This window comes from Amborella trichopoda, chromosome 9, assembly GCF_054954075.1.
Source record: "Amborella trichopoda isolate Santa Cruz 75 chromosome 9, AtrichopodaSantaCruz75HAP2 v2.0, whole genome shotgun sequence".
Taxonomy (NCBI): domain Eukaryota; kingdom Viridiplantae; phylum Streptophyta; class Magnoliopsida; order Amborellales; family Amborellaceae; genus Amborella; species Amborella trichopoda.
Window position 1 is genome coordinate 13,055,108 of NC_142344.1, and position 110,316 is coordinate 13,165,423.

The 110,316-nt window shown below is 38.0% G+C and overlaps 4 protein-coding genes, 1 non-coding gene and 1 pseudogene across 8 annotated transcripts; 4 read left to right on the forward strand and 2 right to left on the reverse strand.

The window, feature by feature from the left end:
* The first annotated feature begins 7,652 nt into the window (after nt 1–7,652).
* LOC105421836 (pentatricopeptide repeat-containing protein At1g11290, chloroplastic) lies at nt 7,653–12,260 on the forward strand. Its single transcript, XM_020661472.2, has 2 exons — nt 7,653–8,445; nt 8,559–12,260. Exons 1-2 carry the CDS (start codon nt 8,443–8,445, stop codon nt 10,422–10,424), a joined length of 1,869 nt encoding a protein of 622 aa, XP_020517131.1. The 5' UTR covers nt 7,653–8,442; the 3' UTR covers nt 10,425–12,260.
* Nucleotides 12,261–12,634: 374 nt separating this feature from the next.
* QC (glutaminyl cyclase) lies at nt 12,635–37,186 on the reverse strand. Of its 4 annotated transcripts, none has more exons than XR_016040104.1 (11): nt 36,742–37,186; nt 36,184–36,240; nt 34,457–34,492; nt 34,250–34,314; nt 28,666–28,729; nt 26,730–26,847; nt 26,266–26,358; nt 18,411–18,481; nt 18,280–18,307; nt 13,565–13,619; nt 12,635–13,134 (listed from the first exon to the last, which is right to left on the reverse strand). XR_016040104.1 is itself a non-coding variant. In XM_011630682.3 (11 exons), exons 1-11 carry the CDS (start codon nt 37,039–37,041, stop codon nt 13,040–13,042), a joined length of 987 nt encoding a protein of 328 aa, XP_011628984.1. In that variant the 5' UTR covers nt 37,042–37,186; the 3' UTR covers nt 12,635–13,039. The 4 variants fall into 4 exon arrangements, 2 of the variants coding, with proteins under 2 accessions (XP_011628984.1, XP_088702041.1); XM_011630682.3 differs by having other exon boundaries at nt 26,266–26,363; XM_088845915.1 differs by having other exon boundaries at nt 26,266–26,363; nt 34,457–34,965.
* A 2,198-nt stretch (nt 37,187–39,384) lies between these two features.
* Nucleotides 39,385–42,783, forward strand: LOC18424372 (pentatricopeptide repeat-containing protein At3g57430, chloroplastic). The gene has a single exon (XM_006828960.4). The coding sequence runs from the start codon at nt 39,775–39,777 to the stop codon at nt 42,088–42,090; it is 2,316 nt and encodes a 771-aa protein (XP_006829023.3). The 5' UTR covers nt 39,385–39,774; the 3' UTR covers nt 42,091–42,783.
* Nucleotides 39,389–39,470, forward strand: TRNAS-GCU (transfer RNA serine (anticodon GCU)). Its single transcript has one exon. It is a non-coding gene; the product is annotated as a tRNA-Ser (tRNA).
* A 3,589-nt stretch (nt 42,784–46,372) lies between the features above and the next one.
* On the reverse strand, nt 46,373–63,042 carry LOC18424373 (RNA binding Plectin/S10 domain-containing protein). Its single transcript, XM_006828961.4, has 5 exons — nt 62,934–63,042; nt 62,797–62,845; nt 62,389–62,665; nt 62,076–62,208; nt 46,373–46,679 (listed from the first exon to the last, which is right to left on the reverse strand). The coding sequence occupies exons 1-5, from the start codon at nt 62,934–62,936 to the stop codon at nt 46,602–46,604; spliced, it is 540 nt and encodes a 179-aa protein (XP_006829024.1). The 5' UTR covers nt 62,937–63,042; the 3' UTR covers nt 46,373–46,601.
* Nucleotides 63,043–73,875: 10,833 nt separating this feature from the next.
* On the forward strand, nt 73,876–76,487 carry LOC105421837 (cell division cycle 20.2, cofactor of APC complex-like; annotated as a pseudogene).
* Nucleotides 76,488–110,316: the final 33,829 nt, after the last annotated feature.

The window sequence follows — 110,316 nt, forward strand, 5'->3', positions numbered from 1 at the left end:
TGAAAGCAAGACCAAATCTACAACGTCTCACTATTCGAGTGTTGAATCTCACATGTAGCTCATCTGGTTGTGAGCGCAATTGGAGTGCATTTGAGCATGTAAGTCCTTTACTCCTTATTCCTTAATCCTTATTTTTTGAATTTCAATTTTCTAATCTAAAATCTAATTTATTTGATTTCAAATTTCTACCATAGCTCCATACAAAAAAAAGAAATAGGTTGGAGCAGAAAAAGTAGAATGATTTGGTTTATGTGCGGTATAACGAGCGGCTTAAGGAGAGGTATGAAAATTGTACGAAGCTCAACCTATTCAATTATATGAAGCTGATGGTGATTCCATAAGTGAGTGGACTATGGATCCAAGACAAATGGGTGTGTTTGAGGGTGAGGATCTTACATGGCTTCATGTCGAGCTAGCAACAGAGGCTAATGAAGAAAATTGACCTAACAGTAGAGCACAAAGGAGTAGAGGAGTTGCTGGGTCTAGTCGCACTCGCACATTAGCTTCAGAGGTCGAGAAGGAAGCTGACTCAGAGGAGACCGATGAAGAAGAATACCTGGAGGCCGACGAGGATGATATTGATGATGCGCATGACGACTCTCAAGATGACTTGTCTGATTGAGATTTGAAAAAATGAAGTTCAAATTTCAAAATTGACTCTCAAAATTGATGATCGCATTAAGTTATTATTTATTAACTATTAACTCTTCTTGAGCTTGACTTTTGATTTGTATTTTGTAATATCATTATTTTGTGCTTATGGTTGTACTTATGGTTGTTAATGGTTGTGCTTAATTATAGTTGTGTTTATGGTACAGATTTATGCTGATGGTTGTTGATTGTTAAATGCTTTATGAAGCTGGTTTCAAGTTTCTAGTTTCTATCAAAAGATAGTGGATAATTGGATGCAGAATCTCCGACAACTAATAGTTTTGAAGTTAATCATTAACTAAAATACCTACTATCACCTTCATATTTTTCTCTATACATTAACTTATTTTTTTAGAATTTTTTTACATTTATTGACCGCATCATCGCGATGCACCCGCATCCGTGCCACATCGAGCCGCATCGGCCCCCGCCGCATCAGGGCCGCATCCCGCATTTTAAAACACTGACGGGTATAGTAAAAAATAATCAAATTGTCCTCGTTCAAAATTGGGAATGAACAATTGAGCAGACACAGATTTAGGTTTTATAAATCCTAGATGTAGATTACAACTCTCCAAAGGGTCCCAAAGAAGTGTCTCGAGTAAGAGATATTCTAAAACATTTAGGTGATCTTCATGTTTTTTTGGCACATCAATGTGCTCTATATATGTGAGCCTTCTCTTCCCTTATCTCATAGGGTATGTTCATATTTAAACATGTTTTCTCTTCTCCATTCTTCAAGATTAAAAACCTACTTGTCTCTCTATATTAATACAAGTTACACTTTTTAAAATGGATAAAAATAACACCCAGTACGGAATGAAAGCTTTCCAAATTGTGTTCCAAATGGTGCACAACCACCGGTAGTTTAGATCAGAAAAAAAATATTAGATGGACATGGTTGCAAGTCGTATCGTAAATATTATTTTTTTGTACATTTTGGATTGTCATGATTTTTTTAAAATGTGTGCATTACTCTAGGCGCAGCTAAAAATATTAAGAAGTATTTTAATAAATAAATTTAGATATCCCTGAATATTTCATGCAGCGTTTTAAAAAACGCCGAGTCGAACCGGACTCGCCCGGTTCGACTCGGAAATCGCGAAAAGGGACCGGATCGGTTAAAAAATCGGAAATCGTCCGGTTCTAGAGAGAACCGGACGATTCCGCACAGTGACTTGCTGATTCACTGTGCGGAATTGGCGAGTCCGTGAAGAACACGGGTTGCACAGTGTTCTTCACGGGATTCTTTGAAATTTATCATTTTTTTATCATTTTTCTTGTTTTTTTTGGCATGTGATCTGATTTGCAGGCTGTAAACAGCTTTATTCAGCTTTTTCAAGGATTAAATGGTGGAAAAATTTGTTGTTTTTGGATCACGAAAAATTTGGTGTTTAGGGTTTCCGCCTTTTCTGAAAGTTTCATGCCAAATAGGGCATGAATCTTTCAAAATTTGTAGGCATTTTGATCTTAAAGCTGTGAATCAAAACCTTTTGTTACTAATTTGTGATAATCGTTGAGAAAAACAGAGTTTTTTGGAGATTGAAGGCTTCGGTTCACAAAATCAGGTAAGAAGTTTGGGTTTTTTTTTTTTCCGCCATTTGATTTATTTCACGGCATATTTTGAACATAATGAGTTCAATAATTAGGGTTTTTAATCTTTATTGTGTCTAGCATGATTTAAAATTTTTGATTTTACATAATCTGGTCAGTTACAGCAAGAAATTTGAGATGAACACTGAGATGTCTGCGGAACCAAAATTCCGCTGTTTTTTTTTTTTTTTTTTCCGCCTTTTGATTTTGTTTTCATGATATATTAGAAATAATGTGTTAAAAATTTAGGGTTTTGATTCCTTATATTGTTGTTTATCAGAAAATATACTCAATTGGATGTAATTTATTCACTTAGAGGTGAATTTTTTAGTTAAAATCGCTTATGTAAAACGACTCTGTGAAGAACAGAATTTTTTTTTTTTTTTTTTTTTTTTTTTCGTAACCCATGATAGAATTTTTTGTAATCCATGATCGAATTTTTTGTAATCCATGATCGAAATGTTTTTTTTTTTTTCTTGTAATCCATGATCGAATTTTATTTTTTATTTTTTATTTTTTATTTTTGTAACCCATGATAGAATTTTTTGTAATCCATGATCGAATGTTTTGTAATCCAAGATCGAAATGTTTGTTTTTTTTTGTAATCCATGATCGAATTTTTTGTTTTTTGTTTTTTATGTAACCCATGATAGAGTTTCTTGTAATCCATGATTGAATTTTTTGTTATCCATGATGTAATTGTTTTTTTCTTTTTTTGTAATCCACGATCGAATTTTTTGTTTTGTTTTGTTTTTTTTTTTTGTAATCCATGATCGAATTTTATGTAATCCATGATCAAATTTTTTGTAATCCATGATAGAATTTTCTGTAATCCATGATCGAATTTTTTGTTTTTTTTTTTGTAACCCATGATTGAATTTTTTGTAATCCATGATCGAATTGTTTTTTTCTGTTCTTGTAATCCATGATCGAATTTTATGTTTTTTTTTTTTTTGTAATCCATGATCGAATTTTATGTAATCCATGATCGAATTTTTTGTAATCCATGATCGAATTTTTTGTAATCCATGATCGAATTTTTTGTAATCCATGATCGAATTTTTTGTAATCCATGATCGAATTTTTTGTAATCCATGATCGAATTTTTTGTAATCCATGATTGAATTTTTGAAAATTTGTGATTTTTTTTTTTAATCCATGATCGAATTTTTTTTTGTAATCCATGATCGAATTTTTAGAAAATTTGTGATTTTTTTTTTTTAATCCATGATCGAACTTTTTGAAAATTTGTTAATTTTTTTTTTTAATCCATGATCGAATTTTTTGAAAATTTGCTGTACTTTTTTTTTTTATTTCTTTTTATCCATGATCGAATTTTTTGAAAAATGATGATTTTCCGAAAAGATGTGAAAATCGTGATAAAGTTTTGATTATCATGATGTATTAAACCCAATTTTTAATTTTTATTGTTTGAGTTTGCTGTAACTTTTTTTTTTTTTTCCATGATCAAATTTTTGGAAAAATGATGATTTTCCGAAAAGATGTGAAAATCGTGACAAGGTTTTAATTATCATGAGGTATTAAACCATATTTTAAATTTTTATTGTTAAAGTTTTTGTTGAAAAAATTGTATGTTGATGGATTATTTATGCAAAAAAAATGCATGTTATTATATTTTTAATACAAAACTGTATTTTTTTTATCTGTTGTTCATGGATTTTTTAGTTGGAATGACTGATGTTAGCCGGCTCTTTGAAGAATTGTTTTTATTATTAATTTTTTAATGCAAAAAGTGTATGTTCTTGATAATTGAGTTGTAGCCATGTTTAGAGCTTGCATTTTGTATTATTCTAAATGTTTGTAATTGATATGTACGAAAATATTATTGTCAAAAAAGGTATTTTGCAATAACAAATAACAACGAATATGACTACATGAACTACCGCAACATATTATCACTACACATGGTGATTATTTTTCTTTTTGAACTGTCAGGTTAATTTAAACTTTTTACATCTTAAAACAGTTGAATCATGTCAAGATCTACAGAAGACCCTGCATGGCAACATGGGGTCAGACTTGATCCCAACAAGAAAGACAAAATTATTTGTAATTACTGTCAAAGAGTGATAAGTAGTGGGGTACATAGGTTCAAGCAACACTTGGCAGGGGTTAAGGGAGAAGTTTCTGCATGCACTAGTGTCCCTAGTAATGTAAAAAAACAGATAGTGGCAATTCTTAATGCTAGCAAAGGTAAAAAAATTGCCAAACATAAGATGAATGAGGAGATAGCTAGTTTATATACACCATCAAACAGAAATGATACAGAAAAGCAATATAATTATGACCTAGAAGAGTAATATAATAATGAGCTGGACATGGCCACAAGATTGAGTTTATATGAACAATATCAGAGGGAAAGTGGGTTTAGAATGCCCAGTGGGTCTAGCTCAGACATGCATGGTGGGCCTAGCTCCGATATGCATGGTGGGCCTAGTTCAGATATGCATGGCGGGCCCAGCTCGAGCATGTATGGCGGCCCCAGCTCAAATATGTATGGAGGGGTTGGTGGCAATATGTATCAAAGAGAATCAGTTGTTGAAGAAATTGTTTCTAAGTTACCTAGGAGTGCCAGTATTGCAGGTCATGGTCGTAAAGACCCATTTCTCTCAAAGCCTAAGTCACAACAGATGACCCTAAAAGGCATGGTTAAAGGTACAAGAAACATGTTAGGGAGATATGTTGGTAAATGGTTCTACGATAAAGGGATTCCCTTTGATGCAGCCAATAGCCCATATTTTCCACTTATGATGAGTGCAATCCAGAGAGTCGGGCCCGGGGTAAAACCCCCGACGGCATATGAGCTCAGTGGGCCAATATTAGATGAAGAGGTAGAGGAAGTTAAAAAGTGGATTGAAGAATATAAACACAGTTGGCCAAGGACAGGAATTACTCTCATGAGTGATGGTTGGTTAAATAAAGTTAGCAAAAATGAGTTTTTAAACTTCTTGGCCTATTCCCCAAAAGGTACAGCTTTTTTGTCTAGCAAAGACGTATCAGGGACGAAGAAGGATGCAAACTTCTACGTACGACTATATGATCAGATAGTTGAGGAAGTGGGAGATAAGCATGTAGTCCAGTTTATTACGGACAATGTGCGTGCATGTGTTTCTGCGGGCAGCAAGTTGATGGATAAGAGGAAGCATCTAGTATGGACCTCGTGTGCTGCACACAGCATCGATCTTATGTTAGAGGAAATCGGTGAGATCAAAATTGTGAAGGAGACTCTAGATGAAGCAAGGTTGGTGTCGAGATTTATATACAACCACTCTAAAATATTATTTCTATTTAGAGAACACTCTAAGAAAAAAGAGATAATCAGGCCTGCCATAACCCGCTTTGCGACCGATTACTTAGCTGTGGACTCCATTCGACAATCTGAAGGTGCATTAAAGAGATTGTTTACTTGTGAAGAGTGGTTAAATGACCGCCTCTCGAAGTCCAGTACCGGTATAAAAGTGGGCAACATAATCTCAAATAGGCTGTTCTGGTCTCGATGTTCCAATGTTGTAGAGGCCACTGCCCCTTTGGTCACGATGTTAAGAATGGTGGATGCTGACAAGAAAGCTACCATGGGTATCCTTTATGAAGGTATTGAGAGGGCGAAATCAGCTATTGGGGAGAAGTGTAATTTTGCTAGCAAAGTGATCGAGATTATAGAAAAGAGGTAGAACACCAAATTTGAACGTCCAATTCATTATGCTGGTAAATATATATTTATATCATTACAATGTTTCAGTTTAAATCATTTTTTTATGAAATTGTAAATGACATTTTTCTACCTATATATTTTTTAGGTTGCTACTTCAACCCAAAATTTTTCTATTTGACACCTGAACAACCCCACAAGATTATGGAAGGGGTCAGATACATTATTGCAAGGTTGGAGAGAAGCCATCGAAACCAAGTAGCAGCAATACAAGAGGTATTATTTAATGTTTGGGTAAGAACTTCATTGAGTTGTTATATTTGTGAGGAATAATGCACTAAAACGTAATATATTTGTTTTAGCTTGCTATGTATAGGGATGCTATAGGATCCTTTGGAACTAGACTTGCCAGAAATTCTCGAACTATGATGGATCCAGGTTATCCCCTCGCTAATATTTTGTTTATTCATATATTTAATCTTATGAATTGTTCTTGCCCTTACAATGCTTTTTACATTTTAATCCAGCTGAATGGTGGGAGATATATGGTACTGATGCACCTCACCTAAAGAGGATAGCAATCAAGGTGCTCTCCTAGACATGTTTTGCTACTGGCTGTGAGCACAACTGGAGTACGTTCCAATGGTTGCACACTACTAGGAGGAATCAACTCGCTTCTGAGAAGCTTCATAAACTAGTCTACGTGCATTATAATTTAAACCTCAGAGAGCGACAAATAAGAAGGAAGCTTGAAGACTATGGGCCGATTGACTTATACACAATATTTGTCACAGACACAGTAGACCAATGGGTAGTAGAAGAGGAGGAGCCAGTGTTGCACAAGAGAGCGTTCCTTGAGGCTATCGGTGATGAAGATATTGAAGAAAGTGATGAGCAGCATGAAAGAGAAAGCAGCCAGCCAATGTATCCACAATATGTCGGTGATATTGCACCTAATGAGGGAGAGTGGGAACGGGGTCTAAGAGAAAATGAGAAAGATGATGATTCTGAGGCCACCCTATCCCAGCCATATTATTCACATATCGAGTCCTAACAGCAACAGTGTAGGGATGAGCACGACAGTGCAGGTGAGCATGAAGGATGGACAAGCTTCGGGGATTTTGGATTGGGAACACAACAAAACACTAACACTCAGGGATTTGGGAATAGTCAGACATCCGCTAATATCGATGATTCGTTTTTAGATCAAATCAATGAATTGTCAAACGAATTCAATCAATAGCACCAGTGTGACCAAGAAGAACAACAACGTCGTCTATCATTTTATTTTTAGATCGTATGTTACTAATTTTATGCTTTATTGTAGTCCATGATGTAAATTAAATGCTGAATGGCGGTTCATGCAGGGAAAGAACATATCAATATTCGCATATTCATTCAAAAACATGAAAATTCTTAATGGAATACCCTCATTTCTTATTGAATTCCTAAAAAACAATATTTATAATGAATTTTAATAAAATTTTCGGATTTTTTTGAAGCTTTATTCTGACCGATTCACCCGATTCCCGATCCGGATCGCCGATTCGCCGATCCGGATCTGTTTTTTAGGAGCCCGATCTGGGTCACCGATCCGTTTTTTAAACCATTGATTTCATGTGTATTTTGGTTACTGTATATTTTGAAACTAGTTTTTTTTCCATTTTCTTAGATATGCAAGCGTGGACTCTCAAAATTTTTAATTTGATATATGTAAATTTTAAAATTAAAACAACGCATAGTTTTGTTCATTTATTTTTTTCCTTATAATTTGAAGGGTGAGGTTTGTATAATGCACCAAACGTAAATAATCACAAGGTGCACCTCCAAATTGTCTCAAAAAATGTAGTTTCAGTATCGAAATTTTTTTATCATGGCTTAACAATCCACTTTTCCCCTTGATCATGAAATTTAAAAGCTCCAAAATTTCCTATTTCAAGAGCTTTGGAGCTAAGAGAAATGCCAATATATGGGAAATGATAATAGGCCAGCTATAAACCATGACACATGATGTGATTTTCATTCGAAAACCATTCGCATAAATTACTATCCGTTCTTCAACAAAAACCAGACATCGTTCATGCCATCCCTCATCGACCGCCCCCTCTTTCTCTCTCTAAAAATACCACCACCACCACCACCCTTCACACCATCATCACACATTTTCCACTTCATCCCATCCATTACATGGTCCATCTTTCTCTCTCTAAAACCAGTGCAACCATTCCTCACTTCCAAGTCAAAACTTGGGCCCCCTTCTCTCATAAGCTTTCTCTCCCTGAAAACTGCAAACCCACTCTTCACACTGAAATCAATTCTTGGGTCCCGAATTCTCACAAGCTTTCTCTCTGTAAAACCAGCACAACCAAGACTCACACAAAAATCAAATGTTGGGTGTCGAAACCTCAGAGGCTTCAGCAGCCTAAGCACTGCAACTCTTCCATTTGCGGCTCCTAGTGACTCAGAATCCTTCAATTTCATGGCCGTGAAGCTCCTCAAAGAGTGCTCGGCAACTCGAGCCGTGGACCATGGTAAGAAGATCCACGCATGCTCTATCATCAATGGCTTGATTTCAAATGTTTTTATAGGAACCTCTCTCATATCGCTTTATGTGAAATGCAATGACATGCCTGCCGCTGTCCAGGTGTTCGATCGAATGCCTCACAAAAATGTGGTTACATGGACAACCATGATTTGTGGTTCTGTGCAAAATCAGGAGTATCGAAAAGCGTGGGATTTTTTTAATTCCATGGTAGACTCGGGTGTGCAAGGCAATGATTTTACTTTTGCAGGGCTCTTGAGCTCCATTTGTGGCTTCTCTCATGGTCGCCTAAAAGGGGGGATGATGCTCCATGCTGTTATTACAGGGCTCGGTTTGGGATGCTTTGTTGTGGTGGGAAATGCGCTTTTAACAATGTATAGCAAATGTGGGGCTCTGGAAGATTCTTGTAGAGTGTTTGAAGAGATGACTGAGAGAGATGTGGTGTCTTGGAGTGCCATGGTCGCAGCTTATGGGCAGCACGGCATTGGAGAAAAGACCATTGAATTGCTCATGGAAATGCAGCATGATGGGGTTAGGCCTAACATGCATACATTGGCCAGTATTCTTGGGTCCTTAGGAGAGTTGGGTAGCTCTAAAGTGGCATTACAACTTCATTCTCTTTGTCATAAGAGTGGGTTGGCTTCTCACTCTACAGTGAGCAATGCACTCTTTACTGCATACTCGAAATGTGGAGATTTAGACCTTGCTAGAGATGTTTTCAATGGCATGGATGAAAGAGATGTTATATCATGGACTGCAATTATTGCTGCATATGGGCAGTTTGGGGATGGCCATGAGGCCATGGGACTGTATAAAGCCATGCGCAATGCATGCGTGCATCCAAATGATCACACTTTCATAAGCGTGCTCGATGCGTGCACCACTATGAATGATCTCTCCATGGGCAAACAGCTCCATGGAAATCTTACAAAACATGGCTTGGACATGAATGTATCAGTCTCCAACACCATGATCACCTTGTATGCAAAATGTGGATGCATAGAAGATGCACGTCAGGTTTTCAAATGCATGGTTGAGCGAAACATATCATCATGGAATGCCATCATAGTTGGGCTTGCACAGCATGGGCAAGGAAGGGAAGGGCTGAGGCTTTTCGATGCCTTGTTGCATAACGGGTACACTCCTGATGATATAACCTTTATCGGGGTCCTCTCATCATGCACCCATTTAGGTATGGTACAAGAGGGGCTAAGCCATTTCAACTCCATGACTCGAGATTACTCCATAACTCCAAGGATGGATCACTGTGGATGTATTGTGGACCTTCTGGGTCGAGCAGGCCTCCTCAATGAAGCAAAGGAATTCATCGATAATATGCCTCTAGAGCCTGATCCAGTTATTTGGGCCACTTTACTTGGTGCTTGCAAGACCCATAAAAACATCAAATTAGGCAAGATAGTGGCCAATAAGCTTCTCAAATTAGAACCCGACAGTGCACCCACCCACGTCATGATGTCAAATATGTATGCATCTGCAAATATGTGGGAAGATGTGGCTCAAGTTAGGAAGATGATGAAAGATAAAGGTTTGAAGAAAGTGTTGGGGTGTAGTTGGGTGACTGTAAATAATGCTTCCTATTTATTTACAGTGGGTGAACTTAACAACCCACAAACAAGTGAGATTTTTGCAATGTGGGACAGGTTAGTGGTGGAGTTAAAAAAAGCAGGCTACGTACCTGACATAGAATCAGAGCTTCATGATGTCCAAGTGCAAGAGAAGGCAAACATGCTTGGGCATCATAGCGAGAAATTGGCCATCACATTTGGGCTTCTCAACACACCTCCAGGGGCCTGCATCAGAGTCACGAAAAACCTTCGAGTTTGTGGTGATTGTCACACTGCTACTAGGTACATTTCAAAGGTGACTGGTCGTGAGATCATAATGAGGGATGCTACGAGATTCCATCACTTTAAGGATGGAACCTGTTCTTGTCAGGACTACTGGTAATTAAAAACTGATTGATGCAGTTGAATTAAAACTGATCAATCCATGGCCTCTTCTTCAAATAATGGATTCTTGAGCTATATTGATACTGACTTCTCGGAGGTCTTGAAATATGTCATGATTGCTTGAGCTTGAGCTATATTGATACTGACTTCTCGAAGGCCTTGAAATATGTCATGATTGCTTCAGAATGGCTCTATTGTTGGGCCTTGCAGGTGATTGCCATACGCTGTTACCTTTGCTGCTGCTTAAGCATGGATCCATTGCTTATTCATCCTTGATGCATCAGTAAGGCTCGGTTACAGACGGCATGGCTTGAGGTGGCACTATTCCATTACCATGCGTAGTATTCCAGCCACACCTGCTTTAAGTTTTTGGAGCCATGGAAAAAGAAAAAAGGCATTGGTGGGTTTTCAGTGGTTACTGTTAAATGGTGAAAGCACTGGTTTCGGGTCCATGGAAGATAAGCCACCAATGGTGAAAGCACTGGTGTGGGTTGCATAGAAGATAAAACATGTCATCATGTGCTTCCTGTCACCCTTGACTGCAGCTTAATATATACTTTTAACCTTGTTATCTTTGGCTACAGCATGGCGCTATGCAAATAAAGATGTTCGCTGGTGGATGATGGCATGGAAGCAATCTATAGTCCCTGAATTTTTGGTTTTCAGTTGGTCCTGAATACTGATACCACAAAGGCAGAAGGGAGTTTCATAATTCCATGGAGGCCATTATGATTTCATGAGGAAGATTACACAGTGATAAGACCTAGAAGAGATCCATGGATGGCAATTTCATGGAGGTCACCATAATTCCATATCGAGCAAGGGACCATTTGACCTCGAAACTTTCATGGTTGGCTCTATTTGAAGCAGAATTCTTTAGGCCGAGTCTCTTCGCTGTAACTTCAGTCCTTGGTAGAGGGGAGCAACTTACTGAATATTATCAGCTCAGTGAAATAAGACATAGTGATGCCATGTAGATTCTGAGGCATTACTAGAGGAAATTCTTGAGATATGCAACTCATTGGTCAACATTCTCAGAAAGGTTAGGGTTTCAAGCCCCCTGACTGAGTAAACAAAACCTAAAACAACCCTGCCCTAGGAACTCCATATTTCGCAGCCGACACCACTCTTTGACTCAAGGGGATTTAATATAGGAAAAAGTTTATATAAGGATAAGGCCATAAACAATCAAATTAAGACACCTCAAAAATTCACTACAAGAGGTTTTGTTCTGATGACCAAAAATCCTCAAGTCAATCATCTTGACCTCAAGATGTATGAATGTGAGAAAAACTTGAAATGAAATGTTCCATCTGAGGCCATCCAGAATCACAAGGCCATCTCTGTGGAGGCCGCCTGAGTTAGGGCATTCCAAATTGAATCTTAACGGCAGTTCTCTCAGCAATCCAGGCCCTGCAGTCATAGGAGGACTTCTCACGGACTCGTTAGACGAAACTCTTTTCTCCTATTCGTCCCCAATCAGCATCGCTGACTCCACCACAGCTGAATCACGTGCTTTTCCCGAGGGCCGCAAGCCGAACTTTGATTGGGGGCCAAATTTGGTTATCGAAGGTGACTCAAGGAATGTTATCTCATTGGCGACAAAACTCTTCAACATGACCATGGAGGCTTCTCCTTATAAATCTGAATGTTTCTTGGAAACACACGTGGCGCGAAGCTAACTCCGAAGCTGACCTAGCAAGAACAAGAGCATCTCTAAAGTTATGAATGATCTCCCCAGCCAGGCGCTTCTCCTTTTCTGCAGTATTTTGGATGCAGTCCAACCTTTGTAATTGTTTTGTGTATACGAATGGCCTTCATTGTCACCAACCCATATTTTTGCTTGGTGGGCTACCCTGAATTGATGTGTAGTGCACCCCTTTTGGGGTGACTTTTTTGTACCCCTTTAAACTCAATACTAATCACTTTTTAAAAAAATGTGAGAAAAAATAGATTTCAAGTCTAGCAAATAGTGTATCTTGTAATGCATTTTTCGGACCATCAATTTTCAAGATTATTAAGTGTTCATAGATCTGTTCAATTTACATCATTTTTTTAAACTTTAAATTTTATAATTAAAGACGAAAACAAATTTTCAAGACATCACAAATGTTTTCAATAATGAAATGACATCTTTCAATACTATTTCAAAGCGCACTTTACTTTGATTGTCAAGGGCTTCAACCTTATGCAAACCACACCTTTTAATTTATCGATTGAATCACTTTCATTTGGCTCAATGCGCTATAAGTGTCCATAGAAGCTATTTGTCAACTACAGAGATTCTGGAAAACTTCCATCGGAATAGAGGATTGATGTTCTCTTTAATTATTCTCATAACCAACTTGGATATACAAGTGAAGTGACCTTTGCATATCACTTATCAGGCTAGGATGTTGGATCCCCCACCGTCATGTAACATAACGAAATCAGAATGAGAAAATAAGTTACAAATAAATGAGTGATATTTGTCCTTCGACATGTATGCTAGCTAGCAGCCATCTTTGCTTTCATCATCATCCCAGCCATTGAAATTGGTTTCACCAGTCACTCGCATCTACCTTCATGAAGATGTAGTTTGGCAAAAGAAGGGTATAAATGGGAGCTTCCGTGCTACCTTAGCTGGCAAATTTCCATAATGTCTTTCTTCATTGGACCTGATGGATGCAGCTTGATTTCATAAAGCTTCGGCCACCACTTCCCAGTAACTGCAGAATGCCATTCAACATGCATGATTTTCAAGGGCGACTTAGAAATCAAAGCTTGATAAACTTAAGCATTAATAGAAGAGTTTCGAGCTTGTGTGCAGTCTAGCCAGAGAGAGAGAGAGGGAGAGAGAGCATGTGTGAGGTCTAGCCAGAACAAGCTTGTAAACCCATTCATGGATTACATGTTCAAGCAGTCATAGGACTGTCTTTGGCCAGTAAGGAGATGTCATCATCTAAGTTTCATGGGAATTGCTCGATATTGATGTGTAATCAAATTGGTGTATTTCTATGAATACAGCCAAGCCACACCATTTTCAGCTTGGTAAGTTTTCGACAAAAATATCAAAAAGGATTCTCTCCAAACTCTATTTTCTCCAAGTGTCAGCTTCTAAGCTGAGTTAATGTATAAAACCAGTGTGTGAAACATTACCATAATGGCGGTTCTTTTCTTCATCCCAAGCAATGCCATTGAGAACATCAATACCCTGTAATATTAACAATCTTAGAAAAAATAAAATTGGAAATATTACCTCTCTCAAACTGGACTTCATTCTAAACAGAGCACATCTATAACAAGAACCTAGATTATGCGAATCATGAGGAATGTGAGGCATATCTGTGAATATCATGTTCAAGAAACTATCATTTCAAATAAGTATAAAAGATTATGCGAATCATGAGGAATTTGAGGCATATCTGTGAATGTCATGGTCAAGAAACTATCATTTCAAATAATTATAGAAGGAAAAAATAAAGAAGAAAACCCTTCAGAAGCTGCTGCTACATGCAGGATATATTTGGAAACTGGAAAATCATGACACAGAACAATCCCTTAAAGGGAAATCACGAACAATCAAAACTAAAGGTACTATGTGCTACAATCAATGCCGTAATACAAAAAATAAATGATAACTTGTAAAGGATTCATGAGAAATCAAAATTAAAAACACTATGTGCTGGAATACAATGCCGCTATACAAATAACGCACGTTCAGTACAATAAATGCTATCAATACCAAAACTTGGAATGCTACAACATATGATGGAATAACAGATCTCATTCCGAATAAATTTTAAGTAACAAATGATGGAGTCATAAAAGAACGATGTTGAGCTATAGAAATCACCCTCTTGTTGTTGACATAACAAGGATAGAGTAGAAGAATCGTTTAGTCAACCCCACAAGGCTATTATAAATAGGGGATGTGTAAACAATGTTTATGTTCAAAATCCCCATATTAACATGAGAACATTCACAAGTTTGCCATTAGAACAAACAACAAACTATGCAAAGTTACATTCTAAATACAGTATAACAAAATTGTTCCTTATGCAAGGCACTTGTGAACTTACCTACCACAATACCAGCTTGTTTTTATTTTTCTCTTTGGCAATTCATCAGCTGGTCCTTATGTCTCAATATTGGCTCAACTTTCCATTCAACAGGTTCACAATCAAAATCTATATCCTTAAAATCCTGTAAATTACCAGAAATGCCAATAAGCTTTGGAAGTAGGAGCGGGACCGTACTGCCACTTATGAATGTTCGACCTCCAAATTTCATATGATGACTAGAGTTTTTTATTCAGTGCTCCAAAACTTTAGGTTCCTTGTTGATAAGGGTTAAGCAAAAGATTGAAAGACCGAACCATTAACACTTGGGCACTTTTTCCTTTATTCTGAATTCTGATAGACAATACAAAGGGGCACCAAACGCTACTTTCATTCATGCGCATAACCAAACTTTGATTCGGAAATCTCATCAGTAATTATCTATTTTGGTCTAGCTGTTAGGATGGCAGAAAGGAACACAGCCCATGGGTCAATTGACTCAATCCTAACTCTTGTGGCCATTCGGACAGAAGACTTGCAGTAAATCCATCAAATGAAGGAGACATAACTTCTATCCACAACATGATATTCACAAAAATCAAATTAAAATTCAATAGTTGTACACCTTGCAGTACATTTTGGAGTTATGGCCTCTCAGGGCCTTAAAACCAAGATTCTCTCAATCAGTAGGAATGAGTAAAAGAAGATGATTCTAGGTGCTTGGTGCACTGGGGCCCTGAATCATATACCCAGAGTAAATAAGGCAATGAGATCATATTTTAGAGGTGTGAAGGTCAACTCTAGTCAGGGATATACTTAGACAGCATACCTCGGGTTAATGTGTTCGCTAGGGCTAAGAGAACAAAAAAGATATCAAAACCCGAGTACCTTAAGTGTAATGACCCTATATAGGATGGTCATGACTCAAGGGACATGAGTCGGTACCCTAATAATTGACCACCCTATGGCATGTGCACTCATGGGAAACCACTCTTCTGATGTATTATGATCCAACTAGGAAGAGCTATAGTGCACATGTGCCTTGAGAGAGCCCTTGCATATGAGCACTACAATATCCCCAAGGGTTAATCCACTGACACCCTAGAGTGTTAGAATATTGACTGGGGTAACTTTGATAACTCATATTTTGTGCCCTTGCTAGAGCTGTGGAGCATAGGCTTGTTGGATCATTCCGAGAGAACGGATCATCATACTGAACTAGCCCAATAGAGTGCTCCGGTGCCTAGATATTAATAATGAGAACTCATTTACCCATATTGTCCAATTTTATTTTGATGCCAAAATGATTATTTTTTTTATGGAAAATGATTTAGAGAATTTTTGTGAATTTTTTAGAATTTTTCAGAAATTTTTGGACCAAGAAAATGAGTGTTTTGAAATTGTTTGGGGAAAATTCCAATCAAGGACACGCCGGTTGGGCACTATCCCCCTTGCTCACTGGCATCATCAAGACGCCATCACTATTGGGGGGTCCTATTTTGGTATTTATAACATTGTTTTAAAAGGTCATTTATAAACTTTGAGAAAAAAATTGTGTTTAAAATTTGATTTTATCACATGCTTAATTAGCACACATATGCCTTGATCACAAGTGCTTAGGGTTAGGGTTGAGGGCAAGCCTTGAAAATAAGGTTGAAACCCTAAGTAGTTGGTGGAAACCTTATCTTAATTCACCTTTTTGAGTGGCATCATCCTATTGGCTAAGCCCAAGTGCAATCTATCTAATGGCACATTGTGACTAGATGATCTATGAGAATTATTCTATTTGAGCATTTAACAAAATATAGTTGCCAACTTACCTAAGAGCTATGCCCCTCCCCCTTTCATTTCTCATTATTTCAAAAAAATTGGATGGGCAATTTTGGAATGGTGAAATGGCTTATGAGAAAATTATTTAAGACCTTAGGCCAATGTGGTAAATTAACATAATCTAGGGATTTATGGAGTGACAATTGTATGAAATCACATCCCTTCATCTTGATGGCTAGATAAGGATGTATAGCTACGATCATGCCCCTCTCATGTGCCATTAATGATGAGCATCAAGAGCTAAGATCATATCACTTAAAATGCCGCACTACCACTTATCTATATATACCCTACTTGGCTTCATTTCATATAAATCATAAGCTTCATTCTCTCTCGAAGGGGAATGCCCCACCAAGTTTTCTATCTCTCTCCTCCATAAGAAAGTCTTTAGAGAGAGAAACCCACATTTGAGTAGTATGCCCATCTCCTTTCTCCTCTCTCTCTCGATACCTCCTTGATTTTAGAGCGAGATTCCCACTTTGAGTGGCGCGCCCTCTCTATGCTTCTTTACCCTTTTCTTCATGAGATCAACATATCCCAAGTGTGGGAAAGTAAGAAGAAGAAGTGTGAGAATTAAGAGAGAGGAAATCACCATTAAAGCACTATTATATTTTCTCTCCACGTAATCCTTATAGTTTTATTTGCTTCCTTGAAAAGCTTCAACGCCATCATTTATGCTTGCTGTAAATTAGGAATTACAGTAGCATTTGATGAATCCCTGATTGATCTTCCTCGAGTATTGAGCATCCATTGAAAATTACGCATCTATTCCTTTATACGTGCATAGTCTAAACCATAATCTTGCAATTTAAGCACCTTTTCCTAAAAAAATTTATCACCTGCTTTCTCTGAGAATTTTTTGGTATTTTTTATTCATATCTACAAGCATTTGATGGTCCTTTGAGTTACATTGGGTGAGAGTATGATCATAGATCATCTCCCTTGAGAAACCATACCTATTTTAGTAGATCATTGTTATATACTCCCATTTTGTGTGAGCAGCCCATGCCTGGTTTTATAAATTGTTATCATCATTAAAAGCTAGTCTCTCTCTCTCTCATATTGAAGCTAATTGAGTGGTGATTAAGTGTGCGCAAGCTGACATCATATAAGTGGGATCAGGTGTGTATCATAGCCATCCGTGCTATCATCCATAGGACAAAATTAAGTCCCTAAAAAGTCCATTTATGTGACCCAAACACAAAGGGTTCGACTATTGGCTTCCCATTGATTCTTTGCTGTAATTTTGATTTGATAAATGTTTTGTACCATAAAAAATTGAGTATGCAATGTTTTTTATATCCTTGTGTTGATGCATTATGGCCCTATATCTTATGGCCATCATAGAAGTCATCCTAAATCCTTGGCCATAAGCCATGCAAAATGAGCTCGATATATGGCTTACCATGATCAAATCCAATATGAACATGTGAATATATGTTTGATGGAGGAAATTGACTTCAATGTGTTTGATGAAATTCTAAAGTGATATATAATTTGGCAATGTAAATTGATCTTTGGACTTTGTCAAGGGACTAATTAGAGTTGTTATTTTTCTTTTCAAGTGTAAGATGCCAAGTTTGGTAGCTGGAAATACTCTACATTGATGAAAGTTTCATGTAATTAGAATACTATCGAATTGTAATGAGAAATTTTTTTAAATTGTGTCACTTGGACTTGGCTCAATACACCCTCACATTTTACCACTGAAGCAAATAGCATAACAAATATGGCAATAACTATACCATATTCCATGACCTAACAGCCTTTAAAGGCATAACATTGAAGGATCTAGCTATTCTTTTGTTAAGATGCTCCCAAGTAAATTTCTAGATTGTAGTCCTCTCTAAAGTAAGAGACATCTTGGGAGAATATAATTGAATACAAGGCAGCAAGCATGCATGTATCCTTGAACGGAGAAAAAGTCATATCATATGCTAAACAAGACTTCCACAATATTTGTAAAAACATCACCAAAGTTACCTTGTTCCCAGATGATATCAACCCTTGCCTGAAAAGTCAAATTACATATACGTTATCTACTAGGCTGCAATGAAAGTTTATGCATCTCAATAGACATTACAACTTTTTTACACCATAACAGGGGAGCAAACCTTAAGCTGTGGAGAAGGATCCATCCTGTGACTAAACCATCTTTATGTGAAATTCGAGCGATACAATCAGACTGCAGAAATTAGTATGGCAAATTTGAGAAGAGAATCACATAAATACTAGCGTTTATACAACGTAAATAATAAAGAAGCATTTATATTTTTCCTCCAAAGCATGCTAATTTGAAGATCCAATTACATAGGATAGCCAAGCAGGTATTGTTGTTGAGAGGCACCAAGATCCATGAATAATGAAGCTCAAGCATTATTATAGACTTTTAGTGGCAAGAAATTCTCTGAAAATTTTTTGAGGAAGTTGAAAGAAATTTGTGGCAAAATAAGGTTCAATCATTCAATTCGATTAAGTCAGGATCTGATGGAACTTAAAAATTGGACATTGATCCCCAAGTTCAGGCTTCTGAAAGCATGGGTCTTTTTGAAATAAAAATAAAAAATTGTAGTACTCTGAAATAATACTTTGGGGGAACAAATAAAGTTGTCTCGTGTTAAAGTGACAAATTACAGACAAAACACTCAAACCTTTTGAAACTTTAAATTGAACGGCTTAATCAGAAAATATAAGATGAAGCCCAACAAATCAAAGATGAGCGTGAAGCTTCAAAAGTTAAAAGTAATGTGCTCTGGGCCCTTTGGAGAAGACATTTGAGAGCAGCTTTCATGCTCCATACGTTCAGATGATTTTTGTTTTTTTTTTTTTTTTGAGAATGTTTACTTGTATTGAGGAAAAAACAAAATACAAAGGTTGCCCTCCCACAAGGAGTGGTGAAGGACAGTAATATACCCTTTACCAGAAATAAAGCCCATAACAGGGCAGCAGAAGTACAAAGCTATAATAGGATCAAAACCAAACTAGGAGATCTACGGTGGACAGTTCACAGAATTTGAGCCGAGAGCTCCAGATTTGGCTAGTGAGTCAGCGATGGAGTTGGCCTCTCTCCACGTATGCCTCCAAGCGATTTGCAAGAGGGAGCACCTATGTTGGATTTCGTCAAACACGGACTCTAGCCTCCAAGGGCACTGGGCCGTGGTAGATGCCCAAGCGATAACATTGGCAGAATCTCCTTCGATCACCAGAGAGTTTCCCCAGCCCCTGTTGAAGTGTTGAAGGCCATGAAGGAGGGCCATTACCTCTGCCTCGGTGGAGTCTGAGCTACCGAGGGGAGGGTGCAACCGGCATGGCCGCGATAGATGCCACCTACACCGGAGGGTCCAGGAATGCCCAGGGAGCAACCATCGAAATTAAGCTTAATGCACCCTGGACTGCAAGGTAACCAAGAGGCTGATCGAGGAACTTGGGTAGGCCTTAACTGAAGCATAGCCTCCCAATTTTGGTGGAAGTCCACCAGTGAGAAGCACTTGAAAGGTTTAGAGTTGGTTGCCCAAAAGATGACCAACGATCTCACCTTTTCCATCAGCGTGACAGGATTAGAAAATTCTCCCCTAAAGATTCTCTGGTTCCTTTCCAACCACATAGTCCACAGTAAGGCTGCCACAGAAGGTTTCCAAAGAATAATACCTGATCTAGCCCATGAGGGTGAAAGGTAAGAAGAGAAGAGCTGTGGAACAGTCTGAGGGGTGACCCAAACCCAACCAAAAATTTGGAGGATAGAGTTCCAGAGGAAAGATGCTATCTCACAATGTAGAAAGAGATGAGCATTGGTTTCAGCTTCTTTCTTACACATGATGCACCTGTTGGGTAGTTGTAGGCCCCTTCTTTGAAGATGGTCCACAATTAAGGCCCTCTCATGGTGGTCACCCAAATAAAGAAGGTGATTTTAGCGGGAGCCAGAGAATCCCAGGTCTTAGCAGCAACGTGGGCAGGAGAGCAGAGGGGGGAAGGGAGGACAAGAGGAAAGCCTTATAAAAAGAGGCAACCGAAAACACTCCTGAAGGGGAAAGGGTCCAGACCACTTTATCGAAACCCGAAGAACGGAGGAAAAAGTCGTGGAGCAGGATCTGCAAATCAAGATAATCAGGTAACTCGGAGTCACTAAGGGGCCTTCTGAAGGTAGGGGTCCAAACCCTTCACCGGGGGGAGGGTTCAAAATTCTCAGCAATGGTGGATAAATGGTTTCTAGCCAACCGCTAAAGGGTGGAGAATCAGTCCCTGAGTGGGGTGTGGCCCAACCAAATGTCGACCAAAAGGCAATACGGTTACCCTCTCTAGGATATGGGAGAGGAAGCGGTGAAGGCAAGAATGGAAACCCTTCCAAATACTTGAGGCAATGTAGGGGACCCTGGAGTCAGGGAACCAAGCCTCGGGAGGGCACCGATATTTGAGATGGCCCACCTCTTGACCTAAGTGATCTGTTTGGGATGCAAACCTCCACCACCACTTACCAGAGTGCAACATTGGTCTTCCTAATGTTGCGAATGCCCAGGCCTCCAAGGGATTTCGAGGTGCAAACCATCTCCCAAGCAATGAGATGAAATTTCCTTCCATCGGTACCAGACCAGAGGAAATTTCTCATGAGTTGTTCGAGCCAATTTGCAACAAAGATTGGGATCCGGAAAAGGGACATTTGGTAAATAGGAATGTTAGAGAGCGTCGCCTTAATCAGGGTGAGTCTACTTGTAACGGAGAGGAAACGACCTTTCCATCCTGTGAATCTCCTATCGAGCTTATCGATAATATGGGACCACTGACTTGCTTTAGGCTTCCTGATACACAGGGGCAAACCTAAATAAGAGGCAGGCAAAGGTTGAGCTTTGCAGCCCCAAAGATCAGCAAAAATAGACACCGACTCCAAAGTCATCGCCACCCCCATCATACTGGTCTTGGCAAGGTTAACTTTGAAGCCTGTAGCCCATTGGAAGCATCTGAGAAAAATGCGAAGGTAGTGGACCTGATCAGGCAAGGCATCACAAAAAAGGAGGGTGTCATCGGCGTATTGAAGGTGGGGGACCCAAGGTCCCCTGGGGCTAGCCTGGAAGCCCTTGACTATGTCAGCATGGTACAGACCCGAAAGGGAACCACTAAAGACTTCAGCAGCAATAGAGAAAAGGAAAGGCAAAAGGGGATCGCCTTGCCTCAACCCCTAGAAGCTTGAAACAGGCCCTTGGGTGTGCCGTTGATGATAACCGAAAACGTGGGTGATGAGATGCACCATCTCATCCACCTCCGCCAATGTGCACCAAAGCCCATGCGCTATAATGTCTCATCGAGAATATCCCAATCGATGTAGTCATACACCTTCTCCCAATCCAGCTTAATAACCAAACCATGGGTTTTTGCCAAATGATTGGTATGAAGGCATTCGTGAGCAATAAGGGCACCATCTAGGATTTGATGATCCTTGACAAAAGTGTCTTGACTGGGGTGAGATAACCCAACTCAGCACCTCACGGATTCTAATGGCTAAAACCTTAGAGAGGATGTTGTAAGAGTTATTGACTAGGTTGATGGGCCAAAAGTCTTTTAATTCCTCTGCACCTTTGATTTTGGGGATTAAAGCCAGAAAGGTAGCATTCATGGCCCTATTGATCACTCCGCTAGAGTGGAAATCAGTAAAGAAAGCCACCACGTCAGTCTTAAGGGTGTCCCAAAACTGAAGAAAGAAAGCAACAGGGAAGCCGTAGGGGCCAGGGGCTCTATCGTGGCCTATGGACTTGACTGCTTCAAGGATTTCAGCTTCTTCGAAAGGGCATTCCAAGCATACTGCTTTGTCGGGTGGGAGAGCCTTGAAACTAAGGGATGACATAAAAAGCCTCGGGCCTTCTTGCGCCTTGAAAAGGGTCTGGAAGAAGTCGATGAAGGCCTGCTCAGTGAGCTGTGGTTGGTCAAGATGCTGATCTCCAACTTTGATAAGGGAAATAGTATTGTCACGTTTGCAACAATTCGCAACCTTATGGAAGAAAGCGGTGATATTATCACCCAGTTTATACCACTTGACCCTGGAGCGTTGTGCCCAAAAGATTTCCTCCTTACGAAGAATGGAATGGAGAGCTAACTTGGCTTCGCGACGCTCAAGAGAGAGGGATGAACATTCCCCAAGAGAATCAAGGCGGAGAATAGTGTCGAGAAAAGGCTGCTTTTGGGCCAAGAAATTCCCCGAAAGGTTTTTGCACCAATCCTTAAGGGCAAGTTTTAAAAGTTGTATCTTACGCTGAAGGCGAAAGCCAAGCCAACCACGAACGATAGGGAGAAAGAAAGCCACCACAAGGCAATGAGGAAGGGGAGATGGGGCTCCTACAACCAAGACAGCTCAAAACGGAAGGACTTGGGACCTTGACCCAGGGTAGTAGTGTTGAGAAGGATAGGCCAATGATCGGAGATGGGCTTGGGGAGGGCTACAAAGTGGGAGTTGGGGAAGGATGCGTCCCACTCAAGAGAAAGGAGGTACCAGTCCAGCTTAGACAGAGAGGGTCTTCCAAGTGGTTCGACTAGGTGAAGTGAGCCCCTTGAAGGGGTACATCCAGCAGTTGATTGCTGGTAATGAAGTCAGAGAACACCATCATCGTGGGGGAAATCCTTGACTTAGAGCTCCGTTCAAAGGACCACCGAGTAATGTTGAAATCTCCCCCAATACACCAGGTCGAGGGGGAAGCTAAGGCAATGGATTGGAGTTCAGACCAAAAACTATCTCTTCGAGCTTGGGAGTTGGGGCCATACAGCGCAGAAAATTTCCATGGTAAACCATTTGATGTCCTAAGAAGGGAGATTGAGACCGGGAACCCCCAATAAGAAAGGATGAGAAAGAATGAAGAGAAGAGTCTCAAATGACCCATATACCTCCGAATGCACCATTGGACGGTAGAGCCAGCCATTGGCAAGGACATCGACCCCAAGTTTGATACATGTCTTGGAGCGACGAAGTAGGCACTTTGGTCTTTAGCAAAGCCAAGATCGCAGGCGAGTGTTGCCGCAGAAGTTGAGCATGTGTCGGCATTTCAAAGGGTCATCGAGGCCCCTAATGTTCCAGGTTAAAATCTTCATGGATGGGGGAGAGCAGGCAAAACGTCTCCCTATAAGACGAGTGACGGGGCGACCACTCGAAAAAGGCAAATCGACATTCGAGGGGTCAGCAAATGGCCCATCACGATCAGCGTTGATGTGGCAGATGAGATCAACTATTTCCCTTGGGCCCTTGGATCTAATGTTCGCTCGGAAGAAAAGGTCATTTCAATGAAATGGCCTCCAGATGGCTGGGAAAAACCATACCCATCGCCTTGATTACCTTGAGGGTATCGCCCAGGGCAGCGTCGAAAGCTTTGGTGGAATTAGAATCATCTGAGGGAGGGACGAGGGTGCCAAGGGGCTCCCCACCAGAACAGGCCAGGGAAAGGGAAAAGGGGCAATCATCAGGGGCAAGAGGAAGGGGAGACCCGAGTGGAGAAAGAGAGGCGGAGATTACCCCTCTGGCAGGAGGCACGAGAGGCGAGGGGGTCGAGACCCAGGCGGGGCACCAAGGGGGGGGGGGGAAGTGGGTGGATGAAAGCAGTTAGGGGACAAACTGACTGATGAGAGGGCTTAAGCCTTGCCAATTACTTCTTTGCCCTTTATCCTTGGTGGTTGCTCTAACACATTATTCAAAAACTAAGGGTGATTTTGTAAGGGCATATTGGATACATTTAGAATAAAAACATGGGTCAAGGACAAAATGGTAAAATGGCATAACTTAGGGTTAGGGTGAGTGATAATGGTGTGAAATCTCATCCCTTCATCCTAGTGGTTGGATGGAGATGGGTGGTTAGATACATTAGCCTCTCATGTGCCTTGGATTATTACATCAAGGGTGTTGATTGAGTCCAAGGTTACCCATGTTATAAAAGCACATCATGAGATCTCAAACCCTAACTATCTCAACTCTTGAACCATTTTGAAAAATTTGTGCCCCCCACCCCCTTTTTCTAGAGCTTTGTGAGAGAAAATTGAAGAGAGAGAGACCCCACATTTTTTTCACACAAGGCTTTTAGAGTTCCATTGATGGTGATCTTGATGGTGGTCCTCCTTTCTTATGCTTGAGTCCATAGTGTGCATTTATCAAAGTAAACTCCATTGAATTTTTTTTTCTATCTCATGAGTTCATATTCTTAGCATCTATAGTTGTTGGAGTTTTGAATTTACAAAAGTTTCATTGATCTTAGAATCCCCATTTGATCATCTTTCTCATCATACTTATTCATAGTGTGGTCCTTCATGAGTTATAGCCTATATGCATGAGAATCCATGATCATGCATAGTATCCATTGATTACTTTGCTTCAAATCCATAAAAAACTTTAGTCTCAGTGTGCCACTGAATTTCCAGAAGTTTTTCATCATATTTTTACTTATGGGGGTCCATAATCCTTTCATACAAGACTGTATTGGTGATCTGAGGGACCACCGTGTGTAGTTTGGCCATAACTCTCTTGTTCGTTATCCTATTCGATTCAAACTTTTTATATTCTGTTTTGGATCATAATGTCAATGTGTTGAGATCTGAAGAAGTGATTTTAAGGTCTGTAATTGCTTCCCATTTGGATTAAACACTCTTATGAGATTGAACCATTTTTTTACAATCCAAAGGGCGACAAAATTAAGTCCTTATAGGGCCCGATTGCGTGGCCCCAACAGAAAGGGTTCAACACATGGCTTCCCAATTTTAATTTGGCATTCTAATTCCCTGTTTAGTTGATTTTATTCCTTAGAATTATGTTTAGATCAGTTGTATGTTGTATTTAAGCTTTGAGACATAGTTTATGTAATTTGTGCTATGAAAGTGTAATTCATAAGCTAGTCTTGCTTTATATGTAATTGCCCCATAAGGGGTTAATATTTGAGTCTATTTACAGTTATTTTACAAGGTTAGAAACAGTTGTAATTGTCATTTAAAGGATTATAACTTATTCACTTAGCTTGGTTTTAAACAAGTCGCTTGTTGAAGGTGTCAATTTTTCCTTGTTTTTTGGCTTGAAAATTTGCTCGAGTCTTTGTATCCACTATCAAATGTAACAGCTAGGAGTGGCACGTAGTTGCAAGAGTTGACACATGAACTCCTAAAGCCACCATTTTGGACTTCGCATAGACTCAGTTCTCCCAATTCTTTGAAAATTTGTGAAGTTCTATGCAAACTTCTTCAAAAAAATGTATCTTAGCCAAGCCTTCAACTTCTTTAGTAACCCACTAAATTGAGGCTTTGCCCTTACAATAAATTGTTTATGGGAGTAAATCATTTCAGAGACAGAAAACTTTCTTTTCCCCCAAATCTGTAACCTTTTTCTTTTCTGAGATCCGCGATGAAATTCAAGATCAGTGGTCGAAGGAATCAGACAAGCAAATCAGAATTTTGTAGTCTTTCGAGCTAAATACGTGTCAAACTTTTCATTCTAAGGAAATTAGAAACTTTCAAGAGACAACATAAACTTTCCAAAGAATGAGTCAGCAATCTCAGATGACCAAATAGAGAATTGGTTCTCTCTTGGTGATGCTGATTCATAACAGAAAGAAAATTGAGAAAGGCAATTTCTAAAATCATCATTAGAGGCTCAAATAGAGTTGGAATAAGCTCAGTTCAAAGATTAGGAAATCCGAGTAGCAAAAACTGCGTTAGGCAGAAATATTTTTTTAAAAAAACTGTTCCAAGGCTTCAAGATTACCCTTTAGCAGATTGTGCGTAAGTACGGTAGAAGCCACTTTATTTTTGTTCTGTTTTGATAATAAACAAAACTTTATCACAAATGTTCAAAGATGTACACTAAGAAGTCAAGGAGATGCAAGATCAGCTCACAATCTTGTAGATAAAATCAAGGATCTGTACATGTTGAGCTCTTAAATGCTGTTGAACTTCAACAGCATTTAAGAGCTGGAGTTCTATGCAGAAATTCATGTATAGTAAGGATAATCTACAGCATACCTGCCAAACATTGGCCCACACTTCACCATTTACAAACTCGAGTTCATTGATATTATGTACTTCATAACCATTGTATTTAACATTTACTTTTTCCTGCACTGGTCACATCAAAATTCAGAAACTGTAAACAAACAAGAATAGGAGACTTCTAAATTTGATTGATGCATACCAAATAAAAAATTTATGGATTATTTATATCAATAGATTTACGGATTATTTATATCAATAAATCTGATCTGAAATTAAGTTCATAACAAATTTCTTAGTAAGTGGCAGTTCAAGCAGGGTGGTCCAGAGAATACTCATTTCTTTTCTTTCTTTCTTATCTTAGTATTGAAAATAAAGAAGCCCAAACAGTCAACCTTTATGTGCAGCAGTCCAGTTGAGATAATAAAAAACACAGCCAAATCACAATAGAATAAAAGCATAATACACAAAATACAAAATATTTCAATGGGAAGCACCTTTGAGGGTTTTTGGGTCAAGTTGGTACAAGGTGGAACTACCATCACTTCCAAATATAGTTTTCCCATCAGTTGCTAGTCCCCAACCATCTTTCATCTCATGAGTGAACTTCTCAAACTGCACATGAAATACAGGTAATTTTATCAAGATTAATGAAAAGAGAACCACAGGAATAAAGTACTACAGGAAAGAAACACATCAGAAAACATTATATTGAATGAATCATCCCTCTCATTTTTTAACAATACATAACATGGAAGAATTTGGCCTGAATTGTCCTTGTAGTGGAGAAAAAGAATTTCAACTCAAAAAATGTAAACCTAATATTTCAGATATACAGGTACGGAAATGATAACAATACCAGAAACCCAAGTGAATTCTAGAAAAATTTGATGTGCGAAGGCATGAAGGTCTGAATAAACTAATTGCTCCCAATAAGTAATGTACTTGCAAAGAAAATTAGAAGGGGAGAAAAAAAGAGCTTGCCTCAAACTAACACATCAAATGAAGTCCGTGAAATGTGGTTTACCTATTTGGCTTATCTCCATACCAAAGGCCACTCTGAAAATTCTACTATTGCTGATACAGAGTTACTCAGAATAAAAAAGAAAATTTGAGTACTAAACTACTGGCCTCAACCCAGCACTTCAAATGAATTCCACAATCTTTGAATAAAAGAATCTCTATGATGAGCTGGAATACAAATTTTAGTTTTTTTACAACTAAATATCTGAGCAGAAAAAAGACATGTTGCCTTAAACCCCAAAATGTTAAAATTCACTAAACCTTAGAAAAGACAAATTGACAGAACAACTAAACTGCAAGGATATCCACACCAAGTGGACCCATCCAATGATCAGAACAAAGTAACATGTTGTTAACTTACAAGATATAACATGTCTAACAAGCTAGAACTGAACTCAGTTTAGAGGAAGAGAAAGAGATGGAGATACATTAAAGACAACCACTATAGACACAAGTTAATCATATTTATGATGTCAGCATCATATAGAACCAAAACACAGAAACCTGCCTTCAATAATTAACACATCAGACCTCAGATTAATAGGTTTATTTCTATTGATAGCATCCCGAGAAAGATGAAATAAAAAACAGAGAGATCCAAAGAAATTGCTTTGACTAGATAGATTATTGACCACTTGTCATTACCTTTCAGGTTGAGCGACTTAAACGAATAACTTCAGTCAAAGGATGCAGGATTTAGGCCAGATTTGTAGCCCAAAAAGATTGGAGATGGAATTGTATTCCACAAACATCCAATGGGGATAAGATCAGACCACCCGTTTTAATCAAAGTTTTCCAAGTACGACCTAAAGTACTTTATGACCTCCATTCAAGTGGTTATGCATGTGCCATAAGCATGAGCCTTACTATCTTAAACTAGAGAATACATACATCGGTTAGGTATCTTTTGAGCAAAAAGCAAACTGTCATGGGTCAGGTCAATCATGAAATAAGGCTCTACAAGAGTTTTATGCCAATATGATATGTGATGCACATAGCAAAACCTCTATATACTCACTAATCCGCATCCAAACTCAGTTTCTTTTATGCACTCAGTTGCCTATTCAAGTCCACATCAATTCCATGGAAGTCACAAGAATCATATGCGCATAGTTCATTAATGAAAATGGACATCACCTGTCTGCAATTTCAATTATTGAGTGATAGCATAATACCAAATTAAGGGACAGTATTTCAAGGGCTAGTTTCAGTCGAAATAAATAAGTCAGCAAGATCCTTATTGTCATCAAGCATAACATCTTCTGCAACTCTGACCTTGAAAATCACTTGCATGAATTTTAACCAATTTAGAGAGAAACCGTGCAAGAAATCAGTATGTTAGGCTAAGGATCAACTAACATTAGCCAGAGTGCAAAAAAAGTAGACTGTCAAAAAGAAAGATGGACGTACTTTACTGAGATTGTGCTGGTCATATATATAACCAATATTGGTTAGCCAAGTCACCTGAAATAACCTATACAAGGGCATTTATGAGTTAGATTTATCATAGTAGTTGTATGCCTAAGTAACCATCAAAAAAATAGAAACAAAGCGATACTATTAACTTTAATGGCTTCTTGCCTCTAATCATGTACGAAGCAAAAGACATGACCAAGAAGGAATAAAACACTGTCCCACAAAATTTGTTCTAATCTTTTGATAGTGAAGCACTTCAATTCATTTGTTTGTTCTCACTGCTGAAACAAAAAGGTTCTGAAAATACTCCTTGTACTTGGCACTTCCGCGTTTGTGGATAGCCCAAACTTCTCTTTCAATTTAACGATAACTTTCTCAAAAAAAAAAAGGTTCTGAACAGGTCCCCACGTACTTCGACAGAGAAAGTAATTCTACAACAGAGGCGAGCGAGAGCCTCAATTCGATAAGCCAACATCATTTTCATTATGGTGTATTATCACTTTAGGCTACATGAAAAGCACAGTGTGAATGACAATTACGTTATACACCCCAGCATACAACAGAAATTAAATAAACTATTCCCATATCCCACAATGACAAATAGACTTTGCCATCGAAATTAAACGTGGAGGAAGACCTTGGCCAGTTCCTTTTGAAATTCATAGAAAAAAGGTTTTTTATTTGTATCCTTGGATTGATAAATTAGAGGGTCCAATTTCGATTTTGGTCCCCTTGAATGTTTATATACTATATTTCATTATCTTTCTCATCCATTTGTGGTCCTTTACGTCTTTCTAAGTTGTAAGGGCAATTCTATCCATGTAGACCGGTAACCCAAAGGGATATGGGAATATGCAATATCCTCAAGCTGAGTATAGTGTAAGGTACTCAGACCAGCCATCCACCATCCATACTTATCTATTGACCAGGTGATAAGAAGCTGCTTCACTGATGAAAAAGATGGACTCATAACAGGACTATGGCTCATCATTTCCACCATCCATAGAAAAGCATGGATGGTGGATGGGCAGTCTGAGTACATTACATTGTACTCGCAATGAGTATTGGAAATGTTCCCTATATTCCATACCCCACTTTGGAGTCACAAAAAATGTTAAAAGAGCACAATACCACAAAATGTTAATGAGCACAATCACTGAACTCTCACAATCTATAGACTTCAAAACCATAACATTAAATTATTGCAGTTATATTTTTTGAGGAGTATATGATCCGCATGAGATAGCTTTGTTAGATGAAACACAACCATTATCCAATCCACATGGATTAGCTTGCCTCTTCTGTCTTTTACTCAGTTATTTAAGGGTTTCTGCATCCACTACAGAATCAAAGCATGATGGACCAGATCAAGTACTCCTTCTTCTTTTTCCTTTTATTGTATATATAAGTGTGAATTTTTTTTTTTTTTTTTTTGTGTGTGTGTGTGTGGGTGGGGGGGGGTTTATGCTAATGCTCTAAACATCAAGCCAGTGGCTCGATTCCTGATGTTCAAATTTCATATCTTGCACAGGTGGACTCGAAGATACTCTTTTTATATATCTCACTTTCATGAAAACCTTGTAAGATGCAGTTTTAGAAGAAGATGCGCACCATCTCTAAGGATTTTGTAAAAGTTTAGGGGTGTCAGCTAAATATTGCATTTTCCCTATTGGTCAATAAGTACGTCCTAAATTAGGATTTCTCTACCTTATATGTACTATATATTTTATAATCACTTCCTCTTTTATGCATTATGCTCTTGCAATGGTGGCTTCAATATTGAGAAGATTTGCCCCACATTTATTGTCTTTCATTGAAGCATTGTGTTGTAGTAAGAATATGTAAATTTGCTGGTTCCAGGTGCAGCCTTTTAAAGAATTTCGTTGTGTATTATCTAAACGTTTTAAAATGCCAACTGTTGTGCCGATTGCTCAACTCTGTCATACTTTGATTATTTGGATGGCACGAACACTATAAAGCAACTATCGCAAGGAAAATAGGCCATGCTATTACTAATCCCCAAAAAGCCCAAAAGAACAAGATTTATCAAAGCACCTTCTGCATCCTTTCCCAGTACCACACCTTCGACAACTAGGGAAAATTGAGAACAGAGTTGATAGTACCTACTGGGTAATGCTCCCTCTTCATCAGTTCCAGATACAAATGTCTCCCATCATATGACAACTGACAGCACTCATCCATGCATGTTTGACTTAAGGCACTACTCTTCACGTCTTCAATATTGAACCATTGTCCTCCATGTCCCTCACTTACCTTGTCTATCATATTTTATGCTCCCAAAAATGCTTGGTCTAAGTGTGTCTCCTTTTCTAATCAAGGTTGTCTTGTGCAGGATTCTAGGGAAAATGATAAGACGAGGACTAAAAGTAGGATGATTCAACATGGACACGTTTCCCCTTCAATGCAGACCACTTCTTGAATCATAACTTTTCACCCCGATGACTGCTGAAGACAATCCAAAGCTCAAATTGATGTTTTCTTTGAGTTCTACCACCCTTGTCTGTATGGATCCTTTCTAATTCAGGCAACTCCCAAATCACGGTATGAAGTATAGTGACAAATTTAATTACAGATTTTTGTATTAGATTTCAGTTTAACTAGGTTAGGAAGTATGAGGACTTTAATGTTGTCTAGTAAGTTTCTTCTTTCCAAACTGGTACTTGGAGTTGGTTTTTCCATTTTGCTAGAAAAGTTATAGAGGATTGGTGACATCCATATTTTAAAGAGGGACTAGTCTCCAATTGTTCAAAAACAGAGGGACTAGTTTCTTAATTTATAACAGATCTAGCTCCTAATTTGAATCTTGAAGCCTAGATAATGCTTGAATCCAATAAAACAAAATTATAGGGGTTCTATCTCTATAAACAGATTTAGGACCCTATTTGCCGTATAGAATAAATATTGAGTTCTTCCTTTTTGTGGTGCGAGGCCAGATTTGGAGTGATTATTTCACCTCCACAAGAGATTCCTCAACTCCTTTCGTAAAGTGAGTTACTACAACTCCAGCTTAAGATGGGGAGAGTCTCCCCAACAAGTTAGAGCCTGTCTTTCCCTCTTGGGTAACACATCCCCATCCATGATTCTCCATAGCCAAATATAACACCTTATTTATTCCCCACCAAATAGACCCTTCCCAAGCCCTAATGACATAGCTCACCTCCTTCAAAAAGGCATTACCCATAAGCCCTCCAACCCTAAATTAGCATATACTCTTGGCTCATTCCCTTCAAATCAATCAGTCACCCTAGCAGGACATGGAATTTTCCAACAACTTTGGCCCACTTAACACCTTCTAAGCCTAACCATATATGCCGCCCTAATCATGTCTAACCCTTCCCTATCATCTTGCCATCAGTTCTACACTATTTAGACACCTTGAATTCTTGAACCCAATTTGAACTAGGAGACGTTGATACACTAAAAACCATGTGTACTAAAGTTTACACGAAACATAAACCCTTTAGAACTCATATATCCTAAGCCTAACCTGATTAGAACATCCAATCCAACCCCTTGCCTTTTCTTTATAAATGCAGCTTATGTTTATTTTGAAGCAGTGTTTAGTTTCCAGAGGTAACATGACATTAATCAGTGTATGAAACTTCTATATGATGTAAATGACTGCTAAGTTAGTCTTCTTTTTATTGTATTTGGTAGTCGCCAACTTCAGCATGTCAGACTGCTGGACTCACTTAGAGCCCAGAAGGTGGGAAATTTCTCATGAACCACTTCTTCATGACCTAGCTCTAGCTCCTCCAAACGGCCATCAGTTTTCCGATTGTTGCTCACATGGTAATCCAGCCCCTAGGGGCTTTTGAGGTCTTCGTAGGGATCAAAAGAGAACGACATCACTCGCTTACTCAGGTTCCCTACTTTGTTGTGATTCATTGGCAGTTAAGACCAACACATCTTTGGGTCTTAAGTTTGGCCTCTTGAAGTCTTCTATGGACATAATTGGGGGTGCTGAGGGCTTTTGGGCCTTAACTTGTATTCAGAAAATGTGTTTTACAAAGTCTTCGTGCCCTGAAGATGACTATCGATCTTTAGAGTGAACTTTTATGTATGCGTCTCAAAATCCTTTTGTCATCACTAATGATTTGGTAAACTCCCACACTAATAGTGGAGTCAATGAAGAGAATAGCTTTTTGATGAAAGCTCGTTGTTCTTCAAGTCATTGAGATCACCTTGTTTAACTCCAAGAAAGCCCTCCTCTATGTCCATATACGTGCTATTTCCATCCAATAAATTCTTGTTATTGATAATAACCATCCTACCATCCTAAATAAAGAGGCAATCTTGCATCTAAAAATCACACAAAAGGATGTAAGGGATTTATCCACTAATCTCATAATTGACAAATTTGAAAAAGATTGATGTGCTAGACTACTAGTCATCATTCCATGTGCAGGGACGGGAAATGGGTAGGGTTGACCAGTGGACCTGAAGGGTCGACCCAACTGGTCTAGTTCTGAACCCAAACAATAGACCTGATGGGTCGAATCTGGGTCCACTTGACCTTGAGCTAACCAGGGTCGGGTTGTGGGTTCACGTCCAGCCTCCCCCCCCATCCTACCATCCTAAATAAAGAGGCAATCTTGCATCTAAAAATCATACAAAACGATGTAAGGGATTTATCCACTAATCTCATAATTGACAAATTTGAAAAAGATTGATGTGCTAGACTACTAGTCATCATTCCATGTGCAGGGACGGGAAATGAGTAGGGTTGACCAGTGGACCTGAAGGGTCGACCCAACTGGTCTAGTTCTGAACCCAAACAATAGACCTGATGGGTCGGATCTGGGTCCACTTGACCTTGAGCTAACCAGGGTCGGGTTGTGGGTTCACGTCCAGCCTCCCCCCCCCCAAGTGTATATTAGTATAAGACACATATGAATAACATTAACCAAATGTATAATATAAAATATATAACAAAAAATTTTATATCATAATCGTCATCATAATCCGAGCCTTGTCCCTCAATCAGACCATACGTCAATATATCTCTTCTGATTATTTTCATCCATGTCCTTTTAGGTCTTCCCCTTGCCCTATTAGAGCTTTCTACTTTAAGCAAGCCACTCTTAACTGGAGATAAATTTTCATATATTTTTTATTTATAGACGCGAACCCCACCTGACCAGGTGGGACCCTGGTCCAGGTCAAGTCCGTGTCCAACTTAGACCTAGTTGGGTCGGGTCCATGTTGGGGTCAACTCGGATCCCACCCGACCCATTCCCACCCACATTCATGTGCATCACAAAATCTCGCCAAGAGGTAGCAAGTTAATATGCAAATCACAATCAAGCAAGTATAAAGCTGTAGCATATACAGGACAAAAAAGAATAGCTATAGGATATACATTCCATGTTATCAATTAGCAATTAAAATGCATATTCCAATGCAACACCCTCAATACTTACAAAGCGTTACCCGCTAGCTAATTGCAATCTAATGGGCCATTTCAAAACTATAGAGAAAACTAATAGTTGAACCCCATATTTAATGAAGGAAAAAGAGAAGGACGTGAAATATATGAAGAACATGACTAACAAACCTTTCATTCAAAAGAGTAAGACCTTCTCCAAACTGAGAATGATCCATGCGATGAATATCCTCAACCTAAAGATATACAAAGAGAGAACAAAAGATATTGGCATAAACTGTCTATGAGGAGGCAGTCAATCCTGGGAAAAGAAATAACTTTCAACCAAGACACCCGAGTAAATCAAACGTTCTAATGTGAAAGTGTAAAGATCTTTACCTTTCCAGTCGGCATATGCACACGGCGAACTGATGACTTTCAACAAACAAAGGTTAATAAAATGTCAGCATGATTTCCAAGCAAAAAACTTATAATACATCGAAACATTGCAAAATACGACAAAACAAATAACTATGTAAATAAGCATCATACAGAACAGAGGTATATATAACTAACAAATCACCTTGTTAATAAGCATACTTGGGAAATATGTTTAACGAATTAAATAACAGTATAAAGAAGCATCATTCAGATGTAAAGATCAATGCAATAAACAGAAAAATCAGAAGGTAAAACAGATTTCTTTTTTATAATATAGAAAAGATTAGCATGCCACTCAGTCTATGACTAATCAAACTTGACAATGCTGTACTGTAGCAAATAAATAAAGGCAAATGCCAAAGTTCCTTTGAGGATACAACAATATGACCAATGTTGTTCCTTTTTTTCGCCACCTGCCCACAGTTGCTAACTTAATCATACACATTTGTACTCAAGCACATAAACACCTATAGAACAAGAACATGGAAACAATACAATAAGACCAGAGAAATACTAGCTTGTTTCAGCAGACCAAGTACATAATAAAGTATATGTATTATGGAATAACCATTTTCAGAGCATTGCATAATGACTGTTTTTAGAGCATACAGAGTCTTCCCAAAGTAGCAGGGAGGAAACGGAACAAGTACAATGGAAAACGAAAAACAATCAAGCAACAGCAACAGCAAATAGAGAAGCAATATTCCATTAGGAACACCAAGGAAGTGCATAAGGAGTGTTAGTTTCGAAAGCAAGAACACCACTCTATACAACGTTCCTACTGATAGAATTTGACAAAAATGCCAAGGACAAAAATGCCAAGGACAATTGCCTTCGGACCTTGTTGACCACCCTCATATGTGTCAAGCCTAAACACCCTTGACACTAAGACTTGAAAGCCCATATCCATGATCTAACCAAGTGGTCTTATGCCCCCGAGACTGTAACCTTCATAAGAACTCCCTGTACTTCTGGTTGAGTTTCAAGGCATGTCATGCTACTCTCAAGCATCTCATTATTTCTTTTAAGATCTAAACATACAGAATGCATATGGAGCTATATTGCGGATAATAAGTTAGCAAAACTAGAGGTTCCAAAACCTGCCCCTGATGTTTAATCCATGCCATGAAACGCTTCCCAAGCATGAGGTCAGACAAGGTGCTTTATGTTTCGTTCAGTGAAATTAATACTTACCAAAAAAAAGGCCAACAGATTGAGATGTTCATCGTGCATGACAGTATGTGGATTCCACAAACCACAAAAAAAATCTAACCCCTCAGTGAATGACTGACTAACTAGATTTCATGTTACGGTACTTCTTGTGCCAATTATTGAAAGAGCGGATAATTAAGCTGCTCTTAATTCTTTTCAAAGTGCATACAGGATGAAATTAACCATCATCATGATGTTTCCAAGATGAAGATATAGAATGCTCAAGGTGAAAGCACCTTAACAATTTCTAAGATTACATACAGGACAATGGGAAGCTCCAAAATAGAAGACAACCAGAGTCAAAACATTAGGCCATAGACAAATTACTTTTTCCTTCAGTCACGTAAAATGAAATTGGGTTATAATGAATTAAAGCAAAATCATAATGAGCAAAGATATGGAGCAGAGAGAGAAAAAGAGAAAAAAAAAAAAAAAACAGAATATAGAAGGGGAAGACAAGGAGTTCAACTTACATGTCCATTAAGACCAGTTGACTCATATAGAGTATCGTTTCCAGCATAAAGGAGCCCCTGAGAGAAAGAACATGAAAAATCCATTTCTCATCAATTCAGCCAAACAAAAAAGATTTTTGGTCCATTCAGAAACATGTACCAGATTTCCCATTAATCGATTGGAGAAAAGAAATTACCAGCAATGTAACCTACAACCACTAACGACCTTCACTATGCAGCCAAAACTTAAATGATCTATTGAACTTGGCATAGACTCAAAAAATACCCAAAGGCAATATCTTTATCTTGAAACAGCTTAAGCAAGAATTAGAAAGAAGAAGGAGAACTTCGTAAACTCTTGCTGTTGAAGATCCACAACGCTCATTAACATCAATCGGGCGACAATCGAAGCAAAAGTTTATATATAACACATTTTAATGGCAAGAAGATTTTCTAAGGCCAAATTGAGAATCCCAAGCTACCGATAATTTGCAAAAAAAAGATCAAATTATGCAAATTATTCAAAAACCAGGCCTTCATCGCAAGTTGAAGAAAATGAAGAAATCGAGGTGTCTGTACCTGAGTAAAGGCTTGAGGATCATGAGGAAACTCATTAACAACTTCAATGGTATAGATAGAAGCAGACACGGACGACCAGAGGCCATTGATGGGAGCTGCATAAAACAGAAGACCCAACAAGAGAAAACCAGCAAAGAAAGAAGAGACCAAGAGGGCAACAGTGGTTGAAGAAGAGCGATGGGCAACGGAGACAGTGTTGCTCCTTGAAGGGGTTGCTGCAGAGGCCATGGGAGAAGATCGGCGAGGTGCTGATCTCCTGGACAGTTTCAGAGCTTTGGCCATCAATTCAGTAATAAGCATATGAGTAGAGAGAGAAGGTCACAGGCAACTAAGAGAGCGAAAGTCACAGGCAACTAAGAGAGAGAAAGTCACAGGCAGCTTAGAGAGAGAGAAGATGGAAGAAATGCATTGCGTCTTCTTCCCGCGTCTGCGCGTGAGCGAGCATCCGCGGGGTAGGTGGTTGTTTGGATTTCTTTTTACCACAAATAGTAACTCCGAACTACAGAGCAAAATGTGTTATGGCGCAGCAAAACACTGTACCTTGTAATAGGAGCACACTGTACATTCACTCTCTCTGGTAAATTCTAATGGAAACGAGCGGAAGACGACCACTTCTTTCTTTTGGTGAAGGGGGTAAAAATTGCTCCTAATTCGTCATATTTCAAAACTCGTGGTCGTAAGGGTGTCATTAACTTTAAAGTTCACGAAGAAAAATTAATTTTTACTTGACACGTCTTAAGCAATCCAATTTAACGTCTAATGACTATAAGGTAATTGGGATCTTGTAACAAAAATAAGTAGTATCATAGCATTTAATTCCAATTTTACTTTAAGAATATTTTTAGGTCCTCAAACTTTAGGGTAAAAGATGACTCTCTTAACGTTATCAAATAGTGTACTTTGGAACAAAGAGTCTCCTAGTCTCTTTTTGGATTTTGGGTCAATATTATGGCGTTATGCTCATCACATGTGCTTCACGTATCTTTCAACCATAGTCTCTTTCAACTGAATCTTTCAGAAAACAAATAATAGAGCTGATTAACTTTCGAAAATTAGGGGTTTCTATGCTTTAACGCTATAATTGCACCTTTTCAAAATAATCATTGAGAGATTTTAGGTGGTTGCCAAAATTTTAGTTTTAAAAAATATCCTCCCGAACAAATATTGTGTTCGAGGGAAGAAATGTAGAATATTCTTCGTGGAAGCCTAGGATATACATTTATTATGAAATTTAAAACTTCAAGAAAAATATAGATTGAACAAATCTATAAATGCTCAACAATTTTGAAAAAAAATGGGTTGGATAGTGTGTTACAAAATACAGAATTTTAGAATTTGAAATGCTTTGTTTTCATATCTATACATCTTAAAGATCGACATGATTGATTGAGGGTTTTACAGCTTTGGAACAACTTGTTTTTATGGCTTTTTAATGTGTTTTACTCAAGTTCAAGATCGATGCCTCATATAAATATCATCCTTATAATTATGGATCTAGATTTCTCAAGGTACCATTTTGAAAAGTTCTTGTGGACCTCGCTTTCAATTATAAAAATGGCATATCTTGTAATCTAAACAATCTAGTTTCAAGTGCTTAAAATGTGCTCATTGTTTTGGAACTTTAAGTGTCGTACTTGTTGGATACGATAATATCCAAAATCACCCCAATAAGAAAATCCCATGTTATATAAAATTAATATTGATATTAATAAGTTTTCTAAATTAGTTAGGATGCGTATTGAAGTCGAGCTAGATTAGGACTCGCGGTTATATCTTAAATTTGAGATATATGTGACATCTATGAAATTTTTATATGATATGGAATTCATATCATAACCTTATATATATGAAATAAGAGAGATGAAAGAATAGGTGTGCCTAACTACCAAAAAAAAAAAAAAAAAGAATTTTTGTGTCTTAACATGATTACTATATGGGAAAGAGAGATAAGGGCCTCTTGTGTATGAGAGACAATGCCTCTTCTTAGATAGAAATGAGCTTTTTATGAAAAAAATAGTACAATAGTGCTTCATTCAAAGTGAGAAGTTGGTTTCTTGTAGAGAAGTATATCTTATAAAAATTTTAGTTAGTTTTCCCTTTTAATAAGGGACAAGTCTATGCTTAAGATCTCTTCCCGAAGAGTGTTTTCATTGTGGAATAGATATGGGATATTAGGAGGTAATGTTGGTCAAGAAAACTCGTATATAAATTGATTGTTTGGATTTGGATTTTGTCAATAGTTCGATAAGTAATTATGTGTCCTAAAATCCGTGATGCAACTCTCATTGATATGATAGATTTCATTTGCCCTGCACATGGATGTAGACGCTTGAGGTGAACCATGTCAATAAGTGTATATTCTTATAATATACTCGTTTATGCCCGAATTCTAGTATTATGGTTCTTATTCTCACTAAGTTTGTTTCTAGTCAGTTAAGGGCACAATTATGGTGAAATCCAACAAATTCCTATTTTCACATTCAAGAGAGTTCTTAAATCCTAAAAAAATAACGGGGGTAATAAAATAGAATTTCAGCCCATCACAAGGCTTTTCCATATTTCTCCGCGGTTTCAACGTTAGACATGCAGCCGTAGCTTTGCTACAACTATTTAATAACAATATGTAGCTTCCAGTGCACAATAAGTCGTCGCTTTGGCCGAGTGGTTAAGGCGTGTGCCTGCTAAGTACATGGGGTTTCCCCGCGAGAGTTCGAATCTCTCAGGCGACGGTTGATGTTTTCTTTTGACCTTTTATTTTACTTCTTTCTGCAATCTCTCTTATTAGAGAGAGATCATTTCTGAAGAGAGATTATTTTCTCTTTCAATTTTTTTTTTACTTCTTTCTTCTTATTTTCTTTTACAATTTTTTTTTTTTTTTACGTCTTTCTGCAATCTTTCTTATTAGAGAGAGATTATTTGCTCTTACATCTTTTTTTTTTTTTTACTTCTTTCTGCAATCTTTCTTATGAGAGAGAGAGATCTGAATCTTTTCAGAGGGAGAGAGATATATCTGAATTTGGCTGAGAAGTAGAAATGGTGGCATCATCATCTGTCCTGCAACTTCCTCAACCCTTCAAATCCACTTCCCTTCCTCCAAAACACTCTTCCATTATCTTCTCTCTCCACCCAAAGTTCCAACTTCTCACTTTCTCTCTCCTCCCCCTTTGCACCATTCAAAACCAACAAATGCTCTTTTCTAAAACCATCTCCCCTTCCTCGCACAGTCGTTTACCCCATGAAACCTTGGTTTCTTATACCCAGTTGAGGGAGTGCCATCTTTTGCCGGATCGAGTAACCATGTCGAAGGCCATCAACGCTTGTGCTTCTTTAAATAATTTGGATTTCGGGCAATCTGTTCATGGGGAAATGGTAAAGCTTGGCCCTGGGTTCTCTGATGTTATTCTGTACAATTCTCTGGTTGATATGTATGTGAAATGTGGAAGCTTAGTGGTTGCTCGCCAAGTTTTTGATAGAATGAATGAAAGGAACGTGGTTTCTTGGACTTCGATGATCTCTGGTTTTTTGCGGAATGGGGCTTCTCGTGAATCCATGGAATTGTTTTCCCAATTGATTAGAGATTGTGTTTGGCCAAATGAGTTTACAATGGCAGTTTTGCTTCGAGCTTGTGCTCAAGTCGGAGAGTTGAAGAAAGGCCAGTCTGTCCATGCTTACTTGATCAGAAATTGGTGTTTTGAGAGTGGGTTCTTGGAGAACAGTCTCATAGATATGTATATAAAGTGTGGGTCTTTGGTCTCAGCCCAAACTGTATTTGACAGAATGGGTTTTAGAGATGTGGTTTCATGGACTTGTTTGATTGATGGGTTTGTGGTAAATGGCCTGATAGATGAGGCCTTGATGCTTTTTCATCAGATGGGGCAAGAAAAAGTGACCCCAAATTCTTACACAGTTTCAAACATAATTCGAGCTTGTGCCTTTACAGAAGAGTCTTTCATTTGTAAGTGGATCCATGGTTTTGTAATGAAAAAACCAGATTTATGGAGCAATTTGTTCGTGATGAATTCTTTGATAGAAATGTATGCTCGAATTGAACTCATGGAGTGTGCACACCTGGTCTTTGACAAGCTTCCTGAGAAGAACAGGGAATCATGGGATGCCATTGTTGCAGGCTCTGCGAGGTCTGAATCAGCCATTGAAGCTCTTCAAATGCTTAACAAAATCTGTTCCATGGGTGAGTATCTCTGTCCAGAAACCATGGCCAGTCTGCTTCAATGTTGTGATTCTTTGAAAGAGGGAAAAGGGATACACGGATATCTTGTTAAACATGGATATCTTCCATTTCTGATGATAGAGAATTCTCTCATGGACATGTACTCAAAGCATGGAGAAATAGATCCCGTGCGTCAACTGTTTCTAGAGATGCCCAAGAGAGACATAGTCTCTTGGAACACTTTGATTCTATGCTATGTTCATAATGGCCACACCGTTGGTGCTCTTGAACTTTTCGCTAAAATCCATCGAAGGGATTGCAACAACATAAGGCCAGACTCCATTACAATGCTTGTGGCTCTTCAGGGATGTGCACAACTTGCATCTCTACATAAAGGTGAGATCATCCATGCATTCATAATGAAATCAGGTCTAGAGTTTGACATTTATATCGGCAATTCCCTTATAGATATGTATGCCAAGTCAGGTAGGCTTGATCTATCAGAACAGGTATTTACTGAGATGCCCGGAAAAGATTTGGGTTCATGGAATTCAATGATATCAGCCTATGGAACTCATGGATACGGCAATTCTTCTCTGGAACTTTTCAATAAAATGCAAAACTTGGGTATTCAAGAGCCTGATCAGAGAACCCTGGTCTGTGTATTATCTGCATGTGTTCATTCAGGATTGATAGAACATGGTCTCAATATTTTTGAAAGCATGTTCAAAAAATTTGGGATCAAACCAGGAATTGAGCATTATGGGTGTGTGGTGGATCTCTTGGGGAGGTCAGGACAAGTGAAAGAAGCAGAGCAGTTTTTAAACAAAATGGGGATGAGGCCAAATGCATCTTTGTGGGGGGCTCTTTTGGGTGCTTGCCATTTGCATAGGGAAGTCGAGGTTGCAGAGAGAGTTGCAGAAAGAATTGAAGCTTTAGAACCTGAAAATGCGACTTGGAAAGTTGTTCTTTCAAATATATATGCAGGAGCAGGGAGATGGGCCGATGCTTTAAAGCTGAGAGCTGAGATGAAGAGCGAGGGCTTGCATAAAGAGGCAGGATGGAGCTGTGTAGAGGTGAGAGGAAACGTTCATAGATTCATGGTGGGGGATACTAAGCATCCTGATTCTGAAAGGATCTATGAGATATTGGGACGCATAAGAGAAGAGGTAGGGGAGTGAGAATTATGTTGGTTTCGAGGGGAGTGAACGAAAACAGATCGGAATGAGATTTCATTTGCTTAAAAGAGACAAGAATTGCTCGATTGGCGTCAAACCTTAAATCCATGGCTCAAGGGAAAGGTGTCTATTGCGTGGACATGGATTTCCCAAGAGAACGAAAACGGATGAAGGAGAATTCATTTTCTTAAAAGGGAGACGGATTACTCAATTGGCCTCAAACTTCAAATCCATGGCTCAAGGGAAAGGTGTCTATTGGGTGGACATGGATTTCCCGAGAGAACGAGAACGAAAACAGATGGCAAGGAGAATTCATTTGCTTAAAAGAGAGAAGGATTGCTCAATTGGCTTCAAACTTCAAATCCATGGCTCAAGGAAAAGGTGTCTATTGGGTGGACATGGATTTCCAATTGAAAAGAAGGATTAGAGAAGTTGTATGCATGAGTTGCTGAGCTGGAGAAGCTTTCCTTGTGAACCTGATTCGTCAAAAGAGGAATGAGCAAAGTGGAAGGAGTGGCAAAGTTTTGAAGGGTGCTACAGGCTTGGGATGAGCTTTGAGGTCACATTGAAGTTGGTTCGTTATACGGGGGACAAAGGAGAACAAAAAAGTGAAGAAAAATATCACATATATAGTCATAGAATAAACTTTTAAATGACAAAAATAAATATCAGCTAATGTTTTTCCAAATGATAAAAGTATGCTTGCTCTACGATGCTATTTCCGTGAGGCCTAGATTTTAAGAAAAACAAAGTAAAGCCTCACCTCGAATCCTTGTCCGGCAAGCATTTTGAGTGTCGGAAATATCCACAATAGCTCTAGAATCATTTTTTAATACTGACTATGAAATTTGAAGTTCACAAAATGGTACATATATTGTGGATTTGTGAACATTTATTTTTAGGGAAAAATTGATAGTCTAGATAATGTATTATAATATAAATTATTTTTAAGACTTAAGATCTTAATTTTTTTCACAACATACTGAGATGATCGATTTATAGGCTTTCCAACAATAGAACCACAGATTTCAATGAGTTTTGAGGGCTACAACCTCATGAAAACATTTTTCCCATTATAAAAGCACATGCAGTTAATATAATTCAACAATTCGTACCCATTCTAATAATAAGTAGGAGCAACAAAAATAATTCAATGGTCACCCATTCTAAAGGTAACCTATATACATATTGCTTAATGGTTTACATTTTCATTGTTTGTCACTCACGTTTGAATCTTACCTAACCTGCTCTAAAAAATGCGTATGTTTTTCAAAAGGGAAAAGTTTATATAGAGCTTAGGCTCTAAACAATCAAATTAGAGCCTACCTCAAAAATTTCACTAGACGAGGTTGTTTTGATCCCTAAATATCATCAAATTGATCATCTAGACATCAAGATATATGGACATGAGAAAAAAATACAAGTTTTGGAAATAGTGCGTATTGTGATGCATTTTTGGACCGTCAATTTTCAAGATTTTCAAGTTTTTATAGATTTGCTCGATCTATGCTATTTTTGAAGCTTTAAATTTTATAATTAAATATGAAAATATATTGTGAGGCTATCACAAAAATTTCCAATATTGAAACCATATTTCTTGATACTATTTGAAGGTGGGCTCTAATTTGATTGTTTAGAGCCTCGGCTCTATACAAACTGCACCGTTTTCAAAATGCCTAAAGAAAAAGTCAATACCGGCCCAGCTTAACTTAGGCAAGGCTAGTGCATGGCTTGGCTCAAACGACCAATAAGTTACGCCGAGTTCAACCAGCCACCAATCAAGGCCGGGGCTGGGCCCATAGTGTCCCAGGGTGGGGAATGGATATGCTTGTCAATAAAAGTATATCTCATTATAGTAAGATTGGGTGTATGGTCAGGTATCAAGAATATCTTTCTATTCTTGTCATGTCTTGTTGTAAAGTCATACAGAGTTTGTATATTCAATATAGATATCAATATAAAATGAGTTCTCTCTATAGAAAGTTGAGGCTCTATCATGGTATTAGAGCAAGGATTGAGCCATCCAATATAATATTGATGGGTTGAGCAGAGTCGGAAGAAACCATTAGATACAGTTTCAACAAATGATTACAAATTAATGATAAAATAAATAGTTGTCGTGAACTGTAGTCCCCACAAGTCCTCTCTTTCAAAAAATTAGTCCATGTTCTTGCGCATATTGCCATTGAAATTATCTGGTTGCAGTGGCTTCTTCAAGATATGGGTGTTGTTCAATCTGGTCCTACTATACTTTTTGTGACAAGAGATTCAGATGGTTCATAATGATATGTTTCATGAGCACGTGAAGTACATATTGAAATTGATTGTCACTTTGTTTGTCATCATTTTCTTCAGAGCATTATTACTCTATCATTTGTTTCTTCAAAGGATCAATTAACAAATCTTCTTACAAAGGCCAACTCAAGTGTTTAATTGCGCTACTTATTGTTCAACCTCTTACTGCTCTCTCTTAAAGTATCTTGAGTTTGAATTTGGGGTATTATAGAAAATGAATATTATGGATATGTTTGTAAACAAATATATACCTCATTATGGTAATATTGGTTGCATTGTAAGGTATCAACAATATCTTTCTGTTCTTGTCATGTCGTGTTGTATATTTGTACAGAGTTTGTATATTCAATACATCTATCAATACACATTGAGTTCTCTTCAAAGAAACTTGAGACTCTATCTTAGCCAATCCTACCGGCTAGCCATTTGCATATTCGCATGACCTTGGGTTCTTGCATCTTACCCATGCGGTTCTAGTCCATTTCACAATCTGGACCTTGTCACAACCCTAGCCACATCATCCTCATACATTGATTGAAACAAAGAGGGGTTGAGAGTACAATCTAGCTCATGCATCTGTACCCAATCAACCTTCACTATTCAATAACCGTGGATGAGGGAAAGGGGAGTGTGTGTCTAATATATGCCCCCCTAAAACAAATCAACCAACATTTGCTCCTAGCAACTCCAATGAAATAAACCAAGGGCATGTGATAAGAGATTCAATTAAATACTACTACCATTAGCAATGTATACATAATTCTTAATGTTTTTACCAAGTTATATATTTTCTTCTCGAAAATGCCAAAATCATTCAAATTGCAAAACAGAAGAGGAGACAAACCACCACCATTCCCCCCCCTCCCTCCTCCTCCTCCTCCTCCTCCTCCTCCTCCCCCCTCTCTTTCTTTGGCTCCAGAGAAACTGGCTGGCTCAGAGAAGGCTGGGAACTTGCTCTAGGCCCCCCTGATCTATAGTGTTCAGGTAACCATAAAATAATCGGTCAATAAAAATGTTCCAAAACCACCAAAGTGATTTGGTGGACTGCTTTTCATAAGAGCAGTGTTCACCTGAGTAGTTCAAGAGGGCCTCAAGAATGCTGTCACCAGAAAATGCAGTTCCAACAAGTCTCCGACAAACCTATGCGACCCTCCCCTCTTGATATCAGCCCCTAATTTTGAGTACTCGAGGGGGTCGGTGTCATCATCGGCATCCAAGCAGTTCTATACCATGCTTCCTTCCCCGCAATTTTCATTGTAAATGATTTTTGTGGCGTTCTTGGTAGGGTCTGGTTTTTTTGTCTTGCTCAACCACTTGGCTGAACTCATGGGGCGGCAAATTTGGGGAAATTTTACAGCAGCTGTTGTTGGGCTTTTTCTAGATTTGGTTGAATATGCGTTTACAGATTCCATAATGATAAAAGTCTCTAATATTTTAAAGATAGGAGAGGGAGACTGAACAACTAAAAAAAAACGGGGAGAATAAGTGAACCACATCATTTGCCTTGTTCCTACAAACTAAGGACATTTGGCACAGGTGTGAAAAGTTCTCTCATGTGATTGGATGGGAGACCATTTTCACACCAATTAGCTGCGACTTGGTGTAAAAAGATTACTGGAAAGATTACGGGGACCAATTGGCATAAAAATATTTCCACAACTACATTAAAGAATATTTTCACGTAAAAATATTTCTTGAAAACTATTTTCAGGCGAAACAAGCATACCCCAAGAAATGGCTAAATAAGTAAGAAATATGATGCATTTCCTTCTCCCGATTACATCCGAGCATCTGACTGATATGATTATCTGTCATACGAGCCCACCAACGAAAATCTTGATTTATGCAAGCAGCTCTGTATATTGTGTTTGCATGTAGGCTGTGTGCAAGAGAGAGAGAGAGAGAGCGAGACTGGTAAATATGCACACAATCCAGAGGGAGACAGAGAGAGACTGTAAATATGCACACATCCAGAACTTAACCCGAAAAAGAAGGAACCAAACCAAAACTCTTAAAACCCACTTAGCGCCTTACAAGGAAAGTACGAAGACTAATTAAAATTCTCTTTTAATCAGTATATGCCCTTCAGCTACTCTTATGTTGATAGAACAAATGAAAAATTTTCAGACCGGAGCACATCCCAGAGAATAATCCACACCCCAAAATTTCAGTGAAAGCGAAAACACTAAAATAAATACCAACTGCTAAAGCTAATTCTATTAAGCAAAACTGGAGCTTGCAGGTCCCGCACCAAAACCACCAGCTCCACGCCCAAAACCCGGCCTTCCACCAGGACCCTGAAATTTACAAAACCACACTTCGATAACAAAAGAGACAGAAAGTGCAGGTATAAGTTCTTTTCTCTGTCTAAGAGAATCATTATCATCAAGGAAATGAAAAATCGGTGCATAACTCAGGAGCCATACAATTATATCAAGCACAAGCACGAGATACATACAGAATAAGACAAAAAAAATCTAAATAGAATTTTGATATGCATGGATGTTTTCTCGCACCAGAGAGCCTATAAGGAACATAAAAAACATATTGAAGGTGGGCATTTACGCATGCTTGCATTTAAAGATGCAGCCATGCACAAAGTTAAAAGCACACTATCTCCAGATGCAAAAGATGAAACTTTGATATAGTAAATTATGAGGTTGTTAACCAATTTGGAGGAGGAAACAGAGCATCCAGCAATGCAATCCTGATATTCACTGTTGAAACACATTGAGGTCGGAATGTGAATTTTAATGAAGAAGAATGAGAACCCGCAACCGCTGGTTCCCTCCCTCAGACTGGAGACAGATCTACAGTCTCTACGCTCGCCCCTCACCCTCTCTTCCTCCCCCTTTGTCTCCCTTATCCCCCTAACCCTGAGACTCTCTTCGCCCACCCCCATGCTACCTACGCCCAGGTTGTCACCTCACCTCCCGCTCCTCCTCAGGCCGCTAAGCCGTCTCGTCCACCCAACCCTCTACCCTCCCCTCCACCTTGGCCTCCCTCACCATTTGTACCTTTCATTGTTCCCACCCCTGACCACTCAAATCCAAACTCTGCTCCTCTTGTAGGATTCTTCCAGCCCAGAAGAGATGACTTTGAAGCTATAGAGAAGTGAGGACAACAAACCTGGACTAAACCTGACCTCACCTGCCGTCGCCTTTTGGATGGGGAATTCCTCTTCAGCTTCCCGTCATAAGAGAGTGCTTCTCGTGCCCTCCAATCCAGCTCTATGCTCAATTTCAAAGGAGCTACCCTCTCGATCCGCAAAAGGTCTCCCTCTGAAGGGGCCTTGAAGAAGGTTCCCTTTCCTTTCTAAGCCCTGCTTGGTGCTGGGCGTCTTTTGCCTCCGTGGTCACCAGGAGGGCAGACTACAGGCTACAAACCAAAGTTCAACTCTTGAAGGCTTCTCTTAAAGTTTGGAGCAAAACCCTCACTGGGAACTTCTCACAAACCAAACATAACCACCTACAAGCTATCAGCGCCCTTGATCATGCAGAAGAATCCCAGCCACTCTCTCTCTCTGACCACAACTGCAGACCCAACTTAAACTGGAATACTTCTCTACCCTTAAGAAAGAGGAGATCCACTGGTACCAGAGGTCCAAGGTCAAATGGCTACAAGCTGGGGATCATAACACAAGGTTTTTTCACAGGATCGCCAATTGTCGTAGAAGGGACAACTCAATTTCTACCATCAAGGTAGGAAACAGGGTATTAGATCAACCACAGGACATCGAATTGGCCATCCTCTCCTTTTTTCAGAATCTATATAAGGCACCCCTCACCCCCAAGCCTAGAATGGGGGATATCCAGTTCCTTTCCATCTCAGACCATTGGACCGGATGGCTGGAAAGGCCGTTCATGGAATCTGAAATCCTGGCCTCTACCAAGGAGATCGGGAAAGACAAAGCTCCCGGCCCCGACGGGTTTTCGGCAGCCCCCTTTTTAGTCTTTTGGGAAACCTTCCGGCCAAACTTCCTCAACTTTATGAACGAATTCTACCATAGAGGTATCCTTCACAAAGCGATGAATGCAACCTTCATCGCCCTTGTTCCCAAAAAAGCGGGTGCTAAAGAACTGAAGGATTTTCGGCCGATAAATTTGATCAACTCAACCTACAAGATTCTCTCTAAAGTGCTAGCTTTCGGACTCAAAAAGGTCCTACCTCTTGTAATCTCTTGCTCCCAGAGTGCCTTAATCAAAGGGAGGAAGATCTTGGACGGCGTCCTAGTGGTGCATGAATGCCTTCACTCCAGACAGCCAAAAAACCAGGTCTCTTCTTCAAGATAGACTAGGAAAAGGCCTACAACCATGTAGACTGGTCCTTATTGGATGAAACAATGACTAAAATGGGCTTTGGGATGCGCTAAAGGAATTGGATGAGGGGGTGCTACTCTAACCCCTTCGTTTCAATCCTCATCAATGGAGCCCCTAAAGGCTTCTTTCCCTCGTCTAGGCTGGTCTTCTCTAACCCCTTCGTTTCAATCCTCATCAATGAAGCCCCTAAAGGCTTCTTTCCCTCCTCTAGGCTGGTCTTCTTTTCGGCTTCAAAAGTAGCCCTAGAGGCCTTGTGGTCTCTCACCTCCAATTCGCCGACAATACATTGGTTTTATAGATGCTACCCCCGCTGAAATTGAGTACCTCCGCCTTTTCCTCGAAGTTTTTGAATTTGCTACAGGGTTCAAAGTCAATATGGAAAAATCAACCATGATAGGGGTGGCTCTTTCCCATACCCTAATCCTTGAATGGGACTGTAAAGTTGATGACCTACCCACATCTTACCTAGGAATGCCACTGGGGTTAGGGAAACCCAAAAAGAGGCAATGGTCCCACATCATAGACAAAGTATATCGTCGCTTGGCAGGCTAGAAAGGTATATACCTATCCTTCGCATGAAGAAATACTCTCATTAAAGCCACTCTGGCTAATACTCCAGTGTACAACATGTCCCTTTTCCATGTGCCAGCGACTGTAGCTAGTCGGCTGGAACAACTCATGAGGAACTTTCTGTGGTCTGGGAAAGCAGAATCCAATAAATTCCACCTCATCGCCTGGGACAAAGTGTGCCAACCCAAACACATTGGTGGGCTGGGTATTCGCAACCTCCAAAAACAAAATTCAGCCCTGCTCGGACAGTGGTGGTGGCGTTTGGCGACCCAAAATAACTTGCTATGGACAGAAGTGGTGCGACAAAAGTACAGGATCCCATTCAAAACCTGGCTTCCAACAAATGGTGCCACAAGAAGACCTTCAAGGGCTTGGAAGTCCTTCCTCTCCTCCCTTTCCAGCTTTACGAAATTTATCAGATTCCACCCTAGTGAAGGACACAGAGTCTGCTTCTGGTCTTACCTGTGGTTGGGTCATACACCCTTTTTAGGGAGCGCTTCCCCTCTCTGTTCAACCTTGCCACCAACGTTTCCTCCTTGGTTGCCGATGAGATGTTACTCTCTGGCAACAAAAGGGTTTTCAAACAGTCTTTATCTGAGGCAGAATTTGAGGAGTTTCTCTCCCTGTCTTCTATCTTGCACTCCTTTCTTGCCATCTCTGGCCTTGACAATCTCGTCTGGACCCCCTCTCCCTCCAACCTTTTTACGGTCTCTTCCTTTTACAAGAAACACCTGGAACATCTGACCTTCCCTCATTACCCACCCTCTGTGATTTCAAAAGTGTGGACTTCTATAGCCCCCCCTAAAATTCAGGCTTTTAATTGGATAGCGGGCTCCCACAAGGCCCTCACTGTTGACCATCTGCAGCGCAAAGGTATTCCAATCCCTAACCGTTGTGCTATGTGCCTCTGCGAAGAAGAGTCTAACTCTCACCTGTTCATCCATTGTAACTTTGCTTTCGAACTTTGGGGCAGGATCCTGCTACTTTTCGGCTTGACCTGGGTGAACCCGGCCTCCATCCCTGACCTGTTCAAACTTTCAGCGAACACCCCTTGGCCGAAAGCCGGGAGAATCTTATGGCGGGCATCCATCGTAGCAACCATTTGGGCTTTATGAACTGCGAGAAATTCTCGTATTTTCAGAGGCATCAAGTGCGAGAATTCAGCCCTCTTCCATAAGATCATTTCCGAGGTCATCTTTCGGGCCCCCCACCACAAGGAATTTCATGGAGTCTCAGCATCAACCTTCCTGCCTAACTGGAAAAACTTAATCCTTCTTCGGCCTCCTCGGCCCTCTCGCGCTTCAAATTGGGTCCCATCTCTAGAGGGCATAGTAAAATTCAACTTTAACAGTTGCTCTCTCGGCAAGCTTAGACCAGAAGGAGGGGTGGGGTCTTTAGAGACCACCTTGGCGACACTCTCACAACTTTCTCTAAGACCATAGGTACGCAAACTCCCAATCCTCTGAATCCTTGGCACTTCTTACCGGACTCGAACTGTTCAACCACGTTTGGGGCAGCTCCCTCATCATAGAAGTAGATGCTTTAAATGTAATCTCTTTGGCGGCTAGCCATGCAGTCCCACCTTGGTACCTCGCCTTTGCTTTCGATGAGATTAGGCACCTTTGCAGGGCCCTAGTTGTCTTATGGTCACACATTTGGAGGACCTCTAACTCCCTTGCGGACCAGAGGGCAAAGGCGCAATTTCAAACACCATACAACATGGAGACTAGCACCACTTACACCCCAGGTGTTATGCGACCTTCTGCTCCCCAGCCTCGCCATTTTATGTTCATTTTGCAATGGGCAATTTAAACAGCCCCATATATTTTTTGCGTAGGGCCCTTTTGTAGGGTAGCCCATTTTTTGTCGAGGGACCCGGCAAGTGGGTCACCATGAAGGTCCTCTGTTCTCCCCTTCCTTTTCTTTAATACACAACCATTAACTTCATCAAAAAAAAAGAAACACATTGAGGTGGGAAAGCAACAATTCAGAGCCATTGCGCTTGTATGATAGTTCCCACCATAAAAGACATGAGAAATGTGAGCAACTCAGAGGAAAACCTATGTACAATATCCAGAACTACCTATGATGCCTCTTGGTGATGAACATATCTTATAAGCAATTTCGATTTAGCAAGCAATGCAGTGTAGTTCATAGGATCAAGCATATTTGAATTTTTTCGCCTTCACAACAATCGGCTATGTAAAAACAATATAATACAGGAACCACATGCACAAAGGATGCTTAGGTTGCCGAAAGATAGAGATAATGACCTGGTTCATGAACAAATTGGACAGATGAAATCACTGACATGGACTGAGAGGATATGACATGGAATATTGATCGTTGATGGGCATTGCTATCACAACAAGCGTAAGTAACAGAAATAGCAATGCCATTAACAGAAATCAACAGCTCAATAACTTGATTCCTCATTTTAGAAGAGAGAAAATAAGATGATGCCCTCCAAATTCCATGGTATCCATAATTTGAACACTGGTTTAGGCAGCGAAACATACAGAGAAAAGAACCATCCGCACCATTTTTACCAATAAGATTAATGACGATTGGATAATTGGGTACGGCATATCCAAATAATCAAACAGTCACAACAAAAGACAAATAGGAACACAATACACTCATCAAAATGAAAAGGAATATAATGTCATAAGATGCCTGGTGCATCCAATTAGCTTGCTCAACAGTGCATACCAAATTTCTAAGTTGCTTGGCACAATATCAAGCTAAGCATTGGATCATTATTTCTCTAAACCAAGGGACCTTTGCAAAGGAAATACCAAATCCTAGACGTCCTCATAACAGCCCATGAGTGCTTGCACTCGAGATTTCAGTCCAAATCCCCATGTCTAGTTCTCAAACTAGATGGTAGAAAACCTACAAGCATGTGCATTGTACTTGCTTGACACGCAGATGAGCTTCGGCCAAATGGAGATCTTGGAACTCTAGGTGTATATCTTTGGCATCCTTCAAAATCATGATAATAGCAGTTCCCACACCTATTCCAAGCCTCAAACGGACTTCTGCAAGGAGATCTACTTACCCTTTCCTCTTCAAGATCGCAGCTGAAATGGTCAGTGACATGATTTCTAACCTATAAAGCCATGGCTTCGCCCGTAGTTTTCAATACTCCAAGAGCCTACAATATCCAACCTCCAATATGCCAATGATATGTTGATATTTTGCAACGCAATCCCGCAACAGGTGGACATGTGGTTGCTTTTACGATGCTTAAAGTGGCCACTACAATGAATGAAAGCTAATATGTCCAAGATTATCCTCATAACGATGGGGGTCAATCCACCTAGAGCGGCTGAGCTACTACCCAAGAAAATTGGATGTGCTGGACACCATCATAAACAAGTACCTGGGCCCAACTTTGTGTGCGAAGACAAGAAACTTCTTTGGGCAGGCACAGTATAAAGCTTTGAGCAGACTTGCTACACAGAAAAGATGTTTCCTTAGGAAGGATGATCACCTTAATCTAAGCAACATTTTCCAATATCCCATTAAGAGGGACTTCCTTTGGTTGGGATCCAGTAAGGACATAAAGTTCCACCTTATTAAGTGGGAATCGGTCTGTAACTTAAAGAGAAGATGATGGACTTTGGTATTGGAGAACGTAAGAACATGGACACTTCCCTACTAGAAAAATGGTGGTTGAGATTTGCCACCCAAAAAAACACCTTTAAAAGATGGTAGTTTGACAAAGATATAGTCCAGATGTGTCTGAATGGCAACCTAGATGTGAACAAGAGTTCAAGGTCCTCTGGAGTAAGGAAATCTATCACCTCAAACTAACCTCCACTTCAGATTCTTATTCAATTCACTGCTAACATTCACTTTAGAAAAGACCGTGGGATTGGACATAGATAGTAGGAAACCTTGCTGCCAAACAAACCTATATTTAGTGGCCTAGGACCAAGATTGCCGCATTTTGAATTCATGTGAATTACTGGGGGGGGGGGAACAGTCTGGGTACCAAGATTCCGTAGGGACCTCACCGAGAAAGAAACCATTGAACTTGAAACGCTCCTATCACTCCTCAATTCCCACTTCTTTCCAAAACATGGTAGGGATCCAATGGTTTGGGAGCCTGCAAATTGGGTCTTCTCCCAGTATCCTTATATAACCACCTCAAACCACGCTTACCAAACCTGGGACAAGCCAGCAAAGCCCAGTTCGCCCTTGTCCCCCACCCCCGCTTTCGTCCCAAAAAAGAAAAGTCTTTTTGCTGGCAAATAAGACATAAGAAGACTTTCACAGTGAACCTTCTTCAAGGGAAAGGCTTTCATTTAGGCAATAATACTCTTTATGCGCAAAAAGCATGAAGAGTCAGCTAACCACTTCTTAATATGTGACCAAACTTCTGGCTCTGGGCCTTTCTTCTATCGCTATCTGTGGGTCTACCCTGAGGGTATCCAGCATCTGTTTACTGTATACTTCTCAACCCCCCTTCCTGCCTCGGCTATCATCTTGAGGAAAGCCTCTATCATGACCCTGGTGTGGACCGTCCAGATTGAACAAAATGGGAGGATTTTTTAGGTTCAGGAGTCAACTCATCAGGCTGACAAAGAAAGACTCATCGGTATAGTCATTAAGCAGGCTAGACTTCAAAAGGAGTAATGTTCTTTCCACCTCCGACTTATTGCAGGCTAGCTCCAGGTCCACTTCCATGAATATCTCAAGGTCCACTCATTGGTTCCCACCAAAGCCAGGCACCAGCAAACTCAAGTTTGATGGGTGCTCCATAGGCAACCCAGGAAGGGCTGGTAAAGGGTGATGTTTCCAGGAATAGTTCATCTTCAACTCTCTTATCACTCTTAAGGCCCAGTCAGCAATACTACAGCTTCTGCTCAGGATGCTAGGGCCTCAAGATGCTCGACCTTTCATGAGGCTCCTCTTTGGTAGTGGAGATGATTCAAGGAACATAATCAATTGGGCTAATGCACTCTCTTGATCATGTGCTTGAAGAGATTGCCGAACTGAGTAAACTAAGTCATATTGCATTTCTTAACCACTGCATATTGCATTCACATGTGAGGAGATGCAAACAACATAGCTGATTGCCATGCTAAGGAGGAAGGCAATCAAACTACCATGTTGACTTTCGGTCACCACACTAAAAAGGATTCAGGTTCATTCCCAGAACACACTGATCAGCATATTTACCTGGATATTTTGGACCGGCACAAACAAGAATCTAGTACTCCCTCTCCGCACTTCAATCTGCCCAAAAGATGTCTGGTGCATCCCAGTTATGGTTTCTAGTTGGTATTAACGATGCAGCCAGCTGAAGCGTGAGGAGAACAATTATAGAGAAGGTATGGTCAACTTCAAGGGCCATCGACTTTCGGAAATCATTTGTAGGGAACCCCAATTACTGCATAAAACTAGAGGTAATAGATGGGTGAATCAGGAAATTGAAAAGGAGTTAAACCCAGGGGAGGAGAAAAAAATAAAAGGGCATCCTTATATGGTGAGGTGAGATGCAGACAGAGAACTGCTTGGTTGAAGGAAGATGCACCTAGTCAAAATCCAGGTTAAAGACCAAGAGTTGAAGGAGATAAAGAATCAGCTGAAAGCCACTTTGAGGGGCTGTTTTTGCCCTGACAGTCCAAGTTTAAAAGGAATGCAATAGTGGGTGAATAAAGCTTGGAAGACAATGACTCCTGTTATCTACGGAAAAACTCAGGGCAAAGCATGTTTGTTCATCCTCAGTTCTGAAGCAGAAACTACAAGAATCTTAAACTCTGGATGCAATTGAAGGGGCTTTGCTGGCTTTCCTAAGCTGGAAACCACACGAAATCCCTTACTTGATTCTCAAGGTACGAATATAGATGAACATTTTGGGGGTGTCATTAAATGCTTGGATTTATGAGGTCTTCTGGATCCCAGAGAGTTTGCAGGTGATTGACTGGAAAACCATTGCAGGGGAGAGCATTGATAATATTACGTTGCTGGTTGAAGTGGCAGACACCACATAAATGACAAAGGAGATTATCCTAGACTAAAGAAAGCTATGACAGAAGGCTACAACAACAAATCGATAGGACTTCCTCTTCTATGATACTCTTACAGTTCAGGGGCCTCTATCTACTCATCCTATGGAACTATCACCTGATGGTTGGAAATGTTGTCTTGGAAATGGTATCCACTCAGACAATACACAAATGGATCTATATAGGGATCAGTATATCACAGACGAAGTAGTCAAGTACACTTCCAGAGATAGTACACTCCCTACCTCAGATGCGGGTGATGCAAGCATGAATGCAGCCATCAGTATAGATAGTATCACAAGAATACTCTGAGGCGAACACATGAAAGTGCCTCATCAGGCTGTGGTCGCCATAGAGAAGTTAGGTCATTGCGCTCAGTCCCATGGTCTGAAGCTTATGAGGATGCTGCTCCTACACAAAAGAGCAGAGAGCTACAGCAGTGACCAGGAAATGATACAAGGTGAGGATGGGAATAGCATAGTGATTGGTTCAAGCAACGAGAGAACAAATGGGGACTCCATGCCTGAAATGAAAGGAATGATGAACAAGATGAGCCTAAGCTATGATGACCTGTATCCCTAGAAGTGTTTCGACTAGATGCAGCAACAGAAAAATTTGCAAAGGAGGAAGGCCGACCAAGGACTGAAAAGGAAGCGAAAGCAAAGCAAGGGAAATCATGAATCGAGGAACTTAACATGCAATAGAAAATTATAAACTACAAAAGAAGCAGAACCTTGTCCCAAAAGATGCCAGAAGGCATATGCAGGTGCACCATGACATCTTGAAATATCCTCAACTAGGAAAATTTTCTCATCGAATATAAGGGAGCGGGAGGACCTTAAAAAGAAACATGCGGTTAACAAGATTCTACATAAATACAAACCTGATATTCTGATGTTGAAAGGAACAAAAATGGGAGTGCCTGATTTAATAATGGTAAAATCAATTTGGGGATGCAGGCTGTAGAGTGGTGTGCTTTGCCGTAGAGAGGGTATTAAGGAGTATATGGCAGTTATGCGACCACTTAGCCATGAAAAAAGATTAGCCGCAGTGCTGCAAGCAAGGTTGTCATTGTCACTATATTTGGAAGGGATGTAGTGCATGCTCTCTGAGATGCATGGTTCCAATAGGCCAACATTCAAAGAGATACTCTGGGAAGAATTAGATGAGGGCATCTCCTGCCACAATCTCCATGGCGTATGTTCGTTTGTGGTGATGGTGATGGTGGTGGTGCGGATGGATTTTAATGTATCTAGGTGGATACATGAGAAAAACATGGTAGGAAAGAAAAACCATGATTTTGGAAGTTTTTAGCAATTATTCAGTAGACTTGGGTTTATAGAGACCCCTGCAGGCAGTGAAGCATATGTGGTCCCGCCATAGTGAATGCAATCCCATTCTCACTCAGCTAGATTGCTTTCTGGTCCATGCGGACTGCGAGACTCTCTTTCCAGAATCTAGCTCTATGGAGCTACCAAGCAGAAGCCTCACCATAGGCCAAATTATGCTAGATATAATTCTGAAAAGGTCTGGTCCCTTTCCTTTTTGATTTGAGCTGTTATGGATGGAAGACAATTGACCTAGATCGATTGGTGACTAGTGGTCCTCATTCAAGGTAGGAGGCAGATTGGGTATAAATTATGGAAGAAATTATAGCAACTTAAAACAAATCCTAATAGATGAAATAGGGAAGCTTTGTGCAGCATCTAAACCGCAATTGAGAAGCTAATATCTAAATAATGAAGATAAAAAAAATCTATATGAAGAAAGAGATCTCACCCCAAATAAATGTGAACAAAGAAACCAAGCTAGAGACTCATTAGAGGAGTGTCAGTACCTTGACGAAATCCATTGGCGATAGAGATAAAGGAAAAAATGGCAGGAAAATTTTTATTCCTGCCATTGGCCCAATGACAGTGATCATAACACAATTTTTCCCTGCCATAGCTAACCACAGGAGCAGAACAAATGTGATATAGGGGATAATAATCTCAAGAAACTCTATGAGGAACTGGACGAAATGGAAAGCGCTATTGTGCCATACTTCCAGACTTTGTTCACACTGAAAGAAAGCCATGTAATTTAATTGAGAGGACCCCATTCAAGAAATTATCTAGATAAGGCACAGAGCGTATTGAGAGGCTAATGTGATACATGGGATAATAATCTCAAGAAATTCTATGAGGAACTAGACAAAATGGAAAGCGCTATAGTGCCATACTTCCAGACTTTGTTCACAGTGAAAGAAGGCCAAGTAACTCAATTGAGGGGACCCCATTGACGAAGTTATCTAGATAAAGCACAGAGCGCATTGAAAGGGTATTCAAGGAGGAAGTAACTAAAAATGTTGTAGTCAGCCTGGACAAAAAGATTGAGCACCAAGTCAGTATTCTTCCAATTTATTTTGGATTTTCTTAAACCTCAAAGTTTTAATCATTCTTCATGAATTCTTCCAAAGGGGAAAGTTCAATAACGCATTGAATTCTACATTCATTGCTCTAATCCCAAAAAAAGACGGGGGGTGTTGTTACAGATTTAAGGCCAATTAGTCTGTTATTTAGCGAATATAACACAACCACGAAGACGCTGCCAAGCAGGTTGCAAGAGGTGTTGAATGAAAATGTTTCACCTCCACAGTCAGCGCCTGTGAAAGATTTACAAATCCTTGAATGAGTACTTGCAGCTCATGAATGTTTGAGCTCTAGACACAAAGGTGTGGGTGTGGCCTGTATATTGGATACGGTAGAGTAGATCGGGCCTAACTTGACAAAATTATACAGCTCATGAGATTCGACCTCAGATAAAGCTGGATTGAGGGATGTTTATCGAATAGCTATTAGCTACTAATGAGAGTTGATAAATGGATTGCCCGAAGTTTATTTTCAAATGAGGCCCAAGGTACGGAGACCCCATTCTCTCCATTCCTCTTCACAGTTGTAGCAGAGACTTTTTAATGGTATGCTGGGGGGAGTACATGCTGCTGACAAGTAGCTTAGCTTCAATCATCTGCAAATGGATCAATATGCCTAAAACGAGATCAATAGGTCTCATTCATAGGCAGCCGATTACATGAGCTAGTCAAGCTATTTTGGTTGTGGAATGGATAGATTGCCTAATAAAATAGCTCGGGCGCCTTTGCCTTGTGGAAATCCAGTACAGAAAATTCAAGTGGAAACATTGGACGTTTGATGAGAAACTAGCTCTTTGAAAGACAAACTATCTGCTATGGGAGGAAGGCTAACATTCAAGTCAGCATTGATGAATCTGCAACATGATACTTACTATCTATTCACGGTAACTAGTTCAATCTCAATAAAATTAAAGATGCGACCAATTTTTGTTGGGTGGATCATCAAACAAACGAATGCATCTCCTTAGATGTGATAAAGTAGGTCTCCCAAAGAGTAAAGGGTGCTTGGGAATTCCGATAATTAAAGTGAACAAGGCATCATTGTCCAAATGTGGTGGAGGATAGGAACTCAACCAAACCATCCATGGATACGAGTGTGGAGAATTCGAGTAGTTAAAGAAGTGAACAAGGAATTATTGCCTATTTATTCCAAAAACAAAAGGATTATTGTCTAAAAGGTGGCAGAGGATGGGAACTCCATCAAAACATTTATGGGTGCTAGTGCTGGATAGTAGATATGGTGAGAAAGGTTCATTTGAGAAAACGCATAATATTACGACTATTTTATCCGGTGCATGGAGTGGAATCAGTAAGTGTCCGCAGGAGTTTTTGTGGAAAATTGAAGTTCAGATAGGGGATGGAAGGAAGGCAAGTTTATGCTTGGGTCCGTGGGTCAGACAGCAATCTATCAAGATTCAAGAGTACCCCAGCCCTTCTCTGACAGCCTCAAATACAAACGTAAAAGCGCATGAAGTAGTCCAAGGTTTAAGGTTTTCGGCCACATGGACTCCACATTTCTGGGCAACTGAAAAGGGATGAAGTGGATGTACAGCCAGGTCTGTTATCACAGCTGCAACAGATTTTCTTTAAAGACGAGGTTTTTTTCCTTTGAATTCCGTACAGCAAGGCTGAGTTCTGTAAAATCCATGTACCATGTACCTACTAGAGATCCAGACACATTTGTTGCAGCCAGTAAAGTGTGCGACATTCCTGCCCCTCCAAAACATAGTGTTATGGTTAGCCATGACTGATAAGGTGTTAATCACCAAACACCTTAGGAACAGAGGTTCAGTTATTCTTAGAGTTTGTGTGATCTTCAAACAGGGGCCTGAATTGGTATACCAGCTACTCTTACAATGTCCACCAACGAGCTCTGTAAGGTCCTTTGTTCTAGACTTATTTGGGCTGTATTGGGTTACTGCAGCATTAATCGAAACAAAATTGCAGTAGTGTTGTACAACACCACACCCTAAAGCAGCCACTATCCTTGAAGGCTGACATAACTTAACAGTCTCATGCCCTACCTGGATCGAGGGCAAGGGCAGGTGCTTCATTGATCACAAGAAAAAGGAGTCTAGAAGAAGATAATAAGTTAAGGCCATGTTATAGCACGGCCAAAAACAGATGACAGATCAACAATTTTGGAGATAGACAATGAATGATTTCAAGAACATACAGTTGGAAATTACAAATGTCAAATGCAAGAGAGAAGATAAGTCTCCAAGGGAGTTCGGAAGTTCCCTTGGAGTTCAAAAGGCAACCCAGCTGATGCTGGCATCAGAGAGGTAGGCATATATTACTTACTAACTCCGTGCTATTCCATCGATGTAATTCAATAGAGGTTGAGGTTTGGACCCTGATAATGGGACCTAAAATTTGACTCCATAATGTAGTTAAGTCATCTCCAAGGGAATTCCGCCTCTGTCATCACCAGGATTAGTAGAATGGACAAATTCCCTTGGCAACTAATAATCATATTTGAAAAATTTGCTAATTATATTTTAGTAGAGAAAGATTTCCAACATACTTGGAACAAGTCTAATGTCGTGGAGGGCTCCTTAGCTAATGCAAAAGTTTTGAAGTCTTCTTAGTGAAAAATTATGTTAATAGAATTACACAGGACAGGAAATAGTCCACAGATTGAGACGAAACGTACACTCATTATAGATTCAGGATGACGTAAATTTTGTGCATCAGGTCTTGAATTTCGGTGAAGAAATAAGTTGCAAGGATATTTTTTAATCAATGAAATCGAACTAAATATTGTCTAAAGAGAAAGGAAGGTTAACATACAACCACTATATAATGCAAAAAGAACTTATAAGCCCTCCCCATTAAACAAGATTGTGCATGGATGCAGAAAAGGCGCAACACGTGCACACGCACACAAAGAGGTGATGAGCACATCTAATCCAAGAGAAGTAGATTTAACATTGAGGCACTCAACATTTCCGGAATCTACTCAGTGGTCCAAGTTTTTAGCATTTCAATTAGCAACTTCTATTTTGATTTATGACTGATCCTTCTTCTAAACACTAAAAAAGGAGAGGAAAGGAGAAAGACCGCGGGGTGGTGGAGGTGGTTCATGGCTGCTAGTCAACGTAACTTTTTTTTATTTTGTCCCAATAAGCTAACATTTAAATGAATTATGTGCTACATTGGGCTTAGTTATGGAGAATGTCTAGGTGCCACTGTGGAAGAAGATGCAAGATGCTTTCTAGTGACTAAGGTTGATAATGCTACTATAAGATGTGAGTACAATGTTCTAGCGACTATGGTTGGATCAATTATGAAATAGAACAGAAGTCTAAAGAACCATACAAATATTCATCATTAAATATAGCTACAAAAATATAGAAACAAAGAGTCTCACATGGGCTAGCAATCATCATGTATATAATAAAAAGTACTACCAAGGAATACCAACTAAGCCGTCTGATTACGTCTAAAAGTGAAAAAGTGGAATTGACGTGTGCATTTTACTTGCAAGTACAAGAACAAGAAATAAGAAAAATACAAGAGTAATCCAGTGATAGGATCGCATGGGTCTAAATCTAAACATCCACTATATACTATTCCATGCATGCCAACAACTAACAAAGATCAGCGTTGTCCTATAAAAACCCACAATTAACCCATATGTTTCCTTCCAAAGAAGGACTTTCTTATATCAATCAAGCTATGAATCCACGCTACACTCTCACTAATGAGCACATGCTAATGAAAATGAAAGGTTAGCATATAGCTACAGATACCAAATTGCATGAATTGACGTGTGCATTTTACTTGCAAGTTCAAGAACAAGAAATAAGAAAAATACAAGAGTAATCCAGTGATAGGATCGCATGGGTCTAAATCTAAACATCCACTATATACTATTCCATGCATGCCAACAACTAACAAAGATCAGCGTTGTCCTATAAAAACCCACAATTAACCCATATGTTTCCTTCCAAAGAAGGACTTTCTTATATCAATCAAGCTATGAATCCACGCTACACTCTCACCAATGAGCACATGCTAATGAAAATGAACGGTTAGCATATAGCTACAGATACCAAATTGCATGAAGATTTTCATTCGCCAAAAAGATACTTATCCAAAACCTCCATCAGAAAAAACATGAACAACTAATATACGACCATTAACAAAAAGTCCCATAACGACCAACCCAAGAGCTACATGGTTAAACATGAAAAACAGCATATAACTAACAGGAAAAGAACCAAAATTAAATAACTTATCAACCAATTAAATAGCTAATCAATGCAATAAATACACATAAAGAGGGGAACCTTGAAAGCACAATCTGAAAGTCAGTCCCCTAAAACATGAATATAACCAAAAAATTGAGATCATTTTAATGGACAATACCCTAAACGATGGTTGGAATTCAGGTGGAGCGCCTTCCTTGTCACCAAATTCACCAGGAGGTCCACGAGGACCCCCACGGTACCCATCTCGATCGCCAAATCTTGGCCTTTCACCATCAAAACGAGGTGGGCCCCTGCAAACACAACACAAACAATGTCCAAAATACTTAAAACACTACTAACATAGCTCACCAACAAACATCGAAAGAAAATGATTATGCAGAAGAAGAGAAAATGATTATGCAGAAGAAGAAGGAAACTGAAAAAAAATTAGGGCTCTAGATATCCCTTTACATGATAAATTTAGGTTTTACCTAGGCCTATCACCAGGCGGGCCCAAGGGTCTACCACCGGGCTTGACTGACTTCTTCAAAGTTGCAGGAACGATTTCAGATGGGAGATTGAGATAAGTGCGAAGATATTCGATCCCATCGTTCGTGAGGTACCAATAATAATGCATCCACGCAAATGTCTCACGAACATATTCCTTTGATTTGAAGCTCTGCATGAGCTTTATCACATGGAGATTCGGAACATCGATGTTAGGGTGCTTTTCCAGATTGTAATCTTTCTTGGCATGGAGCACCCCCTCTGTGATTGCAAACAAAATACATAGCATGAGAAACAAAGCTTTAGAAAGGAGAACCTTCTTCTTTTATTTAAGAAAGAGTAATGACAAATCATGCAGTAGAGAGAGAAGGGAGTAGAAAGAAAGGGAGGACCTTGAAAGAGGTACTTGTACACCTCGTTGCGGTTCTTCTTCGGGATCAACTGAACCAGCAGAGAAATACAAAATGAGATAGCTTCATAAGAGTTTCAGCAAAAAAATGACTGCTAAAAGTAGAGCAAAGATACAGACCATTGTTGCTATTTGCTAGAGAGAGGCTTCTTCGCCCCCAAAACGAACCACAGCAATGAGAACGAAAACCCTAAAACCAGTTGTCTTTGAAGGGGGCTTCTTTGTGGGCAAACTTTCTCTACTTCTCCCTGCTGTATAAAATTTATATACTTCCCCGATCCAACCGTCCATTTTAAATGGATGGTTGAGATAGCCCCAATCACAACGTCATGCTATTTTATTTGGGAAGGAGAGGCATGAATCAGCTCTTAAAAATCTATTTTGGAGATGATTTTTTGACCTAATTTTTAAATATAATTAATCTCTAATATGGAGATCATGAATATAAAAATAAATAAATAAATTTTACAAATTAACTATAATAATTTCATTAAAAAAAGAAACTTGAATGGTTAATTTTAATTGTTTTTAGATAGCCACCTATTTGCATCCATTTTTAAGATTGATTCTTTATACTTCGGGGACAGTAAAAGTAGAAATGCGGTCGTACCAAACAATTTCTTTTAAAAAAAGTTTTTTTGACAATATTTTGAGATATTTTGGGCAGCAACTCCTCTCTTGAACTCATGCATGTAAAAAATATAAAAAGAATATTTCTAGTCAAATAAAGTAACCAATACCCTTACAAATTTTAGGGCTATTTTGATATATTATTTTATCAAAAATATTTTTTAAGTGCACCTCATTGAGATGATGATACTTTCTAAATTTCCATTGAGATGATGATACATTCTAAATTTCATATTCGTATAATTTGCAGAAAAAATTAAAAACAAAATAGCCTTGCAAGTTTCAAGGGTATTTTCGTAATTTTATTTTATAAAAAATATTTTTTAATATTTTTTTAGGTGAGCCTATTGAGATGATGGCACGTTCTAAATTTCATATTCATATAATTTGTAGAAAATAATTTAATATAAAATACTCTAAAGAGTGAGTGACTCACTTGATCTATAATTGGATCGATAGTTGGGAGAAGTATATATCTTTTATACAGTAAGAGAAGGATATAAACCTTTTCCTTTTGTGAAAATCTATCACTAAGAAAATGTTACTATATTTCCTCTCAAGATAGAAGATATATATTTTCCTATCCAGCCATTGAATTTAGATCAAGCGAGCCACTAACCATTTGATCTTGGATCTGATGTGTCGGATTATTTTATTTTTAATTTCTTTTACAAATTATATAAATATTGAATTTGGTAATTCTATCATCTCAATGGAGCGCGCCTAAAAATAATATTGAAAATATATTTTTGATAAAATAAAATACCCAAAAGACCACTAAAACCAAAATATTTCTTTTCGCATGATACTATTTAATTAACTTGTCCAAATAAATTAAGAAATTCTAGATCGATTTTCACGAAAAAGGAAAATAAAAACATTACATTGATTTATTTAGAACGAGAAAAAATTTCCCAATGAAGAATTACAAAGATGGACCTTGTAGCCTTATATTATATAACTTGAACAAAATGAAATTATAATAAAATTTATCTCCTTGGAGAGCCAAATAAAGGCATATCCTGAGTTGCATTTAGATACTATCAAAGAGGATTATCATATTTCCTAGGAGTTTTATCTGGCAGATGTATATCCGAGAATATGCATCCCTCAAGCAAACGTATTTCCAAGTACCCAAACGAGAAATTAGACTTGTCTTTATAAATTTTGTGATCTTCTCTCTTCTTGATAGCTGTCTTATTCTCTATTATTTAAAGCTACATATCCTACGTTTTAAATGTGACTCAATATCAGATAATTTAAGCCAAATTATTAGATTATCTTGTATTTTTCCATTTGAAAAACAAGCATGATTGGGTTTGTATGATTTGCAACTCAAAATCGAGACATTTACTACCGGTTCTACCTAGACCAAATTGTGGGTATGCATCCTATTGAACTTAGCGGCCAACCACAATAACAACAACAATAATAAATTGAAAAATATTGAAAAGGGACCATCGATGATTGGATCTAAGTGTTTTAAGGAGAGAAAAATAATAATAATCTTAATTGTTGCTTTCCTCTTTGTTTCCCTAAAATACATTTGATGATTTCTAGGTACAACTAAACATTTTTAATTGAAAAATATCATTCTAAATACCTCATTGGCCCATGGGAGCAAACAATTGTACTCTCCCGTGAAAGCGTAGTATATGTTAGCAAATCTGGTAACCCCAATTTCTACTTCATGTGGTAAACTATTCACAACAACAAATCTAACACCTTAAAGTGATTTGCCAATCACTGACGAGCCAGTTTGAAGAAAACTAGATGTTGAAGAATAAAAATATACGTGCCAGAAATGGGGAAAAATATAAAATGGACAAAAAGCTATGAAATAGGAATCCAAGAAAATACAACACACATGCACATAGCAAAAAGCACATGTCAATTTATGTGGTACACCTAAATGGGTCCATGCACGGGCAACAAGTAAGAATGCATTCACTATTAATGGAGAAATTAAAAGTTTTATGGATCTTATAGAGATTACGTAGCAATGGTAAAGAAAGTTCAAATCATTTTTATTCATGCCACAAAGACACCATTACTCAACTCCTTTATTTGATGCAATTGCCCGACCGCTTCTTTGTAAAGAAATGTTGGTAAGTTTGGCCTAGGGCACAACAATGCTAGGGTTTGCCAATAGATATGCACTCTCCCAATCCCTCTTTTCCAAAAACTGCTTAATTCTCAGTTTTCTTCTCTTCTACGGTGACTTATATGTGCTCCATAAAGGTAATTTTTGCATTTGACCAAATGACTCTCGACACAGGGAAATATCAAATAAGAGGTGATTTTGCATCACCGTCCCAAAACACCTTCATATATAAAAGGGATACGAGACATCATACAATTCTCCTATAGGAACAAAACGTGTACTTGCTTGCTTTGGTAAATGACTTACTTTATGAGGATTTCTATGATATTAAACTATAGGATCTACCTTAGAATTTTTAAGTGACCATTTTCCAAAAGAACAATTGGGCTCCTAATTTTCTAAAAAAAAAGAAGAAAAGAACAATTGGGCTCCTGATCATTTTTGAGAGAATAAAATAAAATAAACAAAGCCCCATAATAATCGAACTGGGAACTTATCAAGTTACAAAAACTCAAGACATCAAGATCGATGAAGCAACATATGCGTATGGAACACTGTCCCACCTTAGGGGTTTCTTCAGCCTCTAGTCCCTAGTTTTCCCTTACTAAGGACTAAGGTTTTTGGAAAATTTTATCGAAGATGTTAAAAAAGAAAAACACATTTCTTCAGGCGTGTTTGAAACAAAGAAGCGCATAAAAGTGGGAAATCGAAGCTTGAAAGTGGGAAAAAAACACACTTCTTCGGGCGTGTTTGAAACAAAGAAACGCATGGAAACAAAAAATACTCATTTCATGTGTGTTGGGGCTCTTGGTCCACCACTAGAGAGTCATTGTTACAGACAACAAAGATGGAACTACCAAGACACCTCGTAGATCAAGCAGAAAGCCAATATAGAACATCAATAAAATTGATATCCAAAGATATCAAGGATAACTCACACCCATTCACCAGAGCTCTACAAATGGTAAACAATATTTTTGACATTTGAATGTTCCGGCTGTGTTTGATCTAATGTAACATTTGTATTTGTGAAATGATCTAATGTAACGGTTGTATTATAGTATAATGCAACGACACTGTTAGAAACCCATGTTTGTGGTCCCAAATTTTGCACACACGTATTCTTCATCTCAATAATCAATCCAAAAAAAAAAAAAGGTTCAATTACCCTAGATATGGTCAAAATGAGTACCATCCAAAACCGAATCTAGACCATTCATTTTGTGAATTTCAATATCTTCGCCTTTATAAACTCAAAATCATTTTATTTTTTTTACATTGTTCATCTAATGATAAATAAAACCATCCAAAAAAATTTGAAATGAAAAAATCCTTCTACTCACCAAAATGAACGGCCTATGTTAATTGGGCTTTTAAGGTTGTTGCATCATATTACTATACACGAAATCATTGCTATATATATATTATGTGCTAGACGACCCAAATTGACCTATATGGGCTCTGGACAGTTCATATTCATTGACAAAAGAAAATAGGAGGGGCATCTTTGTTATTTTTATGTATGATATTTTTTTTACAAATTATTTTTACCTCAAAAATTTCATCAAAAGAGGTTGTTTTGATGCTTAAATATTCTTAAATTGATCATCTCAACATCAAAATGTATGGACATGAGAAAAAAAATGGATTTCAAAGTTTTGGAAATAGTGTATCTTGTAATACATTTTTGGACCGTCAATTTTCAAGTTTTCAAATTTTCATAGATCTGTTTAATCTATACTATTTTTGAAGCTTTAAATTGTATAATTGAAGATGAAAATATATTTTAAGGCTATCACAAAAATTTCCAATATTGAATCCACATTTTTTTGACACTATTTGAGAGTGCGCTTTACTTTGATTGTTTGGAGCCTCAGCTCTATACAAATCGGGCCCTTTTCAAAAGGAAAAAGTTTATATAGAGCCGAGGCTCTAAACAATCAAATTTGAGCCTACATATAAATTTTCACTAGAAAATGTTGTTTTGATGCCCAAATATCTTCAAATCAATCATCTTGACATCGATATGCATGGACATGAGAAAAAAATGGATTTCAAGTTTTGAAAACAGTGTATTTTGTAACATATCTTTGGACAGTCAATTTTCAAGATTTTCAAGTTTTCATAGATCTATCGATCTATACTATTTTTAAAGTTTTAAAATTTACAAATTCATATGAAAATATATTTTAAGGCTATCACAAAGATTTCCAATTTTAAAACCATATTTCTCAACACTATTTGAAGGTAGGCTCTAATTTAATTGTTTAGAGCCTAGGCACTTTACAAACCACACCCTTTTTAAAATTATAGATATTCAAAATCTAAAGACCTAAAATTAATATTTTTCCCAATTTTTTGGATCCTAAAAATCCTATATTAAGAATTAAACTAATTTCATAGTTTTGGATTTTGAATATCAAACTTTTTTAAAAAATAATTCCAAATGTGATTAGTTTTGGATTTTGAAAGTTCACATGAGGGACTTTTTTAAACATCGACCTTCGAAATACTATCGCCATTTTATCATTTTTGAAAGTCATCAACAAATTGAAAACTTCAAAAAAAAAAAAAAAGTGTTTTTTAAATAACGGCAGGGATATACGCATTTATTACACTATCAAAACATCTGTGACATATCTGGTGCCTATAAAAGGCCTCTTGCGTTGTATGTGAAGGCAGAGCGCTGCTTAGAGCCTCTCAGCTTAGTTTCCAGCTTTGGTGTGCTTGCTTTTCTTATGTCTTCCAGTTTTCTCTTCCAGTTTCCGCTTATGCCTTTCAGCTTGTAAGCTTTGTATTATTTGTTAATACTGCTTTGGTGTGCTTTGATCCTTATTCAGCTTTTATGTTCTGTTATTATGACTTTATTCTGTTCAGTTATTCTGTCTTTATTATGTCTTCTTATGTCTATATAGTATGCACATCTGTAATGGTATCATAGGGGTTTATTTGAATTGGGACAGAAGAGGCTACAACATCTGATTCAGTATCAGAATTTTGAAACATTTGGGTTTCTTGTTTTGGTAATTAGGAATCAATAGGACGTTGAACTATTATTGATGGCAAGGTAGTTGGAGGACTGGGAATTGGATGTTGGGATGAACTGGGTATTGATACATTTGGTGTTTTTCTTAGTTGAGGAAAAAACATTTATTCAGGAAATCTTCTTTCATCTTCAAATGAACTTAGTACTCTAAAACTATAATGTTTGGGAGGAATAAGACCAGTAGGTGGGTAAAGTCTTGTTGGGGGAAAGGGATCTGAACTTCTTAAAATAGGATAATTCTGGGTATATGGATTTGATAACAAAGGTTGGGTTTGGGACTGGTACTGGTATTGAGGGTATTGGGATTTCATCTAAAGATATCTTTCTAGGCTTTACAACCGTATTTCCAAAAAAGCATTTTTCTTTTCCTTTTTGGCTCAACAAATAAGACTGTTCATGTATAACTTTCACTGTATACAATATTTGCATCAATTCTTCATGCAACAATTGGATTTTTTTTTAATTGAATGATTATGCCAGATAATCCCTGCAACTGAGAAGACATAAAATTTTGTTTTTCTTCTATATGAAGTAATGCTAAATTTTGAGATTTAGCATTTTCAGCTTGCCAATTCAGACGGGCTTCTGCTAGAGAAATAGACTTTTGTATGCCAGTAACATCTCTAATATTGGGATTCTTAATTTTCCATACATGTTTTTCATTTTCTTGGAGTTTCTCATAATTATGTAATGGAGGAAATTTTGAGGCACAACTTGAACTTTGAGGATCAAAGGCTAAGCATTATGGGATGTTGTTTCTTTCTGGATCTTCTTAATCATCCCATCCTGTTGGGACGATATCTGAAACACTGTGTTTGGGTTTTGAACAACCATATGTTACATAATAATCCCATTTTCCAGAACTTCTTTGCACAGTTCTATCTGGCACTCTAATCATCCTGGAGTCAGATTACATCAATGGTTGACTCTGATTTTGAAGAGTTTCATAATTTGTTACCCATGTAGGTGGAATCAATTCAAACAATCTTTCTTGAGAGATTTGTCTAGGAATATAATGACAGACAGGTTGAGAATTATTATCAACTTTGATAAACAAGGCTGTATTTTCTTGTTTAGGGGGTAGAGGGGTGACTATGTCAAAAGCATTGTTATGTAATCTATACACCATTTGATAATGGAGTGGAGCTACAATGGCTGTTTCAATTTGTGTGGTTCCTGTGATTTGTAACTGGACTTCAAAAGCTGAACTCAAATGAGGGTCCTTAATTGGGCTATTAAATTTGGGAAAAAGGTAATGAATATAGTTCCTGCATTCAAAGGTAAGGAAAAAGGTAACGAATATAGTTCCTGCATTCAAAGTTGTTTGCACAGTTCCAATACATGCATGCTGGTATTCTAAAAGCCTGGAATCTAACAAAGCAATTCGGGAAACTGCTTTCATACATTTTCTTCCATGAAAAGTCAAGGCTAGCTAAGTGGCTCCAAAGTGAATATGAGTGTAATCATCTCTAAGCCATTAGAGGAATAGGTTGCTGGGTAAGGTAATGGTAATGTATTGTTCAGATTGGGTGGCAGGTATCTGGTGTTGGTCAAACGAAGAGGCTTGAACATATTCTTTAATTGCTTCAGGGTTCTTTTTTCCACACAGTTTTTTGATTTTTTTGGTCCAATTTAAACTAGATTTATCATAAACATGATAATGATTAATTAATTGAGAATTGGTTTCAGAAAACTTTCCGGGGTATAGGTTATTTCAAAAAGATGGCCTTGTTTTGAAAACATAGGACGAAAATTTGAATTAGGGGAAGAGGTACTATCTATAGAAATTTCTGAAACAGTATCTTCTGCCATTTAAAAATGTTTTTAAAATTATTTACTATATTGACTGTATATTTTGAAATAAAGGTAAGGCCAAACTCCTTATTGTTAACAAGATATGAACTCTAACCATGGCCTTCTCGCCTTCAACAGAGTTCCTATTATGTTAACCTTCAGAAAATATTGACAGTGGAATAACATCAACACTAAAAATCAACCTTTAATCCATACCATGTTTTCTGATGCGAGAGATCCTAGACCAGCTAGGCAGACGTAGAGCATACTAATCTCAGTATGAGCTTTAGATTAACCCAGCCAATATAATAAATTTAAGAATTTAATCTCAGTATGGCTTTGATACCATTATAGATGTGCATACTATAGAGACATAAGAAGACATAATAAAGACAGAATAACAGAACAAAATAAAGTCCGAATAACATAACATAAAAACTGAATAAGGATCAAAGCACACCAAAGCAGTATTAACAGATAATACAAAGCTTACAAGCTGAAAGGCATAAGCGGAAACGGGAAGAGAAAACTGGAAGACATAAGAAAAGCAAGCACACCAAAGCAGGAAACTAGGCTGAGAGGCTCTAAGTAGCGCTCTGTCTTCACATACAACCTAAGACGCATTTTATAGGCACCGGATTTGAAATCCAGACTTCAAACTAAAATAAAATAAAAAGATGGTCGATATAGGTGGCCATTATCTACATTGAAAAGCAGATGAACAGTGGACAGGTGGCCGACATCTATAGTGAAAAGTAGATAAACAGTGAACAGGTGGCCGACATCTACAGTGAAACGTAGATAAACAGTGGACAGGTGGCCGACATCTACAGTGAAAAGTATATTCGCTCTTATCTTGAACAGTAATTCGTCTTCACCTTGAATAGTAATTCGTCCTTATCTTGAACAATAATTCGTCCTCATCTTGAACAGCAATTCGTCCTCATCTTGAACAGCAATTCGTCCTCAGCTTGAACAGTAATTCGTCCTCATCTTGAACAGTAATCCGTCTTCTATTCGTCCTCATCTTGAACAGTAATCCGTCTTCTAATTTGTGTCATAATCTAAGGGTAGGCCATCAGAATTATAACTTTGAGAAGAATGGTTGGACGGGCTATGTGAGGTCCAATATAGGTATCATCACTTGAGCTGTCTGTTTGTGCTTTAACCAGAGGAGAATGATCGGCAAGCCATATATGCAATTGATGTAGCAGGGCAGCTCCTCGGGGAGTTTCATCATTCCATATTGTAGTTCCTATATAGACATCCAAAGGAATCCATTATGGCTGGATTCTGTTAATATAATACATGATAGTTTTTAACTCTTTCCATAGTTCTGTTTGAAATAACCAAAAATTCAGGAGATTAGAATCATATCATCCAATGGTCTGAATATGGGGATGTTGGGTAATGAAAGTATATTCAGGGTGAATTTGAGATTGGAGGTCTAGGTGAAAGGCTATAATGATATAAGGTCTGTGATAATAACCAAAAGATTCAATCTATTGATTATAATGATAATGTTTTAAAAAGAATTTATAAAAGTTGAAAGCTCTGGGATTGGGGTGAATATAATTGTTCCATTGTAGGAAATGACAGTGTCTGAGGTAGGATAATAATTTCTTTGTATGGAAATTAAAGCAAATATGGTGATTTTGGGTAAGATACCAAAAAAAAAAAAGAGCTTCTTTAGGCATATTATAATAATGTCTGATTTGGAATAAAGATAAAAAAGGATAAGTAAGATGACATCGAATTCATTGAAAACATTCTCCATGATTTCTGATTAATATTTCATGCATTTTTTTTTGCATAATCTCATTTCTTGCTTCCATTGTCTTGGTGATTATGATGTCAAGTATTTCATTAGGAACATCTCTAGGTTTGTCCTTTATTCTGATTATTGCTCCTAAATAGGGAACAACTTGAGGAACAACTTGAAGAACAATATCTTCAGAAATTTTTTTTCGAGAAAACATATCAGCTAAGATATTGTTCTTTCCAGAGATATGTTTATACTCAAAATTCCATTGAGAAAACCAGCTTCCCATCTGAGTAATTGTGGATTTGAAAGAATCTTATTTTTAAACTTGAGCATATTTGGAAAAGCTGACAAATCCATTTCTACTAGAAAAGAGTGTCCTATTAGATGAAATTGGAAGTTTTCAATTCCTCTTTTTACTGCAAGGATTTCTTTAAAAGTAGAATGATATTGAAGTTCAGATTCTTTGAACTTTCCATTTTTATAACTGCATATCATCCTTTCTTTTTCCCTTTCTTCAAGCAAAATACATGCCCAAAATTCTTCTGAAGCATCTGTTTGCAAAATTCGATTTCCTGTAGATGGAATTTTCATGGAAGGTAATTTTTGAGATAGTCTTTTGAGCTCTAGAACACACTTAGTCTGTTTTCTTATCCATGGTGGTGTTTTTTTCTTTAGTAAAAGATAAAGTGGACTAGTAAAGAGAGAAAGTTTAGGAATAAAAGGGGACACATAATTCACAATTCCTAAAAACTGCTGGATTTGCTTTACAGAAGATAGGATATCTGGAAAGTCTAGAAGGTGTTTAGCTATATGAGGCTGAACTTGATACATTCCATTATGGAAATGCATTTCAAGAAAATCAATTTCTGTTGTGGCAAAGATGCATTTCTTTTCATAAAGCATAATTCTATATTACAATAGAGATAATAGAATTTTTCTAATAGAAGTATATGACTATCAAGATTAGGGGAGAAGAGGAATATATCATCTATGTATATTAGTGCCTGTGTAGAGATTGGTTAAAAAATGTTACTCAAGACTTTTTGAAAATATGTGGATGCATTTTTCAAACCAAAAGACATGACTATCCATTGAAAATAATAATTTGGTCAACAAAAAGCTGTTTTAGAGCGGTCATCTGGATGAATTCCCATTTGCCAAAATCCAGAGTTTAAATCAAATTTAGAAAATATGTGTGCGTGAGAAATCTAGGAGAATAGTGCAATTTGATTTGACAGAGGGAATTTATCATATGCAAGAAAAACATTCAAGGGTTGGTAATTGATCACTAATTTAAATTTTTCTCGAATTTATTCTACTCTTTTATTAATATATAAAATGCTTTACAAGCCCAAAGAGTACTGGTTGGCTCGATTAACTGTTCTTTTATCGAATCTTGTATTTCGAGTTTAGCTTGTTCCAAAAGTTCTTGACTTGATCCTCTGTGTGACGCCTAGTTTTATCAAACGGCTAGTTCCTTACATCCCAATGTCTCTGAATTAAGGAAACCTAGTTTCAACCGTTAGCGCACATAAACACATTGAATGGAAGCCTAGCCTAGTCTTACGAAAAACCCTTCTGCTCTCTCTCTCTCTCTCTATCCATTCGCTCTATGAAAAGAGACACAATCACCAAGTGCTCAAGTGTTCTGTGAATTTGTTGCAATTCTCTGTTATTTTTGTGTAGATATTTTTTTGTGCTTTTTTTCTGTTTTGTAGGTATTTTCTATTTTTTCTTTGCTCTTTTTCTTTAATTTATGGTTGCAGGTTCTCTCTCTTCATCTGCTTCAATGAAGCAAGAGAGGCGTCACCCTCTTCGTGAGCAGATGGTTCCAAGAAGACCTTCTTCAAGCCAACATTACGTAAGAAATTTGTGCTTCGTAGCCTCTTTTGATTGTTAGGGTTTGAGTTGTTAAAGGGTTTGATCTTGATTTTTTGCCTGTTTCATTATTTCTTGGGTGATATTTATCCATCATTGATTTCTCCATTTTCTCTGCTCTCTGATTAATCACAAATTAACCTTCCTACACTTCTTTTATGATTTATGTAGTTATTTGTAATTCTTGAGGAAATTGTAAATTTAGTTATATGATCTTAATGGAGTTCAGAATTCTCTTCATATTTCTTGTTTTCTCTTCATTTATTTATTTTTCTTTGAAAACAACATTTGGTACCTTAGACTTATCCCATGTTGTTCATTTTTATCCAATTGAGTCTTCCCTTAGCAACGCACATGAGATGATGGAGACTCTAATCCTCTATTTGAGGATTTTGCCACTTGATTGTTTTATTTGCCATATTAGGTTATTAGCTGTAAAGGGCCTCTTTGTGTTGAGTCAAGATTTATTTTCCCTTGACATAGGTCCCTTCCTTGAGTCAAGATTTCTTGCTTCTGTTTGTGGCTTCTTTCTTCAATTTTTGAGTAATATTTTATAATTTCAATCTATTTCCGGAGGCTAATTCCATGTTTTCTTCTTCTTGTTGAGTCAAGATTTACTTGCTTTTGACATAGGTCCCTTCCTTGAGTTATATGGACCTTTTCTTCTTTCTGTTTGTGGCATCTTTTTTGTGAATGAAGGCCAATTCCATATTGTCTTGTTCTTTGGTCCATCTGTTACTTAATTTCATTTTCTATAAAACAGAGTGGTAGATTCATCCCAGATAGAAGAACAATGGACCTTGACGTTGCTCGATATATGCTCATGGATTCAAAGAAAGAGAATACCACCTCTGGTTCACCATCAAAAGAGGCTTATAGGAAGCATCTCTCCGTGATTGTATTAAAAAATAGAACGAGAATCCTTGCTTTTAAGAGCAAGCCCCCAACCCTTGAGAGAGCTTATGAGGAAGTTCTCTCAGATAAGTATCAAGTGCGATCAACCAAGCCTCGAAGACATTCCTCAAGTTTGACTCTCTCCCTCGAAGACATTTCCTTTGCAGTCTCCCTCCCCAGAGTTGTTGGATGATTACTATTTGAATCTGTTGGATACCTTTGCAGTCTCCCTCCCCAGAGTTGTTGGATGATTACTATTTAAATCTGTTGGATTGGAGTTGTGGCAATGTGTTGGCCATTGCCCTTGGGACCACAGTTTATCAATGGGATGGTTCAAAATGGATCTACTTATGAGCTGACAACCATTGATGACAATGGGCACCTGGTGGGCAGCATATAGCTGTTGGATTTAACAATTCTAATGTCCATCTCTGGGATGTAACTTCGACTACACAGGTTCATGTTTATGTCAAAATATATGTGCAAGCATGCATTGGTTCTTTCTGTATGTGTGTGTTTTTGGGTTTTCTGCATCTCTTTTCATTATTGTTTTAGCTCTCGAGCAACCCACAGGATGGTCTACGTGAAGAAACCATCTCAAACATCAAACTGAACTGTTAACTAACAAAAACCTCTCATGTGGTTTTTCTACAGCTACGAACTCATCACCGTGGGCGAGTTCCCTCTCGTGTGGAATTCTCATATTCTCACAACTGGTGGCCATGATGGCCTCATTATCAACAACGATGTGAGAGGCCACCAACAAGAAGTTTGTGGTCTCAAATGGTCTAATTCATGCAAACAACTAGCAAGTGGTGGAGATGACAATATCCTCCATATTTGGGATCAAAGCTTATCTAATTCTAGCAACTCACCGTTGCATAGATTAGAGGACCATTTGGCGGCAGTGCCCATTTCAAAGCAATTTATTGGCTTCAGGTGGAGGTGGGGCTGGTAGGTGTATCAAATTTGGGATCAAAGCTTATATAATTCCAACAACTCACCACTGCATAGATTAGAGGACCATTTGGTGGCAGTGCCCATTTCAGAGAAATTTATTGGCTTCAGGTGGAGGTGGGGCTGATAGGTGTATCAAATTTTGGAATACACACACTAGAGCTTGCATAAATTCAGTGGATACGGGGTCTCAAGTGTGTTCATTGCTTTGGAGTAAGAATGAGAGAGAGTTGTTGAGCTCTGATGGGTTTACTCAGAACCAATTGACAGTGTGGAAGTATCCATCTATGGTGAAGTTGGCTGGGCATACTTATAGAGTTCTATTCATGGCCCAGGTATAGAAGTTTTCATCTTGTGACTTTTCAATTTCTGGTTTTGATAATTAGTTGCTTTTCATTTGTTTCTGTTTTTTTTTTTTCCTTGAGAAAAGTTTTATGTTAAGTTTGTTGTTTCTATGCAGAGCCTAGATGGGTGCACAGTGGTCTCAGCTGGAGCTGATTAGACATTGAGATTTAGGCAAGTTTTTGGAGCTCCTGAACTCAACAGCAAGCCTGAAGCTAAAAGACCTCATTTGGCTCATTTAGCAATATCAACCAAATCAGATGAGAGAGAGAGTAAAAGAGGGAGAAGGGGAACTGATATGATCCATTTCAGAGTGAGAGGTCTCTACCCATTCTATGCATGTCAGACTGATTGGAGAGAGAAAGAGTATAAAATTTTACACATCTCCTTTTTGTAATTTTGTTCCTGTTTATGTATTGTTATGTTTATTGGTTTTTAACGCCAAATGTTGTGACTGTTTGGGGGCATAGCTTTTATTTATTTATGGCTCAGTAGGCATGCGAGAATTCCTGGATCAATAAAATCAGTCAGCAGATAGTGTGTGTTTCTTGTAATTTTTTATCATTATTGATTTTTATTTATATTTTATTAACTTGCTTTTTTGTAGTTTTTTTTAATTGCCCTATTCTGAGGTCTTTCAAAGCTCAGATTATGGAAAAACAGAGAGAAGACATGCATGAAAGAGATCCATGGAATCGGTTAGTAGAGTTTTTATCATTATTTTAATATTATTGATTTTTTGTTACATTTATTTTGTTCTCTGGTTTTTTCTGTCTTCTGTGAGGTCTTTTCGAAGGTTGGATCCACGATCAGTCAAGTTTGTATGAATGTATGAAAGAAGAGATGGATACAATATGTTTCTATATCATTCTGTTCTATCAGTCTCGTCCCAGACTTTAACTTGTGTTGTGAGGTCTTTCGAAGATTGGATCCACGATTAGTCAAGTCTGTATGAATGTATGAAAGAAATAGATACACTATGTTTCTATTATCGTTTGTGATGTTCTTTGTTTTTTGGTTTTCTCCTTTATGTATTTTGGTTTTATTTGTTCCTTGGTGACCATTCCTAGCTTCTCTTATAGTCTTCATGCATTAATATTTTATTGGTTTTCTCTTCTTCTTTTTTTATCTTAGACCCCTAGGATACTCTCTGGATTTTTGAAGATGTTGCTAATGAGGGGGGTTTTTTGATTTCTAATTTTTTGGGTGCATCTCTCAACCCTTTGTTTGTGGGGTTTCTTAATTGTTTAGGGAGGATCTAACCTTCCTGATTGTGAGTTAATTTGGTTTCTTGGGGGTCTGATCTTCAAGCTCTTCTCATTTTTTTTTGATATTTTTTGTGCCTTGCTCTTTACTATTTTAGTCATTTTAGGGTATCAATAGGATGATGGTTATTATTTTAATTCAGTATACTTGGGTCACGGCTTCAATATCTCTGTAAGATGATCAACTCTCTGTAAGATAGGCCTTGTTGCTTTCTGTGGGGGCCTTCTTTGATGATTTAATTGAGTCTATCAATTCTTCAGTTTTCTCCCTCCAATTATTCTTTGGTATGTTTCTTGATGATTGCTTGAAGTTTAACTAGTTTTGATTGGTCTTATTCAGATTGTAATGTTCTTTTTTTATGCTTTAGTTTCTTGCATGCTTCTATGTGTATTTATGCGCTCTTTTACTATTTTAGTCATTTTAGGGTATCATAAGATGATGGTTGTTATTATAAAGTCAGGTTACAATTGTTACAATGATAGATCTCTAATCGATAACCAAGAAGAAACAGAGCTATTTTAATCATTTTAGGGTATCATAAGATGATGGTTGTTATTATAAAGTCTGGTAACAATAGTTACAATGATAGATCTCTAATCGATAACCAAGAAGAAACAGAGAGCAATTTTCGTTTCTGGCATACTTCTATGATGTGTATTTATGCGCTCTTTACTATATTAGTCATTTTAGGGTATCAATAGGATGATGGTTATTATTTTAATTCAGTATACTTGATTCACGACTTCAAAGGTCTAAGCTAATGTTATCTCTGTAAGATGATCAACTCTCTGTAAGATAGGCCGTGTTGCCTTCTGTTAGGGCCTTCTTTTATGATTTAATTGAGTCTATCAATTCTCCAGTTTTCTCCCTCCAATTATTCTTGGATTCTATTCTTTTGCATCTAGCGGTGTAAATCGAACGTTCTTTTCTCTCCCTTCTTCGACCAATGGATCACCACTCTTTTATTCCCCGTTATCGAATGTTCAATTCCTAAGGATGACAACTAGAGTGGTTACAAATTGAGGGATAGAGGAACAGAGCTATATGCCACCGGTTGTTCGTTCGGATTCATCAATAGCTAGTTCCTTCCTTCTTGAGGAGGGTAGATCAGGTTTAGTCACTTCCCCATCAGCAGGCATTGGAACGAGGGAATCACCAACATAGGATTCTTTAACGGGGAGGTCATCAACGGTTTGGCATTCTTTAACGGGGAGGTCATCAGCGGATGGGAACTTTTTCAGGAAGAGGCGTATAAAGAAAACCAAGTTCCAAAAGACTGACTTTACTCATCTTCGGAATCCAGGCAGGGTTAACTAGTGAGATCTAAATCTTGGCCAAAAGAAAGGGATGTATGTCTTTGTGTTCCACCCAGCCATGATGCATGACAGGAGAGAGCGAGAACAAGAAAGAAAGGGGCTGAGCCGGATAAGCGGAAGAATGAGTTTCATATCATATTAAGATGCGACAATTTTCTTAATACCCGACCTGCCCTGTTTCCCATGGTGGCCCATTAGTCGGCTAATTCCCGAGCTCGCGTTGGCAGTGAGTCTTCGTGGGTCTAAGCTAATGTAATCTTTGTAAGATGATCTTTGTAAGATGATAAACTCTCTGTAAGATAGGCCTTATTGCCTTTTGTTGGGGCCTTCTTTTATGATTTAATTGAGTATATCAATTCTCCAGTTTTCTCTCTCCGATTATTCTTTGATATGTTTCTTGATGATTGCTTGCAGTTTAACTAGTTTTGATTGCTCTTACTCAGATTTGTAATGCTCCTTTTTTATGCTTCAGTTTTTGATACGCGTCTGTGTATTATTCGCTCTTTACAATTTTAGTCATTTTAGGGTATCATAAGATGATGGTTGTTATTTTATTTGGAGTATACTTCATAGATAGGTCTTTTAAGATGATCAACTCTCTGTAAGATAGGCCTTGTTGCCTTCTGTTAGGACCTTCTTTTTAGTCTATCATATCTCCAGTTTTCTCCCTCCAATTATTCTCTGGTCTTGATGATTGCTTGCAGTTTCACTAGTTTTGATGGATTTCGTTGGCTTCTAATGCTATGCCGGACGGAGAATGCATAAAAAGAAAGTGACGCTTCCACCTTTTTGAGGTAGGAATGGTACGACGACTATACACTCGATAAGATGCTCCCCTGAGTCGATATGCCAAAGACGACAAAAAAAATGCAGAGCAAGCACAATGTAACGTTCGCAGGACACGGAGTGACACGAGACTCAAATCCCGCTCACCCACGTCACGCTTTTTTCTTTCTTTCTCGAGATCAGGCGATTCGGCAAAGCAAAGGCTTTTCATTCATTGGAAGACAAAACCGTCAAAACAAACCGAGAGCGGAGAGCAAAAAATTCAATTCGCTCTCCTTCAAGTCGAGTGGCTTCCGCCCCCTTATTGATTTGAATTTATAAATTCATTCACTCCAACGGGTTTTTGGGGAATAAGAAGTATTTGAATTGAGAAAGAATTTTTGCCTCCCTCCTATATTGGTAGGTTACTAGAGGTTCTCCATCCCCGAGTAGTTCTGTCATTCCCACTCGATCGGATCGCTATCACTTCTTTCAACCCAAGGCATGTTTGGCTAGTTGTTCTGTCTTAATTACACTATTGCTTTCTTGAAAGATTTCTTGTTCCGCTGTAGATTGGTTTTCTGCTTGGTTGGGTTGTTTCAAATTCTGATTCCTACTTCTGCTGACTCTTATGACGATCCTGACAAGCCAACAAAGAGTGAGGTTCCTACCTGAGATTGCTTTTGTGGCTCGCTCTTTCCACTCTAAGCTCGCATATTCTTTCCGGGCTCGCTCTTTTTGCTCGTACCGTTAGTTAAGTGATGCACTTCCTCGGCTCGTAGAAAACTCCTTGTCGTTGTTGAAAGCGTTCATTACTTGACTGATTAACAAAGCAAGTAGGCGAACAGCCTGTTATAATTAAAAGATAGCTATCAACTATCAATAGGCTTAGCAAGGAGGAGCGCTCGAAGAGTTGAGCGGCCGCCCCGCCTATAACATAAGCAGACTGGGAGAGTAAGCGAGCCTTTTTTTGAATCTTCAAAAGGCCTTCACCCGCTTAACGCTTTTTCTTTCTTTCTCTAGATTAGGCGATTCGACAAAGCAAAGGCTTTCCATTCACTGGAAGACAGAACCGTCGAAACAAACCGAGAGCATAGAGCAAAAAAAGAATTAATTCAATTCCCTCTCCTTCAAGTCGAGTGGCTTCCGCCCCCCTTATTGATTTGAATTTATAAATTCATTCACTCCAACGGGTTTTTGGGGAATAAGAAGTATTTGAATTGAGAAAGAATTTTTGCCTCCCGCCTATATTGGTAGGTTACTAGAGGTTCTCCATCCCCGGGTAGTTCTGTCGTTCCCACTCGATCGGATCGCTACCACTTCTTTCAACCCAGGGCATGTTTGGCTAGTTGTTCTGTCTTAATTACACTATGGCTTTCTTGAAAGATTTCTTGTTCCGGTGTAGATTGGTTTTTTGCTTGGTTGGGTTGTTTCAAATTCTGATTCCTACTTCTATTGACTCTTATGATGATCCTGACAAGCCAACAAAGAGTGAGGTTCCTGCTTGAGATTGCTTTTGTGGCTCGCTCTTTTCGCTCTATGCTCACATTTTCTTTCCGGGCTCGCTCTTTCTGCTCGCACTGTTAGTTAAGTGATGCGCTTACTCGGCTTGTAGAAAACTCCTTGCCATTGTTGAAAGCGTTCATTACTTGACTGATTAACAAAGCAAGTAGGCGAACAGCCTGTTATAATTAAAAGATAGCTATCAACTATCAGTAGGCTTAGCAAGGAGGAGCGCTTGAAGAGTTGAGCGGCCGCCCACAACATAAGCAGGCTAGGAGAGTAAGTGAGCCTTTTTTTGAATCTTGAAAAGGCCTTCCCCTAGGTGAACATCTCTATCAAAAAGGCCTGGGACAAAGAAACCGGTCTGGGAAGAGCGGCGAACAGCCGGGCGACTCCTTCCTTTTGACCGACCAAAAGTCTTCTTGCCTTATTACAAGACTTCTGAATCTTTCAGTTATTAGCGGGCGTGGGGAACCGAAGGTTGAGTTTGTCACTCAAGTAGCTCGCTGATAACTTCACTTGATAGTGTAGTGTTCGCCTCTGGAAACTCAGTAGCGCCCACTTGTAGTGAATGCTACTGAAGTACTACTTAAGTAGCGCACGACATTCTATTGGACAACACCTAATAGCAAAATACAGCTACAGTCGTACTACGACGCAAAGGGGCGACCGGGCTTTGGAAAACCACATAACATAGGTAACTATGTTCCATTTGGAAACATTAGCACGTTTTCAAAGCAACCTCCGCCTTTGTCAATCTACAACATGTTGACAAAGCAAAGCTCGGATACCTTTGGAAAGTCTTTCTTAGTCGCGATACATTGGAAACTTAGTTCAGTAGAGTGAGCTTTAGTAGTTATCAGCTGGTGAACAGCGGGCTCCGTGTTCACCGAAATGAAGGTATTGGTACTAGCCCTTAGGTACCAAAGGCTTTCGACGGACAGCCGGTTAAGACTGCAGGAGAAGAAAGAACTCATCGATCGACCTTTTCCAAGAAGAAATGGTGTTAGTTGATCGGTCGAGTGGTCTCAGTGGGAGTTGTTTATAGATTGAACAAGAATTGTACGACTTTGGGCTGGGCTGGATGGAACAAGTGCGGGCTTGGCCCAATCGTGGTGGTTGCTTCGTACACAATAGCCAACGTCCCGGGGCGGGGCGGGAGCTTTGACGATGCAGAGAGGAGAGGTCGTGTACAGCAACCTTAACCGCACAAGCCTGGTTGGGCCTACCGCCATCTTGGGAGGAACCGTATGAGGCGGAAGCTCCACGTATGGTTTTGAAAGACTCGCAATGGGGCTTAGGGACTGATATGATGACTGGTTTAGGTAGGGCGGCCGGCCCCCTATGGGGCACCTGTAGGGATTATTGCGTGAGACCGCGATCCACAAACTGACGCATGGGACTAACCCCGGGGGAAACATAGCATGTCACAAGAGCGAGGCGAGGGGAAGGGCGTAACAAGGTAGCCCGTAGGGGGGGAACCTGCGACTGGATTGATTCCTTCGCGATTGAAATGTCTTATGGAAGAGGAAATGGTGTACTTGGACTTCCGTTAAACATCAAGGGGGAGTTTTCGATATTAGGAGGCCCTCCCTCCATTTTAGATCGTGCTTATAGTCGTTTCGCCTGCCCTTCGGCTTCTCGCCCACCATTCATGCATGCTTTTGCCCTGCCCCATTTGATCAGGACTGTCTCCTTTCTTCAAGGCTTTTTTAGGGGGCTCTCGCCTTTTAAACTTGGTTGCCAAGCCTAAAATATCCACTGCTTCGATTGACACTTCCTTAAATCCAACGCCATGTGTTGTATGATTTTGCCGGCCTTGCCTGTCCCAACATTATCACTTTTCCAGGTTTCAAGGCTTTGAATTCAGTGGATGGAGGAGTCAGCTGGGGCAGGCCAATCAAATCGACCATGGATAGGGATCAGTCCTGTGACTCAAGGTTGAGCATTATCCGAAGCCCACAAGCTCTTTAATCTTTCTTTGGTGTTGAAATTTTTGGGAAAGGCTCAGGGAGATCGAACATCGAAGATTTAAGAAAGAGGTTTCTTTAGTCTGAAAATGAGGGGCTTGCGGGCAAATGCATTGAAAGGACTTAGCTGAAAAACTTTCGACACAAGGGTTTGACTGTTGTTTAGAGAGGGAAGAGGGTGTTCTGGCCATGAAAGCGAGGGACGAGAATAGGAGTCACTTGATCGGATGGAAGGGGAAGAGTAGAATGACTTTCGATCGGGGCAGGTCGAACGACTTAATATCAAGCACCTAGACTTATATTGGATAGGGTTGGCGATCGAACCCATTCCCTTCTGGCACAACATAAGGGTGAATGGGTAAGGGGTCTCAGGGGAGAAAGTCCATTCAATCATTCCTCGCTTTCGTGGCCGGCGGTCTTCCATCATCATCTTCCTCATCAACCCTTCCCCCTTGGGAAGTCCGCATAAAGGGCTGTGGGAAATTCTAGTCACTGGGATAGGGATGACCAATCAAGACTAATTGGATTTCTTTGACTGCCAATCATTACATTAACGTGGGGAGATAGGCTGGCGTAAGAGACAAACCTACCCCGGGAGAGGGATAAGCGGATGACAGAAGTACAGTTTCAGATAGAGATTGACTATCTATCGCATCAGCCCAATTGACTTTCAAGCTTTCTCCGTGGGTGATCAATCCATTGAAGGTGGAGTGGGTGCCGGGTCGACTAGAACTGCATGGTTTGATCACTATCCGGCATATCTTTCCATTGGCATAGCTGAGATCACATACTTCAATGGATGGTGAGGAAGCTCTAGCTACTCACCTTACCACTAAAGTGAGGAGAGGAAGTTTTCTCCCCTTTCTTTCGCTAACTCGACAGCCGGGATGGAGATCCAATCCTCTTTTAGGAGTGGTTAGGTTCGATCGGTTACCCATTCATTCCATCATCAGGCTTCCAATAGGGCAGGCTATAGAAGCATTGGGAGATAAAACCAGCTATTCTATTTCGGCTAGCGGAGGGACTAGTCATGGTTTACTTATCCTCGAATCCGCATGAGAGGCGGGGAGCATATCACTTGACATCATTTCATCCCCTCATACAGGCATAAGATCGGTTGCCTACCCCTCCTTACCCATCACGTTCAAGGGGGGTGAATGAGACGGCTAGTCCACCTTTTCTACATGTTCATAGTAGTCAATTGCATTGGAATGGGGAGGGGAGAATGGAATGGCAAGTCATGGATGTTAGGGATGGATACTCGCAAGGGATGACCTCTCACTTAGATAGCTGTAACCTATGGCCCGGGCTAGCCTCTCGAAACCTACACAGGTGCACCTCAATCCGAATCTGGGAGGAATGTTCCAGGCGGGCATGAAGGGGTGCAGATATAGTGTCACTGCTGAATCGAGGTCTCTGGAAACTTCTCTCGTCTGCTCTACTTCGTTCATCTCTTTCTCACAGCCCACGATCGCATCGACAACTAGTTTCTTTCTCTGTATCCCACTCGTCGTAATGGGGGGAAGATGGGACTGATAAACCCCAGGAGAAGTTGAAGTAGCGGATGATCCCAAAGAGGCAGGTCGTGGTGGGATGGGTAATCGATCCCTATCAAGATTAGATCATGATGATACTTCGAGAGTATGCCTTTTCTCACGTACTTTCACGGCTCATTTAGTGTTTAGATTATTGGAGTTGAGTTGTTGTCGTTGAATGGACTAGAAAAGCTGGACATTCTACCTCCTTGAAGTGACTTCCCTCGACGGTTGCGGGTTCATTCACTTTCGCGTACGAGATAGAACTGTCCTATCTCTCCTTTGTCGTTCTAAATTGAACACTGAAAAGAGAAAAGGTTAAGTGAACTACGTACTATGGCCATTTAACCACACATGTGCCGCTTGACGAGCTCTCCCACCATCGTTACACCTTTCTTGTGATTATAAGAGCGAAATGGCCATAAGCTGATTATTGACTCAGCTGAAAAAGAGGTGCGGAGCAAACCTATAGTCTGCGATGACCTCTCGTATCATTTCGCGTAGATCCTGAAAAAAAAAAAGTGTACAGGTCCATCCAAATCCCAAAGTCACTGACCAAGCCAACCATAGCGAAGGGTAGCGTTAGGTCAAGAATCACCTTCGCATTGGCCCTCCCCAAAGAGCTAAATCGAAGTGCAGAATCTTATTAGGCCTTTATATCTAGATCAAGATCACCATCTTTCTAAGATTTGAGTCTAACACTAAGCGTAGTAAAGTACCTCCACTCAAACCTACTTACAATAACATAGTGATCGTAAACTAACGATACCGGGATCCCCTCTAAGAGCTCTGACATTCTGGATTGCCTGGCACGAGGGCTACTTCGCCCTATGAATAGCTTTCATAGCATGTGGTCAAGCAGCGCCCCCCAATTCAAACAGCCAGCACTTGACTACACTTCGAGAGAAGCCTCCTTGAGGTCTACCTTTATGTATACGCATAGTGGTTTTTTGGGCCAGTGATCAATTCGATCCCTACACTACCCTTACTCAACATACCTAAGAAGTGTGCTTGTCTTTCTCATGAAACTCCGCCTCCTCACAGCATTTGACTTAAAACAACAAGGGGTGTAGCTGACTATTGCACTCGGGCTGCCCTCTGACTCCTCTAGGTGATGTTCTTTTTTGAAGTTGGTAAATAGGTGTTCTTTTTGTTTAAGCATCGAAAATTGCTCTCTGATTCTTGTTGGTTATCGATTAGAGAGCTATCATTGTAACTATTGTAATCTGACTTTATAGTTTGCTGTGTGGAGGAATATGATTCTTTCATCACCATTTGCATTGTTGCTATTTAGCCTATGCAGTTCTGATGCCTAAGCTATTGCAGACTACTTCTATTTAGATTGTTGTATCGTGTTGGTGTTCTTTTTGTTCAAACGTTGAAAATTGCTCTCTGTTTCTTATTGGTTATTGATTATAAAGCTATCATTATAACCATTGTAACCTGACTTTATAGTTTGCAGAGGAATAAGGTTTCATCACCATACTTAATTAGGTTTCCTCACCATCCTAAATAAGGTTTCATCACCACACTTCTATGTGTATTTATTCGTTCTTTATTATTTTAGTCATTTTATGGTTATTATTTTTTAATGCACTTTTTTTATGCTTTAGTTTTTGGCATGCTTTTATGTTTTTTATGTGCTGTTTACTATTTTAGTCATTTTAAGATATCAATAGAATGATGGTTATTATTTTATTTCTGTATACTTGAGTCACGACTTCAAAGGTCTAAGTTAATGTTATCTCTGTAAGATGATCAACTCTCTGTAAGATAGGACTTGTTGCCAGCCTTCTTTTATGATTTAATTGAGTCTATCTAGTTTTGATTGGTCTTACTCAGATTCGTAAATGCTCCTTTTTTATGCTTAAGTTTCTGGCATGCTTCTATGTGTATTTATACGTTGTTTACTATTTTATTTATTTTAGGGTATCATAAGATGATGGTTGTTATTATAATGTCAAGTTACAATGGTTACAATGATAGCTCTGTAATCGATAACAAAAAAGAAACAGGGAGCAATTTTTGATGCTTGAATAAAAGAACACCAACATGATACAACAATCTGAATAGAAGTAATTCACATCAGAACTGCATAGGGTATCAATAAGATGATGGTTATTATTTATGCCAGAAACTTAGGCATCAGAACTGCATAGTATTTATGCGTTCTTTACTATTTTAGTCATTTTAGGGTATCAATAGGATGATGGTTATTATTTTATTTCAGCATACTTGAGCCACGGCTTTAAAAGTCTAAGCTAATGTCATTTCTGTAAGATGATCAACTCTCTCTGTAAGATTGGTGTTGTTGCTTTCTGTTAGGGACTTCTTTTATTATTTAATTGAGTCTATCAATTATCCAGTTTTCTCCCTCTAATTATTCTCTGGTATGTTTCTTGATGTCTGCTTGCAGTTTAACTAGTTTCGATTGGTCTTACTCAGATTTGTGATGCTCCTTTTTTATGCTTCAGTTTCTGCCATGCTTTTTTTTTTTTTTGGGTAAGTCAGTGGGGGAGAATGCCCTTTACCCGGTTTTCATTAATAAAAAACCAGAGGAAAACAATTAAGGTACAACCCTATGAAAGGGAACTTGCGCCAGATCATGTAATAAAAGAGAAGAAAGAAAATATGGTGGTCTATGGTGCCACATAGTGGCACCAGGGTCAGCAGTTGCCCTCTTAGCAAGGGCATCGGCAACCATGTTAGCCTCATGAAAGACATGTGTGATGGACCATTGATGAGAAAACAATTTGGTGCAACAATTGTCAATAAGCAAGAATTTTGCATGTCAATAAGCAAGAATTTTCAACAAACAAGCAAGAAGACAGGTGCAACCATCGATGAGAAGACAGTCTTTAGCCTCCATGGAGCATTGCATCGATTCTGAATGACATTCACAAGCAAAGCCGTCACTTTCAATTTGAATTGGAAAACAGTTACTTTGAATAACCAATTGAACTCCTTCCTCAAAAGCCAAAAATTCTTCATGGTTATTGGAAGCAAGACCAAAGTGCTTTGCAAAAGCAGTAATAAAGCCACCTGCACTGTTCCTAATAACTCCACCGTACCTGCTAAGCCTGGATTTCTTAAGGAAGCACCATCAATATTCAGTTTGTAAATTGTGAGTCTCAGGAAAAGACCACGCCATCAACATTCAGTTTCTTTCATGCTTCTATGTGTATTTTTGCGCTCTTACTATTTTTGTCATTTTAGGGTATCAAAAGATGATGGTTATTATTTTATTTCAGTATACTTGAGTATCGGCTAAGCTATTGTAATCTCGGTAATCAACTCTCTGTAAGATAGGCCTTGTTGCCTTCTGTTAGGGCCTTCTTTTTGTCTATCAGTTCTCTAGTATGTTCTTGATAGATTGCTTGCAGTTTAACTAGTTTTGATGGATTTTGTTGAATCCTAATGCTAATAGCACTCGGACTGGCCTTTGACAGGTGTTCTTTTTGTTCAAGTTTCGAAAATTGATCTTTGATTCTTCTTGGTTATGGATTAGAGAGCTTTCATTGTAACCATTGTAACCTGACTCTCTAGTTTGCTATTATGTGCGGAGGAAAAAAGGTTTCATCAACAAACTACACATAAATATACATAGAAGCATTTCAGAAACTGATGTATGGTGATAAAATCTTATTAAGTATGGTGATGAAACCTTATTCCTCTGCACACAATAGCTATAAGGTCATTATAGCTCTCTAATTGATAACCAGGATGAAATAGAGAGCCATTTTCGATGCTCGAACAAACGAACACCAGCATGATATGGTAATTTTCGATGCTTAGTTTTCTCCCTCCAATTATTCTCTGATTTGTTTCTTGATGATTGCTTGCAGTTTAACTAGTTTTTATGGATTTCGTTTGTCCTAATGCTATTACACTCAGGCTGCCCTCTGCCTCTCCTCTCAGTGATGTTGTTTTGTGAAGTTCGTAAAGAGGTGTTCTTTTTGTTCAAGCATCGAAAATTGATCTTTGATTCTTCTTGGTTATCGATTAGGGAGCTATCATTGTAACCTGACTTTATAATTTGCTATTTCGTGTGGAGGAATAAGGTTTCATCACCATACTTGAGTTTCTGGCATGTATGTGTATTTATACGGAGTACGGTGATGAAACATTATTCCTCCACACGAAACAACAAATTTTAAAGTCAGGTTGCTATTTTATTTCAGTATACTTGAGTCACGGTTTTAAAGGTGTAAGGTAATGTAATTCTCCAGTTTTCTCCCACCAATTGTTCTCCTTTTTTATGCTTCTGTTTTTGGCTTGCTTCTAGGTGTATTTATGCTATCTTTACTATTTTAGACATTTTAGGGTGTCATAAGATGATGGTTATTATTTTATTTCGAGTATACTTGAGTTGTGGCTTCAAAGATGGACCTTGTATGATGATGATCAACTCCCCGTAAGATTGGCCTTGTTACCTTCTGTTAGGGCCCTCTTTTAGTCTACCAATTCTCCAGTTTTCTCTCTCCAATTATTCTCTAGTATGTTTCTTGATGATTGCTTGCAGTTTAACTAGTTTTGATTGGTCTTACTCAGATTTGTAATGCTCTTTTTTTATGTTTCAGTTTCTGGCATGCTCTCTTTACTATTTTAGTCATTTCAGGGTATCATAAGATGATGGTTATTATTTTATTTTGAGTATACTCGAGTCGTGCCCTCAATGATAGGCCTTGTAAGATGATCAACTCTCTGTATGATTGGCCTTGTTGCCTTTTGTTTGGGCCTTCTTTTTAGTCTATCTATTCTCCAGTTTTCTCCCTCCAAGTATTCTCTGGTTTGTTTCTTGATGATTGCTTGTAGTTTCACTAGTTTTTTTTTATGCGCTCTTTACTATTTTTGTCATTTTTGGGTATCATTGAATTATGGTTTATTTTATTTTTGTATACTTGTGTCACGGCTTCAAAGGTCCAAGCTAATGTAATTTTTGTAAGATTAAGATAGGGCTTCTTGCCTTCTGTTAGGTCCATCTTTTATGATTTAATTGAGCTAATCAATTTTCCAGTTTTCTCCCTCCAAATATTCTCTGATATGTTTCTTGATAATTGCTTGCAGTTTAACTTGTTTTGATTGGTCTTACTTAGATTTGTAATGCTCCTATTTTATACTTCAGTTTCTGACATGCGTCTATGTGTATTTATTCGCTCTTGACTATTTTAGTTATTTTAGAGTATCATAAGATGATGATTATTATTTTATTTTGAGTATACTTAAGTCACGGCTTCATAGATAGGTCTTGTACGATGATCAAGTCTCTGTAAGATAGGCCTTGTTGCTTCTGTTAGGGCCTTCTTTTAGTCTATCAATTCTCCAGTTTTCTCCCTCCAATTATTCTCTAGTATGTTTCTTGATGATTGCTTGTAGTTTCACTAGTTTTGATGGATTTCGTTGACACCTACTACTGCACTCGGGATGCCCTCTGACTCTCCTCTAGGTGATGTTATTTTGTGAAGTTGGTAAAGAGGTGTTCTTTTTGTTCAAGCATCGAAAATTGCTTTCTGATTCTTTTTGGTTATCGATTAGAGAGCTATCATTATAACTATAGTAACTTGTTTATAGTTTGCTATTGTGTGCGGTAGAATAAGGTTTTATCACCATACTTAATTGCATTGTTGCAGTTCTGATGCCTAAGCTATTGCCGATTACTTCTATTCAGATTGCTGTATTATGTTGGTGTTCTTTTGTTCAAACATCAAAATTGCTTTCTGTTTTATCTTGGTTATTGATTACAAATCATTGTAAGCATTCTAAATGACTTTATAGCATGTTATTGTGTGCGGAGGAATATGGTTTCATCACCATACTTTATATTCTGGCATGCTTCTATGTGTATTTATATGTTTTCTTTATTATTTTAGTCATGTTACGTATCATAAGATGATGGTTATTATTTTTGTAAGGCTCCTTTTTTATGCTTTAGTTTTTGTCATGCCAGAATATGAAGTAATCATTGGATGATTTATTTTATTTCAGTATACTTCAAAGGTGATAGGCCTTGTTGTCTTCTGTTAGGGCCTTCTTTTTAGCCTATTTATTCTCCAGTTTTGTTTCTCCAATTATTCTTTAGTATGTTTCTTGGTGATTGCTTGGAGTTTCACTAGTGTTGATAGATTGCATTGACTCCTAATGCTATTGCACTGGGGCTGCCCTCTGACTCTCATCTAAGTGATGTTGTTTTGTGAAGTTGGTAAAGAGGTGTTCTTTTTGTTCAAGCATCGAAAATTGCTCTTTGATTCTTCTTGGTTATCAATTAGAGAGCTATTATTGTAACCATTGTAACCTGACTTTATAGTTTGTTGTTGTGTGAGGAGGAATAAGGTTTCATCATCATACTTCTTAATAAGGTTTCATCATCATACTTCAGTTTCTGGCCTGCTTTTTTGTGTATTTATGCGCAGTATGGTGATGAAACCTTATTTCTCTGCACACAATAGCAAATTATAAAGTCAGGTTACAATGGTTACAATGATAGCTTTTTAATCGATAACTAAGAAAAAACAACGAGCAATTTTCAATGGTTGAACTAAAGAACACGAACATGATACAACAATCTGAATAGAAGTAATCCTCAATAGCTTAGGCATCAGAACTACATAGGCTAAACAACAATAATGCAATTCTATTTTAGTCATTTTTTAGTATCTTCGGTTGATGGTTATTATTTTTGTAATTCTTTTATGTGTATTTATGCGCTCTATACTATTTTAGTCAATTTAGGATATCAATAGGATGATGGTTATTATTTTATTACAGTATACTTGAGTCACGGCTTCAAACAACTAAGCAAATGTTATCTTTGTAAGATGATCAACTCTTTGTAGGATAGGCCTTGTTGCCTTCTGTTAGGGCTTTCTTTTATGATTTAATTGAGTTTATCAATTCTCCAGTTTTCTTCCTCCTATATATTTCTTGATGATTGCTTACAGTTTAACTAGTTTTGATTGGTTTTACTCAATTTTGTAATGCTCATTTTTTATGCTTCAGTTTATGGTATGCTTCTATGTATGTCCTCTTTACTATTTTAGTTATTTTAGGGTATTAATAGATGGTTATTATTTTATTTCAGTATACTTGAGTCATGACTTCAAATGTCTAAGCTAATCTAATCTCTATAAGATGATAAACTCTCTGTAAGATAGGCCTTGTTCTTTTATGAGTCAAGTGAGTCTATCAATTCTCCAGTTTTCTCCCTCGAATTATTCTCTAGTATGTTTTTTGATGATTTCTTGCAGTTTAAACTAGTTTTGATTGGTCTTGCTCAGATTTGTAATGCTCATTTTTTATGCTTTAGTTTTTTGAATGCTTCTGTGTATTAATGCGCTCTTTACTATTTTTGTCATTTTAGGGTATCATAAGATGGTTATTTTTTTGTTCAGTATACTTGAGTGATGACTTCAAAAGTCTAAGCTAATGTAATCTCTGTAAGATGATCAAACTCTCTGTAATATAGGCCTTATTGCCTTTTGTTAAGGCCTTCTTTTAATCTATCTATTGTACAGTTTTCTCCCTTCAATTATTCTCAGGTATGTTTTTTGATGATTGCTTGCAGTTTAACTAGTTTTGATGGATTTCATTGACTCCTAATGCTATTGCGCTCATGCTGCCCTCTGACTCTCCTAGTGGTGATGTTGTTTTGTGGTATCAATTCGAGAGGTGTTCTTTTTGTTCAAGCATACCTAATAAGGTTTCATCACCATACTTCCGTTTCTGGCATGCTTATGTGTATTTATGCGCAGTATGGTGATGAAACCTTATTTCTCCACACACAATCACAAACTATACGTTCAGGTTACAATGGTTGTAATAGCAGCTCTCTAATCGATAACCAAGAAGAAACAGAGTAATTTTCGATGCTTGAACAAAAGAACACCAACATGATACAACAATTTGAATAGAAGTAATCCACAATAGCTTAAGGATCAGAACGACATAGGCAATAAATAAGCAGCAATGCTATTTTTATCATTTTAGGGTATCATAGGATGATGGTCATTATTTTTGTATTGCTTTTTTTTTATACTTCAGTTTTTGGCATAGGCTTCTATGAGTATTTCTGCTCTCTTTATTATTTTAGTCCTTTTAGGGTATCGTATGATGATGGTTATTATTTTATTTCAGTATGCTTAAATCTCTGCTTCAAAGGTTTATTTAATTGAGTTTATCAATTCTCCTGTTTTCTCCCGCCAATTATTCTCTAGTATATTTCTTGACGATTGCTTGCAGTTTTTATTTTATTCCTTTTTTATGCTTTAGTTTCTGGTTTGCTTTTCTATATGTATTTATGCACACTTTACAATTTAGTCATTTTAGGGTATCATAAGATGATGGTTATTATTTAGTTCGGTATACTTTAGTCGTGGCTTCAAATGTCTAAGCTAATGTAATATCTGTAAGATGATCAACTCTTTGTAAGATAAGCCTTGTTGCCTTCTGTTAGGGTATTCTTGTAGTCTATTAATTCTCCAGTTTTCTCCCACCAATTATTCTCTGCTATGTTTCCTAATGATTGCTCACAGTTTTATTAGTTTTGATGAGTTTCGTTGACTCCTAATGCTATTGCACTCGGGTTGCCTTCTGACTCTCCTCTTGGTGATGTTTTGTGAAGTTGGTAAAGAGGTGTTCGTTTTTTCAAATATCGAAAAATTGCACTCTGATTCTTCTTGGTTGTCGATTGGAGAGCTATCATTGTAACCATTGTAACCGACTTGCTTCTATGTATATTTATGCGTAGTATGCTGATGAAACCTTATTAAGTATGGTGATGAAACATTATTCCTCTGCACATAAATAGCAAACTATAAAGTCAGGTTACAATGATTGCTCTCTAATCGATAATGTAGAAGAAACATAGAGCAATTTTTTATGCTTGAACAAAAGAACACCAACATGATACAACAGTCTGAATAGAAGTAATCCACAATAGCTTAGGCATTAGAACTTCATAGGATGATGGTTATTATTTTTGTAATGCTCCTTTTTTATGCTTCCATTTTTGGCATGCTTCTATTTGTATTTATACGATTTTTACTATTTTAGTCAGTTTAGGTTAACATAAGATGATGGTTATTAGTTTTGTAATGCTCCTTTTTTATGCTTCAGATTTTGGCATGCTTTTATGTGTATTTATTCGCTCCTTACTATTTTAGTCATTTTAGGATATCATAGGATGATGGTTGTTATTTTATTTCAATTTACTTGAGTCATGACTTCAAAGGTCTAGCTAATGTAATCTTTGTAAGATGATCAACTTCTTTGGTGTGTTTCGTGATGATTGCTTGCAGCTTAATTAGTTTTGATTAGTCTTACTCAGATTCGTAATGCTCTTTTTTTATGCTTCAGTTTCTGGCATGCGTCGGTGTATTTATGTGCTCTTTACTATTTTAGTCAATTTAGGGGATAATAAGATGATGGTTATTATGTTATTTTGTGTATACTTGAGTCATGGCTTCAAAATACTTGAGTCATGGCTTCAAAGATAGGCCTTGTAAGATGATCAACTCTTTGTAAGATAGGCCTTGTTGCCTTCTATTAGGGCCTTCATTTAGTCTATCAATTCTTCTTTTACTCTATCAACTATCTGATATGTTTTTTGATGATTGCTTGCAGTTTCACTAGTGTCTCCTAATGCGAACACGGGCTGCCCTCTGACTCTTCTCTAGGTGATGTTGTTTTGTGAAGTTGGTAAAGAGGTGCTTTTTCTGTTCAAGCATCGAAACTTGCTCTCTGATTCTTCTTGGTTATTGATTAGAGAGCTATCATCATTGTAACCACTGTAACTTGACTTTATAATTTGTTGTGTGCGGAGGAATAAGGTTTCATCACCATACTTAATAAGGTTTCATCACCTTCCTTCAGTTCTGGCATGCTTCTATGTTTATTTATGCACTATATGGTGATGAAACCATATTCCTCTGTACACAGTAGCAAACTATAAAGGTAAGGTACAATGGTTACAATGATAGCTGTCAAATCTATAGCTAAGAAGAAACAAAGAGCAATTTTTGATGCTTGAACAAAAGAACACCAACATGATACAACAATCTGAATAGAAGTAATCCACAATAGCTAAGGCATCAGAACTGCATTGGCTGAATAACAACAATGCTCTTTTTAGGGTATCATAAGATGATGGTTATTATTTTTGTAATGCTCATTTTTTATGCTTCAGTTTCTGACGTGCTTCTGTGTGTTTTTATGCGCTCTTTACTATTTTAGTCATTTTATGATATCAATAAGATGATAGTTATTATTTTATTTCCGTATACTTGAGTTACGACTTTAAAGGTCTATGCTAATGTTTTCTCTGTAAAATGATCAACTCTCTATAAGATAGGATTTGTTGCCTTCTTTTAGGGCCTTCTTTTATGATTTAATTGAGTTTATCAATTCTCCAATTGTCTCTAGTATGGTTCTTGATGATTGCTTGCAGTTTGACTAGTTTTGATTGATCTTACTCAGATTCGTAATGCTCCTTTTTTATGCTTAAGTTTCTGGCCTACTTCTATGTGTATTTACGCGCTCTTTACTATTTTATTTATTTTAGGGTATCATAAGATGATGGTTGTTATTATATACCCTAAAAGAACTAAAATAGAATTGCATTGTTGTTGTTTAGCCTATGCATTTCTGATGCCTAAGCTATTGTGGATTACTTCTATTCAAATTGTTGTAACGGTGATCTTTTTTTTCAAGCAACGAAAATTGCTCTTTGTTTCTTCTTGGTTATTGATTAGAGAGAGAGCTATCATTGTCACCATTGTGACTTGACTTTATAATCGGAAGATCGTTATTATTTTTGTAATGCTCCTTTTTTATGCTTCAGTTCTGGCATGTTTTTTTTTTGTATTTATGTGCTCTTTACTCTTTTAGTCATTTTAGGGTATCAATGGGATGATGGTTATCATTTTATTTCAGTATACTTGAGTGGCTTTAAAAGTCTAAGCTAATGTCATCTCTGTAAGGCCTTGTTGCCTTCTGTTTGGGCCTTCTTTTATTATTCAATTGAGTCTATCAATTCTTATGTTTTCTCCCTCCAATTATTCTTTGGTTTCTTGATGATTGCTTGCAGTTTAACTAGTTTTGATGGGTCTTACTCAGATTTGTAATGCTCCTTTTTTATGCTTCAGTTTCTGGCATGCTTTTATGTGCTCTTTACTATTTTTGCCATTTTAGGCTATCCTAAGATGGTGGTTATTATTTTATTTATGTAATCTCTGTATGATGAACTCTTTTTAAGATAGGCCTTGTTGCCTTTTGTTGGGGCCTTCTTTTTGTCTAGCAATTCTCCAATTTTCTTGCTCCAATTATTCTTTGGTATGTTTCTTGACGATTGCTTCTTGCAGCTTAACTAGTTTTGATGGATTACGTTGACTCTTAATGCTATTGCACTCGGGTTGCCCCCTGACTCTCCTCTCAGTGATGTTGTTTTTGAAGTTGGTAAAGAGGTGTTCTTTTTTGTTCAAGTTTCGAAAATTGATCTATGATTTTTCTTGATTATCAATTAGAGAGCTATCACTGTAACCATTGTAACCTGGCTTTATAGGTTGCTATTGTGTGTAAAAGAATAAGGTTTCATCACTATACTGCGCATAAATATACATAGAAGCACGCTTGAAACTGAAATATGGTGAGGAAACCTTATTAAGTATGGTGATGAAACCTTATTCCTCTGCACACAATAACATACTTTAATAATATCAGGTTACAATGGTTACAATTATAACCCTCTAATCGATAACTAAAAAAGAGAGTAATTTTCGATGCTTGAACAAAAAAACATCAACATGATACAACATTCTGAATAGAAGTAATCAACAATAGCTTAGTTTTCTTCCGTTTTCTCCCTCCAATTATTCTCTAGTATGTTTTTTGATGATTGCTTGTAAGTTTAACTAGTTTTGATGGATTTCGTTGAATCCTAATGCTATTGCACTCGAGATGCTCTTTAACTGTCCTCACTCGGTGATGTTGTTTTGTGAAGTTTGTAAAGAGGTGTTCTTTTTGTTCAAGCATCAAAAATTTATTTTTGATTATTCTTGGTTATCGATTAGAGAGCTATTATTGTAACTATTATAATCTGACTTTATAGTTTCCTATGTACGGAGGAATAATGTTTCATCACCATACTGCGCTTAAATAGAAGCATGCTAGAAACTGAAGTATGGTGATAAAACCTTATTAAGTGTGGTGATGAAAGCTTATTCATCTGCACCAGTAAATTATAAAGTCAGGTTAGAATGGTTACATTGATAACTCTTTAATCGATAACCAAGAAGAAACAGAGAGCAATTTTCGATGCTTGAACAAAAGAACACCAACATAATACATAAGTAATCCACAATAGCTTAGGGATCAGAATGGCATAGGCTAAATAAACAGCAACAATACGATTCTATTTTAGCCATTTTAGGGTATCATAGGATGATGGTTATTATTCTTGAAATGCTCATTTTTTATGCTTTAGTTTTTGACATGCTTCTATGTGTATTTATGCGCTCTTTACTATTTTAGTCATTTTAGGGTATTATCATAGGGTGATGGTTATTATTTTATTTTAGTATACTTGAGCCACGGATTCAAAGGTCTAAGCTAATGTAATCTCTGTACAATAGGCCTTGTTGCCTTCTGTTAGGGCCTCTTTCTTTTATGATTTAATTGAGTCTATCAATTCTCCAGTTTTCTCTCGCCAATTATTCTCTGATATATTTGTTGATGATTGCTTGTAGTTTAACTTGTTTACATTGGTCTTACTTAGATTTGTAATGCTCCTTTTTTATGCTTCAGTTTCTGGCTTGCTTTTACTATTTTAGTCATTTTAGTGTGTCATAAGATGATGGTTATTATTTTATTTTGAGTATACTTCAGTCGTGGCTTCAAAAGCCTTGTTGCCTTCTGTTAGGGCCTTCTTTTAGTCCATCAATTATTCAGTTTTTGCTGACCAAATGTTTTCTGCTTGCAGTTTTACTAGTTTTGATGGATTTCGTTGACTCCTAATCCCTTTGACTCTCCTCTAACTGATGTTGTTTTGTGAAGCCAATAAAGCAACGCTCTTTTATTCAAGCATCGAAAATTGCACTCTGATTCTTCTTGATTACAAGATTTTGGCATGCTTCGATGTGTATTTATGCGCATTATGGTACTGAAACCTTATTCCTCCGCACACAACAGCAAATTATAAAGTCAGGCTACAATGGTTACAATGATAGCACTCTAATCAGTAACCAAGAAGAAACTGAGAGCAATTTTCGATGCTTGAACAAAAGTAATACACAATAGCTTAGGCATCAGAACTACTGCATAGGCTAAATAAACAGCAACAATGCAAATTCTATGTTTGTCATTTTTGGGTATCATAGGCTGAGGGTTATTTTTTTTGCAATGCTCCTTTTTTTATGCTTCTGTTTTTGGCATGCTTCTATTCTTATTTATGAGCTCCTTACTATTTTAGTCATTTTTCTGTCATTTTAGGGTATCTACGGTTATTATTTTATTTCTGTATACTTGAGTATCTATGATTATTATTATATATTTTAGGGTAGCTAATGTAATCTCTATAAGATGATCAACTCTCTGTAAGATAGACCTTGTTGCTTTCTTTTACGGCCTTCTTTTATGATTTAATTCTATCATAATTTATCAATTCTCCAGTTTTCTCCCTCAAATTATTCTCTGGAATGTTTCTTAGTGATTGCTTGCATTTTAACTAGTTTTGATTGGTCTTACTCTAATTTGTAATGCTCCTTTTTTATCCTTCAGTTTATGGCATGCATCTATATGTATTTATGCGCTCTTTACTATTTTTGTTATTTTAGGGTATCATAAGGTTATTAATTTATTTTGAGTATACTTGAGTGATGGCTTCAATGGTCTAAGCTAATGTATTCTCTGTAAGATGATCAACTCTTTGTAAAATAGGCCTTGTTGCCTTGTTAGGGCCTTCTTTTTAGTCTTTCAATTCTCCAGTTTGTGCCCTGCAATTATTTTCTGACATGTTTCGTGATGATTGCTTGCAGTGTCACTATTGCACTTGGGCTGTCATCTGACTCTCCTTTAGGTGATGTTGTTTTGTGGAGTTGGTAAAGAGGTTCTTTTTGTCCACGCATCGAAAATTGCTCTCTGATTATTGTTGGTTATCAATTAGAGTGCTATCATTGTAACCATTGTAACCTAACTTTATTGTTTAGTGTGCGGAGGAATAAGGTTTCATCACCATACTTCATATTCAGGCATGCGCTCTTTACTATTTCATCACCATACTATGTGTATTTATGCGCTTTTTACTATTTTAGTCATTTTAGGGTATCATAGGATGATGATGGTTATTATTTTTGTAATGCTCCTTTTTTATGCTTCAGTTTTTCGCTTGCTTCTATGTGTATTTATGCGATTTTTACTATTTTAGTCATTTTAGGGTATCATAGGATGATGGTTATTATTTTATTTTAGTATACTTGAGTCACAGCTTCTAAGTTCTAAGCTAATGTAATATAAGATGATCAACTCTCTGTAAGATAGGCCTTGTTGCATTTTGTTGGGGCCTTCTTTTATGATTTAATTGAGTCTATCAATTCTCTAGTATATTTCTTGATGATTGCTTGCAATTTAACAAGTTTTGATTAGGCTTACTCATATTTGTAATGCACTTTTTTTATGCTTCAGTTTTTGGCATGCTTTATACCTGTATTTATGCGCTCTTTAATATTTTAGTCATTTTAGGGTATTATAAGATGATGGTTATTATTTTATTTCAGTATACTTGAATTAAGGCTTCAAAGGTCTAAGCTAATGTAATCTCTGTAAGATGATCAACTCTCTGTAAGATAGGCCTTGCTGCCTTCTGTTCGGGCCTTATTTTAGTTTATAAATTCTCCAGTTTTCTCCCTCAAATTATTCTCTGGTATGTTTGTGGTTATTATTTTATTTCAATATACTTGGGTCACGGCTTGCAGTTTAACTAGTTTTGATGCATTTCGTTGACTCGTGCTATTGCACTCGTGCTGCCCTCCGACTCTCCTCTAGGTGATGTTGTTTTGTTCAAGCACCATACTGCGCATAAATACACTTAGAAGCATGCCAAAAACTGAAGTGATGAAACCTTATTCCTCCGCACACAATAGCAAACTATAAAGTTTGTTACAACGGCTACAATGATAGCTCTCTAATCGATAACCAAGAAGAATCAGATACCAATTTTCCAAGCTTGAACAAAAAGAACACTTCTTTACCAACTTCACAAAACAACATCACCTAGAGGAGAGTCAGCGGGTAGCCCCAGTGTAATAGCAATAGGAGTCAACGAAATCCATCAAAACTAGTTAAACTGCAAGTAGTCATCAAGAAACATACCAGAAAATAATTGGAGGGAGAAAATAGGAAAATTGATAGACTAAAAGAAGGCCCTAACAGAAAGGCAACAATGCCTATCTTACTGAGATTCTTAGACCTTTGAAGCCGTGACTCAAGCCGTGACTCAAGTATACATAGTATAAGAATAAACATATCACAATATCCGATGCTTGAACAAAAAGCACACCAACATGATACAACAATTTGAGTATAAGTAATCCCAATAGCTTAGGCATCAGAACTCCATAGGCTAATGATGCAGGGAGAGAATAAAACCAGAAAATTGACAATAAAAAGACGAAAGGTTAAGAGAAAAATACCCTCTCTCAAAGGTCTGCAAGGGAATCCACCCTCAAAATAATCTCTTTCAAGAGACCAATTTTTATTCAATTCATAGACTGATTTACAATGAAAGAAGATGTCCCTTTAAATAGACTAAAAAGACAACTAATAAAAAACTTTTCTCTACACCTATCTCTATTTTCTCTCTCTCATATCCACAGGCTTCTAGATAGCCACGTTTTCCCTCTCATGTTTTACCCAAAAAAGACCTCTCAAGTTGGTTATTGTTGATAAAGATAAACTCTCTTTTAAATTTACCCTTATCCTAATTATATCTCTCAAACTAACCCAATCGATACAAGATAAATACAATATAAACTCTAAATCGCCCTGCACACTCCCTAAACAAAAGAATAATTAAAATAATCCTAATAAATAACCTTAATAATTTCCTCTTATTACGTTATTGCCCTTTCTTTCCCTCTTGGGTTCTGCGACCCTTCTTTGGCCCAGTCACGAAGGGGCATGGCTGCATCATTCCCCCCCAGTTGAAAGGAACTCAACTCCGGCGAGTTGGCTTCGGTATATATGCGATATAAGTCTGGATCCACTCTTTTGAACTCTGGCAAAGAAATCCACGTGCTATCAGAGTATGGCCTGCCCTTCCATTTGATTAGAAATTGGCAACAGGAACCCTTTTGAGTTTGAAAGCTTTCAGTCTTCAAAACTTGCTCAATTTCATCATCTTTCTTCCTTGGTGATTTCTTCATCATATCAACTACATCTTCTGTGACTTCTAGAGGGTCTCCGTGAAACTCAAATAAGTCAGCAAATATCGGAGAGATTCCAATGCCTTTGGTAATTTTACCTTACATGCATTGTTCCCATATTGCTTCAAGATGTGGCAAGGACCTACTTTCTAGGACTTGAGTTTATTATAGGTTCCCAACGGAAACCTTTCCTTTCGTAAATACACCATTACTAAGTCACCCTCCTTGAAAATATTCTCTCTTCTATGCTCATTTGAGGCTTTTTGATACTTTGCATTGCTCTCCTCAATTTTCTTCTTGATTTGGGCTTGCAAATCTCGAATATGCTCAGCAAAAGTATTGACATCATCACTTATCTTGCCTGGCATGGGTAATGGCACTAGGTCCAACACACGATTAGGCGTCCACCCATTAACAATCTCAAATGGTGATTTTCTTGTAGATCGATTTATTGAACTGTTGTAAGCAAACTCAACCTGAGGCAAAGCGAGGTTTCACTGAGATATGTTATCACCAACAATACTCCTCAAGAGGTTACCAAGGCTCTTATTCACTACTTCGGTCTGCCCATCTGTTTGAGGATGATATGCATTAGAAAATTGAAGTTTGGTTCCCATGCGCTTCCATAAAGTGTGCCAAAAATGACTTAAAAATTTTGTATCCCTATCAGATGTAATAGACTTAGGAATACCATGTAGCCTTACAATATCTTTGAAAAAGAGATTCGCGATATGTGTAGCATCCATAGTTCTTCTACAAGGAATAAAATGTGCCATTTGGAAAATCGATCAACAACAACAAAAATAGAGTCCATACCTCGTGTGGTAGGTGGAAGTCCAAGTCAAAATCCATAGAAATATCAACCCATGGGGTATCTGGAACAGGAAGAGGAGTGTAAATACCTGTATTTTGTGTGTGACCTTTAGATACTCGGCAAGTTCGACATCGGGTCACAAATCGATCAACATCTCGTCGCATACGTGGCCAAAAATAATGTTCCCCAACCATAGCCATAGTTTTGTCATTCCTAAAGTGTCCACCGAAGTCCCCACTATGAAGCTCTATGATTATCTTCTCCCTTAAGGAGCAATCAGGTATACATAACCGCACACCTTTAAATAAATAACCATCATGCATGAGATACTCACCCATAGGGTCTCACTCATCAACATACCTTTCAAGGACCTTGCTGAAAATTGGATCAACTTTATATTGATCTTTTGTCACTTCAAACCCAACACTTCCATAGACAAAGTTCTAAGCAACACTACCCTTCTACTTAAAGCATCAGCTGCCTTATTTTGGGTTCCAGCCTTGTGCTTTAATAGGAAGGTGTATTCTTGAAGGAAGGCCATCCACTTAGCATGTCGTGCATACAACTTTTTTTGGGAACTCAAATACCGGAGTGCTTCATGATCTGAGTATAGAACAAACTCTCTATGAATCAGGTAGTGCCTCTAGTAGCGTAAGGCTTGCACCACTGCATAAAACTCAAGGTCATAAACCGAATACTTCTTAGGTGCATCATTCAATTTCTCTCACTAAAGAAGGTCATTGGTCGTCCCTCTTGACTTAGAACTGCCCCTATACCTACATTTGATGCATCGATTTCAATCTCAAACACCATAAAAAAATCTGGTAAGGCAGGTACTGGTGCGTGCATCATCTTTTGTTTAATTAAAGTGAAGCTCTTTTCAGCAGCGGGATTCCATGAAAACTTTCTAGCTCTCATACAATCAGTCACTGGTGCTATTAGAGTGCTGAAATTTTTGATAAATCGAAGATAAAAGGTAGCTAAGCCATGAAAAGAACGCACCTCAGTGAGTGACTTTGGCACCGGCCACTCAATTATAGCATTCACTTTTCTTGATCCACCTTAATTCCCTCAGATGAAACAACATACCCCCAGACAGACAACATTGTTTGTCATAAATGAGCATTTTTTCAAATTCACAATAAGTGATTCCTTCCTTAGCACATCAGAAACTTGTTTCAAGTGGTTAAGATGATCATGTGGGTTAGTATTAAAAATCAAGATATCATCAAAATAAATCACAACAAATTTACTAATAAAAGGACGAAGTACCTCAGTCATTAGGCGTATGAATGTACTTGATGCATTAGAAAGGCCGAATGGCATCACAAGCCACTCATATAGTCCATCTCGAGTTTTGAAAGTGGTTTTCCATTCATCTCCATGTCGAATCCGAATTTGATGGTACCCACTCCTTAAATCAATCTCTGAGAAAACCTTGGCTCCATTAAGCATATTTAACATATCATCGAGCCTAGGTATGGAAAATCGGTACTTGATTTTGATTTTTGTTGAGTGCCTAATCGTCCACGCACATCCTCCATGACCCATCTTTTTTTGAAGTTAGTAATGCAGGGACGGCACATGGTGACATGCTTTCTCTAAGCAATCCCTTTTTAAGCAATGCGACAACTTGTCTGTGCAACTCCTCATGTTCCATGGGGCTCATTCGATAATGGGCCAAATTTGATAGGTTAGATCCGTGCACCAAGTCAATGTGATGCTGAATATTTCTCATTGGATGAAGACCATCAGGTAATTCTTCAAGCATCAAATTTTTATACTTATCAAGTACAGGTTCAAGAGACCTAAGAATTGCAGTCGGTGCAGAATTTTCTTTTGCAACCAATACATAAATCACATCCATATCCTTGCTGTCCCCTTTTAATTTTTGAACATTAAGCAACTTTGAACCCTCCTCTTTAGTGGATTTGGATGTAGGAAGTTGCTTCATAGGATGGACGTATTATATTAATACCATCCTTAACAAAAGATTAAGTGTTTGACCTAGTTTTATGCACCATATCATGATCATAAAGCCATGGTCTACCAAGTAATATGTGTCATGCATCCATAGGTGCTCCATCACACCACACTTTATCTTTATAATTAGCACCAATGGTTTAAAAAGCGGATCGGTGACCAGGATCGGGCACCTCAAAAACCGATTCGGATCGGTGAATCGGCGATCCTGATAGGGAATCGGGTGAATCGATCAGAATAAAGCTTCAAAAAAATCCGAAAAAATTATTAAAATTCATTATAAATATTGTTTTTTAGGAATTCAATAAGAAATGAAGGTACTCCATTAAGAATTTTCATGTTTTTGCATGAATATACGAATATTGATATGTTCTTTCCCTGCATGAACTACTATTCAGCATTTAATTTACTTCACACAAAAGGATAAACATAGAATTATCATGGAATAAGTATATCAACATACATGGACTACAATAAAGCATACAATTAGTAACATACGATCTAAAAATAAAATGACAAACGATGTTGTTGTTCTTCTTGGTCACGTTGGTGCCATTGATTGAATTCGTTTGACAATTCATTGATTCGATCTAAAAACGAATCATCGATATTAGCAAGCGTCTGACTATATCCAAATCCCTGAGTGTTAGTGTTTTGTTGTGTTCCCAATCCAAAATCCCCGAAGCTTGTCCATCCTTCACGCTCACCTACACTGTCGTGCTCATCCCTACACTGTTGCTATTGGGACTCGATATGTGAATAATATGGCTGGGATAGGGTGGCCTCAGAATCATCGTCTCTCTCATTTTCTCTTAGACCCCCTTCCCACTCTCTCTCATTAGGTGCAATATCACCGTCATCTCCGACGAATTGTGGATACGTTGGCTGACTGCTTCCTCTTTCACGCTGCTTATCACCTTCTTCAAGATCTTCCTCACCGATAGCCTCAAGGAACGCTATCTTGTGCAACATTGGCTCCTCCTCTTCTACTACCCATTGGTCTGCTGTGTCTGTGACAAATATTGTGTCTAAGTCTATCAGCCCATAGTCTTTAAGCTTCATTCTTATTTGTCTCTTTCAGAGGTTTAAGTTGTAATGAACATAGACTAGTTTATGAAGCTTCTCCGAAGCGAGTCGATTCCTTCTAGTAGTGTGCAACCATTGGAACGTACTCCAGTTGCGCTCACAGCTAGTAGCAGAACATGTCTAGGAGAGGACCTTGATTGTTATCCTCTTTAGGTGAGGTGCATCAGTACCATATATCTCCCACCATTCAGCTGGATTAAAATGCAAAAAACATTGTAAGGGCAAGAACAATTCATAAGATTAAATATATGAATGAACAAAATATTAGCGAGGGGATAACCTGGATCCATCATAGCATCCCTATACATAGCAAGCTAAAACAAATATATTACGTTTTAGTGCATTATTCCGCACAAATATAACAACTCAATGAAGTTCTTACCCAAACATTAAATAATACCTCTTGTATTGCTGCTACTTGGTTTTGATGGCTTCTCTCCAACCTTGCAATAATATATTTGACCCCTTCTATAATCTTGTGGGGATGTTCAGGTGTCAAATAGAAAAATTTTGAGTTGAAGTAGTAACCTACAAAATATATAGATAGAAAAATGTCCTTTACAATTTCATAAAAAAATGATTTAAAATGAAACATTGTAATGATATAAATATATATTTACCTGCATAATGAATTGGACGTCTAAATTTGGTGTTCCACCTCCTTTCTATAATCTCGATCAGTTTGCTAGCAAAACTACACTTCTCTCCAATAGCTGATTTCACCCTCTCAATACCTTCGTAAAGGATATCCATGGTAGCTTTCTTGTCAGCATCCACCATTCTTAACACCGTGACCAAAGGGGCAGTGGCCTCTACAATACTGGAACATCGAGACCAGAACCGCCTATTTGAGACTATGTTGTCCACTTTTATACAGGTACTGGACTTTGAGAGGAGGTCATTTAACCACTCTTCACAGGTAAACAATCTCTTTAATGCACCTTCAGATTTTCGAATGGAGTCCACAGCTAAGTAATTGGTCGCAAAGGGGGTTATGGTAGGCCTGATTATCTATTTTTTCTTAGAGTGTTCTCTAAACAGAAATAAAATTTTAGAGTGGTTGTATATAAATCTCGACACCAACCTTGCTTCCTCTAGAGTCTCCTTCACAATTTTGATCTCACCGATCTCCTCTAACATAAGATCGATGTTGTGTGTAGCACACGTGGTCCATACTATATGTATCCATCAACTTACTGCCCGCAGAAACACATGCACGCGCATTGTCCGTAATAAATTGGACTACATGTTTATCCCACCTCCTCCACTATCTGATCATATAGTCGTACGTAGAAGTTTGCATCATTCTTCGTCCCTGATACTTCTTTGCTAGACAAAAAAGCTGTACCTTTTGGAGAATAAGCTAAGAAGTTTAAAAACTCCTTTTTGCTAACTTTATTCAACCAACTATCACTCATGAGAGTAATGCCTGTCCTTGGCCAACTCTGTTTATATTCTTCAATCCACTTTGTAACTTCTTCCACCTCTTCATCTAATATTGGCCCACTGAGCTCATATGTCGTCGGGAGTTTTACCCTGGGCCCGACTCTCTGGATTGCACTGACCATAGGTGGAAAATATGGGCTATTGGCTGCATCAAAGGGAATCCCTTTATGGTAGAACCATTTACTAACATATCTCCCCAACATGTTTCTTGTACCTTTAACCATTCCTTTTAGGGTCATCTGTTGTGACTTAGGCTTTGAGAGAAATGGGTCTTTACGACTATGACCTGCAATATTGGCACTCGTAGGTAACCTAGAAACAATTTCTTCAACATCTGATTCTCTTTGATACATATTGCCACCAACCCCTCCATACATATTTGAGCTGGGCCCGCCATACATGCTCGAGCTGGGCCTGCCATGCATGTCTGAGCTAGGCCCACCATGCATGTCTGAGCTAAACTCACCGGGCATTCTAAACCCACATTCCCTCTGATATTGTTCATGTAAACTCAATCTTGTGGCCTTGTCCAGCTCATTATTATATTGTTCTTCTAGGTCATTATTATATTGCTCTCCTGTATTCTTGCTTGATGGCGTATATAAACTAGCTATCTCCTCATTCATCCTATGTTTGGCAATTTTTTTACCTTTGTTAGCATTAAGAATTGCCTCCATCTGTTTTTTTTTACATTACAAGGACACTAATACATGCAGAAACATCTCCCTTAACCCCTGCCAAGTATTGCTTGAACCTATGTACCCCACTACTTATCACTCTTTGACAGTAATTACAAATAATTTTGTCTTTTTTGTTGGGATCAAGTCTGACCCATGTTGCCATGCAGGGTCTTCTGCAGATCTTGACATGATTCAACTGTTTTAAGATGTAAAAAGTATAAAATTAACCTGACAGTTCAACAAGAAAAATAATCACCATGTGTAGTGATAATATGTTGGGGTAGCTCATGTAGTCATATTTGTTATTGTAAAATACCTCTATTAACAATAATATTTTCGTACATATCAATTACAAACATTCAGGATAATATAATACAAAATGCAAGCTCCAAACATGGCTAGAACTCAATTATCAAGAACATACATTTTTTGCATTAAAAAATTAATAATAAAAACAATTATTCACAGAGCCAGCTAACATTAGTCATTCCAACTAAAAAATGCATTAACAACAGATAAAAAAAATACAGTTTTGCTTTAAAAATATAATAAAATGCATTTTTTTGCATAAATAATCTATCAACATACAATTTTTTCAACAAAAACTTTAACAATAAAAATTTAAAATATGGTTTAATACCTCATGATAATTAAAACCTTGTCACGATTTTCACATCTTTTCGAAAAATCATCATTTTTCAAAAAAATCGATCATGGAAAAATAAAAATAAAAATAAAAGTACAACAAACTTAAACAATAAAAATTAAAAAATGGGTTTAATACATCATGATAATCAAAACCTTATCACGATTTTCACATCTTTTCGGAAAATCATTATTTTTCAAAAAATTCGATCATGAAAAAAAAAAAAAAAAAAGTACAGGAAACTCAAACAATAAAAATTAAAAATTGGGTTGAATACATCATGATAATCAAAACCTTATCACGATTTTCACATCTTTTCGAAAAATCATCATTTTTCAAAAAATTCGCTCATGAATAAAAAGAAATAAAAAAAAAAAGTACAGCAAATTTTCAAAACATTCGATCATGGATTACAAAAAAAAATTCGATCATGGATTAAAAGAAAAAAAAACAAATTTTTAAAAAATTCGATCGTGGATTAAAAAAAAAAAATCACAAATTTTCAAAGAATTCAATCATGGATTACAAAAAATTCGATCATGGATTAGAAAAAATTCGATCATGGATTACAAAAAATTCGATCATGGATTACATAAAATTCGATAATGGATTACAAAAAAAAAAAACAAAAAAAAACAAAAAATTCGATTGTGGATTACAAAAAAAGAAAAAAACAATTCGATCATGGATTACAAAAAACTCTATCATGGGTTAACAAAAAAACAAAAACAAAAAACAAAAACTTCGATCATGGATTACAAAAAAAAAAAACAAACATTTCGATCATGGATTACAAAAAAAAAAAAACAAACATTTCGATCATGGATTACAAAAAATTCGATCATGGATTACAAAAAATTCTATCATGGGTTACAAAAAAAAAAAAAATTCTATCATGGGTTACAAAAAAAAAAAAAAAAAAAAAATTCGATCATGGATTACAAAAAAAAAACAAACATTTCGATCATGGATTACAAAAAATTCGATCATGGATTACAAAAAATTCTATCATGGGTTACAAAAAAAAAAAAATTCGATCATGGATTACAAAAAAATCGATCAAGTATTACAAAAAATTCGATCATGGATTACAAAAAATAAAAATAAAAATAAAATAAAAAAATTCTGTTCTTCACTAGGCTATCTTACATAAGCCATTTTAACTCAAAAATCCACCTCTAAGGGAATAAATTTCATCCAATTGAGTACATTTTCTGATAAACAACAATATAAGGAATCAAAACCCTAAATTTTGAACACATTATCATCAATAAATCAAATCAAATCGATTAAATTGAGCAAAAAAAAAAAAACGCACAGTCATTGAATCTAAAAAATGAAGCTTAAATTGAATAAATCAGATCAAATTGAATACATCTAATTATAAACAACACTATAATGATTAAAAACGCGAGAAATCTAACACATTATTTCTAATATATCATGAACAAAAAATTGAAAGGCGGAAAAAAAAAAAAAAAACAGCAAAAATTTGTTTCCACAGACATCTCTGTGTTCATCTAAAAATTCATGCTGTAATTGACCAAATTACATAAAATTGAATATGTTATATCATAACAGACACAATAAAGATTAAAAACCCTACAAATTGAACTCATTATCTTCAAAATATGCAGTGAAATTAATCAGATGGCAGAAAAAAAAAAAAAAAACTTCTTATCTGGTTTTGTTAACCGGAGGCTTCAATCTCCAAATAACTATGTTTTTCTCAACGATTATCACAAATTCGTAACAAAAGGTTTTGATGAACAACTTTACGATCAAAATGCCTACAAATTTTGATAGTTTCATGCCCTATTTGGCATGAAACACAAGAAAAGGCGGAAACCCTAAAAATACAAGTTTCGTGATCTAAAAACACAAAATTTCTCAACCATTTGATTCGTGTAAAAGCTGAATAAAGCAGTTTAAAGCCTGCAAATTAGATCACATGCCAAAAAAAACAAGGAAAATGATGAAAAAATGACAAATTTCAAAGAATCCCATGAAAAACACTGTGCAGCCCGTGTTCTTCACGGGACTCGCCGATTTCGTACAGTGAATCGGCGAGTCACTGTGCAGAATCGTCCGGTTCTCTCTAGAACCGGACGATTCCTGATTTTTTTTAGCTGTTCGAGCCGTTATGGTCGATTCCCGAGTCGAACGGGGTGAGTTCAGTTCGACTCGACGTTTTTTTAAACTCTGATTCGCACCAATGGAAAAAGAGATTAAACAACGAGTAAGAACTGGTACCTCACCTCCTTTATTGAACCACTGGATGTGGTATGGGCGTGGGTGCATATGTTCATTTAATTGAAGTTTAGCCACCTTCTCTTTAGATACAATGTTTTCACTGCTTCTATTATCAATTAGTACGGTACATAACTTGTATCTTGATATACAAATTGTTCAAAAAATATTATTTCGTAGCCACTTCTTATCCGTGTTAAATATTGGGATTGAATACATGGTTCGCTGGACAATTAAGACTCCACCCTCTTCATCCTCTTCATCTCATTACAATTCTTCTATGGATAAGGTGTCCCAACACAAATGCAATGGGAATGTGCGCGCAGGGTTATTAACTAGAATTTCTTACAAAGTGATATACGGTTCGATCTGTGCCTCTTGCCCTGGCCTATGTGAATTGCAGTTGTTTGGGTTGTTCAGTGAG

What these genes read in the sequence shown, in the direction of transcription:
- QC (XM_011630682.3), bottom strand. Translation starts at nt 37,041, where the DNA reads ATGCTTATTACTGAATTGATGGCCAAAGCTCTGAAACTGTCCAGGAGA. An exon ending in TGCATATGCCGACTGGAAAG is followed by an intron (nt 34,315 to 34,456) that starts GTAAAGATCTTT and finishes GTATATCTTTAG; the next exon opens with GTTGAGGATATTCATCGCAT. An exon ending in ACCAGCACAATCTCAGTAAA is followed by an intron (nt 26,848 to 28,665) that starts GTACGTCCATCT and finishes TTTCATGTGCAG; the next exon opens with TTTGAGAAGTTCACTCATGA.
- LOC18424372 (XM_006828960.4), top strand. Translation starts at nt 39,775, where the DNA reads ATGGTGGCATCATCATCTGTCCTGCAACTTCCTCAACCCTTCAAATCC.
- LOC18424373 (XM_006828961.4), bottom strand. An exon ending in GTACAAGTACCTCTTTCAAG is followed by an intron (nt 62,666 to 62,796) that starts GTCCTCCCTTTC and finishes TTGCAATCACAG; the next exon opens with AGGGGGTGCTCCATGCCAAG. An exon ending in CCGCCTGGTGATAGGCCTAG is followed by an intron (nt 62,209 to 62,388) that starts GTAAAACCTAAA and finishes TTGTGTTTGCAG; the next exon opens with GGGCCCACCTCGTTTTGATG.